The 121,896-nt window shown below is 29.6% G+C and overlaps 8 protein-coding genes and 1 pseudogene across 16 annotated transcripts in view; 4 read left to right on the top strand and 5 right to left on the bottom strand.

Moving 5' to 3' along the window:
* Positions 1-733: 733 nt before the first annotated feature.
* LOC149054204 (ecdysteroid-phosphate phosphatase-like) lies at positions 734-9,337 on the bottom strand. Its single transcript, XM_089230471.1, has 10 exons — positions 9,039-9,337; positions 8,806-8,969; positions 8,500-8,740; positions 8,210-8,408; positions 7,123-7,298; positions 6,891-7,029; positions 6,758-6,827; positions 6,244-6,695; positions 5,908-6,165; positions 734-4,793 (listed from the first exon to the last, which is right to left on the bottom strand). The coding sequence occupies exons 2-10, from the start codon at positions 8,916-8,918 to the stop codon at positions 4,534-4,536; spliced, it is 1,908 nt and encodes a 635-aa protein (XP_089086597.1). The 5' UTR covers positions 8,919-8,969; positions 9,039-9,337; the 3' UTR covers positions 734-4,533.
* An 81-nt stretch (positions 9,338-9,418) lies between these two features.
* LOC107162624 (DNA-directed RNA polymerases I, II, and III subunit Rpb8) lies at positions 9,419-68,458 on the top strand. The gene is made up of 4 exons (XM_015509605.2): positions 9,419-9,707; positions 38,660-38,743; positions 47,864-48,050; positions 68,221-68,458. The coding sequence occupies exons 1-4, from the start codon at positions 9,632-9,634 to the stop codon at positions 68,336-68,338; spliced, it is 465 nt and encodes a 154-aa protein (XP_015365091.1). The 5' UTR covers positions 9,419-9,631; the 3' UTR covers positions 68,339-68,458.
* Positions 68,459-69,900: 1,442 nt separating this feature from the next.
* LOC149054203 (uncharacterized) lies at positions 69,901-76,982 on the bottom strand. The gene is made up of 3 exons (XM_089230515.1): positions 76,686-76,982; positions 74,911-75,369; positions 69,901-70,181 (listed from the first exon to the last, which is right to left on the bottom strand). Exons 1-3 carry the CDS (start codon positions 76,980-76,982, stop codon positions 69,963-69,965), a joined length of 975 nt encoding a protein of 324 aa, XP_089086641.1. The 3' UTR covers positions 69,901-69,962.
* Positions 76,983-92,994: 16,012 nt separating this feature from the next.
* On the bottom strand, positions 92,995-96,601 carry LOC149054202 (replication factor C subunit 4-like). Of its 2 annotated transcripts, XM_089230565.1 has the most exons (3): positions 96,375-96,601; positions 95,667-95,775; positions 92,995-94,451 (listed from the first exon to the last, which is right to left on the bottom strand). In XM_089230565.1, the coding sequence occupies exon 3, from the start codon at positions 94,435-94,437 to the stop codon at positions 93,358-93,360; it is 1,080 nt and encodes a 359-aa protein (XP_089086691.1). In that variant the 5' UTR covers positions 94,438-94,451; positions 95,667-95,775; positions 96,375-96,601; the 3' UTR covers positions 92,995-93,357. The 2 variants fall into 2 exon arrangements, with proteins under 2 accessions (XP_089086691.1, XP_089086692.1); XM_089230566.1 differs by lacking the exon at positions 95,667-95,775.
* Positions 96,602-96,704: 103 nt separating this feature from the next.
* Positions 96,705-98,243, top strand: LOC149054201 (density-regulated protein homolog). 2 transcript variants are annotated; one of them, XM_089230569.1, is made up of 3 exons: positions 96,705-96,856; positions 97,465-97,759; positions 97,827-98,243. In XM_089230569.1, the coding sequence occupies exons 2-3, from the start codon at positions 97,490-97,492 to the stop codon at positions 98,079-98,081; spliced, it is 525 nt and encodes a 174-aa protein (XP_089086695.1). In that variant the 5' UTR covers positions 96,705-96,856; positions 97,465-97,489; the 3' UTR covers positions 98,082-98,243. The 2 variants fall into 2 exon arrangements, with proteins under 2 accessions (XP_089086695.1, XP_089086696.1); XM_089230570.1 differs by lacking the exon at positions 96,705-96,856 and adding an exon at positions 97,248-97,364.
* A 982-nt stretch (positions 98,244-99,225) lies between these two features.
* On the bottom strand, positions 99,226-106,417 carry LOC149054200 (WD repeat-containing protein 76-like). 2 transcript variants are annotated; one of them, XM_089230564.1, is made up of 12 exons: positions 106,020-106,417; positions 105,366-105,516; positions 104,124-104,216; positions 103,909-104,051; positions 102,954-103,059; positions 102,487-102,623; positions 102,220-102,380; positions 102,052-102,145; positions 101,833-101,971; positions 101,490-101,674; positions 100,591-100,712; positions 99,226-99,906 (listed from the first exon to the last, which is right to left on the bottom strand). In XM_089230564.1, exons 2-12 carry the CDS (start codon positions 105,494-105,496, stop codon positions 99,742-99,744), a joined length of 1,476 nt encoding a protein of 491 aa, XP_089086690.1. In that variant the 5' UTR covers positions 105,497-105,516; positions 106,020-106,417; the 3' UTR covers positions 99,226-99,741. The 2 variants fall into 2 exon arrangements, with proteins under 2 accessions (XP_089086690.1, XP_089086689.1); XM_089230563.1 differs by having other exon boundaries at positions 106,108-106,416.
* A 1,476-nt stretch (positions 106,418-107,893) lies between these two features.
* LOC107162630 (tetratricopeptide repeat protein 9C-like) lies at positions 107,894-114,703 on the top strand. 5 transcript variants are annotated; one of them, XM_015509617.2, is made up of 4 exons: positions 107,894-108,013; positions 110,632-110,836; positions 110,908-111,329; positions 113,681-114,703. In XM_015509617.2, exon 4 carries the CDS (start codon positions 113,727-113,729, stop codon positions 114,558-114,560), a length of 834 nt encoding a protein of 277 aa, XP_015365103.1. In that variant the 5' UTR covers positions 107,894-108,013; positions 110,632-110,836; positions 110,908-111,329; positions 113,681-113,726; the 3' UTR covers positions 114,561-114,703. The 5 variants fall into 5 exon arrangements, with proteins under 5 accessions (XP_015365103.1, XP_015365102.1, XP_089086694.1 ...); XM_015509616.2 differs by having other exon boundaries at positions 110,905-111,329; XM_089230568.1 differs by lacking the exon at positions 110,908-111,329 and having other exon boundaries at positions 110,632-110,738.
* On the top strand, positions 108,013-110,190 carry LOC107162629 (splicing factor 3B subunit 2 pseudogene; annotated as a pseudogene).
* A 1,025-nt stretch (positions 114,704-115,728) lies between the features above and the next one.
* LOC107162635 (atlastin GTPase) overlaps positions 115,729-121,896 on the bottom strand; it is a 7,993-nt gene continuing 1,825 nt past the window's right edge. The window contains exons 1-9 of one of the 2 annotated variants that reach the window (XM_015509629.2): positions 120,878-120,901; positions 119,837-120,060; positions 119,453-119,764; positions 119,098-119,386; positions 118,850-119,034; positions 118,561-118,782; positions 118,271-118,485; positions 117,219-117,285; positions 115,729-117,154 (exon numbers count right to left, since the gene is read on the bottom strand). In XM_015509629.2, coding sequence (XP_015365115.1) covers positions 116,969-117,154; positions 117,219-117,285; positions 118,271-118,485; positions 118,561-118,782; positions 118,850-119,034; positions 119,098-119,386; positions 119,453-119,764; positions 119,837-120,055 — 1,695 coding nt within the window. In that variant the 5' untranslated portion in view covers positions 120,056-120,060; positions 120,878-120,901 and the 3' untranslated portion in view covers positions 115,729-116,968. Of the gene's footprint in view, positions 117,155-117,218; positions 117,286-118,270; positions 118,486-118,560; positions 118,783-118,849; positions 119,035-119,097; positions 119,387-119,452; positions 119,765-119,836; positions 120,061-120,877; positions 120,902-121,896 lie in introns of those variants that run through there. The other variant, XM_015509628.2, reaches the window with a different exon arrangement.

Raw genomic sequence — 121,896 nt, 5'->3', positions numbered from 1 at the left:
ATAGTTTTGTTAGGGGGCTGTAGCCCCTCAGAATTTTAACCCTAGTTGCACCTATGCCCTAGAGTCACAAGACCGAGTGGCTCAAGAGCTGCATGTGGCTCGTGATCTTCGCTGTGGTCACCCCAACTGTATACTGTACCTACCATATATAGTATTTGGAATAAACTAAAGGGACTTACATATTTAGGAAAAAGGAATCCTCATTTGGCAGTTTCATTAATCGATTAATTGGTTCACAGAGAGGAAGATAGAAAGGAGTTTTATGGTAAGACGCATGAAGGCACTTTAAAATAAACAAGTGAAAAAATAGGGATAGGGGATAGGGATGAATAAAATCCTAAGTCATGTTAAGTGCCAACTGACCAGTTTCATTTATTATGTAGTTGATAACTATGTGAGATCACCCTCTGGCTAAGATTCCATTCTATGGTATGTTAGTATAGACAGTTAATAAAATATACTAATATTACACAAAATAAAAATTATAATAATACAATGTAAAGGTGTATATGACAAAAATTGGTTCAACCTTCTGTATTACTAATATTATTATAAATAAATTATAAAATATCCTGAAATTTGAAGCTGACACACTGCCTCCAATCAAAATTATTTTTGGTGTACAATGATTTAACATTGAATTCAAATGTTACATATTAATTGATATTATTAATTACGGTCATTACAGTAACTTACTCGTGACACTCGACTCCTATTAAATAACATAGCCACATTCCTGGTGAATTTTTTTTATTATTAATTTTGAGTACACATACATTACAATATTTAATTTTAAAATTCATAGTACATTTTCAATCATTAACTATTGGCTATTTGCACTCTTCTGCTCTCTCCTCAGTTCAAATTTATGGAGGATAACTGAGGATCTACTGAACTTAATAGTGTCAATATTGGGTGCATGTGTTTAACAATAAAATATAACATTCAAATAATCTTAAGACTAAAACATAAAATACTATATATATAATAATAAAAAAATAAAATACAAGGTCTTGGGAAAACAAATAGAACAAATTATCACTTTGACCTAGGAACATTAAGTACATATTTTAGTGGCCAAGTGCATAGAACAATTTTTCCAATAATAAAATTAATTAATGTTTCCAAATTAACTTAATTTCGATACATTTTAATATAAAATCAATAACAATATTATAAAAAAATTATTGATTTGCTTTTAAGAAAACATTTTTAATGAACTAATGTTTTTGAATTAATTGTCAATATTTTACATTTGAAAATAGGCTCAAGGTAGAGATCGGTAAAATAACGATCTTCTCCGAAAAAGGTATTCATTCAAAAATATGTATATATTTTTAACAAAGTTCAATATGAATGAAAGTTCCTAAATGAGTTTTAAAATACTTTCATTTTTAACAGCGAGACTAAACAATATAACAGAATGGAATTAATTCTTAAGAAAATTAAAGGTAATATACCAATACATAATAAATAACAGGTCAGTTTTTAAAATCAAAAGTCAAACAAATATTAAAAATATTAATTTTATAATTTGGTTAACAACTAAATTGTTTCAAATAACTATAATATTAACAAAAAAGGCTGGGTAAGTAACTACATTTTTATAAATTGTGGTTATGAAAAAAACAATATGTACATTGCATACAATTAATGAAATAAGTTATTTTACAAATGATACATAAGTTGTTGACAAAGTAATAATAATAATAATAGTAATAATATAATAAGTCATTAGTTATTTTTTGTGGGTTCATATACTTAAGAGACCGTTTTTTTTGGTTATGTGCAAGAGCGTCTCTTTGCCATTTTCTTTTTAACCTCCTCGGAGGGTTGTTGGGGATGGTAATAGAGGGTTTTGGTTTGAGTACAGTTTGGAGTGGAACTTTTTGTATTGTCGAGTTGCTATTTCATTGACTGTTGGGATGTAAATCCTTATGTAATGCGTTGTTGGCCATATACCATAGGGCTCCAGTTATTTGTCAGAGACATATAAACTGGAAAGCTTGTATGGGCTTTATATTGGATGGTTTGGCTTGGCCCCAGATTTGAATACCATATGAACAAAGGGGGGTAATAATCATCTTGAATATTAATATTTTGTTTTTTAAATCCATTGAAGAAGATAACAATGGACGGAGGAGATGTAGACGTGTGTTTGATTGTTTTCTTTTCTGTTTTGTATATTGGGCCCAGGTAAGTCTTTTATCTCAATGAACTCCTAAGTTACATTTTGGATAGTAATTGACAAATTATTGAGCAAAAGATGTAGACATTTGTTTTTATTCAGAGAAAAATTTATTTGAACTGATTTGTTTTCGTTTATTTTAATTTTCCACTTTTGAATCTAATTGAAGATTAGATTTAAATGGTATTGTATATCGTAGGAAATATTTGGGTCTTTGTTTGATGCTAGTATGGCGGTTTCGTCTGCATAATATGTTGCTAGAGTTGTAAGGTTTGTTTTGGGGATATCTGATGTGAAGATATTGTAGAGTATAGGTGATAGGTCACTTCCCTGGGGTACTCTTGCTTTGATCTTATGGTAGACAGAGTAAGATTTGTTATGTTTAACAGTGAAATATCGGTCTTCGAGATAAGATTTTAGAATGAGAAAATGTGGAGCAGGTAGAAATTATTTTAATTTGAACAATAATACGTTTTACCTAACACGATCAAATGCTTGCGCGATATCAAGGAATACACCTGGGTAGTGTTCTTTTTTTTCAAATGATTATATTTTATCAGTTATTCTGTGTATTTGGTGGATTGTTGAATGATATGATTGGAATCCGAATTGAGTATTTGGGACGATATTGTTTTCTTTGATAATAGGGGTTATTCTTTTAAAAGGTAGTTTTTAAAAAAGTTTCCCTAACGTCAGTAGTAGATTTATCAAGCGGATGAGGTTACTAAATGCTTTGGTTTTTCTGGCTTAGCAATTAATATTATTGTTGAGAATTTCCATATTGGGGGAATAATTCATGATAACCTGAGCAGTGTATTGTATATGTGAGTCAGAAGAAGAATGGTTTTATTTGTTAGTTTTTTGAGTATTTTACTGTCAATTAGATCATACCCTGGGGATTTGTTATTGCATAGTTTAGTAATATAATATTTTTCTTGTAGTGTAATTAGTTTAGCTGGTAGTGAACTCTTAAGAAAAGTCTCAACATTTTCTATGTGTGTTGTTAAATTGTAATTTGTATCTGAGTGGGGTTGGAAAGTTTCTGATAGGTGATTGCCAAATAAATTTGCTTTTTCACTGATGGTTATGGCTAGATAGAATTTGTTAAAGGGGGACTATGTCTTTTCTTTTGGTTTTTCTTTTTTATCGATTTTCATAAGGAACCATTGACGGGTGTAAGTGATGATAAAAATGAATGAAATTGATTGGCTTTTAAGGTTTGCAGATCTTTTTTCAGTTTATTTATTAATTAATTTAATTCATGTTTGTGCTCTGGGTAGTGGGTTTGATGCCAAATTTTTCTAGCTTGATGTTTTTTGTTAATTAATTCTTTTAAATTCTGGGGTAAATAAGTATATTGGTGTGGTTTTATTGGTATATTTGTATTTGATGGTGAAGAGGTTGAGTCTGTTATTGCTTCTTAGATAGTTGTAATGAGGAATTGTAAAGCACTGTCTATGTCATCGCAAGATGTTAGTCAATTATGCGTTCGTCTAATTTTTTTTGGAATAAATTGAAATTAATTTGTCTAGAGTGTAGAGTATTGTTTAAGTTTTCTGGTTTACCACCTAGGTGGAGTAGAATTGGGGAGTGGTCACTAGACAGTTCTTCAAGGTTTATTATATCATTATTTAAGTGGTTTGGTAGCGAGGATATGAAAAAATCTAGTATGTCTGGGTGACGATTTGTGTGGGATGGCTAGTAGGTTGGGGCATTAGGTGAAATGAAGGATAGGTGATTTTTTAAATTGTATTGTAAAAAGTTTGACCTCTGGGGTTAGTCGATCTACATCCAAATGCGGTTTGCCAGACTTGTTAACAACCTATATAATTAAAAATAAACATATTTGTTATGAATCTATCATATTCAACTGTGATAATTTGTTCAAGTTAGAATAAGCGAGGTTTAAAAAAATTATAATTTTAAATAAATTCATTTTGTTTTATATCAGGTCATACTAGTTTAGGAATTAACATCATGTCTGCCATATGACACCGTCGGTCACATGATATGTACTATCAACAAGCCAAGCATATTTTTCCATGTCATACAAAGTTTGTACAAAATACTATATTATTTGAAAAAAATTTAAAAAATAAAACAACAAAAAAGTTTATATAAAAAAAAAAATGGAATGATCCCCACTACGCCACAGCGCTCTTTTTAGTACATTATTGTAGCATCATGGAAAAGTTATTAATATAAAATCATATTCATTTATGACCTTCAACCGTCATGTCACATAGTAGTTACCCAACTATGGGTGCCAAGTAACAAAAATATAGAATTTGAGAATTACAGAAGACCGCCAGTGATCACACAGTAGTCAATGTGTTAAAACATACTTAATTCGGAGAAACATCAAAGTCAGTGGTTAAAACTTTCCAATTAAATCTTTTATTAATAGAGTTAGTTAATGGTGGAACTGGAGGATCTACAAATGTCCAATCATTAATTCCATCAGTCATTAAAGTTACTAGGCCGCAATAAGGGATGTCTTTAACCATTTTAACAAAATTTTGTTTAGTACGAGGAGATTTATGAAGTAATGATCTTGAAAAAGAGTCCAATGAACAAGCATGACCTACCAGCAATATATCACCACCTAAAAAAAATATTAGATTTTAGTTCATTAATGTCATACAATATTATATTGATTAATGATTATTACTATATTATATATAATTAAGAAGATTTTGAGCGGTGCAATAAATTTATTAGCTTATCAGAGTTGTTTCTTTAATCTGACGTTAATTTGGGAGTAGCCTCCAAGGTTTCTGTAGACAATTGGATCTAGTTGAAACCTGTGGGTAGGGGGGTTTTCAAAACTAGTAAATTTTGAGAACTTTTAAAAAACAATCAGGAAAAACTAAGAAAATGTAAGGAAATTAAGGATTATTTAAACAAATCCAGTTTTTGTCAAAATCAATTTTTTTTTGTAATTCAAAAATTAATTTACAGATAATTTTTCATCATTTATTTTATATTAATATTTCTGAGACGTAATATTATTTTTAAGATATACTATCTGTTGAAATTTTGAATTTTCGACTTTTCTAATAAATTTTAGTAAAAAAAAGGATGTTCTCAGCCAAAAACATTGAAATAGCAATACAAAGTTCCCCATATATTCTTACAACAATTGAGAAATATTAAAAATACATAATATGTACAACAAAATTGTACACTTCAATGTAAAAAAAAAAAAATAAAATAAGGAATTTAGCTTTAACAATTGTCAATTTTAGTGATTTGATTGTAATTTAGAAAAAAAAAATAGAAATTGTAAAGAATTGAAACTTTTTTCTATAACCTTAAAAATATCCAAACAGAAAATTTGAAAAATATTTAGACTAATTATACATATTTATACATGGTATACCATGTATAAATATGTCTATAAATCTAGTCATACTGTTATAATATGATATATGAGTATTGACTCAAAAATTAATAAATTATTTTTATGATATAAAATAATATGTAGTTTGTTGGCAAAAAATAGTTCAATATAATGTTTTATTAATGAACAAATAAATAAATAATAAAATATCTTTAGAAATAAAGCCCGGCACTACATCATTAGTCAGAACCACTATTTGTATGCAATGATTTATCATTGAATTCAAATTTAGCATATCTATCCATTACAGTAACCTAATCAATGACAAGGTACATCAAAACAAACTATATAACAGCTAGAATGAGGTTTTTGTTACCTTTGGGTTCAGTTGATTTGATTACATTCTGTATTACTTCGTCACATCTTAAATAATACTGTTCAACTGTTTCTGACATATTTTCAGTTAAAAATGGTAATGATACTAAAGCTTCATATTTGGAATTAACATTAAAACCAGCAGCTATTAACTCTTCATTACTCATCCAATCAGGTAGCCCAGACTGATTATACCAACCAAGCCATTCAAATATACCAGGTTCAATACAAATCGAAACTTGTTTATCAATATCAAGGCCTGCATGAATAGTTCAACGTTTCAATTAATATATGTATAGTTATAATATTAATAATAATTGATAAAAACACTACTAACCAACTAAGATATTATGGCAAGTTTGAACACAGCGTAATGATGGTGAGCAAAAAACATGTTGAATTAATTTGGTAGACTGAGCAGCTTTCATACCCCATCCAGTTAATTTAGCTTGATATTCACCAACACAAGTGAGTGGAGTATCAGTTTGGTAAGAGTTTGGAAAATCTCGCCGTTGAGGAATATTTGGGGGCATGTTTAAATCTTTTCTCACATATTTTCCATCAGAATCAAAACTATAAGGCACCCATGTCCCAAAAGTGAAATCTACTCTTTCCCCATGTCGACAAATGTATATTTTTTGAGATTTGGGACCTTTTGGAGATTCTGAATGTGGTGTGTAATCAACTGGAACGAAACTAGTGCCATATTTTTCAACTAGCTTTTCTTCAGTCATATTTGAATCATTAACTTCTAAAGATTCATGATAACTACCATCTAAAGGCAATGAACTGTAAAAGAAATACATTTAAAAATTAGTGGTTACTAATTTTAATGTAATAATACATTTTACCAATGTAGAGTCCAAGTATCAGATTCAGCAGTACGTTCAGTGTAGCATAGAGGAAAGTAACCATTACATCCTGTAAATATTTTCAGAAATTCAGAATTTAGTTAGAACTTAAAATTACAAGTTTATTTATTACCAGTTAACCAAGACATTCCTTCAGCCCAGCCATCAACAGAATTATCTATGCTTTCTTTAGATACATATATATAATCACCTATTCTTAGTTCTAATTCATCAGTAGCTTGTGGGACGTGTGCATATACAACCTTATATACCTAAAATATTTGATGTTATACATAAAATGCTATATAAAGCTAACGAATAATTATCATACAATATTTTGAAACAATAGAAAAGTTAACACTAACCTGTTTATAAGCAGCTAATGGTTCCCTAGAATATAACTTTAGTTCCCATAAACATGGAGTTGATGGATTTATGGTGGATTTGATTAATGATTTCAAAGTTTCTTTTTGGCTTACATCAAATTGATATGCCAAAGTTAAATGTAAAGATTTCAAATGGGGATCTACTTGAACTCCAACTGGAACAAGTGATTAAAAAGTCAAACCATGAGCTATTTAGATTTTAAATGTAATATATAATTATAAAATGAGGTGATATGATATATTTAGACATTTAAAATTATTTTTATCATAACAGTTTTTTTTTAAAAATAATTGTTTGTTGTTAATAGTAAATTACTAAATTATAGATCAGCTAGAAGGTTTCAGAATGGTTACAGTACTTGATAACACTGTCACCTTACTCCACTCGGCCCCATCAAATATAATAATTAGCTACCATAGAAAGGGGACAAAGAAACCATTTTGTTCCAGACCTAATTTTTGGAATATTTTTAGGAGGCCCACTTAAAGTCTTGACGTATAATAACTAATAATAACAGACTATCAGCGTTATTAAGCTATTTCCTGACAAAAAATTAAAATATCCTGATTCAATCTCAACTATATAGAACAAAACTCATATCCATTGCATAAGCGACGTAATGTAATACTCTTAAAATCTATATTATATAGGGATTAGATTGTGATAATGAGGCTCAATTTTCTACAGCAGGTGACAGACTAAAACTATCAACATTTATAATTAACTATGGATAAATTATATTTTTTAATAATATATTTGATAATACATTGCAAAGTAATTATTGAAAACGTAATGCAGTACATGAGTTTAAATGAGCTTTGTTGGTTTGGAAAAAGTAATTTGCAAGACTTTAGTTAATTTCAATGAGTATTTTGTTTATCATACCATAGGTATTATGATGGTCGAAGGGCCCCCACATTAATTTTCCCCTGAACATATATAGACATACCACTTTATCTATAATAAATAAATCAATAGTGCTGTTTAGTAACTTTTTTTGTATCCATTATAAATATTATAAATAATATATATTAGTATCAAATATAAATATTGGCTTAAATTTACCAAGATCTGTGATTTTTTCTGCATATAGTACTGCAATTCTTTTTAAAAAGCTTGATCCTTGATCAGATAAAAAAAAACCCATAAAATTTGATGAAGTGTAAGTTTCTAAATGAAAGTCATTGACTATCATTTCTTTAATGACCTCATCTAAAACATTTTTTAGTATAGATACCAGTGCATTAGCATATTCATCAGGTACCTGTAATAAATATTTATAAAATTAAACATAATTTATACTTAAATAAATGTTTCATAGTTATGAGTGGGTATACAAAATAATTCATAAGTACCTGAAAAAATGATACTAGAGTAATATGAGGCAAAAAATTATGAGCTCCATTGCGTCCACATTTATTAGCTGATTTATTCCAAAATTCTCTTAACTCATACATTAATGACCCAGTTGGACAGGCATAGATGATATACTCTCTACTAGTGCTGGAATCTAATGAAGTATCATTTACATGAGCCAAGAGCCAATCGGCAGCTAATTGAACTCCTCGATTTCCGGTAGCTGCCAAAGCTTTTTCTCTATCAATACAAAATACAACATAGGTATGATTTTGATGTTTAATTTATCAAACAGTTCACCTTACGTTCGATTTAGGGGGAATCCCATTTGTAAAAGGGTTTGAAGGGGTGTCATTGAATGTTTACAATTCTTTTCAGTTGACACGGTCTTCGTTTTCCTAGGCGGAAGCATAGCCATTATAATTTAGCTAGAGATGCAGTGTAGGGGATCGTATCGTTGTAAGTTCAACTAAATGGAATTGGTTTATTTTTAAACATTGACAAACATACAATTATTACTGAAATAATCGTTACCGACCACCAAGTAGAGAGTATGAGTGACGAGTGTCGAGTTTGAGTACCGCACTAACGTCTAACACACGGACACACCATAATCGTCAATCGATATAGAAAACATTCTATTTACTATTAACGCAGAATAATTTATTAAACATATTTTCTTCTATGCTATTATACCACCGCCGTCCGCCGTCCGCCGTCCGCCGACCATCAGTATTCAGTACCGGGACTCCGACAGCCACAAAAACTAGTACGATAACACCACACTCTATTCAATCATACATGGATAACACCAGAGAAGTAAATAAAATAATATATACATTTTTCGAGTTTGAGGTTATTCGTTAACTATTTATTTACACTTTTGCTTATCATTTATGTAGACGTTCCTGATAACAATGTCTTGTAATTTAAGCGGTAGCGGTTGTCAGTGTTCTCTTGCGGTTACGAAATACAAATTGCAATCACGCTCAAACGCTCAATTCAGTCAATTGTCAATTCTTATTTCTTAATAGTTAATACCAAGTAATAAGCATTAAGTATATATAATAATATTATAGTTTAAATACGTATAGTACCTCTTATTAAGTTCAAAACTCATCTACTGGAAAAATGGCTCAAGGAATGGTTTTTGAAGATATATTCAATGTAAAAGACATAGATCCAAATGGCAAACAGTTTGATCGAGGTAAACATAATTATTTATTTATTATAATATTATAATGCTGGAATGTTTAGTCACATATAAAATATAATTCAGCCTTTATAGATATCAGGCCAGTTAATTATTTATACATTATTCATAAAATATTTCCAACTAAAATAACGATTAAAACTCTTGTTTTTTGTTACATATTATTGTATAACTAGTTTTTTTTTAAATAAATATAGTACTATAATATGTAAACTGCTGGTTGTAAATACTAAATAGGGTTATCGTACTAATAATTCATGAGTTAAAGTATCAAAGATTATCATATTGGTGACTTTTAGTAATGTTGAATTGAACAGAGGTTTGTTGATAGTGTAAAAGTGATCTTGACAGTCAAGTAAATAGCTGTTATAAAGACTTGTTTAAATATAAACCACTGGTTCTCAACTAGTTCACCATGAGGTGATACGGACCTAGTGAATAGATGATGTAAAATCCTGGGGAAAAATAAATAAGTAAAATTGTTTTTAATGAAATCTGATTAATGTCTCGACTACTGTGTAAATTCTACCACTGCCTAACCAACGAATTATGAATGATCCCCTACCACCACTCTTCACTATAAATATTCTTGGTTATTGACAAAGACTGTTAAAACTGTCTTTCATTTTTTAATAGTAGGTTAGATGGACATAGATTTAATCAACTTTTAAATAAATGTGATAGATAGAACATATTAAGCTTTTAGCTTTATCAGCATTTTAAATTATTTTTTAGTATTCCGTAATTAATACTAAATATGCTTGTTTTTTTTTCATTTGTAAAAATTCCATTATTATTTAAGAGAACTCCACACCTGTAACTATGTAATATATTAAAATTTTAATATGATCTTAACTTGCTATAAAATTTAAATACCAATAAAAGCTTGTGTGATGCTCAAGAATCTAGCTAATATTTTTATCTTTAAATTTGATGATACTATAGGTTAATTGACTCAAATTTTAAAATTTTAAGCTAAAAATACAAAATTGTTTCTCAAAGTTTTCAGATTTGTTTTGATGTACATTTATAAGTCAAAGACTACAACATCAGGTTAAGCTTCCTCTTAATCTAACCTACAACTTAATAAAATGCTTGTTTGTTATTTTTAATAAAATAAAAGTTGTTCATGTTTATGTTATAAAATCTGTTTTTAAGATTTAAAATTTATTGCATTAAAATTATAGTATATTTTGGTCATAAAATTTAGTTAAACATTTTCATACATAAAAGTGTCAAATTATGTTGAGAACCAGCTGGTTTAAAGTCTTTAAACCAGTGGCGTGTCTAGAACTTTTTTTGTGGATGGGCCACAAAAACTAAGTTCAGAATGGTTTTACCCTCTCCTCATACTAAAATTTGATCTATTTATAAGTTTTAGTATTTTTATTCCATATAAGTCTAGTACTTACATAAAAATGTGGGTGGGCACATGCTATGCTCACCGGGCCCACCCCCTAAACACGCCACTGCTTTAATCATTATATTTTATTAAAATGATGCAAGTTATGAAGTTGAAAATTTGTGTTTGGTAGAATTAAAATTAAAAAATCGTGTTATCTTACAGACTTGTATTAGTTTGTCTTTGTTATCTTACCGACTTGTATTAGTTTGTCTTAGTTATCTTATAACTTTGTTGCATAGTCTGTTGTCAACCGCGGGCTGTGGCATCTCTGTTGAGTTTACAAAAATATTCCATCGCATGATCGATGGACTATGATCGACAAAATCGATTTTGGTTATTGATGTAACTTTAAAACAAATGACCATAGATTCACCAAATGTTTATATAAGTATATTCTATCCACCATGCAATTTTCAAAAAATTTCGACTTAAGTTGAACTATTTATAGGCATATGCAATTTTCGATCATTAATAGTTTTTTTTAAATTAATATCGATAAAAATTTATTTGCCGGGTAGAAAAGCTTGAAAATTTAATACAAAGCTCCTAACATATTTTTACAATAACAGTTGAAAAAAAAATATACAATATAGTCACAATTTTTTTCCCATTCATTCAAAGTTTGAATTTTGACAACATACGTAAAAATCACAAAACTTCGCTTATTATTTTAAGCCAGAAATTCATAAAAAATTATCTTTTTAAATCTAAGATTTAAAATTTTTTAATAATCTATAATATATCCTAGACAGATAAACCGTCTCCGCTCAGAATTGTTTTTTCTATATAATGAATAATGATATAATATCATTGGATTCAAATTTAATTCCATCCATTACATTAACCCACTTGTAACTGTATAGCAGAGTACGCTTTTTTTTTTTTATTAAATATTTTTGCTTTTATTTTAGTTTTTAAAATACTTATTTGAGTGGTTGTTATGATATTTTTAAGCGCTTATTTTAATAATTGTAAGTGCTATAAGTCCTCTTTAGTGCTCTGCTTACAAGTAAAGCTATGCCAATTCTGAAGTTCTTATAAAGTAACTCAATATTAATAACAAAAAATAAAAAGTTAATTTGTGTAAAATTAATTTCTTCTAGTAGACAATTTATCGTTTAATAAATGTATTAAATACGTAAAATGTAGAATTAAAGATGAATCATGAATATTTTTTTCTTTAATTTTATTTTTATACATCTTACACTCATGTTTTAATATAATTACCAACTATTAGTCACGTTTAATATAGAACAGTTTAAATTAGATTAAAATATAGTTAGTAAATTATCTACTAAATGTATGAATATACATATGATAATATTAAATATTATCAATTTACCAACTTGTTTTAAACATAAAATATCACCAAGTTTTCATTGTACATTAAATAACTCTATTAATTATTACCTAATAGAAAGTATTATCTATATAAATAGTAAATACTTTCAAATGTCAACAGTTTTTTAGTGATAATTGTATGTTTAAACTATTTAGTATTCACTACTCATTCAACCTCTCTAATCTCTTGAAAAATATTCAAATTAAACAGTATTTTAAATTGTATTACCATGCATAGTTTAATTGATTTTTTAGTGAGTTTATATTTTCAGACATTTTTAAATTGACAATTAATCATCTTAATTCACTATAGTATAAATTTACAGTTTACTAAAACAATTTAGAGTGAAACTATGTATAGGTTTATAATTGGGTAAAAATTAAAAAAAGCTAGATATGAAATATAATCACTTACATCAAGTATTTATCTTGTTTTACTCTCTGGCAATACCGTACCTAGGGAGGATCTTAAAGGTTTCAGCCCCCTTGAAATATCAAAATTATTATATCCAGTATTACTGGTATTACCCTAGACTTAGAAATAAAATATGAAAGGCCTTCACCCCCCCCCCCCCAAAAAAAAAAAAAAAAAAAACTGGCTATGACGCTGCTCTTTAGGTAGTATAAAATAGTATATTTTAATTATTGTTATAAATAAGAATATGATCATACATTATGAATTTATGATATTTGAAAAACTGGTAGATTTACACACTTTTAATTATAAAAGTTAAGAATTTGTTTTTTTTCAATTGGTTACTAGAGGGAATGGATTTTACTTGGTACTCATATACCTATTGATTATTTATTCATGTATATAATAAATGATAAGCCTTGTATTATAATGTTAAATATTAATATACAATTCTAAGCCTATGAATTTATTTTAAAATAAGTATACTTAAAAAATATATAAATAATAAATATTGTTTTGAAAAAATTCTCTATAAAGGTAGCAGTTGGTATCTATTAAATAAATGTGTAGTAGTTACAGTTCAAGCTCAGAATAGATTAAAGTAATTTAATTTAATCTATTCTGTGGTTCAAGTAGTTATGTTAGTTGAAATTATATAATGAAAGTATACAACAAATGTTTAGCATAGGGCTGACGGTATTGAAAATAATTTTCGGTATTACGGTATTGATTTCAATACCGGTTTGAAACGGTATTCCGAAAAACCGAAAAATTGGACTTAATATGTCTGTTAATTTAACAAAATAAAATAAACTGGGCTTGATAAAAAAAAATTATTATTTTTAGTCTTATTAACACTCACATAATGTTGTCTCCGTCTTATACAAATGTACAAACTAGCAATAACTGTTTTGCGTGGGAAAGAACCTGAGAAGACTAGTCATAATTAAAAAACGAAAATTAAAAATATGAGAAAAAATTTTACTGTGCAACATAGATTTTATTTTGTTAATATCACAAACATTAAAAAAGTTATTCAAGATTGAAATAACGATGTTGCACAGTAAAATGTTCTTATCTTTATAGTTATCATTTTTTTAGTTATGACTTATGATTAAGGGCCGGACTTTATGCATTCGTATCTTTTTTCTTATGCTCACATTTAATACTCGTCTGTAAAGAAATTTAAATGATGAAGTATAGAATTTAATGGTACAATTTTTATTTTACATTTTTTGAATTTTTAGAGAGTTTTATGCTTTATGGTCATTTTTTAGTATTTTTGGTGCATTTTATTCATTTTATACTTTTTTTTATCAAAATACCTATATTTGTATTTTTCTTGTTGAAAGTTACACATGCAGTTTTTATTAGCTTGTCAATTATCAACGTTCATTATCTTTTCTTTTTTTGGTCACGAAAATAAGAAATTCGATAAAAACAAATTTTTACTAAAAGTACCTAGTATTTTTTAACGTATAGTTTTATTTAGTAAAATAAAAATAATTGTAATAATATAATAATTTTAGTAATTTTCGTATCAATCAATATTTATCAATTTGTACAGTAAAATATACATTTTTAATAAGTATCATTTTTTTATGTCATTTTTAAATGTTTACGTCATTTTATGCAGTTTTTTAAATATCTTTATAAATCATCAAGTTCCGGGCCCTACTTACTATGTATTTTTGTTAGACTGAGACAGGGTGTGACATTCTCTTTCAATGCTTGAACTAAATAATCAAAATGTAGTAGTTTTTCTCACACATAAAAAAGTTACTAATAAATTGAAAATGCATTTTATTAAAATATTTAGACATTTTTAATCAATACTTGAAACTTCCAAGTTCGTAAATTTCGGGAGATTTCTAATAGTTAATTAGATCTTGTTTTAAAGTAAAAAGAGTCAAAGTGTTTGAGGCTCATAGACTTAAAAATAATTCGACATGTACAAGTGAAGTCAAAATAAATTGTGAATTTTCGTGATTTTTACATGTATTGCCAAAATTCGAACTTTCAATACTTATTAAAAAAAACTGTGGCCATGTATTTTTAATATTTTTTAAATACCTACCATTATAACAATATATTAGGACCCTTGTATTAAATTTTGAAGCTTTTTACAAAAAGAATACACTTTTATTGGCACTTATAAAAAAAAAAACCAAAATTTCAAATGTCTATAAATAACTTTAAAAGATTTGAAATATCTTGAAAATTTAACGGTTCACTACTTAATTTAAACTTACAAAAACTTATTAATCTTGTATTCCACTTTTAAGTTTTTTGACAGCAGAGCTAAAAATTATAATTGACATTAATTTTTAAAAAAACTAATAAAAATCAAAAATGTCATATTCCTATAAATAATTCAACATAAATCAAAATGTGAAAATTTTATGTAGGTATCTACGGTAATTTTTTATTAGTTACACCACAAACATTAATTTATATCGTCGAATTGTTACACCGACAGTTAAAAAATATATCATAAATAAATCATATGTGTATCAACATCATAGCAGCATCAAGTCAATTTTTCCATTTTTTACTATTTTTTTTAATACAATAATACATAATAAATATATTTTAATAAAAAATTCCAAATTGTAATGTAAATGACATTTTTAAGAGCATTTAAATCCGGGTTCTACTCATAAATCATTCTTTGCTCAATTATAAAATATCAATATTATACATACTGCCATATTGGTATAACAGTTTTTTACGATTTCAATCTACTGTAGAACTAATAGAAAAATAATTATAAATTATGCTTAGAATTATATTAAATTCAACATATCCTTTTTGATTGATGAGGTAAACTAGATCTCTATTTTTTAATAAAATGATTTCCTTTATTTTTATCTAAACAAATTCATATATGTTCACCTATGTTTTATCTTATAATGTAATATGATTTTATCTCAGAAACGAGGTGTTTGAAAAATTATTAATCAATAAATAATTTTTAAAACATGTTGATTTATTAAATACTTATGTATATATAAAAAAAAAGTTTATATAATTGTATACAATTAATATATTTTACTTATTTAATTTTAAATATAACACATTACCAATGTCAAAAGTTCAAAGGGTGTGTCCGTGGCATTTGTGAATTTCCCGATCCTATCAACCCCCTCGGGGGCGCATGCTCGGCGCCTTGAAAATCGATAGAGCACCGAGCCCGGGTGTAAGCACGGTCAAGGTCTTCTTCCAAATTCCTCTCCACAATAGACACATTGAGTGTACTGCTTTGCTTTCAACTACATTAGTCTAAAAACTATGGTTACACATTTTATCGCAACCTTTACACTCTTCAATATATCATCAATATTTTACTTATTTAACCATGAAAGCTTAATAAATATGATGCCGTCATTGAACGTTTGCCCTGTCAAATCAATTTTAATAAAATACAATCATTATTTTTGAAAACATTCCGGATAATATTAATTAAAATTACGGGAGTAAAAAATATGATCACAATTTTCAATTTCAGTTTTTATATTTAAAAAAAAAGTATTCGATTTTAAATAGAGGTTTTTCGTTTGAAATTGTATTTTTGATTTTGAGTGGGGCGATGTATAATTGGGTTTTCAAATTTACTAGGTAGTTTTATTTTTTTTTTTTTGTCAGTCTTCACTTTTTAGAACAGCAAAATGTTTCAAAATTTAACGTAGAAAATCGTTTTTAGTTGGGATTATATTATTATCAATAGTAGAAAATTCTTAGTGGTTTTCAAAATAATTAGGTGGGAAAAACAGAAAAACTGGAACATTTACCTATGCATGATTAATGATTAGGTATAGTATTTAACGTGGCTATTTTTAGTTTTAATTTTTTGTATATTTTAAAACAAAAAAACAGCTAGACATTAAAGTTTTCACCAAATATTAACTATGTTAACATTTTTTAGATATGATATAAGTTTCAAATCAATTTGGTTTTTTAATGCTCTTTTTATAGGTATTTATTTTATATTTTTTAAACCTTTTTTCAATTTATTATGTTGACAAAATTATTTTTTCCTACCATCAAATTTTTTATTTAAAGTGCCTGAAAAAATATTCTAATCATAATTAAAAATATATGTATATAAATTTAAAAAAATGTATTATTTCTTTTAAAATTTAATTATTAATAAATAGTTGATGTATGAGTAACATTTAATATATTTCGAGTTTTATTTTTTCGTTTATATAATTTAATATTTTTTTTAATAAGATGTAACACCTATTAACACAATTTAATTTTAAACCTGATTTAAAATATGCAAATCATCACCTGTCATTGCACAGGTTGGCATTTAAAGTTGGATGTTGCGTTTAAAATATTTTGATTAATGACTAGAACGTGATAGATGCGAATTTATTTATGGTAAAGAAATATTTTGAGATATAAAAGCATATATTATACATAATCAATCCAATATAAAACGCGGTACATTAGGTAGATATAGTTTTGATAAAATAATATTTACATATAGGTATATTAAAATAGCTATCATAGTTTATTGAAGTTTAAATTATCTTTATTTTTATAACATGGTTACTTGTATTTATAAATACAAATTTTGAAGTAAAATTAAATGTTTACAAATTAAATATTTACACAATTATAAAAAAAAAATTGTAAATTTATAAATTTTAAACATTTTATTTGTTAATATATATTTAATTATAATATTTAAATTGTAATCTGAAACTTGTAATAGCATGCATTATTATATGCGAAAACATTTTAATTGTAATAAATAAAAAATGTTGTCGCTAAACAGTCAACAAATTTACATATTAATTTATATAAAGTTAATAATGAGTGTTACTTATTATATTTATTGTAAAAAATAAGGAACACAAAACCATTGTAATCTTTCTTTGGTATCACATTGGTAACAATCTGCGAACAATAATAATTAATCATAACTGTAGATAAACGTCGGCCGCCACACGAGCGTAGAGGAGGCAATTTGCCAAGTCGCTTTTTCAAATGTTTTGTCAATTTACTAACGGCTAGCTTTTTGGAGGTCGAACTGAATTTTGTTTGCATTGTCCACTAGTATACTATAATATAACAAGTATACACGCATCGCATATAGAACCCATCATTAGTTGTTTATTAATTCCTAAGTTAAATATAATTGTCTTCTAAATTGTTAAAACCTTAATACAATTTTAAAAGGGTTATTTTAAATTCTTATTTATCTAATATAGATATAATGATTGTATGTACATTTTGCTAAACAACGCTATTTTTTTATCAATTAGTGTACATTAACATTTTAAAGATTGCATATAATATCTACGTAATATATTAAAAATAAAATAATCAACCATAAAAAAGTAAAATTATGACTGAAATTTGATAAAAACTAAAATATGATTGATGGAAATATTAAAAATTTGATTTTTTTTAAAAATGCGATGTTATAATTACTTATCAAACATCAACCTGCATACCTATTCTTTTATTTTTAATCAGTAAATACATTACATATTTTTGAAAATATAATCACCATGTTTAATGAATATCATTTTTTAACATATCTTATTTTTTTTGATGATAATTAATTATTTAAATTGTAAAACAATCTTTAGGAAATTAATCAATTTGTAAGTTTATTATTATTAGGTGTTAATATTATTAATTTTGTCTTCACATAAAAAGGTAATGGAAATATTGGCACTGCACCCAAAGCTATTTATTATTTCGATTGATTTGAAAACAATGAAATAATTTTAGATTTTGAGCAGAAATGTATTAGCTTAATATTATACTTTTATACTTTAGTTTAGTTTTTTATTTTTTTGTAAAGTATTTTCTTAAAATTTTCGATTTTGAGTGGAGTAATGGTAATATTACGACTCATAATTTATGAGTTTACAGTGATATATATTTTATATTTCTTATCAATTTTTGGGACAATACAATTATTTTAAATTTTCGAATCTAGTTGGAATTTCGGGAGAGATGGGAAATGTCTGTAAAACCATTTTCCACACATAATAAGTATAATTTTCAAATTATTATGAATATTTTTAAGCTATTTAAAGAAATGAGACATTTTTTACCCAATTATTGCTGTTAAATAATTATTTGTATTGTTTAATTATTTGAAAAATCATTTCAAGTTCTCTTTTAAGTTGATATTTATGTAATTAAAAAAAAAGTGAACGTAAATTCATAATAATGAGGGTTTGAAGATTAAAATAAAATCAAAAATTTTTCAAAAAAACGTTAGTTCACTAGTTTATACTTGAAATATTGTTGTTTAAAATTAAAATTTTTAGAAAAATATTCTGCTTCAGATTATGTAATTAAAAATGTATGCAATTATCACGAAACTTAAAAATTAGGAAACTATAAAAAAAATGATTTTTTTAACTTTTATTTTAAAACTTTAACCGTTATTTATTTTTTCATACCCCTCTACTTATCTCACCGAATAAAATTATCACGCTGCGATTAGGCGTCTGTCCGTTCACTATTTTTTAGATAGTTATAGGTATAATACTTGTATATTTTTTAAACATACGATGAATTGTTACAAAACTTTAAATTACAAGTAAATAACAATTTCATATTATTTACCAGATTGTTATCAATATTAATAGTACCATGTTTAATTATTAATATTTCATAATTATAGGTACACATAAATAAATATCACATTGTATAAGTCACATTCTTAATCCAATTTTTACTCGTTTTAACGGTATTTAGTTGTTACTAAAATAAAATGCATACGTTACATGCTTAATATATTGCGTAAAATAACTCCTTAAAATTAATTTTCAACAATGTTTTAAAATAATTAACGTTTATGTGAGATTGTTTAATATATTCAAACTTTCAAAAAATATGTACCTACTTCTTTTTAAAATAATCACCCTTGTATATATATATTTTTTTGTAATATCACAATTTTAAATAAATTCATTTAAAGATTTTTTTCGAACTTTGTATCAGCTATGAAACTTTATTTACTATATTTTTTTAAAGTATCTAATACTTATCATTTTATAAATTGCTTATAAACTAAATCTATTTTATATTAGTATTTTTATATTGTGCACGAATGATCAAACCTGAACTAGGAAATTTTATTGTCGACAAATTATGTAAAACATAATACTATTTATATTTAGGCAATGAGACTATAGTGAAAGCTTTTTCGAGACCTTCGATACCATTACTAAATAATAAAATATATGAGTACATCACGAACTATGTTATTTAGATCTAAAAAACTAAGAGGGAATTCGGGTGCTGAGTCAAAGCAATCGTTAACGAATTACCCCTTTCTCTCATTTAACGTGTATCTCTACGTTCGTTTGTATATTATGTTTAGTGGACTATTGCAAAATAGCGTGGAGATAATATCATACATATAAAACCTTTGGATATATTGCATAATCTTAATTTCGTATTATTACTACCTATATAAATTCCGTGTTGCCCAAATATAGGGTTTCGAAAATTACTGTTAACAATACAATAAATATATGACACAATAGTCAAAGCAATCGGCGGCTAATATACGTGCGAAGATTTAGCAATAGCTTATTGAAACTAACTACTAAACCTCACAAACAATTTGACAAAAAGTATAACTCTTAGATAAAAAATTAAAATCATGAATTATTTACTATATAATCATGATTTATGTTATATAATGACAAAAATCAGTTTGCGCCAGTACTTGTTTATTTATTTGTTAAAACCAATTTTAACTATACATTTTATCACATAACGCCTTAAAACAAATTATATTTACTAAAACTGTGGAATTTGTTTTCATTTACATAATATAATATTATTTATAATAGTTTTTTCTTAATAATTTATATTATTATGTATAATTATTTGACATTTGCAAATTTTTAAACAAAAAAACTTTTATCTTTCTCAACAGAAAATCTATGCATTATTGTTTAAACAATGCAAAATTACGCATAGAATAACTTAGTTCATATTATAGTTTTCTTGGCGCGTTTATAATTATGTGTTACTCCAATCAAGCCAATAACCCTGAGGATTTTTCGTGGCGTACACCTGACAATGAAACGCGTAATGATAAAAAATCATATTATAAGAAAAAACTATCTATAATAAGTTATTATATTAGATGATCATAGACATCCTTGAATATTGTTGGCTTGTAGCATTGTGTTATGCCTTTCATCTTTTCATATGTACAATTTTAAGATCAATGCACTTAGTTGATTGCTTCCAATGCTTCCACTGTGTACTCTATGTACCTACACTTAATCATATTTTTGTGAGGTGTATATTTAAAATAATAGCTAAACTCTTATTTTATATAGATAATCTAATAATAATAACATTTTGATAAAGATAATCTTTATGGGTAAACTAAAAGGCTTATAGTTTGTATTTTTGTCATAGTGTTCTTATTTTAACAATATTAAAATATTAATTTTAATTTTATCATTACTTTGCTACATCTAACTTGTATTCATCTATTTTATTTTATAAAAAAGGGCTCGTACGTATTATAATTATATAGGCAACTACTGGTCTAAACAGTCTAAACTAAAGTTTATATATATATATATATATACACACACACGAATCATGTTTTTCCATCTTTGCGCTAAATTTAAGATAAAACAATTCTGATGTATAATAAAAAATAATGAAAAATATAATTGTTGAACTCATTTTTGATAGGCTAACGTACAACATGATGATCAAATAATGTCAAATAAACAATTTTTCAGCTTATCACAGTTTTGTTAGTAGGAATATATAGTATTCTTATTTTATTCATATGACTATTATACTTATAGGTACTATTATTTGGTAACAGTATTAGTTGGGTAGAAATAATAGATTTTTAATTTGTCATTTAATATAGGTACATAAATTATGTAAAACATTAATACATATATACATATATTTAATTCACTACGTCGCTCCACCCCACCCGTTTCTAGATGCTTGCTTAAATAGACCTTCACGGAATTACTATTTCGTCAAAAAGAATAAAATCTTACCAAATAAGTAGTCAACGAATAATTCTGCTGACATTTATTTACATAATTAATGTGTATATTTTAACTATATTATTTATATAAATAAAATTGAATGTTATAAATTATGAGTGAAATAATGTATTGGTTCTACTATATGCATTTTTCATGTTCGTTATTGGTTATAGGCAGGGGTTAAAGTGGAGGGGGACGCAGGAGGACTCAGTCCCCTTACCTCTGACGGCGGTTAAAAATCGTCCCCTTTAACAAATTAGGATTTTATACATTAGACATTATACCTAAAATTATATATGGAACGCTTAAAACTTTATGGAGACATCAGTCCCCTCTGGAATTTTTCCCCACTTTAACCTCTGTAACTAAATGAATCTGTAAAAATACTATAATTTTCAATATTGAGTGGTTTCTACCAAAGAATTGGATCTATTATTTCAAAAAGTTTCGAATATTATGTTGTTTCCCTATTTACCAATTTAAAAAAAAACCAAAATTTTGCTTAAAAGTGTTAAAAATTTACGAAATTGGATAAACAAAATATTAACGCTTTTAATTTGAAGTAGTTTAAAAATTGAATAATGGTAAAAATTTGAAATTTGTTGGTGTTAGGATTACTTACGTATATTATTTCTGAAAACAATTTAACTTAAAAAAAAAATGGATAATTATAAAGTATGTATTTATATTTTATACCACAAACTTATTCACATCAGAAATCAGAATCGTTCTTCATTTGAAAAGATTTATCATTGAATACAAATTTATTGTGATAACTACATGCAATGTTTTTGGAAAAATTGATTAACCATGCCTTATGCAAAATGCGTCTTTATTGAAAAATAAAATATTTGTTTCAAAATAGAATTTATGACAATATTTAAATATAATATATCCTAGACTGACAAATCATCTCCGTTCAGAATCGTTTTTCGTATACAATGATACCTATCATTGCATTCAAATCTAACCTACCCTAGTCAGAGGTCCACCCCACCACCTAATGTACAGCAAAGCGACATCCACTTACCCGCTTTTTTTAATTTTGGTTGAAGATGTGGCCCTCACTTGACAGCATATTATGACATGTTAAAAAATATCTTATCATTGATTTATATTTTGTATATTGTACTATTATAATAGTAGCATTGAGCATTTAATTTTTGATGTTAATTAGTTGGTGTAGTCGTGTAGGCACAATCTTTATTTGTATAGGTCTGGTTCAGTTTTTTTGATTTTTATTTAAACATTAATTAACATTGCCTAATTATTAAAAAAAAAATTGTATTGATAGGTTAAATTGTAATAATATTTGAATTTTTACTTTTATGATCCATATTCTCGCATTTAATATTATTATTCAAATAAAATTGTTTGTTTTTTTCAGTTGTAAATATTTTTCTAAATTTTATTTTTACAATATTAATTGTATTATTAGTTTCAATATTAATCTGGTTGCATAAAAAATCAAAATTAAAATGATTGTAAAGTAAAACAAAAAACAAAATTATATACAAATAAAAATATATAAATTAATATTTGAATTTTTTACTGTTCTTCAAATAGAAATATGATTCATTCAAGGCTATGATACGAATATGATCATATCTTTAATGTTAAACTTCATATTATATTGGTTTCAATGAGACGAATTACATAAGATAATTTCAGCGCACTATTTGTTTTCTTCCTCTGCGTATACCACGCGTGACAAAAATTTGCATTCAGCAGAACCAATATTGTGTTATTAGCTTAAATATTAGAGTGAATTATCCTATTATCAATAACTTAGTTAAGATTATTATCAGTTATTATATGAATTTTTTTTCATTATTTACTTTGAAAATAAAAAAAGCGTGTAAGTCATGGATGTCGCTCTGCTGTACAGTAGGTTACAAGTGGGTTACTATAATGGATAGAATTAAATTTGAATCCAATGATGTTATATCATTGTATACGAAAAACTATTCGCGGAGGCGGTTTATCTGTCTAGGATATATTATAGATAATTAATTATTTTCAAATCTTAGATTTAAAAAGTAAATTTTTTATGAATTTCTAGCTTAAAATAACAAGCGAATTTTACAGATTTTTACGTATGTTGTCAAAATTCAAACTTTGAATGCATGGAAAAAAAATTATGACTATATATTTCTTTTATATTTCAATTGCTATTGTAAAAATATGTTAGGACCCTTGTATTAAGTTTTCAAACTTTTCTACCCAACAAATAAATTTTTATCGATATTAATTTAAAAAAAAAACTATTAATTATCGAAAACTGCATATGCCTTTAAATATTTTAACTTAAGTTGAATTTTTTTTGAAAATTGCATGGTGCATAGAATATACTTAAATAAACATTTGGTGAATCTATGGTCATTTGTTTTAAAGTTACATCAAAAACCAAAATCGATTTTGTCGAAAACTGATTGTACGTAACATTTCCCGTTTTTCCTTTAATTTTTAGTTTGTTTGTCACGATTATTTAGAAAAATATTGAGAATTTTTTACTTTTGACCCTCCAAAGTACTAACCAGATACACTTTCTGATCTAACAAGGCACTGAAGTCGAAAATTGAAACATTTTTACAGCCCCAAAAAGTGATGACTGACACAAAAAAAAACACATCATGGTAAAATCAATATACATTCCTCACACCGCTCAAAATTTAAAATTTAAAAATGTTCCAATTTTTGTATGGTGTATGAGCATTTTTAATAGTAATATTTTACATACTCATAACTTATATTAAAATTAAAATACCTTAAAAATTAATATATTTGTCTTGTATATAAGTAAAAAATATAATTTTCAGAAGCCATTAGGTTAAATGTTGAACAACTTTTAAGTTTTAATTACACATATCACTGTATCAGGTGATCCTTACTAATATTAAAATAGAGTAGAGAATAAAGTAGGCACTTATCATAAGAAGTTATCAGTAGCTACACGTCTATGAATGAACGTAAAAATTTACATTTTTAAATTAAAAAGGGAATTATCAAAAATACATTCAAGTAGTAAAACTTAATTCAATAAAAAAAACCGATGAGACTTTGACGTGGTGGTAGGAACTGAGTAACAGAGATCAGACGGCGCGAGGACTTGTGTTAGATGTTAAGTTGCTTAAAGCTATATGTGCTTACCAACTCGACGCACGTTTATAGATATTTAAGACATAAAAACATTACGCCTACATATTATGTAGATTGCAATAATCATTTGGATGATATATATATAGAAAATTCGTTGCGCTGTCACATATTACGGCGGCGGTGATGTGACGAAATGGGGCCCGAATTAGGTGGTTGGGCACGGGTTTTTAGCAACCGACGCTTGTCCTTGGCACATCTGTGTATGTATCGCACTGCAATAACAATGGGGCACCCGTGGGCCCCCTTCGTATAACATTTTCGGCAATACGGTCTAACTACGCCAAGGACGTACATGTGCCAAAACAATATTATCTCTAATAATCGAGCCCGCGGATCGTTAAAGAGTTCCACTAGTTTCATTATAATATGGCTGCAATCGTGTAGCCTTAAACTATAATACCGTGTACCTTTATATAATTTGTATATAGTCGTTATATCTATCTTACAATAATGTATGTCATATTACTTTTATGTACTAAGATTTTATTTGTTCTTTTTAATTTTTTTTTTTCGTGAGCCAACGATATTTAATATTTACTGTATACAATATAATACAATTTTTTAGATATCATTGTAATAATTACTATGTTTGGTATATTATAGTCGGTTTGAATAAAGTTCTCAAATCGTAAATATATTTAGCTATTATTTTTATTATTAACTGTTGTAATTTTGTCGTCTTTTCGATTTTCGATTTAATAACCACTACGACTGTAATGCACTACCCATGATAATCACACTTTCACGTGTTACCGATTAATGTTTATATACTTTTCATTGTGGCTGATAAATGGTTGTAGAACTTTTTTCTAGGTCGGAGGAAAGATTCAATCTTTTTTCCTGTAGGTTAGATTTAATTAAATTATTTAAGGAATTATTCTTGGTGAATCGCCTTGTCTATATATAATGTATAGTCCATCTTGTTTAATACATCGAAATACAAAATTGAAAACGTGCTAACATTTAAAAAAAGAAAATTTTACTAGAAAAATATAGTTAGGTACCAGGTATACTTTTAGGTGTCTATACATTTTTTTTTAAATTGCTATTTATAACCCATCATTAAATAATTATATTACGTCATCAGGGTAGGTGCTTATATATGTATGTGTTTATTAAAATAAGAACATCTTTTATCCATAGTGTAAAGAGCGTGTACTGAAGTTAAATGCTGATAAGACAATGTCTTAATGTTTACTTGTCAGTATTTTTGAAAAGTATGTATAGTCGTGTAAACTTGTGGGCTAAAATCTCACACTGCAAGTTTAGTATAGTATAGGTACTGATTTTGGATCTAAAAAATAATTATATGGAACACCTATAATCTTAGGGGTAGTTTATCATATAGGTTATTATAGTCATACAATATTATATGTGCATATACATTGTATGCGAAACTATAAGTTTATATTCTGCAATCGAATAGAAATTTATAACTAATAGTAACAATACATTACATGAAAGATTACAAAATCACCTACTTATATAATATTTAACTTATGAATAACAAACGTTTTAAAACAAAAATTAATTTTTATTTTAACATAAATCTTAAATAATATGTATACCTATATAACTTAATGACTTAAACATACAACATATTTACCAGTGCACATCAATAATTTTCCTTTTCAATTTTCACTTAATAGCCTAAACGTCGCCGTTATTTTTCATTGTAGGCTTTCTTTTCTATCACTATCTTTACTATATTGATTCAAAATATCTAGTTTCTTTAGGCAGGCTCTTTATTTTCGATTTCATTTAGTAGTACATAAATAACTAAGTTCTAAAGTCTTAATATCTTTTAGGTCGTTGAAACTATTCTTGTATAAGAGATGTGTATTTTTCTTTTTTAATTATACCTACCTTTATATAATTTAGTAAATTATTTTAAATTATCTTCCTAAAGAAAAAAAATGATTCTGGACTTTCACAATGGTTTTTGAATATTATAATCACATCACCGCTGGTGAATAATTTATTAGTTTTGACAATTTTTGTAATATTTTATGAGAATAGTTTAAAATTCAATAATATCCATCAGTGTCATATCGGTACTCGCATTCTTCGGGCAATTGAACTCTATGTCATATAGAAAGTATGATCCAAGTTGTTTAACGGACACTACACTCAGCGGGTGCTTAAGTACATATGGGGGGGGGGGGGTGAGCTTTTTGTTTTCCATCGCAAAAAACTGGACAGATTCTCTATATGTAGGTAGGTACTATAATAAGTTATAACCATATGCGGCTGACAAACAATCAACTCCATTGCCCCACCACATGAAAATACGAACGGGTTATGCAGTGTACGTCTAAAGTGAGAGCGTGAGAGAGAGAGGTATTGAAGTTTTTTGGCAATCTAGGACGGACCTTGGGACCTTGGAAATATGAACGCGCAGTCGTACTTGTTTTGTCGTTGCGAGCTGATCGACAGCTGATTCTTTTTTTCTTTAGTGTATACATAAATGTATATTATCTTTATCAATTCTGCCGGCATTTTATTTAAGCTTGAAAATGATTTTCGAAATACCCTACAATTCGACAGCAAACAATTTACTGAATACAGGGACATATTACACAAGGTTTGCATAATATATATTATTAGTCAATTTATAAGTGTACTTATATGAATTTAAATTTATTGCGATAATACAGTAAATTACTTTCATTTTAACCAACGTTAATTAATTTTAAAATAAACTTATTTTTCTATCAAATTAAACTGTTTTTTTTACTAAATTAACTTTTTATATAAGTAGGTTATTCTTTTATGCTACACAAAAAATATCTTATTTTTGTTACATTTTGTTTGAAATAAACAACCGTTATATAGAAAGGTAAAAGTAGACTATGCATTAGTCTAAGATATACTCGTAAGTAGTCGTAGCACTATATTGTATTAAATTTAACAAGGAATACTGTCAAAATTGTATGTACATATTCAATTCGCGCCTATACAAAACCGTTAAAGACCTTGCGGCTACATTTTATCATTGTTATTGTTCTTCTATGTATACGCATATTATTAATTTTTTACCAAACACGATTTATATCATAATAATTATATCTATACGGAGATATTTTATATAGGTAATTTACTGATTCAAAATGAGAATGACCTTCCAGTTTTCGGCAACCTTGCAATTTAAAATATTTCAACAATAGTACATTAGCCACTCTTTTTTAAATATAAATCTATTACCTACAAATGTATATGATATAGTTAATTTTAAAATTGAAAACATTTGATTAATGATTGTCAAAAGTTTAAAAACTTAAGAATAGATGACCTTCGCAACGTGGCGAAACTCCTTTTTTGTCGCAACAAAACGTGATGATGACTCAATTCACTTAATTTTATGTCCAACTTGGTTGTTAATAAGTATTTAATAATAATGTACAATTATTAATTAATGCTATTTTGTTAATATTATCAGTAAAAATGTGTGTAGTTCAAAATACATTTTTAATTATTGTTGAATTGACCGTTATGAATTCAATGATTCAATAAACAGTCTTTGTTCCATTGAAATTATGTTTTTTAGTTTATTACTTGCTAAACTTTATGATACTAAAATACTAAATTTATCAAACAAAGATGATCGCAATTTGATCACAATCAAAGTGTTCTTGAATATTTTAAAATAAATAAATAATTATTTTATATTTTAAATGAATAAATATTAAATTATATTTGTTGTAATTTGTAAACAATACATGATAATAAGTAGATGTCTTTATATTTTTAATATAATATAGATGTTTAGTTTATTTTATATGTCTTCGCATTTATTTCATGTAGTCATTATTGAAATAGAATATGTTTCTTATACAGCTAGCCACTAATCACTAATGTACCTGTATTAAACATTTAAACACTGATTATGATACACTGAAAATTATTTATGGTAGGACTGGTAGGTACTACTACTTCAGAAATAAATTTAAAAGTTAAGTAAGGTTATATTTCATAAATAAACAGTTACATTAAAATATTATACATAATATGGGTTTTAAGGATTTAAAATCATAATAATGTAATAGTTGAAATTTTTTTATTAATAAATAGGCCTTCATACTTTTTAATTAATTTTTATTTAACATCAAATTAACTAAAACTGTAGATATTTAAAATTTAAAATACAAATTTATGTTCTCCTAACTATGGAATATTAGTTGTTAAATAAAAGTTTTAATTTTATACCTATATATTTTTCTTGTGGAACAACTTTAATTAATTAAATATAAAATCATTTTGAGATAATTCAACGAAAATTTTAATTTCTTGGTTTTAGACTATATAAAATTAATTATTTATAATTAAATTTACTTTGTTCCCATCTTAAACAAAATTACTAAAATAACTCGCAAATATGATAATAATATCATAAAAAATATTCAACAGTAGGTAGTAAAAATGTAATTATATTTATAACAATTTGTAGGCATAATATATAAAACTATTGATATAGTTAACAACTGTATGAATCTTGAATTACTACTTTAATCTTTTTATATTATAAATAATAATTCGTTGTTTTAATTTTTACCACATAGGATTATTTTAGTGCATGTATTTTAATATATAATGTTACATTATTAAAACAATGTAGTTTTTACTAAATTAAATACGTAATTTTTTACAAATGTAGTTAAATCAGTTTAGGTTCACCATCATTATTATTATACAGAGAACTAGCGGGTCGTGGGCTGGAGCTATCGATCTCTTCCACTCCGTTCGTTTTAAATGTCAAAGATCGCCCGAGTCCCCTCCTTTTTACTTCACCCGCTAGTTTCATTCTGTTTACGTCATAGCCCCTCTACCTCGAACGCTATCTCATTTCCTCTTCTAAACTGAAAAAACTTTCATCCCTTCATGTGAGAAGAGGAATAGGAACAGGGATTGCAAAATATTGCCCCATCTATACTGCAGACTTACCTACTTTCGTTTCGTAATTAATAAAGACTATAATTATATAAAATTACACAAAATAATTCTTTATTAGATTTTATATAGAATATTTTCATTAAAACTAATATTAATACAATTTAAATATATATTATTATATAAATAATACATATATTGTATTATTTTTCTTAGTAGTTGGTAAAAAAAATCCTATACTTTTGTTAGGTTCTTCAAATTCCATCTTCTATACTTTATATATATTTTATAATTTAATCATAAATGTCAAGTTTTAATAACATATTATTTAACTGTTACCTCCTAATCTAATTTGATTAATTCAACATTTGTTGTATACAATTTCGAATAACTAGATTAGGTAGGTACTGATTAATGATTAACATAATAGTTTAAATAATCATACAAGTATTTATTTATTTTTAAGTTAATTTCACTTAAAAAAATTTTTTGTCGTTCTTATTTTTGGTTATAAAAATGTAACTATTTTTTTTTAGTTTTGATGACGAAAATACTTAGTAACCGATTTGTATAACTATATTTTAACTTTGCTAAGTTAACTTTTACTAAGCAGCGTAATACTACTTTACATATTATGTTTACTTGATAGTCTATATTATATACATTATGTAAATGTGGTATTTTTTTATTATTAAAATAAATCTTATATCTGATCATATACGTTTCAGTATTTATTGGATGTTTCAGTTGGTATTGCGTGTTATGCATATACATATATCGGTAGGTATTGAAAAATAAAAATTTATTAGGGAGAAAGATTCTGAACTTCAAAATATTAAAGAATATAAAAAATACCGGGATGATAACTAACCAAATAAAACTTTAAATATATGCCTATCACATTCAGTTGATAATTTATCATTTTAATGAAGTGGTTATTTGCATAGTGATAATTAGTTATTTTATAAAATAATTTAACGCCGTAACCTAGATATTATGTTATGATTATAGTATATATTATATAATTAAAAAATTGATACAGAGGTTGAATAGTTTAAGTATCTTTAAGAGCAATATAATATATGTATCAATGAATAAAAAAATAACCCTATACTTTTGTTTACATTTCATTGCTATTATTTGACAGTTTTTCGTTATTATGTCAAAACTAGTGACAAATTAATAAATTAACTGTGTATACATATAGTTAGGTATACGTCATTACCATCATCCTTCCTTAAATTACTATATCCATACTAATATGATATAAATTTTAGTTCTTAATTATTTTATATAGGTTAGGTATAGTTATTTACATTTTGAATATATTAATAATTATTTCAAAATCTGTAAATATGTTCAGTAATACGGTCTATGAGCAATGAAAAGAGGACAGTCCATTGTTACATCATTTTAAATTACTTCTTTACATGCGTAATCTATTGATTTATTATTTAAAATTTTGGTGATATTAGAATTTATTTGAAGTTTTAACTAAGAGATTACCTAAAATTGGAATATTAATTATTATTGTATAAATGCCTACTACAAGCATTAAAAAAGTTAATAGTTAAATACATTTTAAAGAAATCAAACCGTACATTTTTCCTTATCAAATAACATTGTGTATTTTGTAGCCATTGCACACAAATGCTAATTGATAATACAACAAAACATTTTGAATTCTTTTTCGAAAAGGTTAAAATTTCTTGTTCAATAGTCTTGGAGGTGTTATTTCAACATTTGCACTTGTTTATTAATTTTTATTGTTTCGTTTTTATAATAATTACTCACTATGGTTATTGGTTAGTGGCCAATGGTCATAACTCTGTCGCCTGGTATTAAAGGAAAATATTATATTACATGATGTATAACTATAGCAACTCAACGATACCAACAAACCGAATGAAACACCTAAATAATGCTCGTTTCCCTTGGTAAACATTTTATTTGAAAAATACGCAATTAGAACTCAGTTAGGGCTTCTCCGGAAATAATAATGATTTAATCCTAGTTTTTATTACTAATGTTAGTATATATATAATATGTGCTACTGCCTAAGCCTTTTTATATCACTTGCGCTAAACCAAATTACTCACATACACCACTTAGGTCTTACAATTTATATACTTGATTGTGCGAGTGTATATATATGTTTATTCTGGGCGAGCACAAGTGACTGTGGGAGAAATGTTACCCTGATGGGTCATAGGGGGTTCGTTGGGCGGTGTTAGCGGTTTGACGTCAATGAATTCGAGCGCCGCCCACAATAGCTAGGCGCGTACCAGCTCTCTGGATCGAAGTCTCATTCAGCAAGGCCACAAGTGTCAATGAGCAACGGCAAGTCTTCTCTAGCAACTTCTTTTGCTTAAACAATTTTCACTTGATTTTTTCTTGATTTTGATATTTTTTATTATCTACTAATCAGATTTTGGCATTTTCGACCATACGCCATGACGAACCGCCGTAAAAGTATCTACAGGTAATATTATTCAATAAAAAAAAAAAAAATATATATATTTTAATAACCTCTGTAATAATTTTCATATTAATATGTTAATTTAATTAAAATGCGCTCAATTTGTCCTATAAAAACAATAGGAAGGCCATTTACAAATACAAGCACAATTATGTGCATTAAATATAAATATAGCACCAATTAATATATATATATATATATGTATATAATGTCATATACTATAGTTATCATACGGATTGAACTAAATATTGTTATTGTCTGTTCTAAATAATTAGAATTCGCTGTTCTACACATAAAATAATTATACGCATAGTTCGTCATATTATACATTATATAGTAGCATATGATATAGCACCTAGTTGTACAAAGATAATCAATAATCAATAATTTTCGATAACATGTAAAAATGGTCCTAACAATTATATGCGACTGGATGAACTTGTTCATTATTTTATTAAGTCATTAAGATGTGTTTTTGTAAGAAATTATTTGTTTATTGCCCTCAGTAGGTACCTAGTACCTAACCTATAGTCGAATGTTTCTACAAAAAAATAAACATCTGTTACTTTATGCGTTTTATTTACAATTGTATTATTAAGTTTTAGAGTTGATATTGTTACACACAAATCAAGTGTTATATTATAGTGTGTCTACTAACTATAATAGTTGTTTATAGGTAATAGGTATACCAAGTTATGATACTTTTCTACAAATTTTTGTTTGTGTCTTATAAATTATGAATAATAACACGGATATAATAATAAATATTAGAGGTTTTTTATAAATTAAATTAAAACTATGTTCATTTAATATAATTTTTTTTAGGGGAACTGAAAAGTTACATGTCACTTTTGATTCATTAACAATTAGTATTAAAATGCGTTTTTGATATGTGTTGAGAGAACAGTATTATCTGTTAATTTTACAGTTACATATTTTTACTTCTTTTTCTTTTTTGGTTTAGTTTATTATTTATTTATATACCACGGCTTGAGTTGATACTTAGGATAGTTAGTAGGGTTAGTTAGGTAGCTAGTAATTTACTTGAACATTTTTAAAAACAACCAAAAACTCATTGCAGAAATGCGGGGACCCGTATTCGATTCCCGCTGGGGAGGAAAACTTTTTTCATTATTAAACAACTATTAATAATCTTATAAACCTGAGATAATGTTCATAACATTTATTTAAAAATTATATAGACTTGTAAATATATTTCTGTTTTTAAAACCGTATTTGGACTCTACATAAAGCATTTTTAAATGTCTTACAATTTTTATTTTGAACTTGACTTAAAAATGACATGTGTTATTCTAATTACATTAAAAAATTTAATCGCTTTTTTTTTATTGTTTAGACATGTCAATAGATAAAGCATATATTGTATGAATTTCACGAACTATTATGATATTATTATCCTTGTATAATTTTTGTTAGCCAAAATTTGTTTAATTTTGGATTTTAATACAATTTAAATTTGAATGTGAAAAAAATTTAATCATACATATTCTTATTTTAAAATTTTAAACTATTAATTGCGTCTTCACAAGGGTTCAAAATTATAAAATAGAATAACTGATAGCTAGGTATTTACTATAAAATCATTTTGCGAATTCAAGGTTAACATTCAATTCGTGGCTTGTTTGTGCAAAACAAAATTATTGGCCACACCCAGTTTTTTTTTTTGGTATCTTGTCCATGATTGTTTATTTAATAATTTATGAACTCTATACATCGCTTCTTAGAAATGTGTCATGAAAATAAAATAATAAATATTAAGATTTAATAATTTAATTTATATGATTAATTAATAATGTTTATAGTTTCATATTTACTGTAAAAAATTAAATAAATTATTGTGTGCCCAATATAATAATAGGTAAAGGTACAGATTTTTTTATTCACATTTTATAGTTAAACTTTATTCCTGCCAACTTTTAATTGCGTAATGCGTATTTTATAAATGTTTTAACATTTTGTTAATACATAATAAGTACCTACTTATTTATGTACTGCATTCACCGGCGGTGACGAAATATTATTCGTCGGCATTTGTACGTAGGTTTTCTTATCAAAATATTTATTATTTTTAATTCTGCAGAGCGGATCTAGGAATATATTTTTTCTTGCAAATTACAGCTTAATTTGCTTAGTAATATCGGCTTATATTTTATATGTATAGTATAATGATAAAATTATATTTATATAATATTAATATTACTAGTAGTACAAGTTCCGTTGTTTTATATTAACTATAACAGTTATAAATATAAAAAACATAAAAATAATACCTCCTGGCACCTTTTAACGTAGCGGTGGTTTTAAAATTTAGTCTTTTAGACTTTCTTTTGTGTTGTCTAGATGTTTGGTTAATTAATCATGGTTCAAACGTATTATTATATTTATAAATAGGTAGATATAGGTTAAAAATATTGAATTTGATCAGTTATAATATGGTATTGACATAACCTATTAGATATTGTATGAGAATATTTTTAATAATTAATAATTAATTTTTTTTTTATTATCGATTTTGAAATTTCTGCTTCGACAACTAAGACAATTAACATTACATATTTTGTACACACATTTACTTTTTAATAATTTATTGTGATTATACAGATTTAATTTAGAAAATGTTTTTCTATTAGATTATAAATGTTTGCCATTGAATCATTTTTTATTCAATTATTATTCATTATTTGTAAAGTTTAATTTTTCGCTGAATATTACCGATCTGTGATTGAAGGATAATAGGTAAATATAATGTACCTGTACTATATATGATTTTTTTAAAAAATTTTAATAAATAATAATTATTTTACAAATCTGCCATGATGGTGACCGTGAAATTTATTATGCAGATATTGTATTATTATATAACAAAACATTTATTAGAAATAGCCCTCTGTATTGTGGATACATTCCTATAGTTGACAGCTATCTAATATATATTTTAGATGCATACTTAAAAATGTATTTCACTCAGATTAATTCCAATTTCTGGTTGCGGGAAAATGTTCATTACCTAGCCATTATATATTTTTATACTTTTTTATTCATTTGTATATGACGTTATAGATGACATTTTCTTTTAATCGTCAAATTTGTTTGAAAACCGCACAAGTTCAAAATTTAATTATGTTTTTAATACAAAATTATTTTTCATTTTATAGATATTTGTTTAAGGAAACCAATGTTTTTTAAATGTAAACATATATACATGTATATAAAACTGAAATGCGTTTATATATTTTTATGTCAGGGCTTTTTAAATATTTTTCTACAATTATTCGTGTGATGTAATTGTATATTAAAATACTTAAATTCGTTGACAGATGTTAAATTTCCACGTATACATAAAACGTTGGACAATAAATAAATAATAATTTATAAGTGTACCTACTTATTATTTATATTTTAACAACCTGATTTTGACGTATTCGAACAAAATGTTTATCTTTATAAGAATAATATGTATTGGAATAGCAAACCTATGTTATATGCGTACATTGGAGTTATTGTTGAAAATTTGAATTATCACGACGAATCCATAATTAATTAAAGAATTTTAAAAAGCTCCAGATTTATTAAATATTTTCTTGGATTTGAATAGGTATGTAAAAGTTCTTTTCGTATATTGAACAGTTAGTTGTTTCACTTGATATGTTAACTCTGTATAACATACGAGTGTATAAATTATAAATATTAAATACTTATGGATATGGGTTTTAAAATTATTTCGATATGTATAAACGTTAATCATATTAACGACGGTAACATATTCTGATAATTTACATGTATTCCATAATAATTATTATGCATCAATGATATTGTATACAAAATAATAATTGTTCAAAAATAATGATTTTTTTTACCAGTTTGTCAGCCATTTTGTTTTGACAATTCTTTTACCAAATTAATTTACTATACATACATTAGCCACACCTGTGTATACACAATGATGTACGCTATATGTGGTACGAGTGTTATATTATACTATAATAATATAGTAAGAGCTGAAATTTACCGTTGTTTACGGGCAGTTGTCGCGTTATCACAGTGCGGCGAATTATTATTATCTTTTATTATTATTACAATAATTATGATATTGAGATAAAATAAAATTATGTTTAAATCTCAATAATGAAATTAAAAATAATTATAATATAAAAAAACATAATATTATCAATATTATTATATTATGTAGGTAGTATTGCCTATATCGTAGGCCATATCCAAACAATCTAAATAATTATTCGTCATACATTCGGTAATAGCTTGTCGTGTAATAACAATCAATGAATACAAATAATGAAATTGGTACCTATACAATGTAGGTACACTTTATACACTGTGCATATTATACGATATCTGCAGTTGTAGGTAGGTGGTGAATTTACCGTCTTTCGTTTAAAAATTAATTTTTAAGCGCATTTATAGATTTTAAAGCCACGCGAAAACGACGACGTGGTGTTGTGGTTTACCATAAATGGAGTATAATAATGATATTAGGTACGGTAATTATTATTTTCCGGTTCAGTTGCTTGTGTGTACAATATTTTAATGATAATTATTTATTATAAAACCACGACTTTCGTCTCGCACACATTATTTCTAAACAGATTCATTTGGCAATGTGCGTTTTTTCCTTTCTTTCTTTCCCCTCACTCCCACGCTACTATAGCTTGTAACCGTGCAAAGTGCGTCATCGTCGTCCAATTAAACGCTATTGACTGAATCGCGATTAAACAGATTTTGGTATTTAGTATTCATAATCTTAACATCGAACTCGTATGATATTAAAATATATTTGTACAAAAATATGTATTATTTTGTCGATTTATATACGCATAGGATTTATTTATGAATTATTTATTTACCATTTCTCTATACGACTATTGCATGCACAATAAGTTTAATATATTCTGGAATTGTAAACAACTTCACGCGGAAATGCGTTATACCGTTTATACGATGTAATCGAGACTTAATAAATGGATTTCAAGATGGACACTATTTTGGGTTTGAGCCTCGCGGGTTACATCACAATAAAACGTCCCAATAACTGCAATACAGTTTTTAACAAATTTTCAAGGTTAGGTTAGTATATATTTATAGTACCGTAGCACATTAATAATATGCGAAAATAAATGTTCTCATACTGTTGCTAAATATTGCCCAAGCATATACTATTGCGTTTTATTCTTATTACCACTCATTAAACGTCACTGAATATGACCTTGATAAATCAATAACGGTAAATTAATATTATGATGTTGGCTAGGGGTCGTGCGTTGGTTATCACGGAGAAATTTAAAAACGATCTATTCCCGACGGAAAGTCCAAACTGTTGCCGACACTTGGGGGATCATTAAATATTCGTATCCAAAACATACATTTATTATGTATTTATGTACATGCCTACATTTGTCACAAAACACACATTTTTGATAAAGATTGGTTTTAATTATGCTTTATTATTATCATGCGATCCTTATATTGACTTTAAATATATTATTTTATGTTTTCTTTTATTTTTAATATACAATTACAGAGTACCAATTTTATTGCCTGGTTATAATGGGTATTTTTAATTTTACAAGTTGTGTTCTTGCATTCCTTATCGCGCCTGACTCAACAATAAATTATTATTATTATTTTTATCACTGTTATAAAAATGTTTTTGTTTTACCTGATGTTTGAGATGTATATAATGTCAGTTTTATCACTTATTTATCTATAATCTCGCGATTAACACTAAAATGCAATAAACCGCCCAAACCAATATATTTGCATTTGTTAAACTTATTCATTTTTAAACTCGTTAACATTTTCTCGATATCTAATTATCTAAATTATAAATAGGTATTAACATAAGTAATACATTTATGTTTAGTATACATTTATTTGTGTTATCTTACATCAGTTGATAACCTATATTATTGCGTTTTCTCTTTCGTTTCTAATAGCCGAAGTTGACCAATATTTATGAATTTGGCCTATAGTATATAGTATATACTATATTATGTATATTATATTAGATTATATGACCTGATGGCTTACTTATTATGTGTACGTATATGATTATTGTCCATCTTTATTTGTGAATGAAAATAAGAACATTTTTCCTATCGACGTTTTACCTATACCGTTGCAGCTATTGTGTGCGCTGCGCGAGTGTAAAACAGCACGGTATCGTATTATTATTATGTCCTTAATTTTTGTTCATTATTTCAGTGAGCCGTCTGCATTGCGAGAGCGAATCGTTCAAGATGGAATTGATCTTGGATATCAATTCATGGATTTATCCTATGGATTTGGGTGAGTTGTGTATATTGATATATTATTTTGGCATACCTAAGTTAAAGAAAATTATGACTGCTATGGAAATAAGTTACAGATTATTATAATTTAAAGTAGTTTTTTGCTATTATCTAAAGCAAATTTACTTTAAGACTCCCTGCTGTATAGTATTATAGTATACTATAGTATAGTTTAATGAATGCTAGATTCTAACTACATACTACTATGGGAGAGTGTGTATATAGGTACATTAATTTATTACCGACATTAAGCCCTCGATACACATACTAATTACTAATTGGCGTAGTTTGCGTCACTTGACTGTAGCAGACTCATAACAGTCATAACTAGGATGCGAGTAAAATACCAACTTTACCTACCAAAAGATTTAGTCGGTAAAATTTTAAGTGATGTATGCATGGTGAGATAGAAAGGCCTAATATCTCCTTTTGGTTCCTAATTAATATACATAGGCATTTCTATTGTTTAAAATACAAATTTTGACAACTCCGGGCGGCTGGACCAGTAATAAAATGTTTAAATAAATGTGCACGTAATGTGTTTAGTGCACAATTGAAATAATTAAAATATTTATAGGACGTGTTTTATCTCCGAAAGCGATTTTTCAATCGTTCGATTTTTTTTTCGGTGTACGATCGATTTATCGTTTATAATACAAATCGTCATTTACATCGTGCCGTATCTGAGTATATATTTAATAATAATTTGTAATATTATACCGTGTTTTACCCTGCGTGCTCTTGTCGGTATCCCGGAAATTCGCGTTCTTCTGTCCTTTTATTATTCCTGGCAACAATGATTAATAATTAATATTTTATATTCGCTCACCTATGTATAATATTTTTATGCTCGCCTCTGCCCCCAACCCGTCGGCGTATCTTATAAACACAATTTAATAATAATATTGTGTACACATTTTATACGACCGCTCGCGCGCGCGCAGAACGTCGTCGTCAGCGGCGGCAGCAGCCGAGGCGCCTAGAGTATACACTCCTACGCCCGCCCCGCCGACCCGTGCTGGTATATTTGGCAAAACGTGCGTGCGCGCCGCCGCCGCCGCCGCCGAACGGGAGGCCCCGAATGGGTTGGTGCGAAAGTTTTCGACACGTAGGTTAGGTATATACGCGATGCAGTAATATTTCGTCGGCGCTCGCGGGTTTTTCAAAAACCCCACCGCACGACAGTCGCAAGTGCACGGTCGTGCACTCCCGTCGCTCATCACCGTCTCCCATACACTATCATCAGTCATCACCGTCACCGTCACCGCCGCTGTTTACCGGCGTGTGTATATTGTATGTTGTACTGCCGCCGTGTGTCGCACGTCGCCACAAGAACGCGTCGACGTCGATGGCGTTAGTAGCTTCCTCGCCGCCGCAGCCGCTTAACGCTTTGTCAACAACACGCGCGCGCGGCCGACCTCCGCCGCCGCAGAAGTAGCAGCAGCCGCCGCCGCCGCCGTCGCCGTAATGCCATCCACTTTTAAGGTAAAAAAAAAAAAAAAAAAAAAACCATTCGCGCGATATTTTTTTCGTTTCGCGTTTCGATGACTTATCAATAATTATTATTATTGCTCGCGTAATGATTATTTATATAACTATAATATGCATCGTGTATAGTAGTATAATATAATATTATGTTGCCGTGGCATATTATATTATCATTTTTTTAGGCGGGCAAACATCTGTGCGCGTTACCATATTACTATAGTATTAATATGATATTATAATATTCAACTATTGTAATTTATTATATAGTTTTATTATGTATGTGGCTTTCCGTCGTTGCGAAGTATATTATAACAATAATAATAATAATAATAATAATAATTGCTATTGTTATTTTTTCGATAATGTTATTTGCGCAGCCGTTTACGCACCAATATTTTATGCCTATTGATAATGATATTATTATAATGTTAACATATTGACGATATGCGCGCGGACTATATAGGTCGTCTCACTATAGTATAATGTACAATATCGGACTAAATGGTGGCCACGAAGCAGCTATATAGTGTTAGATTAGTGTGTTGTGGTGCGGTGTATAATTGTGCAGCTGTATAATATTTATAATATCGTAATATGCGAGCCTGTCGTGGATGACGTCTATACGGAACTCGGTAATAATCGCCATTAATATTAAAATATTTGTACGTTTCCGTGATAGAGTTATTGCGTTTAAAAACAATTAATTTATATCATTATACCGTGTCGTCGTGTCGGCTATATTATTATATAATTTTACGATAATATCATATAAACGTAGCGTTATTGACGTTTGTTCGTTACAATAATACGTACAATATTGCGGTCGTCTTGCAGCCGCGGATATCGCGATTGTCTCGCGAAATTCGTTTTTTCTTCTACTTTACTGCCCGAAACGACCTCAGACTTGTGATGTTTGTGAACTGCGATGTTTTCATCTCGATAACTTCATAACTATATTACGCGTTTTGCGAAAACACCGAGAGGAATCTCTCCGCGTACCGACAAAGACATCACATTTCACTGCCAAAATCCCATCCGAATAGCCGATTTAAACAGAAAATAAATCATTCAGTTTTCAATAATCCCCACGTCCGCCACCGAATTAACGCGAATTCCGTTTCCCGATGCACGGGCCACAATAATATACGTCTCCGATTGCCTCCGACAAAAAGTATCCTATATACTTTATTATTCAGGTATGTATAATCGAGAAATGATTGATTTATAGGTTCTTCTTTATATAGTTGGTATAGGTTAACAAATAAAAAGTAATTAATAGTAATTTTATTTTATAATTTAGGTATCGTGCCGATTATTTTTTTTGTAGATTTTAGAATTCAATATAAAATATTTAGAACGATATGTCGCTGTGGTATTTTAAATGGGTTTGAATAATGAATCAGGCAAATTTTACCCACTTTTTTTAGTGTCCGTGTTTATCATAATTTATTACGAATTTTCGTAGTAAAATTATGTGTTTGGAATGAGCTGTTTAAAAAACATTTATTTATTTTTTTACTGCCCATAATAGTAACAACCATTATAATGTTGTATCGTAATTTTTTGATTAAATACTGCAATTATTTAGATTTAATTTTTTTTACATATACATATTAGCTATACGAATAAAATAAAATATGTACAAGGTAATGAGATATCTTCAGTGTTTCTCTAAATCAAGTCTATACATTTTTTTTAAAATTCTATAAAATAGAGATCATCTGGAACGATGTTTGTGAATAACTTAAACGATTACGCGCTCACTAAAGTACACAAAACTAGATTATTTTCGTTACGCATAAGAACGCAATTAACACATTTTTTTGATTGTATAGTTGTACCTATACATTTTCCCATACATTCACTGAGTTTTTATTACAAACATCATTGATTTTTTTTAAGATTTTTATTATTTAATCGCTTTTCGTTTTCTTGAAAACGCCAGCACAAGTTGTGCATTTTTCCCACGGAAACCCAAAAATAAAATTGTTTACAGTTAAACATTATTGCCGTCTAATTGTATTGTTGAACAGTTGCCAAAATGAAAATGTTTTCATGAAAATATTTACGCGTTTTTTACGTACTGTTCCGATAAAACGTTAGATTTCGCTAGGCGTAAAAACTAGAAAATATAATCACTCGGTCATATTATATTGACGCGAATGTTTAATATGAAAATTCGACGTTGGTTTTGCCAAGTGGCTGCGCAGATGTTAGCATAGGTATGTTACGACGTATATTTAAAACAAATTTTAATGTGTCACAAAAAAAAAGAAAAATGAAAAATATTATTTACATTATATGCATAGGAAACTCATCATCAAAACAACAACAATGTAGAAGTATCACATATACATATTATATTATTTTATTATGCGTACTGTTGTGTTTTGCCAATATTAAAAGGCGGCCATACGTTTATTCTGTCGGGAATACGATATATAATAACGTTATCTCATCAATGTACCTACTGTGCCTATTGCTAAAAAAAAATTATTTGGGAAGGGGTTTTTTATCTCTCGCACTATTATAATATTATATACGATATTGTGTTCGAAAGAAAAATTATATTATCCAAGGTTGCTACCGCCGTCAGCTGGTGATGTGCCACACACACACACACACATGCACGCACCATCGGATCGATTCGCCCGCTACCACCCATCCCCTCACCCCGCCACCACCGACCTTTGTGCTTGCCCACCGCCCGCAAACGCGCGCGCACGTACTCTCCGCCGGTGGATTGACGCAACACCCGGCGTAGTGTGTCAGGTCTCTGACGCGCCGGTCTGACTGTTTTTTTTTTCGCCTCCACTCGCCTGACCGCACGTCGCCGTTACCCTGTTCCCGCCGCCGTCACCGTGAATTCCCACCGTGCGGTTGGCGCGCGCGCCTGGCGCTCCGCACACCCGTCGCCGCACCGTCCATCCGTCCATCGACCGACCACGGCGGCGGCACGGTGCCGCGTTTCCATCGCGATTTCAGCGCGAGTCTTCTCTGCGCGCCGCCGTCGTTGTTTTCAATGCCAAGGTTAGATGCGCACGGGCGGTTCTCAGTGCCAAGGTTGTACTCACTCTCGCTCTCTGCCCCTCACCGTTCCGCGTATAATGTATGTAGCTAGGATGTTCATCTCACTCCGCTACCGCCAATCGCTCTCTCGCTCGCCGCGCGCACGCTCGAACCTTCGACATTGCCGCCGCCACATTTACGTACAGATACACGTTCACGCACAACGAAAATTATGTTGGTATACAGTGTATATTCCGAATATTCGGTACAAGTATAATATAATTTTTTCTTTGGTTGTACATTATGTTTGCGCAATAAATATTGTATGATGAACAATAAAAAAGAAAATCTGTAGGACGCGATGCGCGAACGCAAGTGCGCGTGGTATTACCGTACCCCTTTCTGCACGCCGCCGCGCCCGACGAGGGTTGAATTGATGGCGGGAGAGGGTTCCGTGGATCAAGTATTCAAGTTCTGCTTGAAAAAAAAAAACCAGGGCGAACCTATAACGTATCCGACGCGTTAAGTACAGCAGAGAACGTATAGAACGGACATTTTAATAACATTATATACAATCGTGCATACTTGCAGGGCAATCGCTAAACCGTGTTCAATGGGGAATATTTTGAATTTTGGGTAATATTTAATATTTTCGCGTATAATAATCGGCAGTCTTATCATCCAACATTTTTTTTCTTTTTTAATTCTATATATTTTTAAACCTGTGATGTACTCGTATAATCTACCTATTATTATCTACCATATTATGTAAAATTAATACTCACTACCTATCTGTATCATATAACATTAAAACATGCGGTTCTCAAACGACCAATCAAATTTTTTACGTATAGAATTAATGATATGCAAACGAAAAACTTCAGAGACTGTTGTAAACCACGGGCGATTTTCGGATTGTCGGTCTGGTGTAATATTTTTTCTAGTTGTAAAATTTTTTATAATGACGTATATTATGGTATACGTGCGAGACATTCAAATAAAAAACAGTACCTATATAATGTAATAAAATTAAAAACTGTGAAAACTGTGAAAACGCAGTTTCAAAACTTATCGGTTCGCAGAAACTATTACTACAGTAATTTGATCATTGCTGCAGTGACCTACTGTATGCGCCAAAAATCTATTTTACGAAGAATTATTGCATAATTTTACGCTGAAAATTGTTTAAACATAAAAAAAATATTTTCAATAATGTATAATAATATGTATTATAAATATACATTACTATAATTTATTAGGTATTGTAGGTAATGTGTTTTATCTTAATATTATGGTTGTGGTAATAAAACGAAAATTAAAAATCAATTTTATAATATTATACTATGTTCTTGCAGTGGAATATACCTATACATATAAATATATAATGCATAACTGCATAGTATTGATTTTATTTTAATTAAACAAAATTAGTACATTTTATATTATGATTTATAATTTAAAACGGATATTTCTTTGAAACAAATAAAAAAAAAAAAAAACAAATATTGATTGATAAAAAAATTATTTCATAATATGATTTATCATTAGTCTATGATGCCTATGGTTATATTAAATTATATATATTTGCGGGTTAGGGAATGACTTTTAGTTGGATGTTTTTGTAAACCTTTACATTTGGTAGAAAATAATTTTCGAAATTAAAACGTATATGATGGACACAAAGTTACTGTAATATACATATAATATCTATATATTCTATATATATATGTTTGTGGATAGACTTCTGGCTGGTATAACTTCGCTTTTTTGTCCCTATTTATTTATTGGATATTACCGATGGTAACTTTATTTAAAATAAAATTTCATTAAACTGTTTATTGATAAAATTATCGTGTACAAATAAAATATGTATTTAAACAGTTATATCAAATGGAAATATGGTTCGTTTTTTACGCTCTCCGTTTCAGTCATTTTGTTTTTGATAATAACAAATTTAATACACACAATATGTTATTTTAACTACAAAAACATAAAATATTCTAGGCTGACCTCCGTTTATTGACCCATCACTATAATCAAAATCTAATACTGAATAATTTATTATACTCACCAGTATATGTACAATTAATTTTAGGGTACTCTCTAAAGTTTTCGATTCTCTGAATTATAAATATATTTGACGTTTATTTATTAAGTGGTTTTAAATTTGATTATACCTACCGTTCTTTTAGGCTTTAGTATTACTAATCTTTAGTACTACTAACATATATATATACATATGTAAGCATTTAGTAACTATTAAGTAGTGTTAGATTCTTGGTCAATAAATGTATGTTCTAATTTACAACGATGTTTTTTCTTCTTTATACACTTTCGAACAAATACTTCTAAAGTTTAGTAGACATTTACAGCTTCTATCTTATATCTACCAATACATATATTATTATTGATTGGAATTCGGGTCAAGATGGTATATTTCAGAATTGGTCATTATTCGATTTATTCTGTAATTTTTATAAATTATACCAATCGTAAATAGTGATAGTCGATCTCTGTGTAGAAACCAGTTTAAAATTTGTAAGCTTTTGTGTACCATAGCAAAACAAAATGAGTACTCATCGTTCGCTATCTGATTTCAATATATTGACCTATTTTTTAAATATATATTATATTTTTTTATTACTTTTATTAGTAAATTAAGGTAAATGAAGAATTTATAAATAAAGAGCAATAATAAAATACAATGAAATTAGCAACCAGTTTAAACGATTTTATACATCGTACATACATTAGCATAATAGTATGTTATGATTGATATTTGATCGTAATGAGATTGAATGGAAAAATCATAGGATACCCTACGATTACATATGTATAATGACAATTTAAAAAAAATGAGTATAGCTGAATAGTATACAGCGAATACTCTACGCGTTGGAGTCTTGAGTGAAAGATGGTGAAATAAGATGTGGGATAGATCAAGACGTTTACTTTCATTAAATTTACGAGTTCAGTGAGAGGTCGGAGAAGAGTCCTTTAAGGAAAGTTTAAAGGTATGTGAAGACAGTGAACAATGTTTGATTGTATGAACTATTGATTTATTTTTTTAAGTTTTTACATTTTTATTCAATGTTATTAAATAATAGGATTGGGTACAAATATGCAATACATTATTATAAACCTATAGTGCTTCTAATTATAGAGACAAAGTTCAAATATAATCAATTGAGTACCTCTTTATTCAAAGCTTTGTAGTCAAAGTATTGAACCACGTATGTTAATTACTTTGAATTTAATTTTGCCTAGCTTAAATTACTATTAATATTATAATACTATTATAGTCTATATGTTTTTAATCCTATAATGAATAGTGCATATTATTGAATAGTTTTGAAGAAAAAAAAGTTTTATCTAATTGAACTGTACAAGTAAATTTCTAGTTTAAAAACTGGTTCTCAAGAATTTGATTTTTTTATAGAGGTACACATATAATATATGCCATACTATATACATATGGATATCAGGATTCCAAGTGTCAAAATGAGTAATACTGAAATGTGCTTTCATAATATGGTGTATATAATATCAGGTTCTTCCACAACACGAACTATTCTATCTATTTGCAGTCTATGTTTCTTATACACGTTTGAATTGATACATATATTAAGAACAATATTTTAAGGTTTTCTATACATTTATATATTTGTCATAATTCTTTCGATTTTTGTTTTATTTTTGAAGCAATAAAATATCAAATTCGTATTTTTTTAAATATGCATGCAATTTTTTACGTTACTGTTTCACACTGAATTTATGATACATATAGTAGGCACCACTTATTTAATAATAATTTTTGTCAGTAGATAATATCAATTTTTTTTTGTATTATATCCGATGATCACAATTACTTAAAAAAAGTGTAAAATACCTATTCTAATTTATGAACTCAATTGTATCATAGTATGTATAAATTACGTTGGATTACGGTTTCGTTTTTATTATATTTTTCTCATTCCCTCAACCATTCAAAATAATTATTATAAAAAATAATATTGTTATTATAAGATGGAGGGTATAAAATATTCAAATTCCAACAGTCTATTAAATTTTACTGCGAACATGCACCGGGGTAGTGGTTTAGATAACTGTACATAATAAATAAGTACTAATGGTATTGGCGACGTTAAACTAAACGAATCGATTATTAGGTATAATATTGTTGTGGGTCGAAAGGAGAAATATCCGCTGGAAAGCACTCCCAAAAATTAACATTTCGTGATCTCGCATTCCCGGTCGTGCGGAGTACCAGATACAATGGTGCTAGGTATATAAGAGCTAATTCTCTGCCGATAATATTTACATATCTTGTATGTGACTGGTGGTCATCGGGCGTGTGAATAATATATGTTTTTACCTACGGTGAAGTAAGAATAGAATTAGTTTTGTCTGACAGGTTTCATTTTTAACGTCTCCGGTTTTTGTCTTCTAATCAACCGGTTTCCTAGAATGCCGGCCGGCAATAATGTAGCATACGTCTGATAAAATATTATATTATTGTGACTTCGGAAAACTCGGAAGTTAATAATGCGTAACCCCCCAAAAAGCGTTGACTAGACAGAAAATTGACCAGCTTAAAAACGGGAAATTTTTTTCGTTGCAGGTGATAAGTTCCGATTGGTGTTGGCCACGACGTTGCGCGAAGATGGACAGCCTGACGCTGGCGATTGGAACCCCATAGAGATGGATCAGAACGGCTGTCGGGCCGACAGTTTCGAGTATGTCATGTATGGCAAGATCTATCGGATCGAAGGCGACGACAAGGTGAAGGAGTCGCACAAGAACAAACTGTGAGTACCTACCCACATCATAAAATTATTGTGCTCTTAAGGGCCAGTTGTACCGTCTCTGATTAAAGTTAACCGGAGTTTAATCGGCCGAATTTGCACGGTTAAATATCTGTTATCAGCTGATTAAGCGTAATCGAAGTTTAACCGTAGACGGTACAACTGGCCCTAACTCTCGACGGAGATAATATTGTGACGAATTTACGAATTGTAAATTACAATTTGGTATGATGATGATGGCAATATAATTATCTAATATTAGTAATATTACCTATATTTATAGTCAAAAAACGATTGTGTGTTTACACATTGGAGGTGGTTGTGATGTGGACGGTGGTGGTCGTCTGTTCGAAATTTTTCTCGGATGAGTCTCCGTCGCGTTTAACATTGTTATCTGAATAAAAACAAAACACTTCACGTACCCGTTGGTTGCGTCGTGCACAATATACACGATTATGAAAATGCGATATCTATTGTGTCCACCCATCCATCCATTATCACCACCACATCCACTTGGCAGAGAGAGTATAATTCCGTAGTAGAGTGTAATAGTTTTTTGTACGCATATTTGCATTTTTTCTATTTATCGTTACTCGTATTAATATTGACGAAACGCGTCGTGGTGTTTGCACGGTACACGCAGCGCGATCTATGGGTAAAAGACGGCGCGTGTTACCGCCATGCGTCGATGACAGATCACGCCATCGGTACGCGGACGAGCAGATTATTTTGGCGGAATCACAGTCGCTGCAGCCGAAACGACCATTCTGACGTGTGGAACTGGGAACCTCGCTGTGTTAACTTGTCTTATTGTTTCGATAATTATTCGATGAAATCAGAGTGAACACAGCTGGTGGTATCTCAGTTCCATCGCAGAACAATTTCTACGGACGGCATCACTCTCCGCTGGACAAACGTTCCTCATGTATAAAATATTATTTATAATATTGTTGTAACGTTATACGAATATGTGTAATAATCAAAGGTGGGCATTAACTAGTTAAAAAATTATTATTTTTTAAACTTTTTAACTTGACCAGTTAGTTTAGTTGACAGTTGACAAAACTTAAACTTTTCTCAGCTGATTTAAAAATAATCCATCGAGTTAAATACATTTTGAAATTTTTCGTTTATATCTAAATATATTAATATAAAATATTAAAATCCAATACTATAACAATAACACAATCAATTCTGTTCTTTTTCTTGGCAAAATAATTTTGTATATTGGTTAATATTATTATATTCGATAGACATCCATCCATTATGCAATTTACATACTAATTTAAAAACAATACACTTACTTTTTTGAAACTGAATGAAATTAACATTTTTTTCAATATTAACTTTAAACTTATCGAATTAAATTAATTATTTGTTAACTGTTAACTTTTAACCTAACGATCATGTGTCCTCTTAACTTACCTTGAGTTGATTATTTTCATTAACTTGCTCACCTTTGGTTAATAATAACGCTATAGATTACGAATTGTACGATTGCATATTATTAATATTTTACAATATTTTGATATTATAATATACCAGTTTGTTTTATACCAGCCATCAAAACCATGTACCTACCTATGATATTATTTGTGATGATAATATTGATGCGGTAAGCGTGTCGTTAAATAGGTAGGCGTTATTATAAAATAAATATATTATATTGTAATTAACAATAATAAGTAATAACGTTGTCGTGGTATAATATTATGAGAACAGGCAAATTTAATACAATTTTACGCTTTCGTCGGCCCTGCATAATTATATGGTGATAATAATAATAATATTTTTGTAAATATAATACATAATATTGTCATTGTGTTAGCGCGTGGTTTATCAACTCGGTATGAAACTTGCGGAAATTAACCAATTAAAAAATAAAAATAATATTCATGTACGGTTGCAGTGTAAATTGTTACGTTATTATTGCCCGTTTTTCTATCTCTACATCATAATATTATTACTACAATATGTTAATAGTTATTACCGTATTAGTATTATTGTCATCTCTTGTGAGAAAATCGCCAAATCCTCGGTCAAAATGTATTATTAGCTCTACGCACGCGGTGACATAAATTAATTTTACAATACAGAGTATTATAATAGGTACTAGTGGTACTACTCAATCTATCTACAGCTATTATTGATAGGTATAATACATAATTAATAATAATGTTATAGTAGAGATGCAGAATGATATCGAACAAATTTTCCGATATCGGTGTAAATAAGTACCTATCTAAATCGATATTAGATAATGATATCAATGTAGGTATTAACAGATATCGCCAATTATAGCTAGATTATTATATAATATATTAATATTATAACCAAGTAGGTATTATGAAATATTATTGGATGTTATTTTTTTCATTTATTATAATGTTTATTTCGGTAAATATGAAATAACAAGTTGAAAAAAAAAGTTATAGTGTGTAAAAAAATATTTGCAATAATAAATTTATTTTCGATATTACGATATTATAATAAAGTTGAAAAGAATATCGTACTACGTCGCTAAAATATGTACGAGTATTATAAATATAATCCCCTAGGTTGTGTTTTCAGGCATTTATTACAACCGGAATCGTATAATTTAATAACGTTGTATATATTATATAATATATAATTCAATAACAATAATATGTTCGAACATTGTCATTCAGTAAATTCACTAATCGCCTAGCCTCCCAAGCAATGTACCTATAATGCACGAGCACTGAGTATTTTCATTTAAAATTTAAAAATCCAAATAGTTGTCTACACCAGTCGATAGTTAGCTGTTATGGTGAATGGTGATATGAAATCATGATGATAATATTATATTGTCATCTCGCGTATGACGTATACCGAGAGTATCGGGTTACTTCGACTAATGATATTAGGTATAATATGTCATATTCTTTACATATCACGTACAATTCGTTGTAGGTTGATTTCCTAGTGAGTGGTGTTATAAATACTTGCAAATAATTACTAATAGCTGAACGTGTTCCGATTGAATCGTTGGGCAGAGTTTTTGCTTATTACCTACGTATACATATTAATATATATATTAATATTGCTGGTTTTAATAACATTTAAATCAAACGTCATCAGTTATAAATTAGACATACTAATATATTAGTACATTTTAAGTACCGAGTACCCACCAATGTATCTATTTCCTACACATTTTATTATTAGATGATTTAAAGATATGAAGAATGAAGAAAATTAAATCATGATTTACTATTTAAAAAAAAAAAAATTAAATATGTAGATGGTTTTAGAAGATTTTAGCTTAGTTGTTCGTTTTTTAAAACAATTTTACAATTAATGATCCTCACAATAAATTTAAGTTTTATAAAACGGCTCAAACTAAAAATATGGTGCAGTCTCTTACTTTGGTACAGTAAAATAATTATTGTTAAATACTCAAGTATAATTATTAAATATTCGTTATGAAAATAATAATCCTTAATTTTTTTTATCTAAACATCAAGCCTTAAATCAATGATTAATAACAGTTGGGTCTTGAGTATATATTCTAAAATTAACCTTCTTCATTACTTACTATATTTATATTATATAGGTATCTATTTAGAAAAACTGCAATAATTCTAATCAGTAAACAATAAAATCCAATTGTTCATATTTTAAAATAAAAATTAGTAAATTTAGTGTATTATTTTCAATTTATTTTGTTCGTATTAGTTATAACTTATTTACTGTTACTTAACCCTAATATTCATACACGAGTAATCTGCAATTACTCATAATTAATTAAAATTATTTAAAATAAACCGTACAGTTAAAAAACATGGTGGGTAGTCATTAAAAGCCCAACGTAAATTACTCGTTTGCTCAAGTTACTCTACATTTTAGTTGATTAATTGCCATTTATTTTTAACAATGATAATATGTGCCGTAGATTTAGGTATTTTTACAAAACACAATCTATACTTAATGACTAATGAGGTTGGTTTGAGCTCATAGTTGTAAGTTTATAACCAATAACAGTAGAAACAAGCTAAAAACAATTTAAAAATAAATATGCATATTAAATGTTAGTATTATTAGTATTTTATGACATTTCCGAGCACTTTTTAATATTATACGATTTTTAGTATCTTTCGATTTATCATTTAATTTTATGAGTTAAGGTTCAGTTAGACATAAATTAAATGATTTATTTATTTTTAAAAATGAACTTTAACAGTAAAATAAATTCCAGTGTTTAAATTAATTGTTTATAAACCTGTATATATACATGAATATAGTGAATGCATGAATATATGGGGCTCGTGTAATTTAAAACTGTATATCAGGGTTGAGCCGTTGAGGCGATAAATTGCTTTGAATTTATTACGCTAAACAAATTGTTTAGTACCGTAAGCAACAAAAAAGATATTAGCCCTAAATTAAAACAGCAGAGACCGTCTAAATTTAAATTCGTCTGTGTGAGGTACCTTATTTGTATTGTATTTGTTTTTCATTGAATTTTCATAAAGTACTGTTCATGCATGCTTTGTAAAGATAAATTAAACGGCATTTGTATCAAACAAAAATCATAAACGTTTCAGTCAGTGTACATATTATTATGTAATATAATATTAAAATATGTTAAAACCATGATTAATATTAGGTATGTTTTATTTATCCTTAAATTTCATTATATTTATAATTATTATCGTCCACATTGCATATCGATGTTATAATATGATTTATTGTGTAAAGTATTCAATGCAAATAATACATTGATTTCAACCGTAAAATAATAATTCTATTAGGTATTTTTATTTAATAATAATTAATAATCATTTAGAAATTGTTTTTATATTACTTCGTTTATACTGACGTTTACTCGAATCAAGTACTAAATTGTGTGAAGGTCTTTTGATTGGTCATTCAATCATGTGCAAATGATATTAAATATGAATGGTCAAGGTTGTGGTTTGTGTACTGATCATATTATCTTCTAGTGGAATTTGTTTTTCAACTTATGTATCATGCATTAATTACACGTGATAGATACGTAGATACAGCTGAAATCTAATTTAATTTACCGCTTAAACATGTCATTAAAAATAAAAAATCATAATAGGTGATACTTACTACTAACTTCTATAATTCATATATAATAATAGACACTGATTTTTTACTATCTAAATCATAAAAATAAAATAAAGATATTTTTATAAATACCTATACTTAGTATACTTGTTATGTATTGTTTATGGTTATATAATTATTATTCGGTTAATTTTAAAATTATGATATTTTTCCCCATCCAATAATAAAACTTAAAAATTATCATTCAACTGATTGCTGTACAAATAGTTCAGTCTAAAGTTTTTCTTCCATTAAAGAATATAACATAATCAAAAACCACGCCCAAGACGCAGTGTAAAAAATTAATATGTTTCGTTGCGCAATGTAATATCATTGAGGGCGTAATGAGTAGGCAATCCAGAGGCTTTGGTGTATGCATCCAGCGTAAAAATATGAGCGTGTGGGCTTCGTGCCGGAAATGATGACCGTTCCTTTGGTATTTTATCTTTCCTCCAACTAATAAACTCAATAAATAAAAGCGTACGCGTTGGAGGTAGTTTTCCTTCTCGCTCGGACCTGCGATCTATTTAGTTTGCCAATGCAGACCTTGACGGATTAATATCACTTATATACAGTTGTTTCGCAAGTTGTCGGTTCCGATTCGAATACGAAGATTACAAAATATACTGCAGGACGGATACGCATCCCTGAATACTTTTTATAAAACCCACAACAAAAATTAAGTTTATTAGCGTTGGCTTTCCTCTGACACATTCGTCACATTTCAACACGGAAAAAGGTCAAAAGAACATAATATTTTAAACTCGTGTCTGCAGAGTCTGACTGGTGTTTGGAAAAAATAGTACCGCGTTTAAACATTACAATACCGCGAAGTAATATTAAAAATACCGGCATGGGTGTCGGAGAGTGGCGAGGAAGAGAACGGTTATAAGGGCCAAGAGTCGCGTGGCACGAAACCCCACGGCAGAACTGGGTCAGTGGTGCATTGCGGCGAGTACTTAATGTTATATTCTCTCTTCCAATCCCTTCTACCCCCTCCCGGCACCCCAACGATTACCGTACACTTTTTCTCGAGGCTTTTATCTATACGTGTACATTTCCCCTTGCCGCGGCCGTTCTCTCACCCACTCGTCCCTCTCTCACACTCTCGCGTTCGTTGTTTTATCCTTTACCATCGCACTAGGTATATAGCTTGTCAGAAAATCTATTGTGTGAAAGAATAAAATAAAATAAAAGTCAGGTGAATGTATAAATCTAATAGGTCTATAGTAGGTCGTTTGTGCAGTATATACGCCACCGCATACTTAAACCCCTTTGCCAAATGGGCCACGTCCGTTTCGATTAGGACGTTTATTGATAGCACATATATGACGGTTGCCAAACTTTGTTGTTGCGAATTTTACTTGTACCTAATTTAAACGGACTATTAGAATTATATTGCGTACATGCCAATTCAACCACCGAGAACCAATCTATACTGCAGGCCCGTTATATAATTGTGTATGTATGCAATCTTCTAAAGTCGTATATCGAATTAAAATTAATCGATTTATATTATTATAATGTTACTGAAATTTGTTTATTTTTGTTGTTGTTAGAAAAATCATGTGTAAATGTAATAAACCGGTACTTTAAAGAATAAATGGTATATTTTATTCAAACACGATTGAATACATTCTAAATGACCTCGTTGAATAATAAAAATGTAAATTAGTGACATTTTAACTGCAGTTTAGTTTGGATGTGAAAATGTTTATTTTTATTTTTTTGGCTAGTGGCTGTATTCTCATAAAATATATTTATTTTTATTCACAGTTATTTAGATGTTAATCGCACTTAAGGCGTTTTTATTGAAAATTATAATTTAACCTTTTATAATCGAATGCGTGGTCATGTTTTAAATATCATAAAATACACCTATATAATATTATCCTGGTTAATTGCAGATGCTGCATTGCAGTCACTGATTCATAATAAACCTTCTTCCACATGCGATTTTATTAGTCAACTGCACTTCAACACATTGCTCTAACGTGTAATAAAATATATTAATAATAATATGATAATAATATATTGTACTATATCATCGTCGTCTGACGCAGCAGCTGTCGTCGTGGTGTTTTCATATCGCATTAGTAATTAATAATCAATTACACATCACTGCACAGTGAACAGTTCATTTCGATCGCGTGCGGCCAACATTATATTAAACGCTTCCTGCAATATCGACAGCATCGCATGTATTGAATGATTTTATTTAGAACATAATATTATTATAACACTAATGTTTGGTTTCGTATTATATTTCCGAAATCGACTTTCGCCGTGAATCCGACTAAAAATCATAAAGGCGCGTCCACATTGCATAGCATACATTATTGTGTTTGCGTTGTATTTAGAATTCGAATTTTGTGGCGCGCATAAAAAATTAGACAAGTTTGGACCGGTCGACACATGCTTAGATAGTTTGTATTTCCGTCGCATTGGACGCATCGGCATGGTATCATTGGTATCACAATAGAAATCGCATTCACTTCGAACACGCCGTTATGCAGCGAGATAGATTCTCATATAGTATCGAACTTTTTGATACTTCGCGGCAGCGTTGTTCTCAGTCGATATCATATATGAATATTTTATTTCTTTTTTTTTGCGTGCATCGGATAACATAATATTGTATTACACACATCGTTTGAACGGAGTTCACGCACGTGACCTATTCCATCGCTGGTTTCTTGCCACATATATATATGTAATATTTATAATTATGATGACGACAACGTCTTCTATCCGTTTTTATTTTTTTAATCCTCCCATAACCTAAGGATTATTCGCTCAACCGGGGTGTTGAAGACAATGTACAATCTCCCATTTGCAGAGAAAAAATATCTATAATCGCGGCTCTGTTTAGTAGGCGTGGGTTGGGGTGGGTGCATGCGGTGCTGTGGGGATGGTGGGTACGCTGTACTTTTATTTCGCATGCGGTGTAAAGACAAGGAGAACATCGCTGGCGAATATATTAGTTTCCTAACAACGTACGGACACCCGACGCGCTTAGGGCCGGACGTTGCCCCCCTCCCCCCCTCCTCCCCCTCGCCGCGCCTGACGCGCGATGCACCGCCGCCGCAGTTGCACGCCAGTATACACACGCATAAAAATACACGCGAATACACGAGCGCGTGCGCACACACACGCGCGCACGGGCGTCAAGCGCGCAATTGTGCAACGTCGTATAGTGCTGTGGCAGCGTCCGTCCGCCGCGCCTCGGCTTTGGCTGGCGCCCACCACCGCGCCGCCGTCACCGCCGCGTACATGTCGTGCATTTTCATTCTACGGTCGTTCGCGGCAGAGACCAACCGGCCGACCGGCGAACAGTCGTTGTGGTGCCTACGGGCGCGTCGCGTGCCGCCGCGACGCAGTCCGTGCGTGTTCTCTCGCCGTTCACTGCCCGTGTCGCGCGAGTCGTCCGCGTCCGTTGTTTGATTCATTCGTAGATCCCGTTCGTTTTCGTTTCATTCGCTGGCCGCGATCACTGCCGCTCGTCCGCGGTACATCGACACGCACACTTGGTCCAACGCACGTTTCGATCGGGTGCTCGAAGACCGTACCAGAAGTGTTTTTGACATGGACACACGGTTTTCGCCGTTCCCAAATCATGTAAATGCACTATCTGGTACGACACTTCGGCGCCCATTTTTCTGCTGTCCGTCACTGTTCTGTCGTACCGTAGACCGCTAGAGTACTGCGGGGATCCACCACCACCTGACCTCCGCTGTCACATCACGAGGGCAAGGACGACGACGACGACGACGACGATCTCCTCCTCAAGCAGTTACTTTTTTGAATTTTTTTTTTTCTTTTCTACAAATCGATTGTTATTATTTATTGCGTCCGCGTATTGATCGCCACGCAATGCCGTGTCTCCTCGTAGTCCTCTCCGCGCTCGTGGCCGGTACAATCGAATACCTCCGGTACAGTACAACGCCTGTGCGTCGATATCATCACGATTCGAACGACGGCGTGTACATAGCTCGGGCATAATGTCCCGTAATGATAATATTATAATCATGCACTAAATACAACATGACGTGTATAAATCATAACATAACATTGCGGTGTTGTCGTTAATGGAAAAAAAAAATATGTATATTATATCGTTGCCGCACAACGCGTAGTACGTCGCGACGCGGTATTTGGCCCACTGCAGCGACGCGCATATTGCCGTCGTCCTCTTGTCCGCCACGTCGCCCTAACCTAACCGGGTCGGTCTATTTTTAATCGGTCACCGCCAAATAAACGGTAATATAATTAGGTACCGTAATAATATTCTGCACGCGCGACGTCCGTTAGCGCGTACTCGCTAATTCATCGCCTAACCTACCCCCGCGCGTTAATCCGAAGGAAACTTAAGTACCCCGTTACGCCCCCCGGCCGTCTTGCGGTACCGCCCATGCCCATCCGATATCGATATCTTGTACCGCCGCCTGGTACTGCGGTACGGTTCGATTTTCCCGGCGGTATACCTGCAGTGGTACGTATGCATTATATAGCATACCGGCCGCCTGACGTATAAATTGTGCACGCGAGCACAGTTACTTGGATTCGCCCCGACGTTGTTTTGGTGCACTGGCGCACGCGCGTAACGATAATACATGTAATGCAATGCACCGCAGTAACCGCGATTATTATTACCATACGGTTTACGACGACGCGAACTTGATAAAAACTTATCAAAATGTATGCATAATTTACGATTATTATTACTATTATTACGTCGTTATATTGTGCTGGTGTGTTGTCTACGCGTTTGTTGCGTATAATATTATTAGGTATTGTTGTTGTTGTTGTTTGTTCTCGGCCACGACGGTGTTAGACAGGTCGAGACGACGCTGTAACGATATGCGAATTATTTTACGTATTATGTTACAAATCCGTCCGTTTCGAGAGTTCAACGCGCACACTATATTATGTACTATTATTATTTATTATTTATGTTATTATATAAATTTTAAGTGCTGCCACGTTATTATTATTATTAATGTTACTCGGTAAATAATAATAATAATAATTATAGCATAATATTATTTCGTACGCATTAAATCGACCGCCGAGAACGCATAATATAGGTAATAATTACGTATTATCGACTAAACTATATTACTATATAATACACACGACGAGTTCGAAGTTAACGAGCTCGCATTATGTATTATTGTATTGTATATGATATATTATCATCACGTTATGTCGTATATAACCTAATGTACATAATTTTTGGACAATTATTTCATAAGTCTGCGGGGCAACAATTAATATTCTCGTTTGGCTCTTGGAATCGTCGTCCCACTAAACTGTTGTTGCGTAAACTTTTTTATTTATTTATTTATTTTTTTTTTTGTTTTACGACATAAAACTGTTTATCATTTTAATATATTTTAACGTGTATATAATACATTTTAAGTTATATATATTATTATTGCCATTGTTATATTTTTAGTATTTTTATTGTTTTTTTTTTTTTTTTACTTCAATGTTTCTCATATAATGCATACTTAAAAATTAGTAATTAACATTTAAGAATATTTCTGTACATCGCATGCAAGCATGCACCCGTAAACTGTTCAACTGCAGTTAATAGTATTATTATCCTCTTTGGACTGTTTTATTTTATTTATTTTTTATTATTATTATTTATATATCTGAGAAACTATTAGAATAAAATTAGGTATTCTACTCGTAGTTTGCATATTATTATTACTATGTTATGACTTACGATATTGATTGAATATTATAGTATTTTATTAATCTCTGGGAAAGTCACCAATTGTTATTATGAAATCAACTGGATTTTCGTGTTTTTTTTTCACTTTTTCCCCTCTTTGTCGATAAATGTAAATACATATTATTATAATATCATAATAAATTACCGCCGTTTTCGTTCAGGAACCTATTAGATCCGTTTATTATAACATATATGAATTATTTTACATATTGTAAATTATATTCGTAGCATTATATAAAAAATGTCCAACACTCATCTAATCCAATACCTACACGATTTTCAGTACACTTTGTGATCGATCATAATAGAATCTCGTGTCGGTAATTTTTTCGGAATTCGATTCATGTAACATGACAATATTATTTATTGTTAGTGCGTACTGCAACAGCTGCTGAACGGTTGACAGGTCATCGTCATTTTGTATACAACGTAATGTACGAAAACGAGGCGAGTTGTTAAATGGCGACCATAATATGAGTGTGTGTGTATGTACGAATGGCTTTAATGTGCTGCAGCGTGTGTTTTAATATAATGAACAATTTATTATCATTTAACATCGTGTACACGGGTAGGAGAGGTCGGTCGACCTCTGCTTCAATAATAGTAATAATTATTATTATTGTCGCCGCCGCCGCCATTCTAAAACACTGCGGGTCCATATTATTATCATTATTGGTAGGTATACCTATATTTATTATAATTTATAAGCTTTGGCGCGGCTTCTAAATCGTTTACAATATGGGCAGCGATCGGTCGAAATTCCACCTACATACTATAGGACAGACGGTGGCAAAAGGTCGTCTCGCGGCGGCGACGTCACACCCTCCGACCGTAATAATATAATATTAACAGCACCGTACAGTATCGGTATTATAATATTATATGTTATATCCGTGTCGGCCACTGAGTTGAGTGAGTTGTCGTCGTCGCGGCGGTTATTGTATCATCGGACACGGTCATGCAGGACCCAACAAGTCGCGCGCGATCTGCAACGTGTGACCGCGACATTTATACGCAGACAACCACTGCCTTACGTACGTCTGACGATTCCTAACCCCTTATACCCGCTCGTTTATATATATATATATATAAATTCAGTTTGATTTTTTTTTAATCATGCTCAACCTATTTTTACGGTTAAATTATGCATAATATGTTGAAATTCAGATTTTTAGAATTTTTAACTACTCTTTTGAAGACCCGTTTTCGAATCATTGACGTTTTTTGTACCACTATCCTGTGATAATACAAACTTCAGTTTTTCAGATAGGAACCTCCTTTTTTTATTCTTCAGCAATTGCAGATTTTTCGCATCTAAATCGAAATTCAAACTAGTGTAGTTTTTGAGTCATGCAAATTTGTGTTTTTTAAGGATAATATGTCCATGGTAATGGGTTAACTATACGCTGATGGGGGCTCTTAGACGATTTGAAAAAGTTAGCAATTACTATCGATTTATCAATATAAATAATTTGTGAAAATTATCCAAGTACAATTTAATCTAACATTATTACTTATAGTTTTTATTTTTATTAAACCATTTTTAACGATTATTATTCTTATAATATAAACATCCTATCAACTCGGAAACTACTCAATCAGAATGTTGATTTATGTACATCAACATTTTCAACAAAAACTATCCGCTAAATAATTCAAAGGAAGGAGGGTTCCCATTTGAAAAATAGAAATTGGTATCATCACATATACTCCTCATAAAGTAGTACAAAAATTATCTGAAATTCGAAAATATGATGGTCGTCTTTAAGTCTACTTAAAGTCTGCTAAAAATCAGAATTTGAATAAAACATGTACCTACCTACTAGCCATTAAAGAAAAAAATAGGGTTGAGCATGCTCAAAAACATCACCCTGTATATATATATATACATTTAATATTATGTAGGTATGCTGTATGTATGTCTGCCCCTCAAGTATATGTAGGTACACATCAAGCGGTTGTATCGCATCGGTATACATATAACTACCCTAAACAAGTGAAATGGCGTGAAAGCACGCGACGTCCGTTAGTAAATATTCAGTTCTTTGCATGTATAATTTACTACAATATAATAATAATAACAATAATGTTGTAATAATGTTCTATTATAATATTATTATCACATGTACAAGCGCACGCATCGTCGTCGTACTACGACTCTCGGTCGTTGTGTTCAGATTGACGTACGACCCCTGTTCGACTGTACATACACGTGTATTATATATAGTGCGAGTGAGTGGGTATAGTTATATGCACAACGATTGTACGAAAACCGTCTGTTATAATCATTTGAACGCGAATCGACGAATACTTCTTAAACGTTTCAGGGTGTAACGGGAAGATGTATTATATTATGACGAGTGAATAACATCATGTACAAAAGTTGTATGACATTCGGTCATGTCCTTCTGTTACACTATGTATACATACATACATACATACATAAAAGTATGACTTAAATTTAAAAAAAAAAATCGTAGTCGTACGTTTGTCATCGGTGATGGATGATGTGTTATTAATGCTCTGATTTATTTCGCAAAAATTTGCCTCCCGTTTATTATATGATATTATCTACATCATATATATATATACTGCAGATATACAAAGAATAAGAAAAATTGTCCGTTTATTTGGGGGAGGGGTGTGTGTCTGGAATACTATATTAATCCGATTTAAAAGTTTTTTTAACAATCAGAATCAGAAATTCTCGCGACACCAAAAGGTCTATAGGCTATATATAATTCTCGTTAATAAGTGCCCCTTCGTTTGTACATCGCAAATTTGAGATTTTTTTCTATATATATAATTATAAATTTTTGTTTTTTATAATAAATTAGCAATTGGTTATCATAGGTACCGATTTTAAAAATTCGCTTCACCTACATACAAAGCTAAAAATGAAGCGAAAAAATACCAATTATGCGATTGAATATTATATTATTAGACCAGTGTATTTATATGATGACTATGTTTGTAAAAAAAATCTAATCGAGATGCACAATATATAATACCTATTGGATAAATCCTGCTCGGGAAGATTTGTACAATCACCCACGCCTTGAATTGATATTTTTAAAGGGCGAAAAAGTGTATAGCTATATTATATAGTACCTATGTATTATACCACTATTATATAAATGCGAATTCTGCACTTTTGGACTTTCCTGACCTATAATCGATTTTGCTTTAGCCAATTCTTACTTCAATTCTTCTAACGTGATCCATTCTGTGTGTATGCGTTTTTTGCACAATGATGACTTGAATACACCTACGATACGTATAATATCTAATAATAAATAATAACAATACCGTCGTAAACGTATTATATATACAATATTATATGTACCTATTTATATCGCATTGTTGTGCTAAGACGACGACGTATTATAATATTGACTACAGCGCAGCTCTAAGTCGACATATAGTCACGACGTGACACGGTATATCGATCCTATGTGACTTTTATAGCCTTATTAAACACACGAAGAAAGGTCTAATGAGATGGCGTTTGTATAATAGTATATTATATATTGTATATGCGGATGTACTAAAATTTGTAATTTCAAGTCTATAGCCATATATCAGCTGGTTTGTATTTATTTTTTTTTTTTTTCATTTGCTACCTGCGTCGATATTATAATATAATATCATAAACAACATCATATAATACGTTTTTACAATAATATTATACGCGATGTGTAACGTGACAAATGACGATGGATAGGTATTATTCGATGTGTGTGCGGTGCAAGGGATTATGCAATCGATGTAAAATTTAAATCTATAAAGTAATGGACTGATATAACAGACAGAGAGAGTGATGAGAGAACGTCTCGCAGGGACCAACGTGTTTAGAAAAAGATAGCTCACGACGTCGGAACCTATTTATACACATTGACAGCGAGAGAGAGAGAGAATAGCTCAACAACAAAGATGACAACTTTTTTAGGAAAAAACAGCTTAGGTATTATAGTCAGGTCCCATTATTTTACACGAGTATATTGGCTATCTCTTACTAATAACAATTACGTCGGCGCATGACAATTTAGGGGAAGCGCAGTCCATATATATTAATAAATAATAAATCGTATGATAAGAAAGGATTTTAAGTTTTATTTCCACGATGATCGAAATATATTTTCATATACACTGCAGGTGACTCATTTAACGTACAGCAAATGATTTTTAAAATATTTTTATATTTTTACTTTTATAACATTTTAATATGACAACATCAATTTTAATCTCAATTTCCCAAACCGGAATTTCGTTCGGAGTGTTTCGATGTATAAAAATCGAATTTCGGACGAACAATCAAGTATAAATTATGAATTGAAATACTCCGAAAAACATTCGCTGCTCATAAGAAATTGAAAATGTACATTGCCGTTATGTTAAAAAGTGATAAAAAAAGGTCGAGAACTTACAAGACTCGATGATAACAGAAAAAAAAAATGGAAAAAAACAACACCTACCTATTAAAAAAAAATTTATTTCGAAACAATTATGACTACTACCTATTCAAAAAAATACACCGCACATAAATCTTTACGTTTTGCAGTGCCGTACGAGATAATTCGATCCGCTCAGCAGCTTTTTGTGTCGGTACGCAGTCGTTGTCTATAATAACTATTATACCTATAAATCCATTTTACAATCGGTTTCTCTAGATTTTATCCCAATTCCCTTCCCCCTCCCCACCCCGATCGCAGCTCAACAAAGTCCTCTTCAGCAATTAAAGCGTAGTATATTTATAGGTACTACGGCGATTGCAGTGTTCGGGTGAGTAATGTGCATTGCGTGTTCTGCGCTATGTACCCACAAAATGATATAAAAATGTCAAGGCCGCCGAAGGGCAATGGAGCGGACACACTGCACCGTGTACGCCATAATAATGATATAATATGCAATTCTACGTAGTAGTTGGTATATTATATTATAATAATAATTTACGCATAGGAAACGCATTTTTTTTATTTGTTTTAAACAAAAAAAAAAATATATATTAAATATGAAGACTCGGGGACCGCATAAATATATAATGCGAAAACCTATTCGTATATTACACTACAATAATAACAGACGCTGCCGTTAGGCGTCGGCGAACCGCACACAATCGATATAATATATTATAAATGTCGTGTATGTGTGTGTGTGTGTGTGTGTGTGTTGTACCTTATATACTTTTGTCCTGTGTTGCGGTTGCCGTTTGTACGCCTCTTCGCTCGTCTAATGGATAAAATATTGTTTGTATTCGAATAATATTATAAACGGTGCATATTATAATATAGGGTGGTGGTGGTGGGGAAAATGCACGCGATCTTCTATAGGTCGGCGTTATTATTATTATTATATGATATATAATGGATATTGTTAACGTAATTATAATAACAATATGCAAACTACAATAAATTACGTTTTCGATTGATAAAATAATATCAAAACGTCATGTTTTTTTTTTTTAAATACTTTCCGCATTTTTAATGATATTATTTAATTAATAATTGTAATACCTATAATAAATGTGTATGTATATATAAGACTATGTACATTGTATTGTGTTTACTGAGTGATACACCCAGCACGCTCATCTCCATTTTTCCTTAAATAATTATTAATAAATACGCGTACTTATTTTCAATTTGAGTTCAATAACTAAACTTGTATTTTCCCTCTGAAATTTACAAAAAATAATGTGGTACTTGTTTCAAAAAAAATAAATACATATTTGTATAACTACTGGACACATTCGTTTCGCGTTAAAAATCTAAGTAAAGCGTCTACCCAAAAATATAGTCCATGAAGACGTATATCATACCCATAAGGATAACATTACTATATTATAATCCATGATATGATGTAGATCATTGGAGCCTTATGATGTATGAAAAACTATAATAGTAATCAACATATACAAATTTTATAACTGTAAATAATGGTCCCACCATAATAACACATTAATATATATTATGTATCACATAATCTTTTATTTGAAGTCAACAGATAAAACAAATATTAACGAGTGGGTAATAATGACTATAATGACAATATTGTAATCCTTAGTACACGAAGTTCAATAACTCAGAAACTATTATAGGTAGGTGTACCTACCTAAATACTATCATTTAATTTTTGATTTGGATGATTTATCAGATCAATATTTAAACGAAACAATCGTCCGCTAAACAATTCTCTAAAAAACTTGGTGGTTGACATTTGAAAAGAAGTTCGTTTCGTCACTGCAGCAAGATACTATTCCTTTGGTGGTACAAATATCTAATTATTCGAAAACCTTTTCGTTATATTATAGTGCAGTAAACTCGATAATTGCAAAGAAATCATAATACAATATTAGAATGAAAGGGGATGAGCGTGTGAATCACACGCTGTTTATACATATTATAATATAATATATATTATGTAAATCAATGTATATAATATTATTAAAATATGTGCTAATGTGTGCAGTACATTACTATCGTCTATTATACGTGTGTGTGTGTGTGTTTATCCGTATATTCTATATCATCGTAGCAGCAATTGTATGTGCCGGATTTTCGCACTGTGGCAGTGTGATTAGCTGGTTGTGTACATATTTGATATTATACTCACGGCCACTAAGCACATTCCACTGGGCGTCAGGCCATGTCCGACACGACTACGACGACGACGACGACATCGACGACGACGACGACGAACAAGTTCACTTTAATATCATATGATTTAGAACAACGAAATAGTGTTAACAATAACAAAACAACATTATATTCGTATACGTATAAAAAAAAAAAAACAATTATTCATTACTATTCTATTGAATCGTTTCATTACTAGATTACTGTATTGTTGTACTATAATACGTTATAAATATGTATTGTACATCATGTTTGTGGATAGCGTTAACTCGACCTGTAATATATTATATTATATACCTTACCTATATATATAACCAGAGGTTATCATTATGACGTGTTTAATTTTATATTATGCAATTTTAATACAAATACAATATAATAATAATAATAGTTACATTCCATGTTTGAAATAACTTGGCGTCCGCGGTGTGTGTTGTCTGCTTAAATCGACAATTTGACATACTACAGACCGTATTTTATAATATTATCATTACAATACATTATTGTGCGTGTGTTGCTCCACACGTTTTTAACAATATACATATTATGAATTTATGACGATTGATGGGACCATGATTGGGGGAGGGTTCGTATATCGACATAAATTATTGCGATATTATTGGCTGATAAAATGTGGAAATTAAAAAAAAAAAAAAATGTTAGACACCTCAAAGACCGTTTCGAGGAGTTGATCGACAATAATATATATATAATACAATCGCAAACTCATTTCTGTAATTATAAGCCCGAGTCAGTAAAATGCATTTAAGTAGTATATTGAAGATGTTTAAGACGGCGGGAATCCATACGACGACTACAATAAGCAGTTATAAGCGTCGCTATAGAACGTTTCATCGAATTGTGTATCGGTCGAAAACTTACGCACGCCACGAAACTGCAAATATACACGGGTCGTCGTCGCCGGTGTTAAGTTAAAATATTTTTTATTTCGCATTATTATAAAAATGGCGGGCACACGTTGAATGCGGTCGTCGTGAACACTTTTTACGCCCAGATTAGAGACGTTTTTTTTTTTGCACGTGCGTTTATGCGGCGAACCGTGAGCAATTAAAAATAAATAAAATAATAACACTTTACTCAGGACCACGGCACTTCAAATAAAACATCTCCCTGGTAATACATATTACATATTTTTTTCCTCGGCCGTGTTCGTTCGTTCGGTGTACCTACACATAATATAAATAATAATACTGTGGCATTCGCATATATATTACATGTTAGTTACCTAGTACAATAATATTCAGCTGACATTCATACAAAAAATTATTTATTTATATTTTATTATTATTGTCCCTCCCCCCTCCTGTGTGAAGATGACAAAATAATATGATGATGAATTATATTAATCGGCGCATAATAATAATAATAATGACATGATAGTATCATATTATTGTAATAACGTACTGTGCACGAAAAATCGCATTTCCGGGGTCATTCGTTTTATTTTTCTTCTCGTCGTGTTATTTTAACCAATAAACGACGTTCGTCAAAAATACTGAACCGTATTACTTTTATACGGAATCGATAATATCAATCGGGTGTAGCTAAAATGTGATTAGCGCAGACGGTAAATAACCTTTTTTTGATGGTAAAAGAATCCCTGCGTTTTGGGGGGGGGTGCACCCAATTATTACTTGGACATACATTTATATCCTAGTCGTCCTACACATATATACAATGCCCACAGTATTCCCAGGCGGCCTGTACAAAAAAAAAAAGCAAACATTACTTTTAATGAAAATACGCGAGTTTATTTTTCTGAAACGGTATTTACATACATAACAGCGGCGGTGGAGTTTTCATTTAAATTTGAAACTCGCGCGCAGACAAAGACCCATCATAGCCATTCGAAGTCTGCACAGCCGACGTGAAAAATAAAACATAAACATGATAAAAATATTATAGTATTTTTTTTTCGAACGCGAACCGCCACCGCGACGGTTTAAGAACTCATTTGTTTTTTTACAAGGTACAATACTCATTCGACGCGTGGCAGTTGCTGTGATTTTTTTTTTTGCACGTCCCTCTCTCGTTACTCTGCGATATAATAATAATAATAATAATAATATGATAAACGTATGTATACATAGGTTCTGTTTTGCGGGAGTTATGACGACAGTGACACGTTTGAACGAACGTAGGCGAAAAAACTAGAATATCCGGACACTCCGGTTTATTATTGCAGCGGGACTTTCTGTATTATACTACTCGAAGGTGATATAATTCCGTATTATATATACGTCTTATTATTGCTGACAAACTTTATCCACCGAGTTCCATAAAAAGTAGTGTTGAATAATATTATTATAATCATCATCATCATCTCTCATCGCGCGTACATGCAATCAATTTAGAGTATACAAAACGAAAGGAGCGCGTGACGCGTCCTCCGTGTACCTGCCTTTACCAGTTAGTTTAATACGGTTGGCTTCGTAAAAATTATATTTTGAGGTGCGATTGCATAAGAAAATAGAAATTAAAATATTATGAATATCGATAAACGCCTCCCTTCCCCTCTCTATTTGCTTACAATATACGCACAACGCATAATATTATAATATATTACATTTATTTATTACTACGTAATACGTATACCTATATATAATGATAATGTACATAATATATTACAATATTATTATTCTCTTTTTTTTTTTAATTTTGTGATTTTATATTTTAGTGCCGCTTACGTGTCATTCGGCGGATTATTGATGCGACTTCTGGGTGACCCAAACAATTTACACGGATTCGAAGTGGACCAATGCGTTTACTTGCTGATGAAGAAATTAGCTTTTTAAAGTTATCTACAATTGTAGGGGGGAGGGGACCGTAATCAGCTTGCGAACATTGACTGTATACATTTTTATACAATTAAAATATATAAACATTACATAATATATTGTGTATCATGATAATAATTTGTCTTATTATTATTATTATTTTAAAAATATAATTTCATTGAAATGTGTTGACGGCGACACCCTTATTATAAAATATATCTCTGCTATCTAGATGACGTGTCTGCTGATGTCATGCGGTATAAGTCATGACAGGAATGTTAATTACATCCAATTGTATAATTAATAATATATTACTAGTATAATCCCTCTATATACATATATTGTGTACCTATACTGTTTATCGATTCAACGATACCTTCCACAACTGCTGTACTTCGTTTGATTGTCTGTTTTTCTATTTTATTTTTTTTCATGCAATAGCACTATCGCCGTTTACTCACTCCTGCAGTTTTTCACTGCGTATCTTTCCAACCAAATATTTTGGAATATCTCGCAGAGCATTATATTAAATATGCGCCTCAATTCAGTCATGTTTTATGGGCTAAATAATATTATATTTCCCACATAATATTATACTTGTTATGGTAAAACTCTCAAACGTGTGAGTCTAATGGAAGAGTCGATGCGCTTAGCACTCTGGCCTGTGGAGGTGGGAATGACCAGGCCCTCGCCAAACCACGAAGCACGACGAGTAGTGTATTATGGATACAGCAATAATAACGAAAATCGGAATAACTATAGGACTCCGATGGACATATATATACAGGGTGATTTTTTTATCATGAACCACTCATTATTTCAAAAAGTATCAATGTTTTTTAAAATATTTTTTTACAAAGTTTCATATTGTTAAAAAAACAACGTTTTTATGTAAAAATTATATTTTTAAATATTTTTTATCCTTATAATTTTTTAAGTTTTTTACTTTTTTGAATGGCAACCTACAGTTTTAATTTCATATTCCAAAGCAGAATATTTTTCTGAGTATTTTGATATGTAAAAATCGAATTTTGGACGAGTAGTTCATGAGTTATAAGTATTTAAAGTTTAGACAAGCGGAGTAGTGGACAAACATTTTGCGGGGTAACCCCGTACCACTCCACTCCGCCAATCTAAACTTTAAATACTTATAACTCATAAACTACTCGTCCAAAATTCGACTTTTACGTATCAAAATACTTAGAAAAATATTCTGCTTTGGGATATGAAATTAAAACTCTAGGTTGCCATTCAAAAAAGTAAAAAACTTAAAAAATTATAAGGATAAAAAATATTTAAAAATATAATTTTTTCATAAAAACGTTGTTTTTTTAACAACATGAAACTTTGTAAAAAAATATTTTCAAAAACATTGATACTTTTTGAAATAATGAGTGGTTCATGATAAAAAAATCGCCCTGTATATATATATATATATATATATGCAGCAAGCGACAATGTATATGTTAAAAAATTTATTAGATTTTCTAAGAAAATAAATTTCTTCCTTTAGCTACTTTCGATACCGCTTGATACATATATCTTGCAGTTTTGTGCACTTACTGTGAAACATTTTAAAAATTGAGAGTTCTGAAATCCGTGTACAGCTGTTATTATAGCAGCACTGTCGTTTCACTGCAGTCTAACACGATTTTGATCTTTTGTTGGACGTCCCCCGCATTGCAATCCGACGCTTGTTATGATGCGCTGCTCCTGCTACCGGTATGACCTGGAAAGTGCACTCGGCGTGTTTGTCCACAGACATGACGGCGCCCGGCAAACCGTATCCATTGTAATCGGGTGCGCTGAACACGGTCACCAGCTGGCGACCCGCGAAAAATTGGTAACCGCCCTCCACGCACTGTTTGTAGGACACATAATATTATACGTCATTCATATAATAATTTGAAACACAAATAAAAAATAAAAATCGTTTTGCAATCTGTACCTGTACACAACTACACTAAGGCTAACTATATAAAGTTGGGGAGAGCAACGGCGGATGATAAACACTTTTATAAGGAACTTCGAATGTTTTTTATAACGCGGTTACACACTTAATTCGTACAAAACGTCTGCATTTTATTATACTACGCACAGAGACTCGTGCGATCGATTGCAGCAGTACACCACCGCACATAATGCAGTTTGATGAATGCATAACGTAATGCATGATGGTAATTGATAAGCGTACAGTAAAATAAGTAAGTACAAACATAATGTACCTGCAAGTTGCAACTGTATACTATGTATCGTGTTTAATTATTTCGTACCAACTTCTTACTGATATAGGTATACCTATAGTTATAACTTACATTTTAAGTTCAGTGTCGCACGATTTGGAAAAATATCTTATACAACTAAAGTACGATCTGATTTCAACTGTCTGTTCGATTAAGCATATAGCTATACTGCTAAGGCTACGGTGTCTACAGGTTACGACAACCTATATACCAATCATGGTTGTGGATTGAACTGTATACTGCACTATTACTTATTAACTTATAAAAACTTAGGCATTCGTATTAAAATAAAATAAATTAATACGTATTATATATCATATGTTTATATTATATAAAGTATACCTATGCTTTATTAAACCAACAATTAAACCTGTTAAATTTGTCAATCTAAAAAGTTTTTGTATAGGCTGTGAACAGAAAGCTCAATGACCTATATGATGGCTATATTTTATATATAATTTATCCTAACAATATAATATATATTGTAGTAAAGAATATTAACTAATTTTATCAAAAATTAACTGCATATACATTATACATACACTTTTCGATAGCGGTCATGTTATACACTGTCTTGCACCAAATAATTATTATTTTAGGTAATGAAAAAAAAACTTCTATCCACCCTATTTCATATTATTACGACCTATTCTACGAAACCTAATATTGTTTAAAAACTAATTTACACGCCACGTAGAATTATTGTTTAAAAACATAACTCTATTGTAATCAATATAATATACATACCTATAATTTAACTAGATAAGTTTGTCACGATATGTAAATGACATAGATGATTTTTTTTAAATAAAATAAACTTAAAAAGTTTATATAGGTAATTAGGACATCTAATATACACTGAAAGTCTGGAAATAAAATTTTAATTAATTTACTAATAATATACTAACGTGATTAATGTGTATAATGCTGTAGAAGTGTGCGAATGATTTTAATTAGAGAGTTCAAGTTATATAACTTAAATGCATTATAGTAAATGTAACACTATTTTAGTAGGTCCTCAAGTAAGTAACGGAGTTTAGGTAGGTTCGTTTTACGTTCTTTCTAATTTGAATATTGTCTTGGTAAATAAATATAATATTTAAAAAAAAAAGTAATGACAAACGCATTAAACGTATAAATAATAAATATATGTAGGTATATATCATACTGATTAACTGAACTTGTTTTACAAGCTTTCTTCACAAGGTTACACCTACCTATATAATAAATTATTATATATTAACATAAATTACTCATAATATTATGACACATTAATAAATTATTATAATCATACATTTTTGATAATATTTAATAATAACAGTTGTCGTTCACTCATTAATATATGAGCAAAAGTAATAAATGTGTATTCAAAAATAGCCACTGAAACTTTTGTAGTTTCTAAAATCAATTAGTTGAATTTCTACAAACATTTCGAGCAAATATTAGGTTATTCCTATCCATATTCTTACATTCCACTTGTGGAAACTATTTTAGTTTGAAGGATTGATATTACTACGCCCACAAGCCAGTTGAGCAAAATATGTAATATGGGATATAACAGTTCGCACATAATCCTCTAAAAAGTTAATATTTAAAGTAATTTGTTTCTTATATTAAATACATGCAACTATTCCTTGAAAAATGATTTATAATACCCATGATGTATAATACATAAATATTATAAACTACGGAAGTATTATTTTAGACTGCAGATTATATTCGAAAATAATTCTCAATTCTTTATTTTATTATTTTTTTCTTCTAGATTGAAATGTTTTCTAAAGGATAAGTAACTATATATTATTGGCTTATAATTATCAGGCCTAGAGCAAATAATAAAGACACAACTGAGTTATAATGAATAATCATCGTTTCAATTAAATACTCATAAATAAAAATAATAAATTAGCCACCATACTAAACCAAATCGTTCTAATTTACACTCATGATATGCATAATAAGACTACTTCATTTTGAATTTTGAATTCACCGTGTCAAGTGTTAAATAATAATATAATGTGTAAGTTATATAGCTCGTGGTCGGTACCATAAGCCCCGCCATAGTGAACTTATTTATTTATTTATATATTATAATCCCTGCAGAGACAGTAGGTACTATAATAAAATATTTTTAGTATATGAATTCGTTATTTAGACCTTTCTATAACTTTAGCCAGACATTGCGAACGCGTTATATATAAGCACGGAGTATTAAAAAATTTAAATGTTTGCGGTAGAAATAAAAAATAAAACATACTGTTCTATGATAATAAAACAAACTCATTAAGCGTAGAGATTTTAGTGAAATTGTAATTAAGTTCTTTGAGATTACCTCAATACTTGGTCCCCGTATTATACATCTGTAACCATTATTGCCAAATTATAAGCAAACAATATTCTATCATCGCATAAACGTTAAAACGTAGCAAAGTTGGGCTGTGAACCAACAACGAAGGTATGATAATAATGACAATAATATACATTACACAATCAAACCGTGACAAACGCTCGAATGACCAAAAGAGGGGACGACAATTATTAAGTATATTATATACTACTGGCCCTAAATCAGTATATATACATATAATATTATATCCTATATACAAACATCCATATATAGTTATCTAAATAGTATGCAATATTACTTTTATAGCCATATAACATTGATGTATATAGGTTTGAAAAAATCGTTTCCGGACAATAAAAATAAAACAGTAATTGCGTTGGGGATAAGATCGAGGGTGGTAAGTGTTCATCATGAATAAAAACTATAATTTTATGTTTGATACGAATGCCGATCGGATGTCCGCTTCGTGTTCGTAGGTACCTACTCGACTCTTCGTGCCCGCCCGCCAACTATATATTATTTATTTCTATCGACCATCAAAGCGGAATATAATAAGAAGTCCGCAAAAAATAATGTTAAAAATGTAATAATTAGAGCATATTATACATAATATAATGACTGTACCTATATACGATACAAAACAACGGTGTAGATTATATATTATTAAAACGCAATATTATATAAATAAAATGTGTTTTTTACATAAGATGTAACTATAATATTTCAATATTCAAGGATAAATTAAATTCTTAGAACTTATGAAAGCATAAATTAATAATATCATATTCTGTCTTGCCATTTTGGCCAATATTTATATTAAAATATTTAACGGTATAGACCAGCGAGGTTCCCAACCCGTGGTACGCGAAAAATTTTTTTTATTACTATTTGCATTCAATATCATTTAGTTTAGTTTAGTGTTTAGTATTAGCTGATTTTATAAAATTATTATTTTATCAAAATAATATTTAATGTCGATTACATGGGATTTGTAATCGTAGAAGTTTAGAATTTTAAATTATGATAAACTCTATAGTTAATTTTAGTTCTTATCGATAAAGCGCATTCTTATAGTTTTAACGTTGGTGTTATTTATATTATTATTATTTTTTTTTTATTAATTTGAAAATTGTAATTTAAAATTTAAATATTTAGATTTAACTAAAAATTATTATTTTTTTACTTTCATAATTTCATCAAATAATAAAAATGTAAAGAAATGAATGAATATTAAAAATATACGTTAAAAAAATTTAACTCCTAATTTAGTTTTAGAATTGAGGTGGTACGCGTATTGATTATAGAAGTGTCTGGTGGTACTCGATGATAAAAAAGTTGGGAACGCCTGGTACAGACTTTAGGTATTTAATCGTTTAAGTTTATTTTGAGTATTCCTTATATAAGTAATAATTAATATCGTAAGAAAAATCGTAAAAAAAATATAATACTTAAAATTACAATAAATTTGCCTCTTTTTTGTAGGTATAACTCGGGAATTTTCAAAAATATTATTAACACATAGAAAAAAGTCACTTTTGGCCTTTTTAGGGATAATATAACTTGACATCTCGCGACCTATATACTTACTATGGTTACTCAGTAACCAGATACCAAGTGAATATATTTATATACCGCATGCGTACAAGCCGCAGTATAGACTGCAGGGTTCCACGCCTTGTAAATTCGACTAATAAGATGTATACGAATAATACTAAATTACACGCGAATATAGTCAAACATATTTTACCATTCCCCTAAATAGGTATACTCGCGCGGTGTATTTGACGAACAAACAATATTATATTTCTTACCTAACCTTACCTATGATCCGCGGGAAGGTGGGGAATAATGACTAACCACGAATACCAAATACCGAATACCTATATATTATTCGTTCAAGTGCCAACTCTGTTCCCACAACACGACGATTACGTTTAGCGACGTTCGTCAAATACACGAGTCGAGTGAACCCGAAATTGACGTATAGCTACTGCAGGTACCTGATGAGCCCTGACCACCAACCGGAACCTGAATCTGGACAGGAAATCGGCCACTCGATCGGCGCCGAACACGTACGACACGTTCCGCCGAACGTTCTTGCGCCAACCCTGGATCGGTCCCTCGGCCGGATCGGACCACAGCAGGTCGCACAGCACACCGCGTTTGGGCACCGTGGCGGGCCTCCGGATCCGGTCGATCTGAGCCATATGGTGCAGATCCGGGCTGAGGCCGCCGTGCGTGCAGAATATAAGGCCGCCGATGACAGCGGCCACCGGCATGCAGTCGAACGTCCGGTTGAACGCTCGCCACAGCCGGGCGCCTGTGAGCAGGCCGTACCTGGACCGGCACTCGCGGTAGAACCCGTACCGGATGTTCACGGTACGGCACTCGTGGTTCCCGCGGAGCAGATAAACGTTTTCCGGGTACCGAGTCTTGAGCGCCAACAGTAGAGTGATCACCTTCGCGATACGCATTCAGTGTGTGAAATACATAATCTTTGATTTCATTATATTCAATATTCATACACATAATATTATATAATGTGATAATAAATAATAAACAGCGTAATAATAAAATAATAATAAATGTATAACAGGTAACTGTAATAAGTAATACGATGCGATAACTATTGTAGGTGTAACTTATGTTGTCTTGTGTTTCAGACATTTCAGTGGTGTCATTCGATGAGGGGTAAGGGCATTTGCATCTGCTGTCCGATTTTAAAAACCACACGACAATATTATGTTATATCATGACGAAATGTATAATAATGTGAATGTATACCTATACTGCTGTTCTGGAAATTATTGTTTCAATAATATTTTATATATTTTATAGTAACGTTATAGCAGTCGCGTGTATTTAGTATTAAAAATTAATTTGTTCGACCCCTCATGAAAAATTTAGTGTATTATGGTTCTTATAGAACAAAGTACCACAATTATACCAAAGTGGATTAATTTAAGTGTATTTTCCCTACGATATGCATACATTAAAATCATATTAGATGAAAATAGTCTAATAGTACCTACTGTTAGTAGAAAACAGCTTGCGAACAAATTTTTTTGTAATAATATGTTGGTTTTTCAAAACTGTTTCTCCGTCAAGGCTCTACCTATTAAAAACTGAAATGACGGTACTACACCGTATATAAGAGGTCGAGGCTAGTTTGTCACACGGGTTCTTAAACTTGTCAAAATGTTAACATCAAAAATAGATGTCATACTTTTTAAATTTTAAAACGAATAAAGTGCATATTATGTCCAAGTGTCATCATATTTTTTTACAAATACATTTCATAATGGAACCATTAACATATTGGTCACAGAAGTGAAATGTATGAACAAATATTGTGATAGACGAGCCGATCCACCTCAGTGCATTATTGTACATGGAATTTTTTAAACAATAATATAATAATATTCGTATATAAAATATAATGTCATTTATCATTATAATGCTTGCGCAGCCGTGTAATTGCCCCTATCGATTAAACTATTATTATAGTTCACAAAGCCAGGTAAACCTATTATGCTGATTTGCCAGTGTAATATTATTTATCACAATAAAACCATAGTGATGATAGATAAAGACATAAAGTTAAAGCTATCTTTATAGGCCAATAACCTAAACCGAGATACACCGCGATAATAAATCGTCGCATTTTATGTCTCTTTTCTCGGTCGAAGTCTGGTATTGAAACAGTTGATAATTTTTAAAAATACAAAAATACAAAATGTATATAACATAATATTATTACATGATGTGTTCATACTTCGACGGACTGAGGGCCGCGGTCCACAAAATCGCCCAGGAACAGGAAGTCGGCTTTCGGCGGTCGTCCGGCCACGTCAAACAACCGGAGCAGATCGCCGAACTGACCGTGCAAGTCACCGACCACTTTTATGGGTGCCTGCAACCGCAGCAACATGGGTTGTCGGAGAAACGTGCGCCGAGCGTCTACGCACAGGGCTCGTATGCGCGGTTCGTCACAGAGGCGGCCCGCGGCGCCCAACAGACCGTCGACAATGTCGTCGTCGGTACAGCTTTGTCGAGACATGCCTATTGTCATATTCTATGTACCTGTTCTGTGATTTTGTATTATTTGGAATCTCAACGACAGCGTGGCGCCACAATAAATATTATATAGGTCACGAGACGGCCGACTGTGGAGTTATGATATTATTGTTGTTATCATCATCATCATCGTTATTTCTATTACACAGAGTACACATAATATAGTAAGTTTCTGTATCGAACAATCACGGCCGTGGTAAGAACGCGGTCGCTATGGTAAATTGTAAGACTAATAATTTATGGCAATCGTCCGCTGGGCTCGTACGCGATTCATAACGATGCCAGATTATATTATAAGCATATTTTACCATGGATGCAGGACAATGTTTTGAATATATTTTTTTATTTGATCATCAGATACCCATGCTGCTACTTATTATTTTCGTATTTTAGTTTTTAAATGCTTACAATTTAAAATTCACTTTTCAAAATAAGACAATTATCATACTCATATATTTTTTATACTTAAAATTTTAAAGTAAAGAATCACTAACCCATTATTTCCATTAGATGTATCCATTGACCTTTAAAACTGTGGGTTTACAGTTGATTTTGCCTACGTGCAAAGGAAAAGATGGGCTACAATGGTAAATATGTCTTAGACACTGAGCGGAGCGATAAAAGTACTGATTTATGTGTTTTTTTTTAAAGGAAAAATGCTTAAAGAGTGGAGTACGCTCTTTTGGTAGCAAATCGGATCTAGTTGGTTAGGTTATAGGTTTGATGTTTGATATATAAATGTATTATGTTAATGTATAATGATGCGAAAACCTAATGTGATTTTGAAGAAACCATATTATAGCGGTATTTAATCTATTTTCAAAATACATATTTTTAATTTACAATTTTCAAAACTTTTGAGATCATTAGATCAATGTATTTTGTATAATACCTTGTATTATATAAACTAAATATAATTACTAATTAGTATTTTATATATGTGTATAGTGTATATTCCAAAAATAAAAAATTATAAAACGGATATCCCGTATATAGAAGTACAACACGCGTAATTATCATACTTATTATATTGAGTTTTTTTATAATATGAGATAATATTAACTATATAAAATATAAACGAGATTATAAGACGCTTATAGATCCAATATCTAAGATTTAACGCGTTAAATAGAGCGGAATACGATATGGAAAATCAAGAAATGCGATAGAAAACGTCGTTATTTTACTATTATTACTGTATTATTAATATTAAGGTCAGATTAAGCACAGCATGCCTTGTCGAATATTTCCCCTCAAGTTATATTTTAAATTATGAAATAGAACTAAATTTGGATGAAATAATATCAATTATTAAAAATAAATTATGCCTTGTTGCAAGAATGCAAGATATACATTTTACAATTCAACGTAATTTTAAATTCCTCGGTACCACAATAACGTGTTTTCTTCAATATTTAGTCAATAGTATTTTAAAAACTTATATCATGGCCCATCATTATTGTTATACATTTTGTTTGAATTTATTCCATATTACTTATCCCTTACATATTTGATATTAATTATGTGTCATTAATGAATAGATTTATAAATATTTAAAAATATATTTTTAAGAATTACTTATGATTTATTTAATTGATAAATGTTACTGCAGCAACATAATTCTTGGATAAATTGTAACTTGTAATATTTGACACATAAATATAACACATGTACAGTATTGTACACGCATCAAGTGTACAGACAAGTCGATATAATTTATTCTGTCTACCCCGTACACACCTTTATGCCTGAACTGAAGGCAGTACCATGTAGGTACACAGTTAAACATTAGTCATTACCTTGTATGCTTAATTAACAATTGTTTAACATTATGTACAACATTCAAAGTTGCTAAACGACTTTGTGTATCAAAATTCAAAACTTGATGAAAGTAATCCGAGCTTCATGAGTTTAGGAGTATTGTCTTTTCACTCGCCTAATAAAAACAAACTGTTTGGGCGAGTTTGTTATATACTAATATACTGTGTTTGATCTTTGAGCGAGTGTATTACTGTATATTATAAATTATAATAATACAATAGGTATAAAAGATAAAAAAATATATTGTATCAATCTAAACTTAATAATTTAAAGTACAAATGTAAATTTTCAATTAAATATGTTCTTAATAAAACTATGATGCCTAAACGCAATTACAGGATATTAAAAGATATAGCCTCAAAGCTCCAAACACATTCCAGTGTTTTAAAATCAGTCACCCATAGGTATTATATTGAACCACCCAGGAATCTGTGTCTCAATAAATAATAATGAAATATAAAAACATAATTTTTAAAAGAAATTTAAATTAATTATTAATACCCGTTAATTCAATACTAAAGCTATACTAGGTATGTATCTATACTTATGAATACATTAAATTACATTAGTTTGTATAGTTGTCTATAAATAATTCACTCAAATGTCTTTAAATAAGACTCAAACATCTTTATTTTTCATGGTTTCAACTATAACATAGTATTATTAAACATTGCGCGCCATTAAAGTTGTTGCCGCTGTTGGATCATTATATATATTAAATTCCAGGGTCATGAATGTGATACTTATTTTACATTGGGCATTATACACCCAGTTTTTATACAATTCTTGGTTTTCTACTTTGACCGAAACTAATGCGAGTAAAAAAATTGTATATGTGTGGTGTTTCACCGACATTTTCCCTATATCCGATAATCGATGAAGACCTGAACTCGAAACGCACTCGAGGTATTAGATCACGTGGTGCAATCTCGTGGGTTGCTGCACAAGAGCCCTTCAACGCGTGCCTTTAACTACGTACAATTGTTTATAACCTCGTCCCCATGCGTTTCACTTGTATATATATTATATATGTATTTATAAATGAAGCTTATATCACAATGCTTGAATTGGATAAAAAAAATTGAGCGGTGGGTTCTATATTATGTATATGTATATATATATATTATATATATATATGTACACGTATTCTATACAGTTTAAAAATCATTATCACGCAACAGAGTAAGATATGGGCTAGGAGGGGATGAAATGTTAAAAAGGCCTTCTTCCCACATTAGCAAAAAGATGCTAATTGCAAAGTACAAAAATGTGTCGGTTATATTCGAAATATTGATTCACATATAAGTTACTACAGCTAGGGGTTAACGTATTATACGTTATTTTTTAGTATATATTTTATTTTTATTAGTATTACGTAAATGTAACCATAATATCTATGGTTTAGGCATGTGACGAGGTGAGAGGAAACAAAAGCAGTAAGAGTACCTAATTATGAAAATGAATCTTGAAGGAAAAATAAGAAGAAGATTACCAAAAAAGAGATGGTTGCAGGATACTATTGAGAATGATATAAGGGCTGTTGGTATGTGCATAGGGGATGTGGAAAATCGTAAAAAAGTGGAGGTGTGCACAAAGGTGACCGAAGCTAAATAGTTGGGATGAAGAAGTAACCATAATATCTATGACAAATTATAAATTATAATAAGTACATTTAAGTACATATTAATCTCGGTTATCTTTTCTAAAATATTATGTAGACGATGTTAAAATGTTAAATTGATATTTAATTGTTAATTTTATGCAATACATGCAATACAATAAAACAATAGATACAACTTAAACACTATCTTGTCCAATCACAAGTGTTGAATATTATTTTTTTTCAGAATTGTCTGCCCTACAGCATAGCAGTGACGAGATGGAATAGATGGATACCCTAATATATATATAATAAGGACATGATAATAAACGGTGGGAAACTGGGAACGTAAAAACTAAAAAGAAACGCGGCAAAGATAAAAATCACTATATTTCGGGAAATAAAAAACGTCTAATATCTATATTATTGACAGTACAAATGCTTTTTCAAACAGAAATATTATTAAGATAAGAAAAAATAAAAAATAAAAATTTTTTATAATGAACCATGTAGTACCTATATAAATATTTTTTACTTATAGAAGATTCAGCGTAATAATAAATTGAAAAATGGCCAGACCGCCAAATTGACGTCTTTCGACTTTTTCCTTAAATAGCCTATAATAGTTCTATAAGCTAGGTAAGATAAATAATATTATGCGCGCAGTCGTATATATATTAAATTATTAATTATTATATATATTTACTATTTATATATTATATATATATATATACATTATATATATATATACATTATATATACATTATTACTATTAATTAGTTATTTGGTAATTATTTCATTTTAATATTTAACAAAAATATGTAACTTTTAGAAAAATAGGTATAATCATTTGAAGATAGTAAAATTGAATTAAATTTTCTACGCGTATGATGTGGTTAGTAATTAAGAACTCTTAATTAAATTAATTAAATACTCTTTTTCACTATTATGAATAGCCAAATTTCTTGAGTATTTGCTTTCCCTTTCTTATTGTATATACTATAATTAATTATTCATATACTACCTATACTATTTTTACTTGTTTTTATTTTTATTGTTATTTTATTTCATTTTTTTTTTTGTGAGGGGGGTAGAAAGGCTCGTCCTTTTTTATTTATACAAAATAAATAAAATAACATAGAGGTTTAGACATAATATGTGTACTATAATACGGGTTGATTAATTGTGAATTATATTTTTTTATCACTAGGTATATCATTAAGAAAGGTGTAAGAATAACAATTATAATTCTTTATACAATATACTATAACAATTGTATTTTTTCAGCCTGTTTCCGATCGATATAAACTTCATATAGATATAAAAATATAGTCTATAGAAGTCCTTAGAATCGAGACATTCCATTAATTTATATGTTTTGTAAATTTCATGGATGGGCAGAGGTAGATGGTGAATCGAGGATTGTCTTTTATGGACCTTGGTAGCTCTATAAACAAGTATACAATACAATTTTAAAAATAGTTGTATTAAGAGTTGAAGAAAAATATATACGTTATACCCATTAAAAGTGCCCGACCGTCTGGTAGTATTTTATTTTTGATATTTATTATTGTTAAATAATCTACTATAATTATTTTTATTTATTATAGTAAATAATAATTGATTTTCCTTTCTTTTCCCATCTTTATTTCTTTCCCTCTTAAAATATTATGAACGAAAAATTTTAAATCTTTTTGTTCTGAGGTACCTATCTATATGCTTATATTGAGTTATGTGGTTATGTCTATATCCTTATTCGGTATTCCTTAATATCATTATTTTATTTAATATATTTCTTAATTAGAGATATTAAAAATGCGGTTAAAATCTCAATAAAAAAATCTCTTAATTACCTATTATAGTCATATTGTAACGTGAGTAGTATAGTTAATACATTTTGCAATAGTGCAACAACTCCATTAAAATACATTCAAAACTAACTGAAAACCGTTGGCTTATATTCCTGTAACAATCTAATTGTTTTCATTTGGTATAGTCTTTTACTCTTTTCTGCGTAGCGCTCGCCACTAATTCAATTTATAGCTGTATTATAGCATGGACGCATCACGCATGGTAAATGTACATTATATATAGTCATATAGACATATAGCAAATGAGACACATACTATACATTAACATAATATTTACAATTTACATGTCCATAAAATATGATAATAAATGTATTTTGTTATAATTTACAGCAGATTGTATATTGTAAACCGTACTTATCATCATTCATCAGTACCCAGTACCCCAGTCCCCAGCGGTTCACGCATGTAAGCATATATTCGAAACTTTTTGGTGTCGCCAAAATAATATACAAAACTGAAACATGAAAATGTTCGTAAAAATTGCTTCGTATATACAATTGTACCTAATAAGAGACCAGTTAGATGCACAGTACACGACATAAATATAGGTATTGACATTATTTTAAAAATATTGTTGGTGGAATTACTTTAATACGAGTAGAAAATAAATAATTGTGGAGTATTTATACTTTAAATATATTTAAGATAAGTACACTACCGTACACAACACAAACATAAATATTGACATTATTTTAAAAATATCGTTGGTGGGATAGTTTTAATGGAAAATAAATAATCGTGGAGTATCTTTCATGCAGTTTTTAAAAGGTATAAGGTATTGAGTTCTACAGCAGCTGCTTTAAATAAAACAGAAAATATAATAAATTTCTATTGAATATACAGTAAAGTAAAGTATTTTTCCACCTATGACCTATTAACATATGTCGTATTATTTGCGTACAATAGTATACCTATTATGGAATATATTATAATATATAACATATTTATATATATATATATATATATGATAAACTCTTATATTATACCTCATTAACCATTTAATAATATATAGTAGTGATAATATACAACTCGCCATGTGTACCTACAAAAATTACAATTCATTTCTTAAAACAATGACGTTAAAAATGTAAAATAGATACATGAAATCGTCATAACTCATAATTATTGTTTGCATATATTAAGAATAAGACTAGCTACTTATAATGACTATATAGTAGATGACTACTTATTATTAAATATATTCGTATTTTTACTGATTATATATATTATACGTATAAAACCAACATAAATAGAACATATAGGTGTGTATAACGTATGTATTTACGATGTTCAAAAAATTAAAAACATATTATTACCATAATTTATAAATACAAATAATGAATGTACTATAAACACAAGTGAACATGTAAATCGGACTTGTATAAGTATACTATGACAATATTATCAGCTACACATTGAAATTTGAGTGTAGAAATTAATACACAGACATAATAATTAAAATGCATAAGTACAATAAATTAATAAAATAATAACTATAGGTAGTTAAAAGTGATATAGGCTATGAACTTCCTCAAATATGGTATATGATCGCTTTTGCAGTAATACATTTTACAAAAATTAGTTTAATCTTAACTTGCATTTAAAAATTTAAAATTCCATTATAGTTATGTATACATTTTTAGAAAAAAAATTACCATAATAACATATTATTATAATTAATTACATTAATTACCATCAATTTTAATTATTTGTATTAAACGGAACCAAAAATGCATTTATAATGTATCCATTTTATTTATTTAATCCTCCCCTCCCCCGAATTATCTTAATACTTCATTTTAGTTTTCATTTTAAATTATGTCACTACTCCACTTTTGAAATTGTGAAAGAAATAGATAAGTAACAATTTGTGTATTAATTGTTTGATAATAATTTTAATGAGAAGTTTAAGGACCTGTTCGTAGGTCTTTAATAATGGGCAATATTTAAGCGATATAAAATTACGTTGCCACCTCGCCAATGACATTTGTGTTGGTCGTCAATAATGATTAGTGTGAGTACGGTTGCATGATGCAGGTGGGCCATCACGCACGCGCTACATGCGCGCATATGTCATCGGCAGACTCGACAGTCGATGACACCGCCGCGCCGATCGAAAATTAAAAGCATGATTTTTTTACTCAAAACTCACTTTACGTAAAAAATTCTACCACATCGTAGTGATTCGAGTTGATTAATTCTTTTAACATCAATATGTTTTGAGCTGGATACGATTATTATTTTAATTTTTTAACTCTTATCTACCGATTTAGCGTAACTTATCATAGAAACACTAATCGACAATAAAAATTATGCTGTATATTAATATATTTATAGTTCATACAATTTCTTCAAGGTGGGAAATATTAAGTAACGCGAACTACGTTGCTTTTATGATCTACATTTTGTTTAGAAAGAGAATAGTTGTCTACACTCAACATTAGAATTCGATTTTTAATTTCGTTAGTTAATTCAAACATAAATACATTATAAAAATAAAAACAAAAGCCATAGTAAACTAATCATATTTAAAATCGCATTTGATGGTTTTGAAATAGAATTTTTAAAATCCAATTCTATGTGCCCTGTAAGGAGTGTTTTTTTCTTTAAAAAAAATATATAATAATCGAAATCGGAACACTGCGAAGCTTGAGAGTTTTTCATGTCCTCATAATAATATGTTTAAGTAAAAAATAAGAACATGTAACCATTAATTGCATGCAATAAAAATACATAGGTACTGAAACATATAATATATAAGTTGTATATAGTACCTAAGTAATATATATTTGACCAGAAATTCGTGCATTTTTATATTACATATATACAAGGAACTGGTTTAGTTGTCCCCATTCAGGTAAAGTTTTAGTTGATAAATTGAATTTTTAAATATTTTCGCTGAATGTACTATAAATAGAAAATTTATATAACTGCGTTATTCAGAAAAGAAAAACTGGCAAGACTATTTATTCAGTATTCCATAAATGTTTGTAGGTATACTCATTAATCATTATTAATTAACAGTTGTTGGGTATAGATTTAGAATTATTATATTTGTATTAATTCATGGAATTATAGCTGAATTTAATAATATTTGATATTATGATTTTATGGTAGGTACTATATAAGAAATTAATTGTATTTTACTAATTAATTTTGATTATTATAATTTAGTTGCGGACCATTAGGTAACCAAATACATAAAATTAATTTAATAATTTTGTTGGATTTCATCAATAATTCAACTATGAAAGTATTGAAGTACTTTTGTATTTATTATTATTACTATTTTAATTATTATAAACGTATAAACTATAAATTATAAAACGTAGAGTACGACAAATAGAAAATCAAAAATACCAAAGATATGGGTGAAATGAAAATAAGATAGCAAGTTTAAATGGACCTCAATATATAGGAGAGTAATGAGGAGGCAATTAATGTTTTATAGGTAACTAGCGAGTATCGAACCTCAAAAATTTACGTTAAACCCTTTACAGATGACGAAAGGCTGTAGCTATTCTAAATTCCCAGAGAATTGAACCGTATTCAAAAATTGGTTTAACCAATGCATATGTCATAATATATAGTATAAGGCTTTTAGTGGTATTGACAATAATTAAAACTGCTCTGTGACACGCTTAATAAAACCAAGTTTTTAAGTGCTTTGATGCATACATTTTCAATACGTTAATTGAGACTAAGAGTAAAAGTAAGGATAAATCTCAAATCACGGATTGAACCGTTAAGAGAAGAAATTGAGGTAGATTTATTAATAGATAATAACAATTTGATTGCCAATATTACATTATATTATACGGCTTATTTAAAAATTAAAAGCATACAACAATTTACGAAAGTTATATTAGTTTCGAATTTACAACAAATAAGTAATCGTAGATATAAAATATAAATATTTTTTATTTTGTACTTTTTTCAATTTTTCAAGATAATATGATATACCTACTATCTAAAAAATATATCAATGAGTATAGAAGCCTCCTACATTAATTATTGGCTTTGATCGCCAAACTCAAGACCCTACGGACTATAGAGCTTTCGCGGTTGAAGACTCTACCACAAAACCCCTGATGATAGAAATAGCCAACCAGTGAGAAGGGGAGAGATACCTCCAGCGTTTGAGAGGGGGCCTAGTGAAGTATAGTGACTCTAGACAGCCTAGACCTGAGCTAATACAACCGTAGAGGCGATTACCAAACGAGCGATCTGCAGCTATAGTTGTAATAGTCAAGTGTTAATATAAGTACCTATACCTATACTATCAATGCTAATATCGACAATTTTAATTTTTCGTAACTTTTAAACAGTAAATTTCTAAATATTGAAAAAAAATTGAATTCAGCAATCAAGTATTTGTCGAAAAAAATTTAAAATAAAAGATTTGTAGCATATAATTAGCTTGTGCACCATACACGAAATGCGATCACTGAATTAAATGCATGCGATATACGCAACTGAAGTACATTGTACATATTATATTTATATAGTATTCACTATTCGTATTATTTCGTAAAATAAATTACTGTCGGTCAAACATGGCAGACCAGTGCGTTAATACTTAATAGTATATTATATAATCATAATGATCACTTTGTTTTTCATTGATTATAATAATAATATCATCTGCACTCTGCAGACTGCATTATTTTAATACTATTATATTGTATTATCACTATTAATATTATTAATAATACTTGGGAACCTTAAATTTATTACCTAAACAGGTAATAAAATTGGGAGTTACGACTATGATTGGTTATGATTCGGGAGCGTGTTTGACGTTTATTGTCGATAATATAAAATAATATTGAAAACGTCAAAACAGTATCAACAACTTCTATAAAACAGCTGGCGACTGTTATGTATAAATGAATACAATATACATCGTAGTCATTATCATGCGATATACATTATTATTAAAATTCATAAACATCGAATGTTAATAAATATTTTATATTTGTATCTAATAATCTGTATTACACTCGAACACGATATCTCGGATTAACATGAATATTATATACATGTATATTCGTGTGTTATACATCATGTATACAGTTTTACGAATAGGTATTTTAAGTTTTTTTAAATAAATTATTTATACCTATATATATGTATTATATATATGTGGTTTATATATATAATAACCACAATAGATGCAGACACTTATAAGTTATAAATTTATAATGTATATATATATATAAAACCTTGATACAAAATTAAATTCCTAAATTATAGATATACGACCTTAACAGAATATATACGTTATAATTCATAGGTAACATATTTATAAATAGGGATATTGAATCATAGATGACTGTATAATTTTATGGAGTTTTGTGATCATATCGAACTGTTTGTTCTTTCATAGTATGTTTAACAAGATAAATGATTTAATATTATTGTTGAATCAAAATGCATTTAAATCGAATTTCAGTTTACCATGGATGTATAGCATAATAGTATAAATAATAATACAATAGAATTAAAATATTACTAGAAAACTATTTTTTATTCTTAAATTAATTTTAGACATTTAGTTATACATTTATTATTCAAACACATTTTAGACATAGACAGTAAGTCTTCACAGGTAACTATATAATCTTAGTTTAAGCAATATTTTTCAAATGCTATGTATATTTAGGATAGGTACCTTTTAAAACACTGTTTAAACTTTAAATGATTAAATGTTAGTATGTATGATAATTAAAATTAAAAAGTTATGTTAATTTATCTAGTTATGCCATAAATATTATTGTCATGCTGTAATAATGATTATTGATTTTAATCTAAAATAAGTATTTTCATTCTAACCATTATATTACGCAGCATTGCGTTAAACATAAATCAATAGTTTAATAGCACTTCACGCCATAATATACAATACTTCCACGTTTCACACAATGCTATATAAATGATAGGGTATAAGCCAATGTTACTAACACTATAAGAACCAAAATACTGAAAACAGCTAGGAGGTTGGTTGTATATAATTTAAGCATAGGCGCAATTAGGTAGGCTTAGCCCCCCCCGCCCAAATAAAGCCATCACTTATGAATATTTTATTCGTCATAGAAATAAAATTGGCAAATTTTTTTTTGAATAAAAAAAAACCTGAAAATATTGTTTCAGTTATTATCCAGTTATTATTATTTCCAGGTTGCACATTCCATGAAAAACGTGCGAACGTTCGTTTTCTTCTATGCGTAGATTAAAAACTTGGCAGAGCGGACGACAATGACACAAGAGCGATTTCCAAATCTATCAATAATAAATATTGAAAGGGATCTAACAAATAGTTTGGAGACAACAACAATTATTGATAAATTTGGCGCAGCTAAGAGAAAATTAGTATTTTATTGAATATTGAATATTTAATATTTACTTAATTAAAATATTGTAATATCATATTATGAATTTATTTCTGTATTTATTTATTTGTCAATAGTTATCCGGTTTATAAGCTTTTGGAGGGTGCGGGGGCGAAGCCCCTGCGGGTTAGTGTGACTTATACAATTCTAAACCCCACCCCCCAGAAAAAAAAATTGACCCTATAGTTACGCCTATGAATTTAAGGAATTTAGAGAGTTAACCACCTACCTCCAGCCGATGAACAAATATTTAGAATGTTAATATTAGAGCGAATTGATCCATATCAAATGAAAAGTTATAAAAATTGTGTCATTGTCTATGGTTATCTTGCCGAAAAAGTTTTTTCAATATCAAACACAATACACCTAAATATTACAGTTCAAAAATGTTCATACCTAACTCACTCCAAAAATTAAAACAACAAAAGAACCACTGAAAAAAGTTGCGCCAAAACGAGGACAATGTTGTAAACCTTTAAATTTGATGTTAACGTCCAAGATTTATTCACTGTAATAATAAAATATTCATAAGCAAAGAAATTAAACGCGTACAGGTAAACAGAGTACCTACACATTTGTGATTTGCTGACAAAGAAAAATATACGAAAATCTGAGGTGTCCTTCTAATAAGCATTTTTAGAGATCAAGTCTGTCACTTAGTCCTAGTTAGAAAAAAATAATATAACTAAATAATATGCGATGTTGAGATCGTCGGATTCGGTTGGATTGGGTTAAAAACTTAAAACTTAAAATGTATTTCCAATACTCAATATTACACCTATTATAACGATATCATCATGATATTAACGCAGCATAAACAGCGTCATGTTGGGTCAGTATTAATACCTAAAATACATTGAATCATATTAAACAAAAATTACGTACGGCACCACAATACTGTCTAGTGGCCAAGTTGAGCAGCTGTTTCGGTAAGTTTCATTGTCGACGAGTTGAAAAGTTCGAAACGACGAAGGTAGATGGAGAACTGTCGGCATCGTCCGCGTCCGGACGAGTTGACTGAACTCGTTTGCCGTCGACATCGTCGTTAATAAATTATTCTTTGCTGCAAAATATGAATGGATTTTAATGCAAAATACATTATTTTTGGGGAAGTCCCCGGTTATACTTTTCAAGTACAAAACCCGTTTCATACATCAGATAAGAATTGAAATCAAAGACTTCTTTTGGTCATTTTTCGAATTTCGATCATTTTACTAAAATGTTGTTAATTTAATTTAAAAACAAAACTACGTATACTCATAGTATAGATTGTAGAGTGTAGACTGTACTAAATATAGGTAATTGAAAAAAAAAATGTTCCGATCATTAAATTTTATAAATTTAATGAGAATCTAGTAGATGGCGCTGTTAATATCGAATTAATTTAAATGTATAAATAATAATCGTTAGATTAGATTGAACCTCACTAAACTTAACTAAACCTAACTTAACCTAGCTAATCAAGCCAAGAGATTTTACTTATGATCTACGATTTAAAGCACAATATAAATACAAACAATTTATATTACCTCGAATAAATTCAAATTTTAAGAAGATGTCACCAGCGCACTGTTTGGAATCGTCTCCCGTTGGTCCACGAGCAATTTAAACAAAACACATTTGCGTAGATTAATTTTCATCGTATTTTTGGTACGTCACGTCGTCCATCTTGACTATACATACGAGCTACGGTGCAACGCACACGCCGTAAGTTTTGGATTTTTATCGTAGCGCCGTCATCTATGCGATAGAGCCTACCGAGGTCTTCCCGGATGAATTGTTCTCATTCGAATTGAGCAATCGTTCAAATCTTTGACTCGCCTTTTGTCCTCATCGCACCTTTTCCGCCAATTTCGATTTGCAATTGAGTATTTACGATTAGAATTTCGGGAAGATTATGGAATACGCCGCAGTGTTTTCCAAAGGGTGTGCCGTGGAATTTTAAAGATGTGCCGCGACAACTTGAAATTTGTTTCATTATTAAAAAACATTATAAAATGATTATATTTTTGTATTTATATTTAAATAATATTTATTCAAAGTGTGCCGCCATGACTTATGATAACTAATTAATTATAATAATATGCTGCGATGGAAAAAAGTTTGAGGACCACTCACCACTGCAGCAGGTATATAAGTATATGGTGTACTTATTAGTCAGCGCTGCAGCACTTCGACGGGATGATCTTTTTTTATTTTCGTTTGCGATCTTTAAAGTTTTGTTTTTCGAGTCTCTATCGTCAACATCGCACTGGCCGTTTGGCTTATTCAACGTTCGTTTGAGGTTTGACTAATTGAACGCTTTCAATATTAGTGCGAGATTCCGTTCCAAACCGTTGTTTTTGTAGCCTTGCAGGCCGCAGGGTACGAAACATAATAATATAAAATACCGATAAAGTTTACCGGTATTTGAGAGACCGAAAAAAAAATAACAAAATATCGTTACCGATCGTTTGTGGTCGAGGGTAGTTTTTTCTTCTTAGGTTTTGGTTCAACAGAGGTATGTTCAACTATAGTTCAACTGCTTCCGCCGTATCTGTTCACTTTCCAAGTGCTTAATGTCTATTGTGATACGATATGGGTACTACATTATTTTTTATACAAATCAGAAAAAAAATGATTTCAACAACTATAAAAAAAGAAATATTAACTTTAAGTAGTTTAAAATTTCAAATATTTACAGCGGTCGATGAAAGCTACCAACCACGAACCAATAAAATATAGTTTTAGTTCCAGCTTCTCACATACTACACACGATGCCACGATGGCAAAGGTTTGTTACCACGACCTAATTTTAATACAGTATAAATACTATCAAGTATTTATAACATTTGACCAACTCTAAAATATACCTATTTTGAGCTCAATGGCTTTTGAGGTTAAGTGTCAAATTTGTCTTGACTAGTAAGTGTCAATACTGAGCACCTGTCCTGTAAACCAAGCGCCAACTGGCCCATAGTGTCCAGTGAGAAGTTGCAGTTGGGAGGTTTTTAAAATTGATTATCCCATAAATCGTATATAATATGCGAGTTTGTACCTATGTTGTGTGTGTAATATGTATTAGAATTTGTTAACTAATACTTTTACATTTTTATTCGCGCTCAAACCATATTTTAATTAAAAATTACTTAATATTTATTATTTATAGTAATGACCATTAACCACTTTGTATGTTTGGAAGGGGCTAATTCATCTGTGTAACACAGACCACAGACACAGGACCCCCCCCCACAAAATTTTTGAAAATCCGCCACAGGCTGTGTTTATCCCTCCCCCCAATTTATCGAGTGGTAGTCTACGAAGCTTGGTGTAGGCACGTCCGACGACGTGAGTACCTATGTACTTATTACTTACATGTTATTTAAAAGAGTTCAACCAGAAAAATACGACAGATACAACACGTCAACACAGAACTATACAAAATCAAAACGCGTATCGCTAGTGCAGAAAAACTTGAAGTTAAAATAAAAAAAATCACTTCTTTAGCATAATATAAGTACTAGGGAGGCACTTCAAGTCGACCCGTGTCCTTTCGTCTTTCAGTTGGCTGAGCGAATAATACAATAACAATATATCACATTAAAAAAATCACTTGATCAAAACCCGCGCGAAAGTACGAAAAATTATAATTTGGTACGCAATCAAATGGAGGCATTGCTTGTCCGGATAAGATGATTTACATAACAATACATTTTTACGTATCATTATAACTATTATTCAATTTCAAATTTTAATATTCATTACTTATATTGAAAATGCAAATCGTAATTCCTTAGAAATAACTTGCAGCTATTAGGAACTACTCAAAACACTTTGTAGTTATATAGGTATTTTAATACGTGTAGTAGTCCATGCGATCTTGCACCATGGGCACAATCCAAAAGGGCAATTTTGACGCTACAACAAACCAATGCAACATATTTTGTTGCCGGAGGTACACTATACAGATATATATTTTAAATAATAAACAAATCTAAGTGTGTTGCTTTCTAGTATCTTAGTTCAATTTAGCACCTATAATAAAAGATATTTAGATATTATTATATTTTAATTCATATTATGCATTCCATACTACCATAGATTATGTAAAAGTATAAATAATAATAATAATATATATATAATCTATAATAATACCTAAATAAATAGTAATGTGTATACACTGTTTATAAGCCTGAGGTCTACAAGGATTATTAAAATAGGTACCTCCTACAGTTCTAACTAAGATTTCCTTATCTAGTTTTAATTTTTATTTTTATTAACAAGGGCGGCTCCAGAGACATGGTTGAGAGGAAGAGGATAGGACTATCATAATTTTAAGAAAACTTTTGAAATTCTAAATGGTTTTTTATTGAATTTTTTTGTTTAAAATACGAGCTTGGCGTATGCTGCAATCATGACATCATGTATTAGATGTTTATTGTACGTTTATGGTAAGTGATATATTAGATACATTTACATCATTTCATATTAATCATATATTAATTACTTAAAACTTTTTTTTTACAACACTGATTGTAATGGAATCGCATTGAGTAATTATGGAAAGTAATGGATGAATCATCAAAATATAGAGAATTACAAAAAAATATTAATACAGAACTGTACTAATGAATATAATTATAATTTTATAGTTCAAAATGAAAATATGAATTTAATAAAAATGAAAAAAAAATTACAATGAACTTTTTAACATTTTAATGCTTTCGCAACTGAACATAATAGATTTAAAAGAGTAACATATTCACTACAACCCTCTTGTAGTCTATAGGCACAAATACTAATAGATTTACAAATGAGTGCCTTCTGATTGTCTTTTAAATCTGTAGAAAAAACTATTTTATCATGCAATTGTTCTAAAATCTGAGATGCTGAATATGCCTCAAATATTAAATCTTCCACAAAACCATCCATTTTTTGATAGTCGTACATGCGACCCATTTCTATCATACGATCTAACCAGACGTCTGGCACAGTGCCAACAACTTCTAGAACATCAACTTCTTCAATACCATCTTCTCCCTTTAATCTAGCTGTGCTTTGGAGTGATGTTATTGCTCTACGCATATCTCCACCGGAAGCATCGACCAACCGTGCCAGCACACGAGGTGCACATTTTACTCTTTCTTCATTACATATGTGCTCGAGACGAGTTAGCATTATGTCATGTGATAAAGGTTTGAATCTGAACTTGGAGCAACGGGACGTCAATGGGTCAATAATGCAACTCACATAATTGCAAATAAGACAAAATCTAGTAGTCTTTGTCTCTCGTTCAATAGTACGCCTAAGCGCTGCTTGAGCAGGTGCTGTCATTGAGTCAGCTTCATCTAACACAACAATTTTGAACGGCGGACAAGGTTTACCATCTGGTCTTCGGTCCGAAGCTGTTAGCTGAGCAAAGGTTTTAACTTTATCTCGAATAACTTGAATACCACGATCATCAGATGCATTAAGTTCAAGCATACGGTTTTTGTACATATCTCCAAACAGCTGGCGAGCAGCAGCAATTATTGTACTAGTTTTACCTGTACCAGGTGGTCCATAAAACAATAAGTGAGGCATATCAGCACCTTGTTCTAAACATTGTTTTAGTACAGCCACAATCTCTGACTGTTCAGATACTTCATCAACTGTACGAGGTCGATATTTCTCCACCCAAGGTGTGGTGCTACTAGAAATTCCTCGTGATTCATCTTTACTCTTCAGACCACTGCTAGTTGATTGTTGTTCTTGGTTGATTTTTCCAGTTTTTAGAAAAGAATCCATAACAATTATAATTCCTATAATACCAAAAAATTATATTAATAGAAATATTTAATAAGTTATCATTAAAAATGATAAAGAATATAGTATTACACTAACCCAGATAATTCAAATTACAAACATTTTACCTAACAAATGTAATTTAAAAACTTTTTCAAATATTTTAATACTAGTACCTACAGGTAGTACAAATAATTATAATTCAATTATCTCTAAATATTTAAAAACCTAAAATGTAAGGCACAATATCATCATTTAAAAATTAAAATTCACTATATCATCTTATAGCACTGTACTACAAATGATTGAATTCACCAACTGGTTTGTTATTGAAATGCCTAGGCGCATTGTTCAAATTGAATAACTCCGTCACTCTTGATTATTACTATTTCACCACCCATATAATATGATAATTATAATATAATTGTAATAATGATTTTCATTAATACTAAAAATTATAAACATTAAAATATGAAATAATTTAGACCATTATTATTAAGCTTTGATTACCACATACATTTTACTATGTACAATTCTAAAAAATATTCTTTACTGTTCTTTGGAGTTTTTTATGGTAATGATTTGATAAATCCTAAATGATCTCTACATTTTAAGTGTAGGCCTCCAAGTTAGGATTAATTAAATTATATCAATATAATACTTAATGATGTGGAACACTTAGTTCTTACAAATATAATATATGCTATCTATAGGCTTTCAGAAAAATATATGGAACTTAGTATAATATATTGGCTAACTTGATAGTTGATACCAATGTTATTAACTACGAAGATATGAATAATGACTAACAAAATGATACTATGAACTTATAGACATGATCAAAGTTTCTGTACTAATAGCAAAGTATTTTTCATTTGATTTAACAGTCTGATATAAATACTTATACCAAATTTTGAATAATTTGATTAGTTAACGATCACTATTAACCATCAGTATATGCGATATATATTGATTTTATGGGTATTGGAACAATACAATTTTCATGAGGACAGGTGATTCAATAACAAACCATTATCAATGATTGCAAATATTTTAACTTAATATACCTAAATCATAATTATTTTTTATGCAAAACATCTATAATGGGAAATAATTTGAAGAAAAATATTTATGTAAATTTTTTTGCATATACCCATCTGGTTAATTTATAGTTTAATACTTAATAACAACTGTTAAAATTAATTTTCAAAATAAATCCAAATTTTACTAACTTTTATGCTATTTAAATATGTTGCAGAATTCCTGATAAATATGTAGTTTGATCATGAGTTGCGGATAATGATGGAGAAAAATACTTGAGTTGGATGCACTTTGCTAAAACTGATGAAAAAATTAATAAACCATAAACTCCAATCAATGCAAAATTGCTGTAAATGGACACCGCTCAGAGTGAATAATAAATGTATTAATGTGCATTAGGTATATACATATATTTTATTGGATGAATTCAATCCATAAACCCAAAACCATAATAACACAATGGTGTTAATCCATAGGTGTGCTCAGACACGCCCTATAATTACTTTATGGGCCTAAGTGCCCTATGCCTCAATCACACAATTCGTAGTTTGTAATAAATATACCTAAATATTACCATATTCAATTTTAGAGAATATTTTTAAAGGGAATTAAAAAATTAAAAATTGAATGATTCTCTATATGTGCACTTTGCAAATTGATATTGTTTAAATATAGCAGAGCTTTTACTTGTTATAACAGAACCAAATTTAGATGTTTTGTATTTATAAAATTATTGACTAAAGAGATGATGATAATATATGGGCACTACCTGCTTTCAGAGTCTGTGCATAACTATGTTAATAACCATTTTACGGTGTCCAGTACCATTATGTTAGAAATGTTTGATGTTAATTAATAAGAAACTACCGATTAGGTATTCAAAATTTATTATTACTTACAAATTTAAGTGATTATAAACTCCACACAAGTAACAAAGTAAGTCTGTCCGTCGTTAATTATTTCTGAATTTAGCAACATTAAACAATGAAATTATTGTTATCCATTCAAATATGTAGCACAGAGCCGCTGAACGAGAAAATGCCGAAATTCTTCAGATTTCAGAATGTAGTGAAATGAATGATACAAATTTGAGGCCCAACTGGCCAAAGTATTCAGTGATAGTGTTTTGTACATTTACCGCCAAAATGTTCCATAATAATGTAAACATGTATTTGTTCGTGTTGTCAAACTTTAGGTTATGTTTATATTCATTTATACCACGGTCTTGATTATAATTATTTCAAAATTGATAAGTTTGTATTGAAAATCTATATTATCAGCTACGTAAACCCAATTTTTTAAATTTTTAGACTGTAATTCTTCATCATGGTAATTTATTAGTCCCTGTAAATAATTGTACATAAAATATACACCGTTAAAAGTAAGTAGTTAATATTTTTAAGTATTATTTCTCCTAAGTATATTATAATATTTTTGCAGTTTGTATAGTGACTCAAATAGTGATAAGGGTGATTTACACTCAACAATTTTTCAAATTTCCTAAAAAATAAAGAATAATATGTCACGTTTTCATGTTAAATTTCAAAACTCGCGAGGAAAAAGTTATGCACACATTGATAAAGTGCAAAACATTTTATTTTAGTACCTAGCTTTGAAATCTTATATCAGTTGTTTTCAATCTGTCTATTAATTAATTATTAAATTGTTAAGATTTGTTTTGTTATTTTTGTGTGTAACCTACAATTATATAATATATTAATTTTTTTGTTTATTTGAAAATATACAATCTATACCTGTTGGCATAATAAGTTTATGTGTTCTGAGTACGGTTTTAAATTACAGTAATACATTAACATGTATAGAGAAATCATCCATTAATGACACTCATAAATATAATATTAAAACAAAAATTATTTAACTAAACTAAAGTTAGAAAATATTTTTATTATTTAATATTTATAATAGAGATATTATTAGGATTAAAATACAGAGTTAATTATTAATTATAATGTTTATTTATTTTTATAGGTAACAAAATTATTTTATAAGGAACATGGCTGAGGAAGAATCAAATTCCAAACCTTCATATCCTTTGAAAGTATTTTATTGTGGCAACTGTTCACTTCCACCAGAATACTGTGACTTTTCTTCAGACACAGACCGTTGTCGGGAATGGCTTGAAAAGTATTTACCTGATGAGTTTAATAGAATTATGACATGTAGTGGGACTGCTGGAGGTGATGACTCTGATGAGAAAAAACGTCAAAAACGTGGTGGGAAAGGTATGGTAAAATCAAAGAAGAAAGATGATGGGCCCAAACAAGTAAGCAGTTTTCAAAATAATATTTACTTCAACTCAAAAATTTATTGTATGTATTAAAATTGTTTAGGTATGCTTATCCAGAGCACCAAGAGGCAAGAAGAAATCTGTTACTGTTGTAACTGGCTTGAGTACATTTAACATTGATTTAAAAGTTGCTGCTAAATTTTTTGGTACTAAATTTGCCTGTGGATCGAGTGTGACAGGAGAGGATGAAATTGTCATACAAGGTGATGTAAAAGATGACCTATTTGATATTATACCAGAAAAATGGCCTGACATTGATGAAGATTACATTGAAGACCTTGGAGATCTTAAACGGTGATCGCAATAAAATTTATTTATTTTCAATGTGAAATAAATATTCAGTTATTGAAGTTTTGTTTGACTTTAGTCAATATTTAATCTTCGCTGTTGTCACCTGGAATATTCAAATGTACGAAACCAATATATTGCTATGGAATATTTATTATTTCCATTCATCTAATTGTTATTTCATTTTTTTTATGTAAACAATTCCTTCATCCACTTCTTTAAAAAAGGAAAAGCTGATATTTTACACTTACCAAACATAACTTTATTTTTTTTATTTAACATAAATATATAATTAATTATTTAAATATTTCAGTGAACATTGAAAGATTGTAACTAGGAATATAGGGTTATCATATTCTAAACTCTAAAAAATAGTATGTTAAATTCATTATACCCATAGACCAGCATTTCTCAACCTGTGGTTCGTAGAAAGCTCATAAGTGGTACACAAAGAAAATCTTGATTCATGAAAAACTGTAATGGATCAATATTACTTACCTTATTTGATATCAAAAATGATGGTGAATATTTAATTTTCCATTAATTGTAAATTAAACGCTTAAACAATCATAATTGTGTAGTTCCTAGAGTAATAATATTCCATACACAAAAAAAAAAAAAGTTATTTGGTTAAATAGTATACGAACATTTTCAAGTTGTGTAGGTGGTATGCATACACTTAAAAAGGTTGAGAACCGCTGCCATATTGACAACACATGATATATATATATTGGTAAATTTTTTGACTTATAGAGTAGAACACAAGTTTCCAAAAACAAGAAAATGTTGATAATCTACAAAATTTGGTTAGGTTAACCTTAGGGTTATGTAGGGACTGATACATGAAAATTAAGAGCTGTTCAATGTGCCACCCTACATTCGTATACCATTTCTATATAAATATTATTGAATAAGAGGATTCCAGTGAATTTTATGTAAGACCATGATTGTAAAATTATATTAAACCAACATAATATAATCACAATCTCATATTTTTGGTTAATTACTTCTGTCATTGGTATAACATTGTCTACATCGATAGTGTTGGATAACCAATATTGAAAGCTATCTTAGGAAAATTTCCAATATCGTAGATACAACAAAAATACCAGTCAAATTTCTTATAATAAAACTAGAACAAAATGAACACTGTCTTAATAACATATGTTATTTGATTGAACATACAGTATATTTAATAAACGATAAAATGATTACAGCAGTATTTTATTTTGTATGGATTAATACTTTTGCAAATAGTCAACGCATTATGGTATAGAAGATGTTTTAACGACATTAAGTAACATTAATAAAATAAAAAATACACTGGTAGAAAAAATATACAGGTAGATAGTACTGATTAGGAAGGCAACCACACATAGCTTATACATACATTGTACATTTTAAAATATTATACATAATATAAATAATTACTCATTAAACTTTGACAGTTACATAATATTTGATTTTGACATTCCTAGTTTTGCTGTACAATATGCTATAAAACAATATAACAGCTATTAATAAATAATTAGATATTATATTATATTACTAAAAAATGGTATTTTTTAATGAACTGTAGATTTGTGTTTGTAAAAAACAGTATATTTTATAATTTATTTTGCTTATATATATTAATAAAAATACTTAATTCAATAATTTAAGAAAAATTTTTATGTTAATTGCTCCTTGGTGCTGAATATATGTAAACGGCCAGATCCGTTTCCTCCGACATAAATAGCCTGAGTGGGATGTACTTCTATGACTGGACAATATGTAGTCATATCTGTAGATTGCAGAATATGTAATACATGCCCGGCAGAATTATAAACTTGTATCTGAAAAATAATAAATTATAGCATATGTTCAAATAAAAGAATACATTTAATTTAGAATTTTTCAGACCATGATTAATTTATTATTAATATCAGTAACTATTAAAAGCAATAATTGCTTTAATTACAAATCAAACACCTTTATGTTTTGGATAAAGACAGGCAAATGTATTTCATTTAATTTCTATGCTAATGGGGGTTAACACTTAACAATTTGACATAATATTTAACTGATATATGCCCTGTATTTTTTGCTATACATCCCCTTTTGAATCAACAATATTTATCATAATAAACAGTATTTATGATACAAATCAATAACACCAAACATTCATGAATTAGAGAACAGCCAACAATGATAATTTTGAAAACTTTTAAACTAGATAATTATTTTTGTTTGAAATATACATTATTACTTTGATAAACGTTTAAAGGTCATAATTTGTAAATTTTATCTTACACAAATTGTGAAATTGGTGAAAACCCACTAAAATTTTTAGTTGTTTTTTTATATAAATGCTTTTTTTATTATTCATATTGCTTTCAAATCTGAATTCTAGTTATTAGGATATAATTATTGAATATATAATACCAATACATTAACATATACTTCAATAGACTTACTATCACTCTTTAAATTATTAAGTGAAATATAATATATACAATATAAGAATCTCTACTACTAACCCTTTTTGGTGATAGCATTGATCCAACGAAGAATTCATTATCTCTTCCTGGATTCCATTTAGCTTTAAATACTGAAAGCCATCGTCCTGTATGATTATTATGTGGAATTATGTTTATAGGCTCTGAAAAATAATATTTAAATTTACATTTTGTACAAATTTGATAAATCTTATGATATTTCATCAATCTTATCCGACTAATTCTAATGCACCACAAATTAATTGACATCACTAGAATGCAGTACGCAATCTAATGTATTTTTTGTACATAAATCTACAAACCAAAATGTTAAATTGTAGTGCCTAGTAAAATGGCATAGGGATGCATGGTCATTTGATCAAAAAGATTGTTGATTATTATCGATGAATCATTATTAATTTCTTATTAACAATTTTTAACTATTATAACACAATAAAAAAATTATATTTATGTCTAGTATTTCAGCTGATAAAATCCATTCAGATAGAACCAGCCTCGGACTGGCACACCAAAAGCACATAGATCAGTTTTAAGGGGATCCACGAATGGCTTTGAACTCTAAAGAAAATTTGTGCCAAAAAATTACTGATGGTTAAATATTTTGATTAATAAGTTGTATAATGTTAATGTACTCCATATTAATTTTTTTTTTTTTTTTTGATAAAGATGGAAAAACCTAAGATAAATTTTAGATTTAATAAGAAAAATGTGTATCAATTTCTAACTAAAAATAATTTCCAAAATTTTGTGAGTTTTACATATTTGGTCAAAATTTGAAATTCAGACGCTCATAAAAAAATATTATGAATTTAAAGATTTTATTCGTAACTGAGGAAATTATTGTGTGATACAAATGAAAAAAAAACACAATACACATCATTGAATATTTTTTAGAATACCATCAATACTTTATAACTTACTTGTACAACTTGAATTTAATCTATCAGTATTAAATATTCTTAAATTGTCATCATTACATGTAGACACCATCTTAGAACCAGAGGCAGAAAAAAATGCACTTGTCAATGATTTAGGATGTTCAAATTGTAAAACTGGATTAATTGATTGGTCAGTCATATTTCTTATGTCCCACAAGGAAACCTCTCTAAAATCATACACATTATTATATTTTATTAGCGAATTAAATAAATATCATAAAGATATATTACTTATACCATAACGCTGAATATTATTAATAGTACATTTCAATTTAAACGAAATAACTTTAATAAATATATTATTATAATAGCAATAAATAATTACCCAATTCCAGATGAAGTTAAAAAGTAATGTTTTTCCAATGGGTGGCATTGAACTGTACGCACAGATCTTTCATGACACCAGGCAGTGTTGATAATTTTATCTGGTGTTCGTGTATCAATCATATCTACATGACCAGAACCTTAAACATTTAAATAATTATAAAAATTTGATATAAATCATGCATAACATATAAAAGGTGTCAGGCAATACCATACATACCATTTCCTATGAGAAGATTTCTTTCAAATTCAGTGTGCCAGGTAGCATGGTTCATTTTTGATTTACTTTGACCCTTCCATTCTGTCTTATAGATCTATTTAGTTAAATAGTTTAACTTTAATTGATATAGTTACAAGCAAATAAAAGCAATAATAAAATTATACTGACAATATCAAAAGTTCGTTTAACAATGTCACCACATCTGACTGATCCATCATGACTAGTTGAAAACAACTTGTATGGATCCCAAGTGCAAAATGAAATACAATTAACAGGTGCATCATGAAGTCTATACTCGCGCATTTCTGAATTTTTATTGCTGTACAAAGCTACAAAATTGAATTATTACTTAGGATTTAATATATTAGACAGTAAAATTATTGTTGTATTATTAATTCCACAATTAAAATATGTAATTATATTTTTTTGACTCACTTAAGTTTCCTCTCAAATCCCCTGCAGCAACTGTCAAAGATGTTTCCGAAGGATGAATAGCAAGTGAGTAGATACGTTTTTCAGACACTTTTACTGATGGTGTGTACATATCAAGACTTCTTAACACATGTATAAATCTAAATAAAAACAAAATTGTTTTGTATAATTATATTTAAAGTGAAAAACTGAATTACTTATATATATATGACATGAGACTTGGAAGAATAAAATGTATGTAGTAAAAGTACAAGGAGAATCGCATAGCTGTTTTTGACGATATCGCCATAAGTAATATTACTTATACTGAATTTTTTATTTCAATAAATTTATCAATTCATAAGCAGACACTTTTATTTGAATAGTACATAGTGAAAGCAAGTTGACAAACAAAAATAGTATGATAAATTTTCCAATTTAAACATTAAGGTAAAATATGAATTATAATTGACCTTAAACTTATTACATACTTATGACTTGGTAACTTATGAAAATCATTAACAGCTTCCTTAATGGCTAGGTCATCATTCAGTTTTTCAACAAAATCAGAGTCTTCTTCTGGTATTGATATGGAATCTTTAATTAATATAAAATATTCTTAAATTATAATTACATTTTACAACAATTTACTAAATTAAACATAATTAGTAATAAGTAAAATATGTTTTCTTTAAATGCACATACTCTGGCGATTGCGGTGGAACAGATAAAAATTTATTTTTTAAATGTAGTTTACTAACAGAATACATAAATTGGATGTCACTGAATCAAATATTTATCTGACTGGTATTTTTTTAAACTTGATAAAAAGTATAATAACATAGTGGAAAATGGGCAAGATTTTTTTCAATTATTGATTTGTGAATAGAGTTAATTTTAATTTGAAATCTTTGATATAAGAATATGCATCTGAAATTAACGGATCTGCGCAGTTAGAAAAACCAGTTGATCACACATTCGATAACGTAATTATTATAATTGAAAAAATTGATTGTATATCATCTGACCATTGCATAACTTCCAAGTACAATGTAAGTCAGATAAGTGTGATCGATGAGTATTTATATTATTAGTTAGTGTTAGTATATATGTATGACTATTATAAGTTGTCATGAATAACGTTAAAATAAAAATAAATTAAAAACAATGAAAACTAATATATTATTTTCAAAACATTAATTAGGTTTGTGGGTATAGGTTGGGCATCCCTGATGTAATTGGTTGTTCTACGTATCCTTGCATGCCACCTAGCCTAACCAATCATTCCACCGAGACAGCCAAGGCAAATGTAACTGGGTAAAATAGGTCAAAATTGGCCGCATATCCAGGTTAATTGGATGATAAGAAAACATTTGGAATTTAGACAATTAAAGTGTTAAGCAAAAAAAAAAAAAATAAGTAGTTGAAGTATATTAAGGCACTTACCTTGATTTTTAAAATCAGTACCATAAGAATCATTATTCTTAGAGGTTTTAGGATTGTTAGATTCTAATTTAGATTCCTCAGGAAGCTGATAATCTTGAGGTGCTGCCAAATGAGCTATTCTCAATGAACGTCTCTCGGGTTTTCTGAAAAATATATAAATAATGAAGTTGAATAAAAATGATTTAAGTAATTTGATAAAAACAATCAATACTTACAAGCTTGTATTTTTAGGTTTAGTTGTTTTAACTGGTGTGTGTTTTTGTATGGAAGTTACCAATGTCTTTGCAGCTTGATTTACACCAAGTATACTGAAATATTATTACACACCATTTAATTCATCAAAAAATTACACACAAACAATGATTCAAATTATGGATGAATAATAAGAATTCATGTTATATGATTATAATGAGTAATACACAAAGCATTCTCCAAATTTTCTTTTTATAATAAATATATTGCAAAGGAATTCTGATTTTTTAATTTTTCAAGTACCTATTATAGGCTATAGGTATAGGTACTTATACACAAGGACCCTATTTTCAAATGTCTAATTTTTTAATATTATGGTTTATTAAATTATAAAATGTGTCAGCATATTACATTAATATAGTCTCAATATCCAATTACAAGAATAAAGGTATTTGTATGTAAGATTAGATTATTTATTTATTAATGGTTAACATGTTAAATTTGATCTTTGTCTGCACAAGTATCTGATAGTAGTAAATCTTAGGTAGTCATGGATAACTGATTATTATGTCATTAAAGGTCTTGGGTAATAACAAATTATTTTTTTAATAAGAGTTTTTTCTTTCAGTAAATTGATAAACAGATAACTTTTTGAGTTATTTAAATTTATGTAGAAGAATATATTTGGATTTTAAAAAGAAGGTCATGATGAAAATTATAATAATCAATAGGAATTTAATAACTTTTTTAGGTTTATGAAACAATTTTTGAATATATAAAGTACCTACTTACTGAATTATTAAATATATTTTATATTTCTATAAAACTATTTTAAGAAATGTTATCCTTGGAACATACATTTAATTTTTTTGATGACTTATAAAATGCGAGTTGTTTACTTGGACTGTTTGATAGTCAATCACCCAAAACTAAAAAAAAGTTTAATTTGAATTTGAAAATTTTTTAACCTAGGCATTCGATCAAGTTATCTTTATCAATTATAAGTATGTTCTTAACTTGTTAAATTTGTAAAAAAAAATCAAAATTTGTAAGCGCTGCGAGTGGAAGTATTGTTGCACGCATGCTGTTTTAACATAAAATCTTAAACATTGAAAGGCTATAACTTCTAAAACAATAGTTTCTGTAAAAAATTCAAACAGTTTTAAATCAGCCTTGAAAATTATGTCTTTGAAAAAAATTTAAAATTTGTGAGGGGCGTGGTTAAGTGCATTTGTCCCCAATTATTTACAGAGAAAATAACTCACTCCAACATTTCTTCATTTTTTTTCATTCTTTTTTCTCTTTGTTGTTCATATGTCAAATTTTCATCTTCATCATCAGACATACTTTCAATGTCATCCATTTTTGAAGGAGACAAGTCTTGGATTTTATTCATCTTAAAGAATTAAATGCCAACTAGAAAATACAAAATAGACTTATAATATTGGTACTATACATAAAAAAAAGTTACACAGTATTCAACTTTATCAAGGATCAAAACAATACAAAAAAATGTTACTGTGTACTGTGCAGGTATATGATGATAAATGAGAAAATAACATAAAATATAATTATTCTTGTAATATACATGTTTTAATTAATAACTAATAATAAGTCAACTAGATGTCTACATTCTAATTATCCATCGGCTATATGTACATCTAAAAGTGGCTCAGCAGTATTCGGTTCCTAGTCCGGTTGATAGTTTTATTAGAATTAATACTATCATCTTCGAACATTTAAACTTGGACAAACTGACTCCCATTCAACTGAGTGTCTCTATTCTAAGAATAGGAACTATATAGGTAATTGAGATTTGGACACTTCCGTTGAAAAAAGATCAAATTTAAGAATGGGCATTTTATTAAGCTAAATATATTTAAAGTTATTATTCACTATAGATAAACTTCAATACCTACTTTCGTCTATGGAGCAGTGTTCAAAATTCCAAACAAACTCGGTAAGTGGCAAATAGTCAAAGATTAAGTCACGATAAAGTAATCTTACCTTAGTAAAGAGTAAAGACCAAAGCTTATTACGGATTATTGATTAATGCTATAGAAGCTACTCCACGAGTAGGAAATAGTTAAATAGTGAAAAAAAATATCTTATTTGACCGTGAGCACGGGATGTTTTACGGTTGCTACTTGCTAGTTGCTAATGGTTAGCTATAAGTTATAGCTGCTAAAAGTTAACAATTATAGCCTAAAGCTTATGGTTATGATGGTTTACGGTTTACAATTTTAAAGATTCCAAGAATTTATTATAAACTATCAAAGATCATCAATTTACAATATTATTAAACAAGAATAAGAATATTATTATTTATTATGAAAACCGGCTAACCTAAAATTTCCGAAAAATAGCGCGAAAATTACAACCTCCCAGATATTCACACGGCGTCTATTTTGTTATCTGTTCAATTTTATCATCAACTATCAACAAAACACAGAAAACAGGCCGACATATTATTATTATTAAGCACTTAACTTTCTGTGTTTCGTGTGATTGTGTTTAGTGTGTTGTCTTACTCGTGGTTGGCGCTTCTCTCAAGTTAAATGTTGCCTTCCAGCCGTCAAGTTTGAAAAAGTTTGTCTCCAAAGTTCAAATGGAATCAAATAAAATGGTATGTTAATCATAATTGTTTTGTGTAAATTGTGCTCTGAACTTTCAAATAAACCTGAAAGCTATAACTATAGTATGAAGTATGAAGTCCACTATGCGAGTTATCCACCACTTTTTCTTTTTTATGCATAATTGTATGTTATTGACTCTTGCTATGTAAATAATCAATTACAAAGTAACACGTAAACTATACCTATTGATAACTTAAATAGTCATTAAACCATAATTTTTTGTAATTATTATTTGTTATGAACTTATTACTAGGTATAAACTTTCATAAAAAAAAATATTATATATTTAGGTATGAATATTTTATTGTTACTTTTTCAAACTTACTCTCAACTCTTTTTTAGGTATATAAATATAATGTTATTGCTCTTATTATTTAGTTTTTGGTTTTTGTTTCTTATTTCCTTACCAATAAACAACCGTGTTGGCAGTATTTTTAACTTAAAATATAGTATATAGTCCAGTATGCGATATATTCATAAAAAAATGGCAAATAAGTCTTAAAACAGTTAAATTTATACTTTTATACCTATTTTATTATATTATTATGATATATGATATCAGCTTGTCACAGTACTATGTGTAGTTCTAAGCACGTACATTAAATCATTAAAAATGTATTTTTATTAGATACCCGCTAAAATATTTAGAAATGTTTAACAAGTAATAATTAAAGAACCATAATAAAATTGTTTTGATTTTAATTTTTGTGTTTATTGGATAATTATTATCTATGCTTCTATTAATTGAATATAATATATTGTTATTACTAATTTACTTTTACGTTTTATTTAAAAGTCTTGTTACTGTATAAGTGCCTATAAAAAATATTCAGATTACAACAACTACAATCATCTGTAAATTAGTTTTTTATGAGTAGCTTTGTAGAATAAATTCTTAATAATAAATTTTATTTAAATCAGACAGATAAAAATCTATAAGATACCACATGAGTAATCTATAATTGATTAATAATTTTTATGTATATGTTATTTTATTTTCTAGATAGTACTGGTTAATTTAATAAAGTTATTACCTAACTTACATTTCTGATAGCTTTTACTTAGTTATAAAAGTTTTATAATAATTTTACATTTAACAAGTTTATTATGTATCTACATGTAATATATATTTAATATTTAAATCCATATGTTTCTAGGTGGAAAAGTGATGATTGCTGACAGAAGTAGTGATTGACGATTGTGTTCCATTTTGAAGAAACATTGATATATTAATTCATTCAGCAGAACACAAGAGCTTTCAAAAAAGATTCACAACCGTAAGCTTATTTTATAATTAAAATATCTGTTCAAATTTCTTGTGTGGTTCAAATATGTATGAACCAGAAGTTTTCGAAGAAGATTTGCTAATTCCACCTGGAGAAGATGTTACTCTTCCCCCAGCCCTTGAACAAGCATTGAACAATATTCAAGCAACAGAGTATTCACAAGAAGATAACACCGAAGTTGTACAGCCTACAGTTGAAGATGTTGAGGATGAGGATGATTATGACGATGATGATGATGAAGAAGAACAAATAGTTAAAATGTCTTCTAAAGATCGTAAAGTAGCTAAAAGAAGGAAGAAAAAGTATAAGAAAAAAAAGAAGAAACAATTAAAAAATGAGCAAAAAGTAAAAGAAACAACATCCTCAGACAAAGAGAACAAGGTTGATAAATTAGATATTGAGGTTGAATACATACAAGAAACTTTAAGCGTGTTCAACCTTGTACCTATGTATAGGCAATATGCTAAAGTGTTTGAGAATTTCAAAATTCCTGAACCAGAACAAAAACCAGCAGATCTAGATGGTGGTCAAGAAGCTACTTTACCCAGTTTAGATTTAAAGAAAGTGCCTAAGCTCCCTGAACAAGAAGATGATGATGATCTTAGAGATAAAGATGGAGAAAATCAGCAGAAGGGCTCTGATAAATTGTCAAGAAGGCAATTTAAAAAGGTTACTCGTTTAAGTGTAGCTGAATTAAAGCAACTTGTTTCTAGACCAGATGTTGTAGAAATGCATGACGTTACTGCCAGAGATCCTCATCTCTTAATACAATTAAAAGCACATCGTAACACAGTACCTGTACCTCGTCATTGGTGCTTTAAGCGTAAGTATTTACAAGGTAAACGAGGTATTGAAAAGCCACCATTTGATTTACCTGATTTTATTAAGCGCACTGGTATCATGGAGATGAGAGCTGCTCATCAAGAAAAAGAAGATGAAAAGTCGTTAAAAAATAAAATGAGAGAAAGGGTTCGACCTAAAATGGGAAAGATTGATATTGATTACAAAAAATTACATGACGCGTTTTTTAAATTGCAAACTAAACCAAGATTATCTCTTCATGGTGACTTGTATTATGAAGGCAAAGAATATGAGACTAAACTTAGAGAAAAGAAACCTGGTGACTTAAGTGCTGAATTACGTACTGCGTTAGGTATGCCAGTCGGTCATAACGCTCACAAAGTTCCTCCACCGTGGCTTATCGCTATGCAGCGTTATGGTCCACCGCCGTCTTATCCAGCACTTAAAATACCTGGTCTTAATGCTCCCATTCCTGAAGGATGTTCTTTCGGTTACCATGCTGGTGGTTGGGGAAAACCTCCTGTAGATGAACGTGGTCGACCTCTTTATGGTAATGTGTTTGGTACACCATCTGATTATGATGAATCACATGTAGCTGAAGAGCAAATTGATAAATCTATGTGGGGAGAACCAGATTCTGAATCGGATGCAGAAGAAAGTGAAGAGGAGGAAGAGGAAGAAGAAGTTAAAGAAACCGAAGAAGTAGCAATTGACGCTAGTGGTATTGCCACACCGGTCGCTGAAGGCTTAGCTACACCATCAGGAATTATGTCTGGATTACCAAGTGGTTACGAAACACCCGAATATATTGAATTAAGAAAACGAAAGATTGAATCTGAAATGGAAAGTAGCGAACAACAACCACTCTACCATGTCTTACCAGAGAAGAAGGTAGACACTGTCCGTGGCTCTATGATGGCATCTACACACATGTATGACATACCAACTGCTGCGTCAAATAAACCTGGTGAAGTTGAAGTCAGCTTAGATCCATCTGAATTGGAATTAGCTGGAGATGTAGAAGCTATGGCAGCTAGATATGAGCAAAGAATGAAGGATCAACAGGGCGGGGAAGATGATGGCACAGAAACCGAAAAGAAAAAAGGACAAAAACGGAAAGCCGCTCAAGAAGCAAAAACAAGCAAAAAATATAAAGATTTCAAATTTTAAACAAATGAAATTAAATTATACCTTGTGCATTTTAGAAAATATTAAAATATTGTGTATAAATTATACAACTCTTTGTATTCAACTTTTTACAGTCGCTATAAAGTGTATAAATTATGTTGTATTTGAACGGAATTGGTGTAAAATTTGTGCTGAACTTATAAATGAAATCCACTGAATAAACTTATTATTTAGAGCTACATGAACAATATTTGATTACGGTTACAAACACTTTCATAAAAATAAATTTTAAAAAATATTTAACACTGCGCGTATTATAATTAAATTATATTTTTGTGGATAATGGAAACAATGAAAACATTATAGCTGTCTACAAATAATAATCAATTACGCGTAGGAAATTCAACTCTAATTTAGCGGTGTGGTACAAAAATTATTTGTTTTACATGGCATGATTAGTATGACATTATTAAGTGTACTTATCAAACGATTGTGATGTAATTAAATAGGTGTTTTTTAGATTTTTCTTTGAATAAATTTTTAAATGTACGCCTACCTATATAATATCATGTTATATATTAACGGCATTGTAGTATTATCAATATTATGTGTTAAGGCTAACTGTGACCAGTTTGAAATAAGTTAAAAATGTATACAGACCGCCTTGTGTTTACTTTCAGGTTTTGACTCTGAATACGTTTTGGTGAATAATGCCCCGGAGTATTTTACGATCGATTCTGTCGGACTGGAGACCAATCTGATGTAACGTTTCAGACAAATTATTTAGGCGAGACCACGTCCTATTAACTCAATATATTATTATTAGCTTATAATTATGTTGAGCATCGCTCGGTCGTGTACTTAGTGTCTGTGTGATTATTTTCGGTAGGTATACAGTGTAAGCGCAGGCGCCACTTCTATATAGGCTTATGATTTTACTTGACTTTTACTAGAAGTTTGGTACAGAGAGGTTTGTGATCGAGATCAAATTTAACGGAAATCGACTTGGCCTGACCCTCCGCGGTGCATTCCTGCAGACAATTCGTTGACGTTAACTGCAAGGCGCATAACTCAGACGGCGGCGATAACATATATATATATATTCACGAGCTGCAGTCGTCGACTTGGGCACACTTTCGACGTCGTCGTCCGGTAAAAATAAAATAAAACTGACCATCGACAACGTCAAACCGCCCTCGTCTACGTGTCGCCCGCCACCTACTCGTACAGTTTTACGGATGGGTGACCGCGAATGAAACGAATCCCGGCAACGTACTGGAGTACTGTATTATCTCTTGCATGTGCAGGTCACTCATCGCCCGTTTCTGTTGAAGCTCCAAGTTCCGGTGGTTGCTGATAAAAAAAAAACCTCCTGCAGGTAATGCCAGCAGGTTCCTTTGCGTTTGCTACCTGAAGGGGCGCGGTGGCAGTTTTTTTTAGACCAAGTCAGTGATGGGTATGGGTGTGGTGGGTTCTTGTTGCTGAGTATCGACTAGGAGTGTAGCACGGAATAGTGAATGATTTGCCGGGTTGATATATTTTCAAACTTAAATCTGAAATTTGGTGGGCAGGTGAGAGGGTGATGGGCAGAGTCTTTGCGGAACTCTTGGAATAAAATATCTCGCGCCACTGCTTGTTCCTCGTTATTAGCGTGACTTCGATATCATATTATAACGGCCGAATATTTTACGATTCACGTCAGAACGTCGCTAACATGGATATACTGCAGCCGCATTACTGCTCGATTATTTTTATCGGAGTACACTCTTTTTAAAGACTATAGTATACTTAGATGCAAAGAAATCGAATTTAAGACGAGTTGTTCATATGTTTTAAGTAACTATATTTAAATATTAAAGTGAGTATGTACCTCGCAAAATGTTGGTACTGTATACTTAAATTAAGATAGAACTAATTCCAAAAGCAGTCTAACTACGCGTCCGAAATTTGATGTTTATAAATCTAAATACTCCAAACAACATCCTACTTATAGGAATAATAATGTAAAATTAGTGTTGTAAACCAAAAGAGAACGTCGAATAAAAATAATACACTTAAAAACTATATTAAGATAAAAAATTGAAAAATAATGTACGTTGATTGATAAAATAATGTGGTTAGGCATATTTTAATTGATAATATTGTCGTGTGTAAGGGACATTCTTTTTAACACGAACAACTCATATTCATCTCATTTAATTTAAATTTAAACGCACTGACTAATTGTGCAGTCATTGCGATCTTTTTAGCAACATATGTAGCTTTCTTAATTTTTCATCTAAATAAAGAGACTGTTTTTGTTCTATGGCTGGGAGGTAATAGGTAAACAGTCCAGTATTAATTCTACAATGATAAATTAAATACTTACAAAGTAATAAGTGATATTATTATATAAATCCTCGTGACGACAAGTCGTTTAACCGGCTCGGTGGTCAATATCTATAATATGCAGTATTGCATCCAGTGCATTCTATTATGTCTTCTGTGTCTGTCAAGATGGAATAGGACAATAAGTCACATAACGAGATAAGTTCCGATTGTACAATATTCAATATTATTATTTTTTCTTTTTTTTATCGTTTTATTAAAATTAAATTAAAAAATGAGTACTTCATTCGGTGAACCTTACTTTCCTGCAGTTTTACTCACACACGTTGAACGAAATTGCTAGGAAAAGCCTTGGTAAGACGTCTTGGTTTTTTTATTAGGAACGCAAAATAATTCCAAGACGATTGTTGTCTCGAAACATTATAATAATATGTCTTACTTGTCACGCCAATACTTGAGTTGGTATATCGTTAAAAAATCCTAAACATCCGTTCGTGAATAAAAATCTCATTAAATCTCTCTAGCGCTTTCAGAGTTGATTGATATGGTTTACTGGCAATAATAATAGTAAAAAAAAAAAACGGCTAAACACCTCACTGAGGTACACCTTTTTTTGATCACAACCCTAAACATATTATTCAAGAATCACTTTCTTCTAGGCGTAATCTTGCAGCCATTTGATGCACGTCCAAACTTTAATTATAATTATATCTTGTGGATTATACACTCGTCTTGTTCTACTGATCGAGTTTTTTCAATAAAAATAGGCTCGCCTCACTATCGTTACCACAACTCGACAACTCCGCACGGAATATAGATTGTATATCCCGAAAATGTGACAAATTTTACAATGTTGATTTAGATATTCGATACAAAAACAAAATGTTTGGTTATCTAAGGTTTTCTAATAGGTACCTTTTTTTTCCGTATTAAATCACCACATGGGAGCCGAACTGTTATTGCTTAGCTCCAAATTCACATTGCATTAGCTCCTTTTATAATAGGTACCTAATGGCTAATGTTACTACGCGTTTACTTTTAGTTTTCCTTTAACTAGTATCTGTACCTACGCCTATTTTACTTAAAATTGTTTATTATATTATAATCACGAAGATAAATATATATATATTAACGCACACAAATTACTTAGCTATTTATTTTAATAAGCTTTATTTTTTGTATATATTAAGCGTATAATTGTAATTTTTTTCATTCTAAATTTGTATTTATTTGTGATAGTGTAGCGTATACTATACTTATTGTAATTCATTATAAAAATACTTAAATAAACATAATGTAACGCAATCGAGCTCGTGCGGGCTTTTGTGTTGGTAAAAAAAAAAAAAAAAAACTAATACTAATAATCATTGTCAACTGAACGGTGACGTGTGTGTTTTGCAGGGACTGCGTGAAAATCGTCTGGATCCAATAACGCTCGCTTGCAGCAATGAACAGGATTCCTATTTGCGAGGTGATCGACCAGCGTCCGTTGACCGACAACGACGAGCCGTCTTCCGTGTTTCGACCGCTGTCCGGCGACGAGTGCTCTGTCGCGCTGACCCACGTCCGGCCACTGCAGGCCCCGTTGGCCGACTGCGGCCCGTCCAGGTGGTTCGACGGCACGGACCGCGCGCTGGTGTTTGTGCTCGGCGAGGCGGACTGCGTGGTGGACAGGGGCCTGGAAGCGGTGGTGGCCGGCATGCGGCCGGGCGAGCTCCGGGAGTTTTGCGTGGGCGACGGACGCGGTGGCCGCGTTACCGGCCGAGTCCGGCTGTCGGCCGTGCGGAAGACGGCTGGCGGCGCTGGCTGGCGCGGCGACGACAGGCTGAAACTCGCGGAGGCGGCCCGGCACAAGGACTTGGGCAACCGCCTGTACGGACAGGGCCGGTTCGTGGACGCGTTTCACCGGTTCAACCGAGCGGCCAGAGCGGTGCTGTTCGTCCGGGACGTGGACGCTGTCCGCGGCGACTGGGACGCCATGTACGCGGTCGTGTGCAACAACATGGCCGCCTGCCAGCTGCGGCTGGGCAACTACGAGCACGCCTACCGGCTGTCCTGCAAGGTGTTGGCCGTCGACCCGAGAAACGTCAAGGCCCTGGTTCGCCGGTGCCAGGCGTCCGCCGAGCTCCGCATGTTCGAAGGCGCCTTGGTCGACGCCGTCCGTGCCCTGGACATCGAACCCGGCAACGCGGTGGCCGAGCGGTACCGTAATGTGGCCGCACGCGGCGTGGACGACCAGAACGCCCGTTACGGCGACATGGTCAAGAAGATGTTCGCCTGAGACGGCCCAGCGGCTTGTACGTACGTGTTTGTCCGTACCTATGGAAATTCCGACTAACAACAAATATAATACGTATCTACCTCCCCCCTGTAATAATTTTCATGTTACTTCCAATGTGTAATAAACAATGTTGTCAATACCGATTTGTGATTTATTAATATATTGTTGTTATATACCTATAGCCTAGGTATATAGGTCAAATATATTGACCTAAGTATGTCAATTTTAAATAATACCATAAATCATGTTGTTATAATATGACCGTTTAGGTGTCTTTTTGTTAGGTACTTACCTATATAGCGTCATGTTTACACGTTACCTACATTTGAGTTAGATCGTAAGTTTTATAGTTATTCATTCGTACAGGATATAGCAGGTTGTTGTATAGATGTATGCTTCTAGTACTGTATAGTGTAGGTACCATATTGAACAAAGTATTCCGAGTAAAATATTCGGCTTTGGAATAATTAAGGTCGCCACCGCTGCTGTGTGAGACGACCTTTAAAGCCTAAAATGGTGAAAAAAAATTTCAAAAAAGTTAGTAATTTTTGATATATTTTATGTTTAAACGAATTTGGATTGTCCGCTACCTACATAATATGGAAAAGAACAGTAGTCTTTCCTTCGTATCTTTGCTATAAATTATATTTTTATTTTATCAGAAGAGTAAACAGGTTAAAGAAAATAAAAATTGGGTAAGCCCACCCAACGCGGTAAACTTAATACTGTTGAATAAACAGACTAAACTTTTTTTTATACCAACCTTAATTTACAAATACATTATTTGGTTTAAGTGCACATAGTCATAATATAAATGAGATATTGAGAAGAGCAATTGACGAGGAAATCGTTGCATTATAAAATTGACTGTTAAGTTGCTGTAAGAAATTTAGCTAAAATACTTTTATCAACCACCCAAGTTCTGCTTGAACAAAAATATTAATAATAAATGAAATAAAAGCGTGTGTCTATCGAGCTTGAATTAGAAGAATATATATTAAATACCTAATAAATAGATATTATTGTCAACATTTTATATGATTTAGGCTGAAATAAAAAAAGTTTATAATATTTTGGAACAGATTATAGTTTCATGTTATTTGAAAGGAACTGGTTACAAAATAGATACTTTAGATGTAGTTTAAGTACTTGATTGAAAAAATTCACATATTAAAAACTATATATAATAACTCAAGAATTACAAAATATGTTTCATTAAAAATATAGAACATACATTTAATCATAAAATTATGAACACAACCTAAACACCCAAAACATTGACAATCGGTGTCTGATACTAAACATATAATATGCTAAGTACAAAACATCTGGTATTTTTAACATAAAATTAAAGTTGCACATTCACATTGTATTGGAATAAATAACTTAATTTTGATTGCTCTATTTTTATATATAATTAAATACCATTCGCTCAAATGTGATTGTGAATATTACAAAAATAAATAATATAACCCTTATTTTTTTTTCAGTTTTTTACTATTACATAACTCCAGAAAAAAATAACAGTCCCGTAATTAACTTAACATCCATGGCACTTAAAATAGTAATATTTATGTACATACAATTTAATCTTAAACCCATGGTAAAATGGTTATTGATTTACATATATTTAGACAATGTAATAATTAATTAATATATTATAATTCTTTACCAATAAACCGTTGCGTTGAATGTTTTCACATAAAACAATAGTATAATCCATAATTAACATAAATTAAAAATCGGAAATACAATAACTTATCTAAATAAAATTATTTAAACATTAGTTATTATTATTACGAATACATTATTGGCGAGTAAGGCATAACGGACCTAACAATTAGCTGTATGTTAAAAAATATTAAAATCAAATTAGTATAGCTAAGTACAAGAAATTATACGGATTGGTTGGTTCTAGTCTCCATGATTTGAGCAATTTATCTAAGAAAAATGACAATTAAAAAATATTTGGAAGACTAAGATGGGATTTTCTAATGAAAAATTAATAAAATCAGATAATATAAATATGATTGTTGAATTGAATATGTCTATTAGATGTGGCTAAATGTTTCATATAATAATTAAAAATAAATGTTACTTAATAAAAAATGTTATTATTTTTTATATGTTAAAATAGATCTATGGTATGAATTTTCTTGAAACAAAATGTATAATTGGGTTGAAAAAATAATGATACGATCTTCACGAAATCAACACAATAAATACTATCAATTACCATTACACATAACATTTAGAAATGATGATAAACAAAATTAATTTCACATACAAGTAGATAGGTATAACATTTTATATATATATATATAAAAAAAAATATATATAATCACAGAAAGTTAACAAACATGTGCCATTTATGATACGACTTAACACCGTCATGACGCAATATTATATCATGACTGTTTAAATCTATCGTTTATGTCAACACGAGAATTCATTCTTTGCATAGGCCTTTTTCCAAATGGCGACTGAACACCAGAAATAGGAGATGTTGTGTTATTCACAGCTATGTTGATTGCTTGGTTAGTGGCTTGTTCCAAACCTTTTTGAAGGAAAATTTCATAACATGGCTTCAGAAACTAAAACAATTTCAAATAATTAATAACTATAATATATGTTTTAATGGTTAATAGAAATACTAACATTGTCCCACATAATATTAGCAGCATCATCAATAGTTGAACCTAGATCACCATGTATTCCACTATACCTGTAATAAAATACAAAAATTAAAAATATTTATTGAAACATTAAAATCTATGAGATAAGCAGTAATAAAAACTCAACAAAATATTAGAATTTACGAATCACAAGAATTGATAAAGTATTAAGTAATTGTTTAACTATGACATAAAAAAAATTCTAATTTTTTATAGAAATTATGACTCAATCGACTATTTTTTTTAAAGACTTAGAGATATAGGTATTATAGTTTTAAGGAATTTGTTTCTTGGGGTATGCGCTCACACACACACTAATTAAGTATAAGAAAATAGTAGATAAAAATGCAGCATAAAATCAAAGATGATCTCTTTTGTGTATATAAATTTAGCAAATGTCATGGTCACTATAATATTATAATTATCTATCTTATTAATTATAAAATGTTTTGAGTCTTATGATTTCCAATCTATGTTATCAAAATAATCTAGATATAACTTCCAGTATATTGGTATGCATTCAAAGGGTAATCGGAATAAAAATCCCTAGACTTAAGTATAATATAATTTTCAAACATAAACAATAATATTTTGTTTTATTAATACAATATATTACTATATAAATTAAGTAATACAATTGTTAGCAATAGACCAAATTGAACATTGTGTTTAAGTGAATGAAAATTTGAGTTTCTAATTGCCACTCAAAAACAGGTGATAAAATGTGGGATATGAAATATATATTGATATAATTCCAAGACTAAAGCCAAATTGTCAAATTTAAAGATGTTAATGAGACCATTTGTAATACAACAGAAGAAATAAAAATTAAAAGCTATTAAATCTATAGCTTAATACAAAGATTGTTTCTAAAGCACTGAGATTACTGGAAGCACTGTCTAAAAGCTGAAAACAATGGTTCGAAGGGAATTAATTTAAATAGATTGTAGTATTTACAAAACATTTTGCCTTGAAGACATCTCATTCACATATTTAACTATTGTTAATAAATAATTAAATAATTAATATACTTGCCTTATATAAGCCCACAATATAAGAACGAGAAGAGCAAGGCCCATTATTAAGTTAATACCACTGGCTACAGAGTATATTCCAAAGAAGTTAAATAATCCAGATATGAAATAACAAGCAACTGCAACTGCGAAGAATACTGCAGGTGTACGAGCAGATTTAAATACGTTTTTACTTTCATTTTGTGATTTAAATTTTAAGAAGTCTTCATCAATATCCTAAAAAATATTTGAAGGTTAAAACAGCTAGGTGATATTAAGTAATAAAGAATTATATAATGTATATAGTCTTACACTTTCTAATTTAAATTTGTAAGATTCTGAAAATTCATCACCACCCATTTTTCTTTTAGCAATGAATTGTTCCATAGCCATGTCTTTACTCTTAATGTGCTCCTCATCTAGTGTGTTGTTATTTAAATATGGCCTGTTACCACCACAAATGGTATCCATTGTCTGGCGGTAAACTTCTCGAGCAGACGCAACAGCAGATAAATTATTGGCTTCAGCCGTTGTCTAACATTTAATTATTATAATTATAGTTTTTTTTGCTTTCTTTTTATAGACATTTTCTTAAACTTACAACAAGCATAGATTTTGGTTCTGGTAGTTCAGCTCCAGTAAACAATTTAATGTATGCTTTGAAATACTGCACTAACTCTTTTGCTTTTATTTTTTGTCCACCAATTTCTTTTAAAATTAATCTGTCTGGTCTTAACAACATTGGTATCATTGTTATAAGATTTTGTTTGAATTCTGGTTCAATTTCTAAACAATAAACATTCAATATATAATTCCACTAAATATTATTTTAGTAAGAATTTTTATTACCCGAAAGTTTGCCATCAAAATTAGGATTAGTTGCAACATTCAAACCGGGGTGAGGCATCAAATAACAACTGATATCAGAAAAACACGATTTGATGTGTTTTCTTAGAGACTGAAGTTCTGGGTGTTGTTTTTCAGATATTTGCAGTCTTTTGTCTAATATTTTTTGCCCTCCATCTGCTCCATATTCTGCTTCATATGGAAAACTCCAATCTCTAACCAAGAACTGCAACTTTTGGAATGGTTTTGTACCAGTATCTTCTAATGCTAAACGACCATATTCGGTGAATAACTAAACAAACAAAAAGCAAAAAGTTTATTAATTAGGGGAATTGAAATAAAATCAGAAAAAAAATACCTGTAAATGTTGTAAATCATCTTCTTGTATGTTAAATTTTAGATTATATATTTGGATTGAGCTAAGCAAAGTGCTTAATGCAAAGACTGTGGCACAATCTTTGACTGTACTTTCACTATCAAATGTACCTTGGGTATCAAGTAGTATGATGGCTACCTTTTCACCATCTTCTAAGGTGGCTTTAAATACTTCAGACCACATAAGAATACCTGTAGTGTCTCTATCAGATCCACCACGCCAGGTAAAGCCATCCAATGGCTTATCATCTGAACCAATCCAATGTGCATCTTCATTTATTAGGTTTAAATGATACTATAATATTATAATTTATTAATGATTTATGATAATACAATGTTTAAGATTAGTTGTTTTTAGATTATTTACTGTGGCTTTCATGTATCTGAGAAAAAAATCCATTAAAAATGATTTTCCTTTTCGGTAAGATCCAGCAACAGATACCACGACAACATTTCTATCTTTAATATCATCTTTTAAAAGAATACTTTCAAGAGCTTCTTCATCAAGTATGAACTGATGATCTTCTTCTGCCAAAACTATTGGTACTGGTTTACCAACATTTATAGCATCTTGAACTTCTGCCATAATGTCTGCAAAAATAATATAATGGTTTAAAATGTTTGTTCCATTGTATTTAATTAAATAATTATTACTGGTAGGTACTAGATAGATATTAACAGGGGTGCCCACAGAAATAGAAATCTGGGGTGGGGAGAGGAATCAAAATTTCTAGTAACACAAAAAATACCTATTTTGTTTTGTTTTTAAAAATAATACAACAATTTATTTAACTAAAATTAAGAGGGGAATGGCCTCCAGCACCCCTCTGTGGACACCCATGGGAACTTAAAATATAATATGAATACCTAAATTTATTAAAGTAAACAAAACATATCTATTATAATCTTGTTAAAAAAATTATATTTTCCCTGTAAAATATAATAAAATATAAATAAAATAAATCTTTTACAAGATTATAATGGATATTTTCGTTTACTTAAATATTATGATGATGAGATACTAAGATACTAAGATTTACTATATGTATTCTAACTTTTGAGAGTAGGTAATATAAACAATTTGAATTTGCATCCTATTTTTTTGTTAAAAACAATATTTAGTGCTTAAGGGTTTTCTAAAAGTATCTTCTAATAAAATAAGTAGGCAAAGCTGTTAGTATATTAATTTAATAAATTCAAATACAATACAAATATCAATTAATAAGTTATAACTAATATAAATAACATTTTTACTGGATCGTTTTATATTTTAAGATTTTACAAGGAGAACACTAAAAAAGATGAAATATTCATGGCAATAACCACTAAATTGTTATTTTTTTTAATCAAGAGCCACTTGGCACCACCCCTTATTCAATTTTTAATTTAAAATTAAGTAGGTACTTACCAGCAATATAAAATGTTACTACTGTTTAGGTTAGGAATTATGTACATTAATTACCATGAAATTAGTTTTGAAAAATATGTCTAATGCAATTTAACCTGTTAGATTGTAGCATTGTACTATTATTTAATGTAGGTAACCTTCTAACAATACAACGAGGTCAACAAAGAAGCATAACAAGCTGATTTTCTCCTACTCTTAAGTCATTAATTCTAGAAAATAAATGTATATTTCTAGGACTTACTCAAAAATTTTTTTTTAATGTTTGCTTAATTAAAATACTTATTTTAGTGTTTAAAAACTTCAGAATTAATAATAATAATATATTAAACTTCTTTAAACAATTATGCACAAATAAATGCTTTTAAACTACAATAATTAATGAAGGTAAAATAAAACATTTTGTTTGGAAGGCGCTTTGATGTGGAAGGAAGGCTAGATGACCTGGAAATGATTATTTGCCCAAATCCCAATTGGCCACCAGTCTGATGGTATTTTAAGACTTTAGAAATACATGCCAACGTTTAAATATATGTAGAAATATACATGAACAGATACAAAAAATGTTTGCACCTTATTCAAAAATAATAGTAAATATAATACTTAAATGAATCGTATAATAGCTGACCTAATAATCAATGTTCCTTAGGACATACTTAAATAAAAATATAATTTCAGATTTTATTTAATATTAATAAAATTAATAATGCATTTTGAAATGGATTTTAATTAAATTTTCTACAAATATAGATATACTTAGAAATTTTCAATATTCAGTTGTGATGAATAGGCAGAAGAATATGTGTTAGGAAAATTTAACTAAATAATTAAAACCAATAAATGTAATTAGGCCCGTAATTAGGTAATTTTATTATAGTTTATACACTTTTTTGAGTATTTAAATACGTTTTATAATTATTATTTAATAGATAAATATACTCAAAAAATGTATAAAGAATGCTTTTATTAGGCACCTATAAAAAAATCACCAAATATTTTTAACTTAAAAAGCAATGAACTAA

This window comes from Diuraphis noxia, unplaced genomic scaffold, assembly GCF_037042655.1.
Source record: "Diuraphis noxia isolate RWA-SAM2 unplaced genomic scaffold, SU_Dnox_SAM2 contig0009, whole genome shotgun sequence".
Lineage (NCBI taxonomy): Eukaryota > Metazoa > Arthropoda > Insecta > Hemiptera > Aphididae > Diuraphis > Diuraphis noxia.
Note: the sequence above shows the minus strand (reverse complement) of the source record. Positions and strands in the feature narration are given on the sequence as shown.

What these genes read in the sequence shown, in the direction of transcription:
- LOC149054202 (XM_089230565.1), bottom strand. Translation starts at nt 94,437, where the DNA reads ATGGATTCTTTTCTAAAAACTGGAAAAATCAACCAAGAACAACAATCA.
- LOC107162624 (XM_015509605.2), top strand. Translation starts at nt 9,632, where the DNA reads ATGGCTCAAGGAATGGTTTTTGAAGATATATTCAATGTAAAAGACATA. An exon ending in GATTTATCCTATGGATTTGG is followed by an intron (nt 38,744 to 47,863) that starts GTGAGTTGTGTA and finishes TTTTCGTTGCAG; the next exon opens with GTGATAAGTTCCGATTGGTG. An exon ending in GAGTCGCACAAGAACAAACT is followed by an intron (nt 48,051 to 68,220) that starts GTGAGTACCTAC and finishes TTTATATTTTAG; the next exon opens with TGCCGCTTACGTGTCATTCG.
- LOC149054204 (XM_089230471.1), bottom strand. Translation starts at nt 8,918, where the DNA reads ATGGCTATGCTTCCGCCTAGGAAAACGAAGACCGTGTCAACTGAAAAG. An exon ending in AGAAAAAATCACAGATCTTG is followed by an intron (nt 7,299 to 8,209) that starts GTAAATTTAAGC and finishes CACTTGTTCCAG; the next exon opens with TTGGAGTTCAAGTAGATCCC. An exon ending in AGGAATGTCTTGGTTAACTG is followed by an intron (nt 6,828 to 6,890) that starts GTAATAAATAAA and finishes AAATATTTACAG; the next exon opens with GATGTAATGGTTACTTTCCT.
- LOC107162630 (XM_015509618.2), top strand. Translation starts at nt 113,727, where the DNA reads ATGAACAGGATTCCTATTTGCGAGGTGATCGACCAGCGTCCGTTGACC.
- LOC149054203 (XM_089230515.1), bottom strand. Translation starts at nt 76,982, where the DNA reads ATGACAATAGGCATGTCTCGACAAAGCTGTACCGACGACGACATTGTC. An exon ending in GCGGCCCTCAGTCCGTCGAA is followed by an intron (nt 75,370 to 76,685) that starts GTATGAACACAT and finishes CGTATCGCGAAG; the next exon opens with GTGATCACTCTACTGTTGGC. An exon ending in TGGTGGTCAGGGCTCATCAG is followed by an intron (nt 70,182 to 74,910) that starts GTACCTGCAGTA and finishes TCCTACAAACAG; the next exon opens with TGCGTGGAGGGCGGTTACCA.
- LOC149054200 (XM_089230564.1), bottom strand. Translation starts at nt 105,496, where the DNA reads ATGAATAAAATCCAAGACTTGTCTCCTTCAAAAATGGATGACATTGAA. An exon ending in TTAAACGAACTTTTGATATT is followed by an intron (nt 102,146 to 102,219) that starts GTCAGTATAATT and finishes TTAACTAAATAG; the next exon opens with ATCTATAAGACAGAATGGAA. An exon ending in CAATGCTATCACCAAAAAGG is followed by an intron (nt 99,907 to 100,590) that starts GTTAGTAGTAGA and finishes ATTATTTTTCAG; the next exon opens with ATACAAGTTTATAATTCTGC.
- LOC149054201 (XM_089230569.1), top strand. Translation starts at nt 97,490, where the DNA reads ATGGCTGAGGAAGAATCAAATTCCAAACCTTCATATCCTTTGAAAGTA. An exon ending in AAGATGATGGGCCCAAACAA is followed by an intron (nt 97,760 to 97,826) that starts GTAAGCAGTTTT and finishes AAAATTGTTTAG; the next exon opens with GTATGCTTATCCAGAGCACC.